Source organism: Pholis gunnellus, assembly GCF_910591455.1.
Source record: "Pholis gunnellus genome assembly, chromosome: 3".
Classification (NCBI taxonomy): domain Eukaryota; kingdom Metazoa; phylum Chordata; class Actinopteri; order Perciformes; family Pholidae; genus Pholis; species Pholis gunnellus.
The window spans coordinates 5,044,503-5,153,129 of NC_136529.1; the positions used below are offsets into that span (position 1 = coordinate 5,044,503).

The 108,627-nt window shown below is 44.0% G+C and overlaps 4 protein-coding genes across 4 annotated transcripts; 3 read left to right on the forward strand and 1 right to left on the reverse strand.

Annotated features, from left to right (window-relative positions):
• Positions 1-1,247: 1,247 nt before the first annotated feature.
• nucks1a (nuclear casein kinase and cyclin-dependent kinase substrate 1a) lies at positions 1,248-18,527 on the forward strand. Its single transcript, XM_079186422.1, has 8 exons — positions 1,248-1,515; positions 5,237-5,286; positions 6,632-6,722; positions 7,913-7,959; positions 8,074-8,226; positions 10,614-10,763; positions 14,973-15,125; positions 15,744-18,527. Exons 1-8 carry the CDS (start codon positions 1,499-1,501, stop codon positions 16,010-16,012), a joined length of 930 nt encoding a protein of 309 aa, XP_079042548.1. The 5' UTR covers positions 1,248-1,498; the 3' UTR covers positions 16,013-18,527.
• Positions 18,528-23,268: 4,741 nt separating this feature from the next.
• LOC306715709 (Krueppel-like factor 15) lies at positions 23,269-29,553 on the forward strand. The gene is made up of 3 exons (XM_079186161.1): positions 23,269-23,428; positions 24,824-25,998; positions 27,248-29,553. Exons 2-3 carry the CDS (start codon positions 24,893-24,895, stop codon positions 27,414-27,416), a joined length of 1,275 nt encoding a protein of 424 aa, XP_079042287.1. The 5' UTR covers positions 23,269-23,428; positions 24,824-24,892; the 3' UTR covers positions 27,417-29,553.
• Positions 29,554-35,407: 5,854 nt separating this feature from the next.
• On the forward strand, positions 35,408-48,599 carry elk4 (ETS transcription factor ELK4). Its single transcript, XM_079156653.1, has 6 exons — positions 35,408-35,605; positions 39,616-39,830; positions 42,562-43,329; positions 43,864-44,103; positions 45,388-45,507; positions 45,586-48,599. Exons 2-6 carry the CDS (start codon positions 39,624-39,626, stop codon positions 45,682-45,684), a joined length of 1,434 nt encoding a protein of 477 aa, XP_079012779.1. The 5' UTR covers positions 35,408-35,605; positions 39,616-39,623; the 3' UTR covers positions 45,685-48,599.
• Positions 48,600-49,650: 1,051 nt separating this feature from the next.
• On the reverse strand, positions 49,651-97,653 carry mfsd4aa (major facilitator superfamily domain containing 4Aa). The gene is made up of 10 exons (XM_079157029.1): positions 97,298-97,653; positions 92,513-92,711; positions 91,652-91,912; positions 90,663-90,798; positions 90,470-90,585; positions 89,979-90,152; positions 52,315-52,462; positions 51,750-51,820; positions 51,523-51,643; positions 49,651-50,331 (listed from the first exon to the last, which is right to left on the reverse strand). The coding sequence occupies exons 1-10, from the start codon at positions 97,528-97,530 to the stop codon at positions 50,273-50,275; spliced, it is 1,518 nt and encodes a 505-aa protein (XP_079013155.1). The 5' UTR covers positions 97,531-97,653; the 3' UTR covers positions 49,651-50,272.
• Positions 97,654-108,627: the final 10,974 nt, after the last annotated feature.

Sequence of the window (108,627 nt, forward strand, 5' to 3'; positions counted from 1 at the left end):
GTCAGTGTTTCTGTGGGTTCATATCGGGGCTGTTTGTCCATGTAGCACGAGATTAGCTCATCCGTGCTCATTCACACTTACAGTATATAACTCGGTTATCTCCAGTGGTGGAAGAAATCCTCAAACATTTTACGGAAGATTAAGCAGAAATTCCATAGGACTACTTGGTTACAAGTAAAAGGAACTACTTCACTTTTACTTGAGTGGAAGTAGAATTGTGAGCATCAAAATGTACTTAAAGTGCCCAAAGTAAGTACTTGTGCAGAACCATGACCCATTTCAGATAAATATATATATATATATATATATATATATATATATACTATATTATAACATTTATATATATATATATATATATACAGTATATACTATATTATAACATTATAAATGTATACTCTGGTGAAGGTGGGGTTATATTAAACTAATTTATACAGCTTAATCTATAATAATGTATAGTTTATTTGCTGATAATATTATAATATATATTATATTTTGCATTAATGACATAAATCTGCAAAGCAGAGCATGTTGACCCAGTTGATCTGGATTCTCGTGGGTCAGTTTAAAGGTCTGAAAGTGGTAGAACGGGGTCCAAGCAATTTAGGCATTTTTTTGTAATGAATTGAGGCAATTTGGCATTGTGAAATTTAGTTATAGATTCTCATCACAGTCTTAAGATATTCAAAAAAGCATAATTGTATGAAATCTATCACCGATATAAACTGGATAACCTGTGCACAGTTAACCTGTGAGTGTGATTTGCAGGCTTTACAGCTTGTAATGCTATGCAACAGCTTGTAATGCTCTACCTGCATCTCATGCTGCAGAGGGATGCCAGGTGGGCAGAAGGTTAGCCTCAGTAACAGCAATACCACAGTCAACCTGATTCCTGAAACATATGTGATCCTTTCATACATAAGATGATTGTGCACGAACCTATAATTAACCAATGTTGCTTTATGGTCTTTTGGGAGCCACTAAATTAAATGTTTGCATCCAACCTGAGGGCCTCTTTTTGTTTTCTTAACAGTACTGGTTCAACCGAGCCTGCTAACGGAGGCGGGGGAACAACATGCTAAAAGGTTCTAACGTGCAGCTAAAGTGACCAATACAAAGGACGGTCTTGTTTCAAATCGGCCAATGAGAGAAGCGGAGTGCCGCGCTGCTCCTCTCACGGCCCCGCAGGGGCGGTGCTTGTCCTCGAGGAACCCACCCCTCGAGGCCGCGAGGTTTGGTTGCACACGAGCTGCAGTTTCAGTTTGTTTTATTCACCATTTTGAGTAGCTGAGGGTAAAAAAAAATTAAGAATATTTGCGTTTGGAGGACGAGTCGCCGCCGTACTTTTATTTTCACGCGCTAGCTCGGACGGCGGAGTTGTGCGCCAAGCTCGCGCCCCTCGGTGTTTCGCAGAGCGGGAACCAATATTTTTTTTTCACTGTGCTGCTTCTTCTCCCCCCCTTCTTTCTTACATCCTTAACCTCTACAGTATTCCTGCAAAATGTCAAGACCAGTGAGGTAGGTGTGCTAAATATGTCCTCCGCTCTACGTAACGTTAATAACGGACACCGCGCTGGCAGGCTTCGCAGATAACATGCACGCCTCGACCATGTTGCGTTTTTTTTTTAGCTGGGAATGTGTTTATTTCATGAAAAAATAATGGGAATGTGTGCGCGTGTGCTTCCCTGCTCGCGTGTGTTCACCCTTCCCTTTCTAACATGGATCCCAGCGGCGTGGACGGTTCGCCATGTCTTGTTGAGAGACGCGCTGTGTCGTGTCTATCATGCTTTTTTTTTTTTTTTACGAATCCATGATGTGCATTGTTGGCTGCTATGTAGGCCAAGCGGAAAAAATTAGGCGGTGTGATTTAACCAGCTACGTTTTACGGTTCACTTACGCCAGGCCTGATAATATTTTTCCCTCTGGCTTGAGAATGAGAATATGGCGACCCCATTCATCCAGGGGAGGCTCTGAAAACGCCAACACCCCCCCTCCCTCCCCACCATCGAAAAAAAGGAAAAGAAAACGACCAGAGGAGGTGGTGTCTGGCCTCAGGATTTGATATTGTTGCCGCGCAGACTGGGTACGTCGATACCGTAGTACGCTTGTGTCGCATTTTTTTATTGCATTTAGAACATTTTTGTCGGCTGAAAACAATATAAAACAGGCGTGTTGCTCTGTGGAAATGTCGTTCTCGGACAACAAGAGTTGAGCAGAGCGGATCTACCTTTTCGGTGCTGGCTGTAAATTAACGCCGCTGGCTGATGTCAGAGGAAGGCGGAGAACTACAAAAAAGCCCCCCCTCCCCTCGCGTGATTTTAACGCATGAGGTATTTCTAGGCCCCTTTAATACAAATTAAAAACGTCCGTTAACTTGGTTAGAAGTCATTTTTGTGCTCTCTGCTCTAATTCTAAATTTGAACCTCGAAATCTCGCGGTATTTCGGATTCGTAATGACTCATTGGTGGCCTTTAAAGGAATCAGTTAGTCAGAGCTATTGGTTCTTTAAGTGAAAATTGGGATGGGGGGGCTTAGAGGAGTTGTATGAAAGTTGTGGAACGAGGTGTGATTAATGCGTTAATTAAAAAAAAAAAAAAAGAATCCTCAATGTTATAAATGCATTTTTTGGGACCACCACCTCAATCACCAACAGCTTCAAAAGTATTTTTTTGTTGTTTTTAATGCTATTTTTTTATTGAAAGGTGTCAATTAAAAGAAGCCCAACATTTGAAGAAAACAATGCTTCCCCAAAGTGCAAAGCCATTATGGCCAATGATCCACTGTGGTAACTTTGATTAAAGCTCAACCAATCTCCCTGATGCTGCAGAATAAGATTGTATTATATATATACTTTGAAATTGAGTGTGTTTTGTGGTCATTGAGCAAATAAATGAAAGAAAACAGCGACTGAAGTGATTATCAGAAGTAGGGACCCGATTGTTCACACCTGCTTTCAGTCCGACAGAAGGCAGAAGAAAAACATGTGGCCAAGTCATTCGTCTCAATTAGAGGCAATGCTATGGGGCCGTAGGAAGAAGTTTACTCATTTGATTTTACAGGGCAAACTGGCAGAAGAATTAAATGTTCAGACAGGCTGTGGTGTGTGGAAATAATCAAATTTAACTTGAACTATAGCAAGATTTCTGGGGGTAATCTATATTACTAATAATGTCCCAAAGTCAAAACACATCACATTTTCTTGAGTGAGTAAGTTAACCTCCCACAAACATGAACAAATCTGCCAACTCTATGTGGTTGTCAAGACAGTGTTGATGGTAAATGTAGTACATTGAAGCAACAAACTGCTATATTGACCGACCACAGCTACAAAATCGGTTAATTTTCTGCATCCAGCGCAGTGTGGTGGTGACGTAGTTGGAGGCAAAGACGACCTTCACCGAGGACTTACTTGCTTCAGTTGACTACATTTACCAACTCAACCAGCCAACCGCCGCTGAGCGATCATCACAGAGCCGCCCCGCTGCAACGATAACCGGAACAGGTCAAATCCATCGCTAATCAACAGCTGCAGCGCAAAACGGGCAACCCGAGTCCACCGCCTTGCTCTGTCAGCCAGTGTATTGCAATTCTGGCATAAGATGAGAGACGTGTGTGATTATGAGTATGAGGTTATCAGTAATGTAGCTGTTAAGTTTGTGTGTAGTCTTGTGAGTAAATGCTACAACTCCAGCTGCCTGCTGATTAAAGTGGAGTGGGTTAGCCTGTGAAGTTAGCGACACCTTTGGCTCTGGCTAACTTAAGTGGTTAATTATTAACGACCCTAGTAGGGCATGAAACATTCTGTTTTTGTAATATAATGCAAACTTACTTTTTACCCCTGACTGAGTTTCTGGGATAGAACAGTGATACATGATAGTAACAAATGCCCAAATATGTTTAAAAAAAAACCTATTACTTGGTGATGGGTTTTCTGCTGCATTTAGTCCGGCTAACCAACTGACTGGGCCCTTGCTGGTTATCTGGTTAAACTGATATCCCCAGTTTGACTATAGTGACTAGTAGAGCTGCAGTCAACAACCATTATCTTTTGATCAATGAGCCAATCATTTTCTTGATCAATTGTTTTGCCTGTAAAATGTCAGAAGATAGTGAAAAATGCCCTTTGTCATTTTTCACAGCCCACGGTGACGTCCTCAAACGTCTTGTGATGTCCAAACAGACAATTCAAAGTCTTCAGGTTATCATTTACAACAAAGATAACTATCAATTCGTCCCACTTGAGAAGGAAAAATAGTTGCAGGTTTATTTTCTGCCGATTGATTGGCTGATGTTTGGTGCTTTTAATGAATTGCAATGGCTTCTTTCACGCTTCATCTATTTCAGTGTTAAAAGTCATTTCTGGGAAAGGTGCAAAACCCGTTTGAACGTGAGAACAAATCGTACCCCGACGCAAAAAGATATGCAGACTTCCTAGAACGTTGTTAGCTAGTATCACGCAGGACGTTTCTCTCGCTGATGTTCCTGACATGTTAACGGTAATGTGTGGAAAGCTTGGCGGGCGTGTCAACGGCTGCTGTTACACATGTCTGAGGCTTTGACTGTGGTGAGTGTTGGGGTGTTTCTGTGTGCATGTGCGGTTGTAATCTAAGGACTTGTAAAAGTTTCTGGCACCGTAACCCTTCCCCCTCCCTTCCAACCACCACACACACACACACACACACACACACACACACACACACACACACACCTCTCCAGTGTGGCTGGGATCCACAGATGTGAAACCAGTGCTTGCAGACTATTTAATTTGTACCTTTTTTGTGTTTTAAAAGTTTGTGTGCGTGTGTGCTGTACGTGAAGCACCTAAGATTGTGTTTGAAAGGTTTTCACATCAGTGAAGGATGATTTATCTCTGGTTTTAACCTCGCACCAGTGCGGCTTCAAGAGGTGTGTGTTACCTGAACTATAGTCAGCTGCTGTCACCCGAGGCTTCCCCCATACACTTCTCCAGATTGGCCATGGAAACTGTAGGAGGTAGACTAGTGTCCAGTTCAGTGCCCCCCAACTGGAGGCTGTTTGTGGTTTCTCAAACCAAACAACACAAACAAGGCTTTCATACGCAGCGGACTTGTTGCTGTTGAAATGTGGACATGACCTCTTACATCTCTGTAGCCTGCCCCCCACCCAGCAGCCATTTGCATGTCTAATATCCGGCGTGGGCAGTGAAGTAACTTTGTCCTGTGTAAGCGTAATGTGATACAGTGTGTATTCTTCTTCACAGGAACAGGAAAGTGGTGAACTACTCACAATTCAACGAGTCTGATGATGCAGGTAAGAGATGCCTTTCATTATATGTGCTCGTAACGGTGGGCAATATGGATAAAAGCCCTACTTTGTGTTTTATTTTACACCGTGATATCCATGTGAACTGTAATATATTGACTGGAAAGTGAATTGAGACATTGTTAATGGATGGGAAAATATGGACAGTAATGTCTGCTTTTGGCTGATTTGGCAAATTAAGTTCCTGGTCGATCAAGGCACCATGTTCCATTGATGCAAAAGGTAAAAATCCAATACCATAAAGTCCTGCTCATTGATTTGCAACATTGTCCAGAATGGTCAAATACATCCAGAGATATTGAAGGTATTAAGTGTAAACAAATTGGCAACATTTGTGACTAAAGACTTGTTTATATCTTGCATATTTTCCAACCCAATATTGTAGAATACACTCCCAGGTGTCGGCCATATTAAAATATTACTACCGGAACTGCTACTGAGGGGAAGCCCGAAACCTGATCATAATGCGGAATTAAACAGCTCGTTCTTTATTTTAACATGAAATAGTTAAGGGATATTTTATTACCTTTTTTTTTTAATCCAGCAATTATATAGGGATGTCACAATACCAGAAATGTAGTAGTGGACACAAATATCAGTAAAATATATTACGGTCCCTGATGCTCGGCCCCATCTCTGTTGGCAAAAACAACAAGATTGCCTTTGAACACATCATGGAAACTAAATAATGTACCTTTGGCCAACACTAATTTTAATAAAACTTGAACACATCATAATGCAGCCTCCGTAATTTAGCTGTTAGATTCGTTATTGAACCGATCAGGACTGCGCTGCCAGCTAACAATAAATAGTTCCCCTCCTGCCAGTTTCAACACACATTTTTTGTTCACAATGTAGCATTATCGTGGAGATTTTTATTTTTTTTAATCGTCCTCAGTAAACGGTTGTCACAATAACCGCATTATTGCAATACTGTTGACAAGCCAAACGAAGTGGATGGCAAGCAACCACCACGAGCAATTTGTCCACGCTTTGTATTTTTTAATGCTTTGCAATGGGAGTGCAGCATATTTACACTATGCTACAAAGAAACGCCAACAGCGTGACGAGGCGCTGAGCGCGGCACTTTTTTCTTTTCTTTTTTGTCGCTGAGAGTTGAAACTCGTTCAACACCGCATAACTATTGTGCCATTTGTTCTGAGAAGTTTTCCACATCTGCATCATAGAAGTCCTACAAATATCTCTATTGTGTGTGACTTTGAAAAACCATACAGTAAAACTATTAGTCTGTGTGGCCAACAGGAAACGATAACATGTCCTAGTATGTGGATTCATGCGAGTGAAATACAAAAATCTTGTCCCCTCTCTGCAGATGAGGAGTATGGTGAGAATAAGCCCAAGAAGGTGCGCGCAACCCCTCGTGAGCCCAAGCACAAGCGCTCAAAGAACTCACAGGAGGACAGGTGAGTCCTTGGGATGGGTTGGGAGCACTAGCGGCTTTCTGCAGCATGTTCAGTGCTGTGCCATTTTTTTTTTAAATGTGTTAATTTTATGGCTTTGTCCTTGAAAGCATGACACGTTTACATGTGTTTCACTAATGACAATCTTGAACCATGCTTCAACACATTGCAGAGAGGAGCCAAATTTGGCCCCCGAAGAACACAGCAGCTGTTTGTGTTAGACACCAGGATGTAGTATATAGAAGGGCCTGGGTAGAGGAGGAAATTTAACTTGCGCAGCAGCTGGACTGTCACACTCACACGAAAGTGCATCTAGTCAGGTCTTGGAGTAATACGTTTCTGTCTGGTAAGCAAAGAGCACGGACCAATCAGCATCCTTTGAGGAGCTGCTGGCTTAGGTGTGTGCGAGATGTTAGTCCAAAACATGGCAGCTCCCGAAGAGGTTAGCGTAGATGCTGCAATAGCATCAGATCTTTAAGTACTCAAGTATTTCTTCATTAAAAGAAGAGCAAAGAACGGCTCTACAGGCTTTTCTACATGGAACAGATTTATTCGCTCTTCTCCCGACCTGCCTCGTTAAGAGTTGATTGACTGATGGTTCATCCAATCTCCTGCCAAGCGCCTGCTCTTTTCCAAACACTTTCCAACGACGGCTTCTCAGACGCTTCTGCAGAACAAACCATCTGGCGGGTCAGGTTAGCAGAGAAAGGGTAGTTGATCAAATACATGTTGAGAAGGAAGAAAGCCAGGTGTGCTGTAGCAGTGAGCAGGACTGGGTTAGCTGACTGCCAGTTGATGCGTGTAAATGAGTGAAAGGAGGTGGTGTATGGTGGCAAAGAGGACATTCAGCAGCTCTAATGGACATTCCTGCTATTAGCATGCCGATTGCACACTCCCTCAATGAAATACGGCATCCGTGTCTTAGTGCACCTAAGACACAGGGATCAAGTACGATAATCACAGACAGGCATGTGAACAAATATGTGTACCAGTTAATTCATCTTGTAGAGTGCATAGAAATCTGTGATTGTTTACTTCATCCTTGGAAGAATTAGAACACGTGTTGCATTTTGCTTGTTTGTTGAATATTTATTTGAATAATAAAATGCAGATTAAAGTCTGTGCCTTTTGTTCAACATCTCCCTGGGTACCCTAGTTGCTAAGACGTTTGTTTTCCCTAATCTTTGTTGCAGCGAGGAGTCTGATGAGAAGCTCACCAAACCCAAAAATGAGTCAGCAGGTAAGTCGAGTCTATTGTCCGATTTTTAGACGAGAGACGTAAAACGATTCAAGGAATTTGAATAGCGGAGGCCGAACGCAGGTGAACTGACTCCCCTCTGTGTCGCTGCTTCAGATGACTTTGGCAGCGAGGAGGAAGACAACGACTTTGGCGAGGAGGAGGAGGAAGACGGGGGAAGCGACTACGAAGAAAAAAAAGGGAAAAAGGGAAAGAAAGCCAAGGTGGAGAAGCCCGCTAAGAGAGGGCCGAAGAGAAAACGACCTGCAGGTAAAGATTCATGTTTCTTCCCTCTACATATCGCAGGGATCATTTTATAACTGTGTATCAATTCTACTATTACTACTACTAATATTCTAACTGGATTTATTAGCAATGGAATTTAATATTCATAACTGTTTTTGTCAGTGTGATTGGTTTGTTGCCTAAACGTTAAGAGATTTCTGGCCTGAAGGCAAACTTCTCCCATGTGCTCTTCACGGAGTCCGCCATGTTTCTACAGTAGCCCAGAACGGACAAAAAAAAAGAAAAAAGGCTGCGCTTTATCTGTGGTAATCATGGAGGAAAACTATGAAGGGTTTAGACCAGGGGTGTCAAACATACGGCCCGCGGGCCGGATCCGGCCCGCCACGTCATTTTATGTGGCCCGCGAATCTACCAGCAAAAAAAAAAAAAAAATGGAAATCGCACACGGCGGAGCTCCTCCCCGATCCGCGCGCACACACCTCCACCAGCGTATGTGGCAGCAGCAGCAGCCCCCCCCCCCCCGCCCCCCCGACGACGAAGACGAAGGAGCAGCAGCACCCCGCCCCCCCCCCGCCGACAACCGGCCCTTTGGGGGCAACCATGATGCCGATGCGGCCCCAGAGCAACAATGAGTTTGACACCCCTGGTTTAGACAGAATGTACCTAAATGAAATATGGCTGAATTTAATAAAAGAAGTCAGTCAGTTTTTCAACCGGAGTGGCTTTGGATCTCTGTGCAGCCGGGTGATGTTTCCTAGCTGTGACATGCACTGATCCAGGATGTTTTGGAAGGCCAGACAGAGAGGCGGTTGTGGAATTGGTGCCATCGATATCGATCTTTTGATACGTGAAGATTTAAAACGACTTGTTGACGGGTAGCACTGCATGTGCTCTCCCTAACGCTCTCCTCAAGCCCATTCCTCCCACAAACCCCGGCTGATTGTGACAGATTGAGTCGTTTGCCTCCAGCATTCTCCAACACTGCGACGCTCTGCTTTGAGTTATCGCTGCGAGTCGAAGGCATGATTTGATCAATCGGTCATCTACGAAGCCCGGGTCTGGTGGATGTTGACGGCATCTCTTCTTTTTGTGACGAATCAGGTGACGAGGTGATAGTCTAAACAAAGTCCTCATTTTACATACACCTGTGCCCCTTTTTCCCCGTCAGGTTCTAATTTAAAGCTGCTGAGGTTGGGTCAACGTTTCTTAGTGGCTGATTTAAATCTCCTAAATAACTGCCTTTATACTGCCTCATCAGCGGTCAAATGAATAATTAACCTCTACAGGCACAATGTATGTGCGCTCAGTAATGACCTAGCAGTATGGAGCTTCAAATGGCTTCAAATGGGGCTGCATTGTTTCACTGTGGCTTTTCATTACACATCACGGATGTATGTTCCATTTAAAGGCATCGCAATCCATTACTGCGTAGCTTTGTTACCCAGAATGCACCCCCTGGTTTACAAGATGACTGTTCCCAACAGAAACATTTGTTTTGCCCTATTGCCCTAAAAGCTCTAGGAAATGAGATTTAGAATGGACTTTATCCAAATTTACATTTAGATCGGCTAATGGGTGAAAAAACAGATCCTGCTTTACTGGTCAGTGAGGAGGACGGTGAGGGTGTTTCTTAGGATGTCAGGTTCCGTATTTGTGATGAACCAATCTTCCTTCCTCATGTTGGTTATTCTGGGGGAAAATATCTATAGAACAGCAGGGAAATGCTGAACAATTGTTTATCACGTGTATAGAAATTAACAATTAACATCCAGATAGATAAAAAAAAATGTATTATATTTTCAATAACCAAACGCGGCACAAATTATTCGTTTGTGGTCATTCGTTGTGAATCGCGCCATTCATGTTTGATGCGCCGGCGAGAGGGTGTGGTTTATCGCCCTGGAAGCCGTTAAATTAAGCCATTTATTTCCACCATCAACCATGGAAGAAATAATCTCTATTTCTGCTTAGTACTTGAGGAAGTCCCAGATATCCCGGGAAACTAAACGCCTTCTTGTCTGGTTCATAACATCATCCGGAGGAGCTCCGTGGGTTTTATCGAGCTGTATTCACTGTGCCTAGCAAGCCACACGTCAGCTGTTTACTACAGCTGTATGAACCCAAAATAAACAGATTTTGCTGTGATTTAACTGCAATAAACAGACAAAAAGAGATGCCGAAATAACTATGTAATGATGCTGATTTGTAAAAAGTTTGAATTCATGTTTTGTTAGTTCTTCTCGCGCCATTGCAAATTTGCGTCACTCCAGTCTCATCGCGTCTGTGCATCGACTTGTATGTAATCTACTCTGTTTGGTGTGAACTATGACATCAGTAATTCATCAGCTGCACGAAGCCTTTAATACCACTGTTGTAAACTCTTTTTTTTTTAATGTGTGTTCTTTGCATAGATGACAGTGACGACGAGAAGGAAGTGAGTCGAAAGCGCACAGTGCGCCAGGCGGCCTCCAAGGCCGTGTCCAAACAGAGGGAGATCCTGCTGGGAGATGCAGGCAGCGAGGACGAGGAGCATGAAGACCAGGAGGAGCCCTACAACGACCGTATGTACAGCTCTACTGTAGAGGGTTAGACAATATGGATAGACTTGAGTATCCACACGATCAGTATTAATTCATAGTTTACATGTAAAGATTGGTGGCAGTGGTTCATTTTAAACTAGTGGTGCAACGGATCTTAGGACTAGACGGATCAGATCAGCACAAAAGAAAAGGGAGCAAATATAACTTTTAGAGATCCCTGATCACGGTTTTTTCCCCGCTGATACTAATTGCAGATCATTGGTGATCCATATTATCCAGATCCCTTTGTTGTTTGACTAAACAACCAGGCTCCAGAAATATCACTTCAACCACTCTGAAGTCTGTAAACCAGTGGTCACCAACCTTTTTAAGCCCAAGATCCCTGACCTCTGCCATGGTGACCGGCAAGATCTACTTATTGAGGCGTTGAGAGAAAAAGACTGTCCAGACTGTACTTACAGCTTGAGGCTTTTTATTTGGCCTAATTGTAATTGAATGAAATCAAACACTTTGGTCCAGCTTTCAAATTGATGTGACCAAGAACACACTAAATGACTTAATTTCAGTGCAACATAAAAAGGAAATTATTTGTTAACCGCACACAATGTGAACAAGAAAAAACACATTTGCAATGAGCAGGCTGGATGAACTACCAATATTAACTGTTGTATTTATCAACTGACGTTACAACACTGACACAATTCTCAGTCAGTGCAACTAATGTAAGTGCAGTTCAGCTCTGTGTCCCATCACAATGCCATCAGAAGTCATGTGACTCAAGTCAGTGTGATGTTGTGACTGAACACTGAGTGCCTTGTAGTTCGGCTCATAAGCACAGACAGCCAGTCTGAGGCAGTCTGTGAGGTGTCTGTCTCCTTACCTCCTTATCCCTCACTCCCTACCCTGGTGTTCTCATGTCTCCTTACCTCCTTATCCCTCACTCCCTACCCTGGTGTTCTCATGTTTCCTTACCTCCTCATCCCTCACTCCCTACATTGCTGTTCTCATGTTTCCTTACCTCCTCATCCCTCACTCCCTAACTGTCCGTGCTGGATCTGTCCCCGTTGTTTTAAAAAGCTAAATAAGTTGTTAGCATGACATTCACAAACATATTGCTGGAGATCTAAAAGCCACATCTCATATATATTGTGGGGATTACGATTGTATAAGTGAGCACTACATCACAGCCACGTATAAAGAAATACATTGAAGAAAATATATTTATGGAAAGATCGCATCAACCTGGATTTGAACCTGTCGAGCAAAATAGTAATAGATTCAAAAACGGCCGCGCTACGCGATCCGCCACTTGCATCTTACATCGTAACGCGCGATGGATAAATCCAAAAGAAGGAAAGTCACGGAGGAAAATAGAGTTTAATTCTGCGTGGACGTATTAATTTGCTTTCACTGCCAACGATGCTGGCTTACCTGAATGCTTGATATGTGGCGAGAAATTTGACATCAAATAGCTTTTGCGGCTCCAGACACATTTTATTTGGTGGAAAATAGGGCAAAATGGCTCTTTGGATAGTAACGGTTGCCGACCCCTGAGCTAGCCAAACCTGTCTGGTGCAGCTAGTAGAGAAGCTTCATGTTCTGCTTCCCTTTCCCGCTAGTCTGCTGTCTGATTGTGAGGTCAGGCTGATCTGGGATCAGCTCTTTAACTGCAGAATCTCCGCGAAACTTCTTCTCTCAAACGGGTCTTGGAGGAGCAGTGCTCGCCTGGCGCTCGCGCTCGCCTGGCGCTCGCGCTCGCCTGTAGAGACTTCTCCTGACGAGAACGCGCAGCTTGGGACCAAATCGTTTTGGCCCCACTCTGAATTAGTGCTGGGCGGTATACCGGTTCAACCGGTATACCGGTATTAATTTCCCGTACGATATGAATTTTTCATATACCGTCATACCGGAGCACAGTCTATCAACAACTGTCAATCTTCAGCAGGTGGCAAAATACATTGTTCGCCGCGGCTTGTGTCACAGTCGGAGCTAGTTCTATTAACTGTATTGAGAGGGACCCTTGATCATGGTTCTAACTTTATAACACAACAATGAATAACCCACAACTAACGCTATTTAACAGGGCAAAACACCACGACACAACAGTTTGTGACACAGAAACAATTTGTAACACTAATAATTGTACATTTATATAATTTCACCGCCGAACTGCATGCTGGGTACAGCTCACTCGCCTGCTAGCGCAACAGTCTGCTAACAGCCGGGAGAGGCTCATCACATGCACAACGTTACATTAAAGAACAGAACAGATTGATGCAGGATGAACATAGACAGACCGGAGATGCACCGACAGAGTTTGACACATATGCAACGCTGATTACGTTTAATATGTGTGGCATTTGTAATAGATGTACGTTGGTATATAGAGGGTGATAAGACGCTGTAAAGGGAGGGACTTAGGACCCAGGGGAATGTAGGTGAAGGAAAGCGGAAGAGACGGAAGACACGCCACACGAACAGCTGTTCACCGCTCGTCACGATCCTGCAGACCAGAGATTCTCAACTGGTGGGTCGCCGCGGACCTGTTTTCAGTGGGTTGCGGGCCTTTGCCTTATGCAGCGCACTCATTCACGCTCCTTTCCAGCATTTACGGCACTTGTTAAGGCGCTTGTTAAGCGGTGCAGGAAAAACGCCGACCAATGCGTTGTAAATCACGTCACGTGATGCAGTTTAGCCAATCAAATAAGGGTATTCTGAAACGTTTCCTTACTCTAGTGAGATGTACCCACACCGTGACACAGGGAGGAGAGACAAGGAAAGACATCATAGAGCAGATCTCATGAAAATGTATGTGTGAAAGTCAAATATCTCTGGTCGATTTTAACAATTGAAATTGCTGAAAAGACCGCATTCCTAAACGAGTGCTGCGAAAACATTGAAATAAAAGTGTTTCTCTTCCGCACACTTGGCCTTATGGTGAGGTGTATGCATTTGAAAATAATACCGTGATATACCGTGGTACCGCCAAAGTTATGCAAAATACCGTGATATACATTTTTGGTCATATCGCACAGCACTACTCTGAATCTATTTGAGGACGCTGATTGGCTAAATTGTATGTCACTCATTTATATCTTTAATCAGCAATTGGCTAAACTGCTCCATAGACCCGCCTCGGTAGGGCCCACTAGCTGCGCGTTTTGAGACGTGCAAACAAGCGGAGATGATGAGCAGACAGGCTGCAGACAAAATCCCCTTCAAAATAAAAGCACAGGATTTTCTTTTTCTTCTTTTTTTATTTTTTATTTTGGAGATCGACAGGGAAAGTCTCCGAGATCGACCTGTCGATCGCGATCGACGGGTTGGCGACCACTGCTGTAAACCATCAAAAATGTTTTAAATATTATCCTTTGACTTTGTTAAAGTAATATATTTTTTCTTCTTCATAACAATTACAATGATTAGGAAATAAACGATTGTATTTTCATTGATTAAAACAAATCAGTTTTAATGCTGTATTATAAGCTGCTTAGAGCTAGAATAAACATGTCGTAATTCATCTCTAATATCTATTTATCTTGTGAAAACGTCTCCTTCAAACATCTGGATTTATTCAAGTTTCTTACTAACACGTGTGAACACATCATGATGACGTTATAATTTCCCTTTGCCCAATACTCTCTTTCACTGAACAGAGCCTGAACGCATCATATAATGTAAGTGAAGGGATCCTTCGTTGGTTAGCCGTTAGCCGTGCTGCAGTTGTTACTGGTTCTGTTGATTTAAACACAGATTGGTTGTTAACGATGTAACATTATCAGAGATCAACAACTAAGAAAGCAGAAATGTTGATGCCCTGATCGCCTATTTTATTGACTATCGGCGGAGAACGGTCATCAGTGAAACTTGATGTGACACGGTGATGGTTAACGCGTGCTGAAACGCGAGGTATCAACAATGGTCCGTTACACTACCAGTTTAAACCCTGACCTCTAGATGGCAGTGTTGTAATCTATCTTCAGCCATAGACAATGAAACGAGTATATGGCCATAAAAAAGTATGATGAACAAATTTACTTACCTAGATCTCCACGAAAACATGTCCAAACTATTTTTTTTTTAATTGGTGGTATTGTGGTGAACTAATTGACATTGTAAATATATCAACAGTCGGTTGCATTTAACCCTGCACCCCTGTTACAGGAACTTGTAGTCTCATTAGTCAGCCGGGCACCTGTGTTGAAAACATCCTCATGCGTTTGTGTTCAGCTGACGAGTCCGGCAGCGATGAAGACTTCACGGTGGAGGACGATGACGACAGTGACTATGGTCGCTCCAAGAAGAGGGGCAAGAAGGTGATCCGACGGGGACGGCCGGAGAAGAAGGAGAAGAAAAGCCCCAAGCCCCGACTAAAGGCCACAGGTGAGGGGTCCTTTGGTTCTGTCCAATGTATTCATATTATGTCAATAATTTAAACCAATCAGCTTAGTCGTTCTGAATCATTTCCGAGCCGAACTGGAGCCTGGCGCTGTCCCCGTGTAAAAGTGTCTTTGGTTCATTATGAAAGTGTGGCGGGACAAAGTAGACTTTGGTCTGTTGTTAACACAGGCTTACGGAAGTTTGTCAGTAAACACAGCTCTAAAGCACCGCGAGTGTTCCTGGGGTCCACAGATGCATCACAGCCAATGAGAACACAAGACACGGGTTAGGGAGGAACTTTGGGGGTCAATTTGACAATAAATCTAGCTAAATTTAGAGCACTTTGTTTAACGAAAGGATGGAACGTTTTGTTTGATTACTCCATCGAAGCACTTTCTCTGATTTAAAAACAAATAGTGACAAATAGTTGCATCAGATTCATTGGTGTGTATTACATTACATTAACAGTTTCTTATTGAATTGTTGAAATTGAATTCAGCCACCACATAATTAGACACATTTTCTGATCACATTGGCTTACATTATAAAACACAGAATTTGGGGGAAATGAAACCGAATGTGTAATGTGATGATGAACTGATTTGTCTCTTTGCTGTCCAGTGACCCCCAGCCCGATGAAAGGAAAGGGGAAGGGGCGCCCGAGCGCCAAGGCCCCCGAGAAGAGCTCACCCAAAGAAGAGGAAGAGGAGGACCCCGAGAGTCCCCTAGAGGAGGAGGAGGAGGAGGCGGAGAAGAAGGTGGAGAAGAAGAAGAAGGAGACCTCCCCTGCCCCCAAGACGACGAAGGAGGCCGGGGGAGGAGACGAGGAGGAGGAGGACGAGGAGGAGGAGGACGGCTCAGAAGAGGAGGCGCCCTCTGGAGAAGACTAGAAGTACCCGCTGAAACCCATTCTCCCACGTCTCTCTCTCTCTTCTCAAAAGTTCTTGTTTTCTTTCGTTGCTCTGCGTTTTAGAATAATTCTTTTTGTTTTATCTCCTGGTGGCCTGGCTCAATGGTTTGGACTTGGTGTGCTTCTTTTTTGGTTGTTTTTTCCTCCTGTTTTTGCTTTTCCTCCCCTCCAACCAAGACATTGTGCTGATTACCGTGCGGCGTATGCAAGGAGTCAGCCCTCCTGTCACTACCATCTACATCCTACATCCTAGTGTGAACGTGTCTGCCTTTACCCAGAGCTCCATGCTAGTGAGCATCCGTCCTGAGTGTGAACAAAACCACTTCCCCTTGTTTGTCTCCCCCCCCACCCCCTCCCATGACTGGCAACACGCGCTGTCCAGTTTACTCTGTGTGCGGTTACTGTGAGTATTTCTCGGTATCAGATACTAAAGCGCCGTATTTACAAAGCGACGCTTGAGTCAACACGCGCGGGGCTACAGGCCTTTACCCTCTTTGGTACCTTGTGCTTTTAAACCAGGAGCATGTTTCTTAACAGGGCAGCGTTGGCTAAATAGTAATTTTACAACCTGTTCTGTCAGTTAAAGCAGCTTTCCTTTTCCTTATTTGTTTAGGTCACCCTGCTGTTTCAGACTGTATTGGTGCTGAACTCTTGTTGTGTGGCTGCTGCTGCTGCTGCTGCTGCTTCGTAGATCAGTTCAACCCGTTTAAAGGTGCGCTGTGTGGAATGGTGGGTCACCACTGAGTGTTTGCTACACGCCGGACTCCCACTGTCGCACGTTTCCAGCCAGCATGTGTGTTTTTATGCACTTGTTTAAATGTGTATGCTTGTAAGAGGGTCTGGCTTTATTTTTCTGCAGATGTTAAACGGTTTCTGTTGTGTGTCGGGTTTCTTTACGACGCGCCATTGCTACGTGACGCAAACCCCGCCCACTTTCAGACCCCACCCCCACCTCCCTGCATGGCTACAGCATCTTCTCAGCATTCAACCCCTTGTGCCAGGCACCCTTCATTTAATTTCGTTTGTTTTTAATTTTATGAAATGCAAGAAGAGATGTTTCTTTGTTTTCTTTTTTTTTTGAGAGTTCAAAAGAAAAATGAATGTCATTGTTTTAATTCTCTATTCAGATTTTTTTTGTAATGTTTGTTTTTTAAGAAAAGAAATAAAAATGTATCTTGATTTTAAAGAAAACATGTTGACCCTATCCAATCTGTTGTGCCCGATGGTTGGCCCAGCCATCCCACCCGTCCCCCGTCCCACCAGCTGAATGGTTCCTGTTGGTATTCTTTTTTTTTCTCAGGGCATTTAACTCATTAGTGTTTCACAAGCGGATCCATTTTTCAAATGACCAGTACTGAGACGCAGAGAAGATTGAAATAAAGTGGGCAGCTCAGTATGTATCCGGCATTTGTTTGTCTATTGATGCCTTCATTGAGTTGAGTGTTCGGTCGTGGCTCTGATGTCGTTGTTGGAGAATGTAATCCGTCCTCGTGTTTTAGTTTTTTTGCTCCAAGCGGCAAATTGGGCTCAGAACAAGTCAGCAAAGTTTATGATCAACAGACCATCCAAAGCCATACACGATCTCAAAACTAGTGACTCGGTGATCAGGTGCACAACTTGTGAGATTGCCCTTTTTTTTTTTCTTTTTTTTTTATAAATACTGTTTTGATGTCAAAAAAAAAAAGATAAGAAAAAGCTTGTATTGTGACGGTGGGAACATAATTAATGTATTATTAGGCGTCAGTCGGGAGACATTCTGATTGGTCCCATGGCTGCAATACAAACAGTCCTGGGTGTGTACAGGACACACGTGAACCTCGTCCGTGGTTCAGAAGCACATTGAATTCTTTTACAACTGTCCTTAGCCGCCTAGTGTGTTTTTCTACGTCCAGGTCCTGAATTGGCACCAAATCCGTAATGTCATTTTAAGACAATTGGATATAAATAAGGAAAAAAACAAGTTGTTTCTACCAATCTAAAGCTCAGAGAGCTCTGCTGGCCTGTAGTTCATCATCCCACAGGAGACACATGGCATAAGGCCGTGAATTTCTCCTCTTTTCATCCGTTCTGAGATGTCCTCTGTTGTACTTGTTTTGATGTTTGTTTTTGGGGTTCTTTTTCTACCTTCAGTTGTACTGGCAATGTTAATGTAAGCCAGGTTGTGATCCCTACAGGAGACCCTGAGGAGGAATGGGAACGCTGAACTCGAATCTTTTGCATGTTGTGGGAAAAAGTGCGACGCGATGATGATGCTGGTAATGGCAATATTGTGGTCTTACAAAAAAAAACGAGTATTAACGACAATGTTCATAATGTTTTGGTTTCCCAGCTTCTAATAAAGGCGACCTACTTTTTCTATGGATTTAACTACTTGTTTTGTGACATTGAGCTCTGTCAAGTTTGAAAAAGAGAAACATCTGGAGGTGTGCAGTTACAAAGAAGCTTACTAGACCTCTGCAGCCCGCTCCTCATCTTTGCCTAAAGCTCCAGGCTACGTTAGCCACCATTAGCATAACACACCTAGAATCACAGACCAAACTTGTCAATGGTCAAGTTGCATTGTGGGTAATGTATATGCACCAGGTTTCATCAAGGATAAAAAAAATAAAGAAGATACCTCTGGTTCTCTACCAGTTTTCATCCTGTTTTTAACAATGTTATAGGAGTGCAATGCTAAATGGATGGAGTACCTAACGACACAAAGGTTCTACACTTATCTATAGAATATCCAGAACTAGGGAAATGTACAAAAACGCTTTTGAATCACAGGAGGTTTAAAGGTGAAGAAGTCACTCAGACAATGTGGGGCCACTGCGTTAAAGGGTGTTTTCACACAATACCTCCGGTTCGGAAAAGTGAAGCCAATACGGAAGTGTCTTAAAGCTGCATTCTCTCTACTGACCAGCAGGGGGCGACTCCTCTGGTTGTATAGAAGTCTATGAGAAAATGACTCTACTTCTCTCTTGATTTATTACCTCAGTAAACATTGTAAACATGAGTTTATGGTCTCAATCTCTAGTTTCAAGTCTTCTTCAATACAGCATGATGTTCATTTAGTAAATGATGGTCCATTTAGAGTCAAACAGACCATAAAGCAGGGGATGCTTTAGGGCGGGGCTACTGTGATTGACAGGTCGCTACTACGGCATTGTCCGTTCAGGGAGTTGTCAAATGGTAAATGGACTTTTCTAGTCTTTCCGACCACTCAAAGCGCTTTCACACTACTTGTCATTCACCCATTCACACACTGATGACAGGGCTACCCAACATTCACACACATACACTCACCGTAGGCACAGCTACGGGAGCATATTTGGGTTAAGTGTAAATACGTTACACAAATATGCTACAAATTGATTCGGGCAAAACCCCCCAAAAAAACACTTGCACCACCCCTTCAAAGTTCCAATGAATGAATAAAGCTACAATTTTAATTCAATCTGATTAGCAGCTGAGTATATTTACCAGGCGAGCGAGAGTGATGCTGGTATTGTTTGCACCTTGTGAGTCTGTGTGTCATCGTGGCAAAACGTGGTCCTGGAGACACTACTGTAGCGGGAACTACCGCAAAGTGGTTTTGAGTCCTCTGCCAGATGTTTGTAATTCTGTCCGTCCTTCCGTTCGTCACAACGGTGCAGGAAGCAGTCACCAAACCTTACCGGTGTGTAGTTGAGGTCAAAATGAATTAAAAAATGGGTGTGGTTTCGAGCAAGGCCACCGGAAGCAAGGGGAGGGGGAGGGCACACCAGGGCCACTTTATGCCTCCGGTGTGATTTGATGCAAGACGGTCTCTAGTTTCAATTGTGATCATTTCAGACAATTCTCTATAACTGAATGAAAGTCTTCAACATTGTATTGCAAAGGAGACGATCGACTAGGCCTTTAACCACATCATCCATTTTAAAATGCCATTCTGTATTTCCTGCAGGTGTTGCTGGCAATGTGCCTCGGCTCAATAGTGCAACTGGCTTAAGAGCGTGAAGATGGCCTCCGCCTGCTGCTGCTTCATGCTGCTTCATGCTGCTGCTGCTTCAGCCTGCTGCTGCTTCATGCTGCTTCAGCCTGCTGCTGCTTCATGCTGCTGCTGCTTCATGCTGCTTCATGCTGCTGCTGCTTCAGCCTGCTGCTGCTTCATGCTGCTTCATGCTGCTGCTGCTTCATGCTGCTGCTGCTTCAGCCTGCTGCTGCTTCATGCTGCTTCAGCCTGCTGCTGCTTCATGCTGCTGCTGCTTCATGCTGCTTCATGCTGCTGCTGCTTCATGCTGCTGCTGCTTCAGCCTGCTACTGCTTCATGCTGCTTCAGCCTGCTGGTGTTTTTCTGCTCCACCAGGGTCGTCTACAGCCACGCCGACCTCCAGCACTCACCAATCTCTCCATCAGCAACACCATCAGAGGAAATATATGTAGAAATATGCAGTAGCACATCACCTCTGGTGCTGAACTAGTTACAGTTACCGCCTCGTTCTTCTTCTCAGGGACGGGTTGTGTTTTAAGGTTTCTGACTGCGTTCTCAAGGCACAGTAATGAGATGCGGATGAATGCGCCGCTTTCGTCGCAGTCCAAACTATGCATTGTGGATAAAAATCAAGCAATGTTCATGTATGAAGTGAGTGTTTTTTTTATATATTCTTGTATGGGAGCAATATCCTGCTGTGTCCTGTTGCTAAGAAACCACACTGGAGTCTTGACACTCCCTCTGCGGCGCATTATGCTGATCGTCCTCTCACCGTAGGCTCTCTTTGGCTGCTATGGAGGATCAGTTAGAGCCAGCATGGAAGAACTGAATGAAACTTATTAACTGATAGAACCTTTGAAGAAAAGCCAACTTGTTTGGAGTTCTACTGGTTATTCTGTTACTCATCTGGATCAAGGGCCATGACTAAGATATCCTTTAAAAACTAATCTCTCTACACCCTCACCTCTGGCACTATGTTTTATATCAACTCCACTTGTCAGCTCGTCTTCCACAGCAACACTATCTGGAATAATGCAGCTTGTTCAGTGGCCCTATACGCTTCACACTACGACGCTCTACGTGCCCCTCTAGCGTCAGTTTGGCACGTGTTGGCTCGTTACGTGCATACGCTGCCTTTTCAAAAGAAACTTCTGTGTTCACAGGAAACAACTTGGTTAGGTTTAAGGCAACCAAACTACTTGTTTCCATGTTGTAAAAATGTGTGGTTTGGGTTGAAATAAGTATTGTTTTATAGTAATATAATATAGTAATATAACAAACGGTCCTGTTGATTTTAACATGAGTTAAAACAAGTCAATGTTGACGTTTGGTTTCAGACTGGACATGAACATCGGCCTCCTGGGTGATTACCTCACCTCACTTCCTCCTTCGCCCCCACCGCGATTATGCCACATAGAGCGTCATATATATATATATATATATTTTATTATTTCATTTCATTCATTTCTTTATTTTTAACGTATCCAACGGTTGACATCTCTGGAGTTTAAACGGGCTGCTGAGCTGTGCACGCTGGGCCACGAGGCACACATCTATTGGATAAGTCTGTCACATGTATAACACAGCGTTTAACCATACATTACTATAATAATCACTTTTTTGTTTGGTTCACCAGGACTTCTTGTATATATATTTAGTGGAAGAAATAAGAGAAGTGAATTCATGGATTATTGTTTTTAAACCGTGACATAGATTTCTAGAAAATGTGTAGATTACTTTGAGGTTTTCAATAAATAATGTGATTCCACTGGATTCAGACACAAGCTTGCCGTTTCTTCCGCACATTTTTTGGTGTTAAGATTTACCGTCTGGAGTTATCTTTGTGTGGCTCTGCTGAACCACCAGAGGGCCCCTTTGTATAACGGACCGGCAGCAGGATGTTTCTTACAGCACCTTTGTACTTTAGACAGTTCATTGTGGTGTATGAATAATAGAGGTTCTCCCAAAGGGAGGAGACTAGTGAGGATACTGTGGTAGGCCAGTCATGCAGTCTTGAGGAGATTGTCGGATGTAAATTCATTTTTAGTACTTTGGATTCTTTTGAAGACAAATTAAAATATTGTTTTGATAGTTTTCCATGTTCAGCTACATCTTAATTATTTTCTGTGCTCCAGCAATAGAAAACTCAAGTTATACTTTTTGTACTCGAGTCACAGAACATTTATCTTTAATAATAGTAATCTCTGTTTCCAGAAGAAATGTCATTGGCAGAAGCCCGGAGAAGATGATTACATTACTTGTCCCAGGCGAGACACAGTCACAAGCTTTTATCCACACGTCATTCGTCCCAACCCGAATTACTGTGACGTTGTCTTTCCTGTTGTCATTGGCAAACAGAGCAGGCGTTCTGCAGCTGTAGTCCGAACAATGCACCTCGCAAAGAAGCCAATGATGGTCCATGGCAAAGATCAAGGCAACGAGCTCTACATCAAACAGCGATGCATGATCCACTGTCTTGTTTGACCGGACGGGTTGGACTGGTTGTATCTTCTAAGGAAAGTGACACGTAACAGGAACCAACATAGGCGCCTTGTTATCACGTGTTGGAGTTCCTGTTAACAGAAATCCAAGCACTTTGCAAAAACACAGCCTGTTAGGCTAACATTGGACTATGCAAAACATTTTGGAGTAGTTTATTAACTTGACGAAGAGAGAAAAATGGAAAAAGTAAGCATGGAAAACACACGGTGCACCACACTCTCGTGCACACTTGAATGTAGATATTTTTGAAAACATTTTTCTACATCCGTGGACACTTCCTGAATAACTCAGTCAAGATGGAGGAAAGTCAAAAGTGTGAAGTATAATGGCCAGCGCACGCACGCGCGCACACACACACACACACACACTGTAGTATATTCAAGTGTCGTTTCTTTCGCATTTGTCAGATTCCCTCCTCCTTTCTTCTCAGGAACAACAACTGCAGGTTTGCTGGATGCAGGACAAAGAGCACTGAAGCTGTCCTGATAGAAAAAATGGTAAACTGTTGCATTACACGGGGTTTACATTGTTTTGTCCACCACCGCCTCTGGACCGCGAACGCCGCCGAAAAGAAAGGGCCACACTGTACCGTGTTCAGTCGCTGTAACGCGATCTCCTCCATCAACACATGGCAGTCAGAATTTATCGAGCGGCAACCAATCGGAGCGCCCCTTTTAGGGCGAGCCTCCGCCGCGCGCGGCCAATGGGAGTCGCGGAGCGGGACCCGTGCCTCCGAGTTGTGCAGCAATGCTGTCACGTGACGCTGGGAAAAAGAGGAATGCCAACATGGACCCGTGGCAAGGACGGGATGTGAGCGTGCTACGACAATAACACGACGGAGGGAGGAAAAAAAAGAAAACAGGAACTATATGCATACATAACGAGCCCGTCGACGGCGCTGCTTTTTCCTCCGACCGAACCTCTTCCGAACTGCACACGGTAGGTCGAGCCAAATGTCCGGGGTGCAACTGCTCGGCTCGTCCGGAGTGACGGAGGAGTATAAATAGAGCATTTCTTTTGACCCAGCCGAACTTGAAACTCGTGTATTCCTATGCTGGCGCACTTGTATTCAAGGCGGGTTGCCATGTTCCCGACCGCTCCTTCTTCTCGCAGTTTATTTTAGATTTTGTTCCGCTTTCGAGCCCGTTCGGCTCTGAACAAACACGGCTCGTGGGGCGCGTCAGCGCGGGCCGTGTTTACCCTGCGCCATGCTCGCGCACCGCGTGAAGTGCGAGGCCCTGCTGCAACATGTGCCCGGCGGTCTGACAGCGGCAACAACCATCCGCTCGACATAGTTCCATAGGAGTTCCTCGGCGGTGTCAGATCTATTTGTTTTCCAGTGTGAGGTCACGCTGCCAGGGGTCGCCCAGCAAACTACACATTCACTTCAAATATGCGTAACTTACATCACCAAATTATTTGCCTTTAATTAAAGTTTAATTTCAGTAACTTTTTGAATTTCTACCACTGCCTCACTTTATATAGGCTACATATGTATATTTAGTGAGATAACCACTGGCACTAAACGGTACCAGACCAGTGCTAGAAGATTTTAGAGATTATTGTGGCCCACAGATAAAAATGTCAGTTTTTTAATAAAGTGAATTATAGAAGGCTCAGGGGCAACCGCTTCAATGTTTGAAAATAAAACTGTGATATCTAATGTCAAACTGAAGTGGTCCGGCTCTAACTCGAGGTAGAGCTGGTTCAAGGCTGGATTACCAACTGGCAGAATGGGCAACTATTCTGGGGCCCCCCAGCCTCTCAGGGCCACAAAAGCCCCCGGTTCTCTATATGTCCATTGGTTTTGATGATCCGATTCATTGCACATTTGTTAACGATATATGCACCACTAAAGTACACTACTAACTCTAGGCATAAATGATCGATTACCAAATCAAAAAAACCCACATTTTTATTTCTAGATAAAGTTGTATTTTATCAAATTACCACAAACCTGAACACAGATAGTAAAAGGCTGTGTTACATTGTGAGATGATGATACATTGTACATGACTACTTTGTATGTGATTGCCAACATTTGCTACATTAAAATGTATTATTGTTGTATTGTGTCGGTATTGCCAAATATTCTTATCAGCATTGTGATTTCAACCCAACCCCTTATTTATGGTTTAAAAAAGAATATACTTTTGTATCAAAGTGGAAGTAAGCAAAATAGAAAATTTAGAGAACCACTTGCCTGTAGAATAAGTTACTTCTTATTTCTGCCAGAGGCACCTGTACAGTTTAAAGTCCTTGAGGTAAATAGCTCTTCATGCTTTCTCACTTTCTGCTGGGTAATAAAATCCAATCTCAATGTTGCCCTTGCAGGTTTTTTGTGATCCCACCTCCTGGATAGTGTTTCCTCAACATCCTCTCTTCCGCATTCGGCCCGGATCAATGGTGTCTCTCAGCAGCAGACCGCTGAGCTTGGAGAATGACCTGTTCAGGGACAGCAGCAGCAGCAGCAGCCTGTTCTCCCTCGGCCTGGGAGACGGAGCCCGCAGCGAGGGGGGCAGCTTGGCCTCCTGCGACAGCCCCGAGGCCGTGGCGATGGGGGCTTTGCGCGGCTTCAGCCCCGGAGAGGAGGAGGAGGAGGAAGATGAGGAGGACGACGAAGACTACGACGATGGGGCGAGTCTGCATATTTTCCTCGGGGTGGAGGGAGAAGCGGAGCCGCCGAGCCAAGAGCCGAAGCTTCCGCACTTCCCTTTCCAACCCTCTTCCCCGTTCTCCCCGACCCTGGAGGACATAGAGGAGTTCTTGAGGGAAAAGATGGAACTGGTCAAAGAGGGGCTACTGGCCCCGAAAGAGGAGGCCTCCCCTCTACCATGCAGTGGCTCCCTGTCCTCCACTGCGCCCCCAGCTGCTTCCTCAGACACTTGTAGTGACCCAGGGACTAGTCCAGCCTCTCATTGCACTTCAAACACCCCTCAGAACGAACAAAAGAGCCCCAGGCCCGCTGACCTTTCCCCCTCTGCCCGAGCTAACTCCTCGTCTTCCACCGTAACCCCGCCAATGGTCCTGGGTGGTCCGCTGGTCCTCCAGCTCCAGCCCCTACCTGTGGCCCAGCCGCCGACCCCGGTGGGCTCCCCGCCCGGGGCCCAAAGTGGCATTTGGCTTACTCATCTGATCATGGGGCTCCAGGGTGCAACCGGACAAAACCTCACCCTGCTGGCCCCGCAGGTGCCCTCCGCCCACGCAGCCTGGTTATCGATACACAGCGGAGATGGCAAATTGGCTGACCAGAAGTACGTGAAGATCGCCCCGCTGCCCATCACTATGAGGACTCTAGAGATCACGGGCGTGACCGGGATCGGGGGCCAGGGCCTGTTGAAGGCCGTGGCCCCCCGGGTGACCAGACTGCCGCCTACGGAGAGGGTCCACAAGTGCTCTCACCCAGGCTGCGGGAAGATGTACACCAAGAGCAGCCACCTGAAAGCTCACTTCCGCCGGCACACGGGCGAGAAACCCTACACGTGCAGCTGGCCCGAGTGCGGCTGGAGGTATGTGTACCGTACCAGGTTTAACAGTAAATACTAAGTTTAAGATTAAAGGACTACGCCACCTTTTCAGGGGATTTCCCCACTGGTTGATGCTAGAGGCTGCATTGGAGGGTAGTGGTGAGCTTATGAGTCACGATCCAGAGAGTCCAGTCGGAGTAATAGATCTATAAATATGAAGGGTTATCAGAAACCAAAACTCTGCTGTTTAGAATGTAATACTCTGGCTTCCTGGATAATGTTGCATTGAGTAGCGCCGAAAGTTTGCCAGACGACCGTGCATTGTTTTGCCAGTTCCCTTCTTTCACTGGCGGGCTCATTGATTATTCTTCACCCAGCGCTGACGTTGGTCTGAACACTTCCATTCCCACTAAGTAGTAAAAAACATAGAAGCCAAATGTTTCCTATCATTGTCTCTCAGCCCTATGCTAACGCTATAATGAGTGTCAGCAGACCGGTAACAGCATCCAAAGTTATTTTGATTATCTTTTTTTTTATTTCTCTGTTATCTTTCTGATAAATGTCACTAATTGTGCAAAAAAAAATAATTGCGAACTTAACTTTTAGAAGTGTACATTCAATCAACTTTTTTCATTCCATTCAGGGAACATTTGAGGGCATTACATCGTGCACACAATATAGCGTTGGTGAAACCAGTAGGTCAAAAATGATGATTCTGCGGTCTAATAGTAAAAGACCTTTCCTGACTACTTTCCTCGACCTTTACGGAAAATGTCAGCCGAAAGTAGTGAGTGAGAGTTCATAAGGTCTTAAGGAAAGACAAACATGTTGCTAAGAGCATCCGACTGCACTCCAGATGTTGTTTGTGGATGTTTTCAATTTATCCGTAGTGTACCATTAAACGGGGGATGTTATCGGCGCCCGCATGGTGCGCCGCTTTAAACAGTCCTGCGGCAAGAAATTGTGGAATGGCCTTATTTCATTTCCAGTGTACCCTATGCTAAAGCAGATACACTGAACCTGTCTGAAGCAAAAAAAAGACTATTCTGCCTCAGCCTAGGGGTCCTCAAAAAGCCTACTGTTAGTATTATTTAACAGGGGTCCAAAGCAGTATTCACTTTGTGGGTCTAGGACTCCTAGCCATACCCATGAAACCCAGATTAGCTCACGTAGGTAACATGGACACTGGCGTTCTCATCGTCGATAGATAAATTAGCCAGTGGGCCAATGAGGGGGTCTCTCTTTTGTTGCCGCGTTCCTCACTCCACACTCCCCGCTCTTGTGTCGCCAGGTTTTCCCGATCCGACGAGCTGTCCCGCCACCGGCGCTCCCACTCCGGCGTCAAGCCCTACGAGTGCTCCCTGTGCGAGAAGAAGTTCGCCCGCAGCGACCACTTGTCCAAACACACGAAGGTCCACCGCAGCTCCAGGCCCAGCAGGATTATCAGAGCCACTGTGTGAGACGCCTTCAGCCACGTACGTCCTGCACACCCCACCCGGGGGGGGGGGGTCCGGGTCTCCCTCAGGACTTTTGGTGCTTTCACGAGCAGAACTTTCAGAAGAATGGTGAAAGGCCGGTGGCCGTTTTTTTCCACACATATTTCTCTCCTCCCCGCTGTTAATCTTTCGCTGATCCTTTCTGAGCAGCAGCTCGTCGCATACTGAGCAGCCACCTCAGGAAAAGGTCAGCTGGAAGTGGATTTCCTGGCCTTCACACATTTACAGTCTTACAGAGGCCCATCTTGCAACCACTGCTTGCACTACTGTTACCAAGCTACCAGGTGCTGTAGGCGTAGGGTGGCAACCAGCAACAGGAGCGTCTGTAATTCTGTAACCCCCCCCCCCCCCCCCCCCCTCCCCTCCTTTCTACTTTTGTGATTGCCCTTCTTCCTAAAGTCAAACTTCAGGGTCCACACGGAGAGAGCTTCCTTTTTTTGGTACGTTCTGAAAGTAGAGAAACAAAAGAATCACATTTATTGAATGAGTTCTAATCGTATGGACGGGATCACGTGACAGCCAATCGCTGCGAGTGTGAAATTGTGATTAAAGCAGCAAAAAGACTTCTTTTCAGAGTAACGGTTCGCTCTGAAAGAAAGGTGTGACTCTCGATGCTTCGGAGCAAATGCCGAGGCGTTGTTTTCTGTCGGACTAGAATTGTGGGTCTCCTCACAGTTTGGCCAAATTATTATGCACCCGACCCAGGCCTTCGTTGCATTCGTCCAGTCGTAATCCACCACTGTTTTTTGACCCGTATGCCTTTTTTTCACAGCCCCAGTACGCACTAATCTCTATTGATGCCTTTTGTCCGTATCACGAAACCAAACCTCACTTGATCCTACTGTTATCATATGACTGCTCTTATTTAACTGTGATTCCTGAACCGGGGGCCCGCCAAACCAGAAAACCCTGTTCTGGCCCTCTCGAGAGCATGAAAACAACGCTCAGAGTGCGTGACAGTTTATAAGCTCTTTGTTGTCTGAAATTCTCTCTGAATCATTGTGCAGCCGACTTACGTTGGCTAGAAAAGTACTCGGCCCATACGTTGTACTTTGGCTCGACGGTGCAGAAGTGATGTGAAAACACTGCTCTCTCTCATTTACAGTAGCAGCTACTGTAAAACGTGTCTCTGTCAGATATAGCAGCAAGAAAAGCTAATCGTTTTAAACAGCTGGGAAGGCAGCTAACATCTACTCAATCATCTGTTTTAGCATTAGTCATTGTAATGTGTACTGGACATAAAGGACAACGATAACATGTACAGCTTATAGCTTTTATAGAGATGTTTTTTGTTTTTGTTTTTTATCAGTGAGGATTTTTTAATCAGTGCATTAAGCTATTGTCGTGTTGCCGGAGAGGTTTTTTGATTGTAGCGTGATCAATCTGTGGAATGTCAGACTGATTCCGGTCATTCACAAACCATTAAGATGAGTCTGCTGGTCTCAAGTGCACTTGCGTTAGTGGAAGGTGAGAAACAAGTCATTGTGCTCTTATGGCAGTTCCATATCATGTTTTGGAACCGTAAAATGCCCCAAAAAAAAATGTTCTAAGGAAGGTTAGTCAGTCGCTATTATGACTTCCTCTTTGATCTCAACACATGCTAAGCTACCAGTGCTTCACACAAAGAGGCCGCGTAGCCGAAAGCGCGGCGCATTCACATAACCGGATCGTCTCCAGCAGACACGTGCTTCTACAAAACCGTTTAGGCCACCGGCAACCTTAACTAACCAACATTGGTGCTTGTTTGTTTTTTTGGATTGAACCCAAAAGTAGAGCACTTCTGCATGTAGCACACGGCCACCACCCTCACATCTCTGTCTCTTAGCAATATGGATACGTTAGGTTTCACTCCTGTTGATATAATGCAACAACCACGCTTAGCGCTGTCGAAACCTGTTCAAAGCAGACAGACGTGTTGATCTGTCTGAACCGGTGCTGTCTTTGTGTCTGAGCCTCCCCAGGCTGCTTCTACTGACCTACATCCAGACCTGTATTCCCTAATCGTGTATTCCTCTTCTCTGCTTCTCTCTCAGTCCCGCCTGTGTATCTGGTTGAACACAGGCAGGGTTTCATTTTTATGTTTGTTTTTGTTTTTGGAATACCAGATATGCTATTTTCCTATTTGCAAAAATAAAAAAAGCAAAAAAATTGAAAGTGCTTCGCTTTGTTGTCATTTTGAGGGATGCTCACCGAAGAGAACGGTTACCGTGATTACGAGGGCAGAATGGGACTTACGTACATTTTTCAGGGTTAATACGCAAATGTGAGAAAGTGGAAAAGGTGTATTGGTACATTAACGATGGATCAAATGGCTAGGTGTATGTGAGAGGGGTTGCACTAAGAGACTAAGGCCCCATGTGCCGTCCTCTGTTTACCTTTAACGCCGCCGGGCTTCCGCCAAGTAACAGCGTTTTAATAAGCTAGTTCGAGATGACCTGACCCTCGCCTGGAAAGTAGACGAGAGCAGGCGGCAGCAGCAAAAAGACTGCGGTCAAATCGGACAGTTTACAGCCGCCTTCAAAGAATAAACAGGAAGTCAAAGAAACAGTTACTTCCTGTTAGATTCGATCTGTAGACTACTTGTAGTTTACAGACCTCGTTCGGATTCATTCAGGTCTGTTTGTAAATATATAGATAAAGTTAGTCACTCATATAAAAACGCTGAATAGTGCAGGTCTAATATTTCAAAAAACCTACAGTGAGAAATATATAGATTATTATGCCGTTAAATGCATAAGCTATAATAATTGAGAAATATATAAAATAATTTAAAATCCTGATACATTAACAGGCTTTCTGTTATTTAACTGTACAAACTGCTTTTAATGTGTGACCATTACTGTGTGTTTTATGTTTTTAGTGTATAGCTTTTATATATGATGATTTTAATGTAAAGTGTCTGAGTACTCTGAAAAGCACTTTATAAATAAAATGTATTATTATTATTATATGACACTTATACAAAATTTAAATATATTGAAGGCAAGACTTAGAGTAGTTTAAATGTATTATAATTACCCTTCATTTCATCCAGAAATAAACCAGAAATGTTTTATTTCACTTTTAGTTTACGCGCTTCCTGACCTCAGGAAGTATCGTTTTTTTTTCCAAAAAGCACTTTTATCCAGTGACCGTCTCGTTGAAATGACGCCAATCTGAATTACCTGCAGTACAGAGGGGGTGGGAGGATAACCACACACACACGCACACGCACACAATAAATGCTGCACTAGCTTTCAATCCTGTAACCACTTTTCAATACTGATCTGGCTGCTGCGGTGTGGTTGCTATCTCTCCGCTCCATACAGACGGCGCAGAGGAAGTTAGAGCTCAATCTGCGCGCGTATCAGGTTGTGAATTTCTGTCTGTTGGTGCTTTCCAGGTGTGTTTAAAACCCGTAAGGAAACTGGGGCTGTCTTCAAAGCAAAGAAATCTGCATCGCTGCCTCCTTCCCCGCTACGCTCTCACACGGTGGAGCCCTTATTCCGGGGCTTTGGAGCAGTCTAGAGAAGGCCGCTCGTCTGATTCGTCCCGTGTTGTTTTGAACCGTCGCTGAGGCAGAAGTCTGAGGAGAAAGTGGGCCGGGTCAGGAGGGCGGAGGGGGAAGAAGGGGGTTTCCTGTGAGGAATGAAACGTGGCCGCAGGCTGTAATGTAATAACAGTAGCCGACAACTGTCGGACAGAGAACTGAACTGTCTTTACGAATGGAGCAGTACTGCCTCTTTCCTTTGGTCATGACAAGGACTGAAGAACAGAGAGCCACCTTGATATTTTATTTTATTGGATTAGTTTAGAGCCCATCCTTCAACACTTATTTGGGGGAATTTATGAATTGTTTTTTCCCTCCCTCTCTTTTATTATTATGTATAAGCAGCCCAAGAGAAGCTTAAAGCTGCACTGATCAAAATTCCTTATTTTAATAATGGATCCGAAACGATGTGCAATTTAAAAGAAACTGCTTGTAATAATTACAACCTAACTGCAGTTCCCCTCAGCCTCATGATTTCACATGGATTTTGTTTTACAGCTCACAACTTCTACCTGTCCACACAACTGGCCGACAGACACAGTTAGCGACTACCTGGTGAACATAGCGGAGCATTTAGCAGCTAAAGAGGCAGGTGGAGACCAAACAGAGCTAAAGGGAGAGTGAATGTTGGACATGCTTACGATGACCGGAAACACGTTACACATTAATGTTGTTCTGCATCTCCAGGACGGATGAATGGGAGCAGACATGAGAGCCCCTCATTTAGGTGGCCGAACTAAATGAATGAATGTTGCTTTAAAGGGGATGTATCGTGCTCATTTTCAGGGTCATACCTTTGGGTTTCGACCAGAACATGTTTACATGCTTTAACATTCAATTAAACCTGTATTCACCCGCTGTCTAAGCCCAGTCTGCTCTGAATGGTTTGCGAGAAAATGTTGCTGCACCTTTGCAAAGGTATAAGCCCAATCCCACAGTCCCGCCTAAAGCCTTAAACCCTGAACCCTCAGGGGCTTAGCTAAGGTCAAAGGTTAAATGGTTGAGTGTGAGAGGCTGCAAGGGCTTCAAATGGTGTAAATATGTTGTGTTATGTAAAATTGTGAGTATTTATTTTATACTTTTTACTATCTGATTTGAACGTCTCGCAGGTTCTTTCCTTACAAGATGAGAGGTAATTGTCAAATAATTGATTTATTTCTTTTTGTCTACTACTTGTGACAAAGGAAGAGGACTCAAATCTGAATGGCTTGGTTTGTGGGTTGGCTGGGGCTCCACATACCCACATGTATGTGCATGAGCACTGAAAAAGTGAGTTATTGTTTTATATGTCTCCTTTAGATTTTGCATTTCTTACATTAGTTACTTTCACGTCGAGTCAAACGGTCTCAGAACGATTGAAGGATTATGCTGGACACAAAGACTTTAAAACCAGAATGTAGAGCTACACATTAAGAATGAAAGAGACTGAAAGTTACACACCTTAGATTCCCACAAGAATGTACGGTATATATTCAAGTCTGCAGCTAGTAAAGTGCTGGCTTCCAACAAATGTGCAGTATACATGAACACACTGTAAACCTGCTGATGTGAGCAGGGGGAACCCGAACACAGTGGATCTTGTTTCCCTCGGCTGTGACGAGTCACTCAGCCAGCAGCTCAATCCAGCACCACCGCTGTATAAATCATCGCCCTTTGGTCTTTGACTTCGTCATGTTCAGGGCTCAACAGTTTGAATGTTTTTGGCTGAATCCTATTAGGAATGCTGCTATGCTCTGATTGGCTGCCATTTAGTAGAGCCAAAGATGTTTTTAGCTTTTCCTGCTACTGCTGAAGCTAAATCTGCTTTAAATGCTTCTCAGTCTCAGTTGTGCAGTTGTTTCCTACTGATCTTGGTCTTTTTTAAATGTATTTTGTCAAGAAACGCACTGAACGTCTTTCATTTAATCTCTGGTACCAAACAATGGTTGAGGTTGAGTTTGGCAATTAGTTTACTCTGTGTGCACTCCAGATGAGCAGCACAATTACACTATTGTTTGCTGAGGGCTTGTTAATCACCGTGTGACACTGCTGTGATATGCTGCCACTTAGTGGTTAACATGAACACATACTTTCCATTGGAGGTGCTATAATTGAGAAGATGTTACTTTATTTTGCTCATGACATATATTGCCTTAACCACTACAATAAGATTCATTATGTTGCATGATTCCCAAAGGAGGGGAAAAACAAATGATCATTGGTCTGAACCATAATTTGATATTATTTATGTAGCACGTTTCATTTAACAGTAAACTCAAAGTGTTTTGCATTAAAATGCATGTTTAAAAAAACCCAGTCACTCAAAGACAGCAAGGAAACAACATCCGCCGTACAAAAGGTGATATTTTATACACGCATGCAAGTTCATCTTTTTCAAAAATGTTAGATTCAGTATGTCGTGCGGCTTTACAATTACGATCATTGCAGTTTGTATGAGAGTTGGTTTGTCCTCTATTATACAACTGTAGAAAGGACGTATTACACAAACTGCCACCTTATTTATGTTCCCTACTGACTCCTAAAACGATCACTTACTGCAACATTCGGTCATGCGGACAAATTGCACACTTCATTCCTCGAACCTCTTGTCTTTGTTTTTGCACCCTCATCTTGGTGTGAACTGCTGAGTCATTGTTGGATGTAATTTGCTGTTTGATTTAAATCTGTTGCTTCTTTCGCGTGTGACTTCTTGTTTTTGAGTCTGTTGTTTGTTCTTTTAATTTAAATGTATTATGCAGCTGTCTTGGCCAGGACTGCTTCAAACAAATAGATTCTGAATCAGAATGGTAATTTACTGGTAAAATAAAGATTAAAAAAACAAAACATAAACCACAGACACACTACCGAGCATCAGTGATATATCAGTGAGGTGGGGCGCCTGCGCAGAGTCCACAGGATACTAAAAAGAGAATGCCAACCCCTGTTCACCCTTCTGCTGTTCACTTCTGACCTCATCCTCCGTACTCCACCATAAAAAACAAATTACATGAAGGCTTGCAACAGCTTGCATTGTGTTGCTGCAAAACAGTGTTGTAGAATGACAATAAATAAACCTTGACTCCTAGAAAAGTTGATTTTGTGTATAGTAATATGCTTGGTCATTTGTCAGTGAGTGGGTGGGTAGTCAAAGTTTAAAAATTGCAGAAACTATTATATTGCTCGTCGGCGGTGCTCATCACTGCTGCAGCTATTCCTCACTTTCTTCCAGGATAGCTGTTCTGACAATAACCAAACAGCTCGCCCATGTGGACAATCTGCAGCCTTCTTAGTGTGAAAGAGATGGTTTACAACTAAATTCCATTAAATGATTTACATCAAATATTGTAAAAGGAATTTGCCTTATGTGTGTGATAGCCCCGTGATAGACTGGTGACCCTGCGTTTGGCCCAATGCAAGCTGGGATAGGCTAAAAATCCTAAAGAGAGTGGGGAAGGAAGAAATGCAGTATGGGAATATGAGGCGCAGGCATTAGATACTTATACTTCCCCCACACAACTCTTTGCTCTCATTCTTGGCATGATGTAATTATAAACAGGTGCCAACCAGATTCTCCCACAATGGATCTGCTTCTAAAATGCTAAATAGTACTGAAATGAGTTGCTCCCTACTTTATTGACCAAATCAAACTATATAACCTGAAGTAGCTGTGATTTATATTGAAATTGAAATATTAACCAACACATTTTTTTGTTTTAATCTTTTGCTGAATCTTTTTTAATTAAGGAGGCGCGCTAAAAGATTTGTTTTGATTTCTTATCAAACTATAACAAATAAAAACAGATTGTTGGCGATAAAAGACTGTAGCAACAAGTTGCAAATCACAAGCCTGCTCTGGAGAAATAAACAGTAGGCTAATTTTATCTGTAGAAAATGTGTGACTGTGTGGTATTTTAAAGTAACAACAAAATAATAAACATCACAACCAGAGAAACAAGACAGGAAGTGATCTCAGCGTGAGTTCGATGACACATTTCGAACACTCGGAAACATCGGAATTTGGAATGACATACACAAACAAGCAAACAGGTGGTACTTTTCTCTTACATGGGGTGCTGAGAGAACGCCGCTCCATAGAGTGAAACAGTGCAGGTTACGTCGACCTATATGAAATAACATTTGCATCACGTGAGAACGTCGATTTAAACGCTCCATTTTCTCGAGATGTTAGTTGTTGTTTTTTTGATATTGTGATAATAATAATAATAACAACAATAATAATAATAATGCTAAAATGCATCATTTACGTGCATTTTTTGCATTGCAAGTCAAAATTTAAAAAAGCTTCAACATTCTACATTAAAAAACAACAGCTTGTCGACTACCAACACACAAAATACCTATTTTGTCTTCGAGTGAACGCCCTCAGAGCAACTTAGAGGCGCGACAGTTGTCGATTATGAGGTGTACGAGGGACATTGAACGCAACATTATTTCCTGTTTTAAGGATATATCGACAGTACAAGCCAAAGGCAGTTTAATGTATTTTATTTCAGGGCATTTCCTTGACACTCAGTTTGAAACTTGTTTCCTGAGCTTTGGCACAATAGAAAGCTTACCGGCAATGTTTTGGGAATATTTCGACGCGGCTCCGCGCCTCGGGAATTCAGCGGGCGGCACGAGCGAGGTAATGTTAGCAGGCGAGCTAACGTGAAGTTAGCTAACAGCTAACTTACACTTGCAGCTAACTAACTTATGTTTAATGCCTTGATTTGTCTGTCTTCTCGTTTGTTTACACACACGTGCAAAACACTAGAGTGGCATTTGTGCCCCAAGTGGAGACTTTACACTGCCGGGAGATAACCGGGAGTCTGTGTTGACGGTAACGAAACTAACGTTATCGTCAACAAGTGGTCTTTTTCTTTAATTTTGCACTGTGTGGGTGCCGGGGCTATCTGACAGTAGGAACCGGTTGCTCCGGTCCGAGTGTTTACAGCGCCTCAATAACGCGTGTTATGTGACTACTTTGACCTAGCTGCCGTTATCTCCGTGCTCCGTGGGTAACGTTTATCAGGCGTTACATAACGTTCATCGGTAATCTTTCTCCCTGGCAGCAGTTTCGACGCTGTCCTATTTTTGTCCCGATATCCGCGGTTTTAACATGACAGTTTGAGACAGATTGTGTGAGGGGGGGGGGGGGTCCTCCAACCCAGCAGGTCTGGATGAGTCAGGGCAGATTTACTCTTCCCCATAAGAAGCTTACGTACACACACACACACACACACACACACACACACACACACTTACACATACACTTGTTGACAGATATTGACATCCTGTAATACACATATTACACTTGTGATACAGTAATACAGCCAAAATACCAAATGAAAATCCAGCAACACGTATCGGTCAGTGTTGGGATATTATTGTCACACAGCAACGTGTGTCGACTGAGTGACAATAACTTCTCCTGTGGCTCTTCTTGGCAATATGAGAAAACCCTCAGCAGTTGGGATGTGTATTGCAAGAAATGTTGTACACAAAGCCTGCGAGGGGGGAGATTTACAAATGAAGGCTGAGCACCAGCAGAATAGAAATCCTTCCCTTTGCAGAAGCAGCAGGCCCTCCATGACATGTGTGAGAGTCACTGCACGGAAACTTCCATTCACATGCATGGCATGTGAACGGGTTGTCGAGAATGTGCTCTAAGCTAGATTATAGAAGGGATGCTTTTATTTATTTTTTTACACCACCACAACAAGAGATGCTGGGATTTAAAATATTCTTTAAATATATACAATAACTGGGTGGGAACACAAGACACCTCATCAGAACATTTGCCGTGAGGCAGGCCTTCATAGATGACCACTGCTGACGTTGGATGGCTCAGGCTATAACGAGTAATACTCCGTAAACATCACATCATCAGTGTATGGGGATCTGGCCGCTGACGAGCACAGAAAATGACTCAAAGGTTAAGACCTCTGGTCCTGACGAGGTATCGTGTTCTACCTTGATGGAGGAATGTTGCAGAAAAAACAATATCTATTGTTGTTGATTATAAGTGTACACACTGGTGGGGGAGGTGTAACTATTGTTTTGTTGTTCCTGCAACCAACTGTGTCGGCAATATGTCTCTCTTTGTTGTTATTTCCAGTATTGATCTGATTCCAGCATCCCGGGTATGTCTTAAGTTGTAAACATGCAGTTGTCTTGATCATTACATTAGGTCTGTGTTGCCTTTATGGAAGTTTACTCAAATCAAGGTTTTTGTGTGAAGTCTGGTTGTTCTGTTTCCTGGACAGCAACAATGTTGCCAAGATGCCAACACATGTCCGTGTTACTGCAAATATAGCAGAATTGTTGACATGCAAGCAGTAAGGAATGAGATGATGTGAGGTATGAGAGGTCGTAATAGGAAAAGCACAGGTGTATTCAATAACATTAATGATAGGGATATTGTGCACACTGGGATAATATGCCATCGTTAATGTTATCAATTTCACCTGTGCTCGTCCTACTATGACAAGTCAAAGTCTGGCGTAAAAAGAAAAAAAAGGACCACCGTCAGACTCCCCCCCCCCCCCCCCCCCCTCCATCCACCAGATCCAAACACTACCGAACCATCAGGAAGTAGGTTTCCTCCTCTGTCGTCTCTCCCAACAACTGCAAGCTGTCAGGATGCGGAGAGACAGCAGGACGAGGAGCACCGGCTCTCTACGAGACACTTAATAGTTATGTAGTGCTTGATGTTTCTAAAAATACCCTCCCACACCAATAGCCTACATAAATACCTACCCTGTCCCCACTTTTGGGTTCACTCTGTTTGCCGCTGACAGCGTGAACCCAACCCGACTATCATCTGTTTTTTTTATCTGCAGGCGAGCCTTTCCTCTGGTGGAAAGAGTAGCCTGTCACCGGTCCTCTGGACAACATGTAATTATGTGACCCCCTTCAGAGGTGCACCCAGCTGAGTTGGCATGTTGGAAGGATTGCAATTAATGCAGGGGTTGAGATTGACCCACTCAAAGTGGGATGCACCAGTTCTCCCCTTGTCGGCGCTGGCTTATTCCAGGCGCAGATGGGATCGGGAGCGTAGACTCTTGAGGCCACAAAATGAAACGCACCCTAAAAGAATCAAAGGGAGTAACACATAAGCGAGGGGCACGTCAATCAAGCCTGTTCTGTACACGCCCACACAGCCCTGAGAGGAGGTCTAATCAGCCTAAGTGGAAACACCTGAGTGTGTGTGCGCCACAGGTGTTTATAGCCTTTAAGCTCAGCATAGGATAGCTGAGCATGTGCAACAAAAATAAGTGTAAAGGCTGCAACAAAGCCACTGGAAAATATCAAAGAAAAGGCTAGACGGGGGGGGGGGGGGTGCATCTTAGCTGAGATGAGGGTTACAATTAAGGCAGTACAGTAAAACACAAGCATGAGTAATAAAGCTGCTTTTCCTTTTTCATTGGGCCGTGTGCAACCTACAGTTTAGCCCTAACTTTTACAGCAGTCCCAATAAAAGCTGGTCAGCTGTCAGAGTAATCTAACCCTTGTTGTTCTTTGTACGGCTGCATGATACAGTATGTAGGTTATAATCACATATATTTGTTTGAAGTTTGTACAGTAGCAATTACACGGCAAGAATTGTGGAGTATTGACAAGTCTGCAGTATTTAGCCAGCTCATTTAATGTACAATGCCTTCTGTAGTTGAACATAGTCAATGTAATGTTCTCTGTGAAATGGTTCGGTGCTTTTGTAATGATAACATTGAAAAATAGTCATTTTATTTCCACTATACCCTCATGCAAGGCTTACAATCCTCGCAGCAGCTTTTCCTCTGCCGCTGTGGTTTGAATTAACTTCTCCATGAATGTCATTCTTTGCCTCTCACTGTGAGGGGCATTTCACTTCCATGGCCATGATGCTGCTTTGCTGCTCTTTTTAGAAGCCAGATGTGAGCAAGATGTCTGGCCTCCACTCGGCCGAGTCAGAAGCCACATCACAGTGCTACACGCTATGGGTATCCTGAAAAGAAAAGGAGAAAAGGATTTATGATTAGCTGTCATTTTCTTTTTTTCTGGCTTATCGTGAGTGATGTGACCGTATTTCATACTGTCGACGTAATGAGAATAGAACCACTCGTTACCGTCTGAACAGCCTTGGTCCTCAGAAAGCTAAAAACCCTGGACTGTAGGGGGGCCGCTAGCCTTTAATATCCACTCCAGCTCTTCAAGGGATACATTTACGCTCTGGGCTCCAGAACCTTCCCTAAAGGGAATTGCGTGGAAGGTGTTTGACTTCATCCAGCTGTTAATGAAACTGCTCTTTTTGTTCAGAAGGGTGGATGGTGGCATTATCATCCTGGAAAGTGGGCACCACATGGGGGGGAACCACGTTTGTACCAGACGGTGCACATGGGCTTGTAAAACAGCCTCTTGTTCCTTGGCTGTTGAATATCCATTTACAGCAATTCTGCCACATTTCTGCTCGTACTTTCAGGTGTCCAGCGGCCTTTGAGGTTTGAGGGGTTTCTTCGGCTTTTTAAAGATACAGGCGATGATGACTACGATCAAGTCTCTCCATTGAGGAGCAATGGGATGGGACTTTGTGCTCAGAAAGTGAAAATGTACCACTTTTGTGCCGTGGGTCCATGAGTCTGATGATTTTTCTCCTCTCTGTTTTTTTTTCCCCAGTGAGAGACATGGACAACTCTGTCACCCTGTGGCAGTTCCTTCTCCAGCTCCTATTGGATTCCAGTAATGACCAGCTGATCTGCTGGACCAATGAGGAAGGCGAGTTTAAACTGCTGCAGGCAGAGGAGGTGGCTCGGCTGTGGGGAGCCCGCAAGAACAAGCCCAACATGAACTATGACAAACTGAGCAGGGCCCTCAGATACTACTACGACAAGGTAAACACGTCAAACCCTCCCCCCCCCCTGTCCGATGCACAGCAGTCCGATGCACAGCAGTGGGTTCTGGGTGATCGAAAGTTCAGCCTTTTGGTTCTACACCACACAATGACTATGCTATCACCACAAGACCAATATCGGTTCAACCATTAGCCAGCTGCTGTCTGTGCTCCACACATTGTGGTTTTCCTACATTTCCCAGCCTTGTCATTCCCACAGGAGTCCTGATTGGCCACACAACCTAACTAACTAGCCAATAACCTCGCCTCACTCCGACACAAACCGTTAGCATGTGTTCTCCAGCTTTGTCAGACGTCAGACCGATCGCAGCCTTTTCTGTTGTTTTTGTTTGATGTTGGTCTCTTCGGTCACAAACCCCCCGTTAGCGGACTCTGGTGCTATTTAACGACTTTGCTACTCGCCGACTATCTAGCCGGCCACGCTTGGGTTTGTTGCTTTTGCCGCTGGTAGTGTGAACTCATCAGACTGGCAGAAAAGCTAATCCAGTATGTTTACCTTTTTGACCGTCGGGCATTTCTTGATATCGCGACAGCGATGAAACACTTTCATCCAGTCAAACTGAAATGGTGTGAGAAGATGCGGTGTGTGTGTGTGTGTGTGTGTGTGTGTGTGTGTGTGTGTGTGTGTGTGTGTGTGTGTGTGTGTGTGTGTGTGTGTGTGTGTGTGTGTGTGTGTGTGTGTGTGTGTGTGTGTGTGTGTGTGCTGAGGAACGTCTTCACAGATGTTTTGTAGTGCTGCTGACAGCAGGATTGTCATCACGCCTGGTTCCAGAGTGAAATTAGTGGGGGTGCACAAGCAAGAGAAGAAGTGCTTTTTTCAAATAATCTCAGTAAGTATGGCTCTAATGGCACTACAGCAACAAAACACAATACACAGTTAGACTTAAGTATTTACCGGTACAATGCATTTCACCGTTAAATAACTGAAATGGGTAAAGAGTAAAGAATTAAAGATGGTGCACCCTGATTAAACTGCCGTGGTGCGCTCTGGCTCCAGACCTGCAAACATAGAGGTTTAACGGCTCCTTCAAACCAGCAGGGTTCTCATTATTAAATTTTTTTCATCTGCATCAACAATTACTTGATGAGTTAGCCAATCTCCAAATTTAATTGCAAACAGGCATCTTTATACTCGGCCAAAGAGAGTTAGAGAGGGAAGACCCCACTCAGTTGGTTGTATTGTGACATGGTTGTGTTACTTGTAATACACAAGCCCGGTACGTTGTAGTCAGACAGCAGGCCAACACTGACCAACAGCTGTTAGCAGATAGTAAATAAAAGTCCCAATCCCTCAGTTCTACTCTTAAGAAGATCACATCAAGAGCTTAGTCGGGATCACTCAGGACCGAGCATGCAGCCTGTTCTGTCTAATGTTTAATTTAATCTAATTTGCTAATGTTAGCTCAGCAGCTACGGCGCACACTGATACCTGGTGATATCTTCACATTTAGTTGTCAGACACACAACTCACCAGATGTTTGTCTTTATTACCCAAAGTAGACAACTACATATTAGTGTTAGGGTTTTATAGATACTAGTACTATTATTGATACTCTTATCAGTTCTTTTTGATTATTTTGTGAGGAAATCAACATTGTTTTCTTAATCATAAGTAAACAAATAGTCTTTCTTCGACTGCTAGGAAGCAGACATGTTTAAATAACTCACTATTTTTGACTATACCATTTTAATGTCAAATGTAAATCTGAGAACTTTCCTACAGGGAGGAGTATATTATTATTATTATTATTATTATTATTATTATATAAAGGTATATTTGGAGTTGAGCGCCTCGGTCGTCTCCCGACAGTAAAGAAGCTTTTATTGTTGGGGTGTGTTGGCTGGACTAGCAGCTTCAACACTAACTTCTAACCACACAGCTGCTCCTCTTATTAATAACTGTGTGTCAAACAATTCAATATACACTGACTGACTTCTTAGTGGTTACCTACATCCCTTTGACTCCTCTGTTGAGAAGAGGTGCAGGTCTTTAACAGTAGACAGCCTCTCCTCTGTCATGTTAGCGTTAGCTGTAGCTGCTAGCGTGAGGGGTGTTGGGCTTTACTATCACTGAATGTGTGCTGCAGTAAATCGGTCTGATTGTCTCGGTAAAGACAGCTGTAAGAGTGTACACTGGTATTGTGCCCCACTCCCGCTCTAAAAGATAATAAAGGAAGTGATCAGATGGTTTGTCATGTGCATAATGCAATCATATTTTCAGTCAGTCAGTCATAATTCAACCAATTACACAATGCCAAAGTTACATAACTGCTTGTGTTTTGAAGCAGCATCTGGAGACTCTGGAGTGGATCGCTTCCTTTGCTGTTTTCAAAGCACAAGTTAATGCGTCTCAGAATGGTTACAGTCGCTGCTCAGCGACATGCGGACTAGAGGGAGAGTGCTGTCTGTCTCCCACTCTGCTTGTGGTTTGGCAGCAGCACAGCCTGACCTCGTGGGCGTTGTGGGCACGGCCGCGCTGGTATGTTCGGTGCAGACGGGGAGGACAGAGCTGTCCCACGTACAAGGCCTTTTTTATGTGGTCTCTCTTCTATTTTTTACCCCTAGTGACTCTGTGGTAGAGGCGTACTGCGTGAGGGAATGTCTTGTTTATGCTCACACTGTGTTTTCTGGCTGAATAAAAATAAATGTATTTATTTATTTTTTATTCACCAAGAGCATAAACTTAACATCTGCTTTTCTGTGTGTTACAGAACATCATAAAGAAGGTGAACGGTCAGAAGTTTGTCTATCGCTTCGTGTCCTATCCTGACATCCTCAAAGGAGAGGTCCCTACCCGAGCCGAGGGCGGGGAGGTGGGCGCTGGGGGGTCCCCTCACCTGTTGAAGAGGGCCGACAGCAGCCCGCAGGAGGGCGAGTCAGGTGACCGCAGTAGCACAGCAGCACTGGGCTCCAGCAACAAGCAGTCGAACCGCAACGACTACATCCACTCCGGCCTGTACACCTCCTTCACCCTCAACTCGCTGCAAAATGGACGCCAGCTCTTCAAGTCCATCAAAATAGAGAACCCGGCAGAGAAGTTGGCCGACAAGAGAGGTCTCGCCGCCGCGGCCCAGAGCCGGGAGCAGTCGCCTCAGCCGCAGCAGCAGCCGGTCGCTCTGCCGTCCGTCATCAAGTTTGGAAACGCCCCTCCGAAGCCAGCACCAGCACAGTCCACTAAGGTTGCCATGGAGCCGACCCTGATGTCCCACCACTTGGATTCCCTGCGAGCCCCCCCCCAGAGGGCCGGGGACATCCGCACACACTCCTCCCTGCAGTCCCAGTCGTTCTACTTATTTGAGCACATCCGCCCAGCGGAGCCGACGTTCAGCCTGCCGGACCTGATCTCGGACAGCCCGTCCCCGAGCCTCGTGCCCGACTCGTCCCAGGAGCTGGTGATCGACAGCGACATGGAGTCGGGATCTTCTCAACCCGCAGACGTTCAGGCACCAGACCGCTCAGACGCTCAGGCGCGTGAGAAGGCTAGTATACATACAAACACATCTCACACAATGCTACTTTAATAATAGGACATTCTAAAGGCCCTGAAAACACATATTCTCAATCAGCTTCTGGCTGTAATCTTCAGGGACCTAAATGAACCCAAAGTTACAATAGTTTGGGTTATTTATTTCACTCTGTTTTTGAATGAATCCCACTCATGATGTCACATATTCCTGTGCACCAATCAGATTCAATTCAATGGCAATCTGGTGACAGTTGTGGGGTCGTTTACTTCCATCAGACCACAAATCTGATCAAAACACACCGACACAGACCTGATGAAGTAGAGTGGCTCAGTTTTTGAGTGATGTACACTTAATAAATAATAACTAAGTCAGTTAAGATGTCGATTTGATGATTCCTAGAATCATCCAGATTACAGTTTCTTCTGATACCGTTGAACTGTGTATACGACCTAAAGCACACAAACACCTCTTCTATTGACCCAGATGTTATTGTAGGACTAAGTGTGAGACGTGTGTAGAAACTGTTACCCGTCTGTCGTCCACCAGGTGGACAGTGGCCTTGGTTTGTCCGGAGACGAGACCAGTTACGTGGACGCCGAAACCAGTTCGTCGTCGCTGAGCAGCAGCACCACGCTCAGCACTCTGAGCTCGGGGAAGTCACGCAAGCCGCCGAAAATCCTGCAGATCAGCCCGCCAACTCTGCTGGTCACCGCCTCCGACTTCTCCCCCATGAACCTCTGCAGCCCGTCTCTACCCACGGCCTCTCTCACACCAGCAATGCTGCAGGTGAGAGCGTGGACCCGCCCTCCTCCGGTAGTGGCGCACATCTATGGCACACTTTGATGGTGCGCCATAGATTAGAGTGCTACAGTGCTGCATGAATTCAAATCAAATCTTTACTGAATTTACAATGAAGTGTATTCTTGCGCTCTGCATTAACCGTCCATCAAGACATTACCCAGTAGGCTTGTTGTTTCATTATGATTCAATCATCCAAACGAGTCATTTACCGATAACAGATTTGTGGTTTAGATCTTAGATCATAGAAGTTGTACAAAGCATAGTTCTGCCTGTTGAAGCAGTTTAGATCCTTTCTCTAACGTTTATATAGGCGGATTAAAGAATATGAATAGGAAATAGGCTGCATATGACAGGTACCAGGTGTCTGCTGTGCAGTTATTTGTCTTAACTGGACAGAACCCAGAATAGACATTGCACAGAGAACCTCCAGCAGCTACTGATCCTGACCAGCAGGTGGCAGCAGTGCAGCAGCACTCTGTAATGCCTGGCTGTTGGGTTTTTGTTTTTGTGGTTTACTTGTTCCCGCTAATGCCATTTGCTCAACACATGACTGTGTGTGTGCTCCTGCTGCTACTACAATTTCAAGTCTAATTAGATTTGCTGGTTCAGGCAATCCATTGTTTATTCTGTCCCTCCCCAGCAGGTCAGGTCAGGTTTGATCACAAGATCTAGCGTCAGACCGCCAGTCAGCTCACATATGAAGGAGTTCCTCTCTCTGGTCAGTCTCTGATCGGCTTTAGGCATGAGATCAACAGCCATGTGTCCAGTATCTTCAATCTAGCTCACCAGAGTTTCTAATTCTATTTCTAATTAACAGGTCCTTAAACTGTTTATATTCACATTAATCTCATGAGCACACGGTAAGTTCTGTGGAACTCATTAACGCTTTTGTTCATGGATGTGGCCCGGTAGCTTTGTGGGAAGACGTCGTCCCAATTCCTAATCCCGCCCACTAAACCTTTGATTGGTCAACTGGTTCTCCAACCGGTGGAAAGAGCAACACCACCGTGCCTATTTGAGTTGCTGATTCAGAGGTCAGGAACATGGCTAATAGTTGTCCAATATTCATTTTTTTTAACATAAACACATGTAAATGTTAAGGATCCCTCAAAATAGTTTGTTCAAGAACTGTGATCAAGATGCTGAGCGGGAGAGTTAACGGTTGAAAACCAAACTGCTCCGTCTGATGAACAAACCTGCATCTCAAAGCCGCCGATATCGGCCATGCTGTCGGCACTGAGTCTGTCTTGTTTGTCCCCCCCCCCCCAGACTCCCACTCTGCTGCTGACTCCCAGCCCTCTGCTGTCCAACATCCACTTCTGGAGCACGCTCAGTCCAGTCGCTCCCCTCAGCCCCGCCACGCGACGCCAGGGAGCCCACCTGTTCCAAGTGAGTAGACTAGAGTCTCTTTTCAGTTCTCTCTATTTCTCCAACGCGTCCTAACACACACACACTGCTCTGTTCCAGTTTCCGTCGGTCCTCACCCCTCAGTTCCAGATCCCCGTACACAGCCTGGATGGGACCAACACGCCCGGCCCCATCACCCCAGACCCTCAGAGGACATAGGATGAACAATGTCACCGCATGACAGCCAGACACCATCCCCATCTTTCTGCTGCCCCACGTCAAGGACAAATACGTGGGAGCTGAGTCATTGCCATTCCTCATCGCTCTGGTGCTTTAAAGTTCACACTACAGTGAGACGTGCGGAGGGAGGGTCTGGAGAGACGTCGGCGGTCCGGGTTTGACGCATTCGGTTTGTTTTTAGAACCTTTTACACCCAGACGTATACCATTCTGCACTCGCATACATTAACTCCATCGCCCCTCATGCACGTATAGAATCATTGTGTTTGACATTTTGGGATCCTCAAGTCCCAACAGTTGGAAAGGAGAGAGGAATCTCCATGGCAACAGTTGGCGCATGTGGATTGGACCCTCGGCAGCGACAATCTGCTTCACACACGGACACGCAGACCACATATCTGAATCTTTCCTTTTACAGAGTCTCCTTCTCGTCTTGGGCAACAGTGTTGCCGCCAAAAGAAGATGCTGACGATGCTTCTGTTCCTTTTTGTGCTCCGTCCTTTAACTTTTACTCTCGTTGAAGGGTAGTGCTTTAACCTGATAATGTGCACGTTTACCTGCAAACTGTTTTTGTCTTTTACCCAGCGCTCAACCTCGACTCACCTGCCTCAGTGTGAAGTGTTGGCTAGCTATAGCCGTACCAACAGGACTTTCTTATTGTGACATGTGGCCATAATCTGAGCTTAAACCTTTAACCATGCCTGTGTGTGTGTGTGTGTGTGTGTGTATGTATATATATATATATATATATATATATATATATATATATACACACACAGTAGAATAGCCCCTCCAGCCAGTCAGCTTTCAGGTGAGAACAGAAAGTGACTCCTCCTCTCTGTGCATCGACTCTGAAAGCAACAGATCTGCTGTTGCCTTCTTTTAAACCAGCTCCACATTGTTGAAGGCAGCTGTGCTAGAATACTACTTGGCTGGTGAGCAGTGGCCTCCTGGAGGTTTTCCGCTGGTTGCCTGGCAACTGCTCTTGGCCAAAAAGTAGTTCCAGCACACCCGTAAAACCCGTCTTTTACACGTTTTACGTGATTCAACACGTTCATCAGTAAGTTTGAGAGGTGGAGCCAGGCTAACCGGCTGCTGACACCAGCTTCGTATTTACCATACCATCCCCATGATGATCATGATACCATGAGAACGGTGTCAGTCTTATCTAACTTTTGGCAACATTTCTTAAAATGTGGACCTTGAAACCTTGTTGATAGTCCACAGCTCAGCTCTGTATTCTTTGTTCTAAATGAATGGGGCTCTGATAAATGTCAGTAAAGTAGTCAGTATTTGAAATCTCAGACGGAACCTCCAGATCTATGTGGCTAAACTCTCGACAGTCTAGCCTTAACCTTTGCCAAGCCTTAGCCACCTTTACTCCAGAGGACTGTAGAACAACACCTCCTGGAGCATCGGAGCAGCGTCCCTAAAGCCCCTCGAGATGATCAGCCATGAAAGGTTCACACCTGTTTTGTAAGATACTTTTGAAGCCATAAGTCTGAGACACAGACTCGAGACCTAGATACCACATTTCTATACTATTACATGTGAAAAATCGCACTTGTTTACATGATGCTTGGAAAGTGTTTCTTTACCCAAGTGTCCCTTTCTAACCCAGGGATGGATGACCCCCCCCCCGTCACATAGATAAACGGTGCCTTACCACAGCCGAGCCCAAGTCCAGCTCCCGATTATGGATGGAGTTGTGTCATTTACCCAGTGCACACGAGTGTTTCCTGTTTGTCTTTATGCCGTATCTTTGACCAAACGAGAGCCCCAGGAAGCTCGGGGCTATTTCTTTGCGGCTCGCCCGCAGCGTATCACAGCGTATCATATCGAAGGAACCTTTTTCGGGATGCATAAATGTACATACAGGCTGCAACATGGCTTAATACGCAGAGCGTGTAAATCTAATCGGGCCATGTTTTTAGAGTTGGCAGCCGTGTCTCTTTCCAAACTGCTTGTAAGTGTTTGTGATTGCAGATTTACTCAGAAAGTATATAAATATAGATATAAAGCCTGTTATTTTTTTGTGTAATCTTTGATTTTCCTGTGACACCGATAGAACTATAAGATTGATTTCTATTTTTGTAAGGGCCAGATAGTTGGACGTCTGCTATGTTGGGCTTCTCTTTGTGCATGTGTGTTTCCTCATGTCCTTTTCCTCTGGTGTATTTGGGAGGCGGCAGCCCCACGGTGGCATTGGCTATATTTTGGGAATTAAAGCCTTATGGGGGAGAAATCTAAATCTATGTTTTATATGTAAAGTGTTTTGATAATGTCGTGATGGAACGTTTGCACTTAAGACTTGGGGGGTTCCTGTAATATTGGATTCTGTCGCTTTTCTACGACTCTGGTTTCCTCTTTGATGAAAAGCGTTTGCTTAATGACACATGTATATTTTCCCAAAGGGACGATAAAATGATGCACTTCGTATTTTATACAGTAAATCTGACCTTTTACAATATATAGCAAACAATTTACAAGGATTTGTGATTAGGCACAACCACAAAATATTTATTTTTTAGAATTTATAGTGAAGCCCAATAGAATTGGCAGCCTTTATTGCATTTTTGCAGTAACTTTGATAAAGAACAAAATAGCTAATAATAATAGCTAATTACCCCAAAGCCCCTCCAGTCAGTCTTGTTTTAGCATATTTCTTCATTTGTACCGTCTGATGATGTTTTCCCCTCAACTTACCCTGAAATGTAAAAATGTCCTTTGAAAAAGAAAGTTTTTGCTTTGTTCTGTCCCGTTTTCTATTTGTTTGATGCTTTTTCAGATGTTTACAAGCTACTTGTCTTAAGTGGCATATTGATGTTTGAGAGGTGTAGAGAAATTGTTTATAGTGGGAGAGATAGGTGAGACCAATAAAAGATCTCTTCACTCCTTACGGCTCTGTATTCTGCCATTGCATCATATGTTATTAACGTCTGCCACCAGGTATTACTAACAGCAGTACTTCCACAGGGCTGATGTGAGTCCCAGTTTAACAGCAGCAACCGAATGTGCTGCAGATGTTTCGCCATTAAACAGAGCAGACATCATGCGAGACCACTCGCATTCATACTGAAAACGGCAATACTTGATCATTGAAGTGTCTTTTGAATCAAGCTGCAGCAGAGATGAGGTGCTGCAAAAGATGATCGTGACAAAAAAATTGAATTGACCCTCGTGCCTCACATGCTCACGTCAGGACCAGAAGAAACATGTCTGCATCATACAAATGTTATATATTAATATTGTTTCGCACTTTCACTGAGTTGTTTAACCAACATCAGTTCTGATAGTCACTACCAAATAATAATTGATTTTCAGGATTTTAACCATTTGAATTCCATGTCAATGTCAATGATTAGTAACAACACTCTGATTTCAATGTGTGTGAAGGAAACCAAGAAAATAGCACGTATTTGCCCCAAAGGGCAAACATGAGAAAATGGTCAATCTGGTGGAAAATAGTAAAAGCCAGGGCTCTAGATTGAAGGCTTGATCAAATGGATTGCATGATTTTATGCTCCAATGGCCGTGGGATCAAACGTTATGATTTGAATGGGTTCCAATGAGGACAAACTTGTCCTTCAGGGTCTGAGTGTCTGTATTTCGGCAACACTTTATTATAAACTAAGGACGAACTTCCAGAATTCGTAATTCACCCTTGCCAAATCATGCCATATGCATTATTATACAACGTAGCAAAAAAGATCAAATGTGGTGTCGGGCACAAGGGTTATGTCAAGAACTGGACCGTCCATCAAGCCGCTCATTAATCGTCAGGCTTGAAAGTAGATTTCTTTAGGTTACAAAATGTTCGGCTGGAGGAGGCCAGGATGGAGCTCCTGTTCCGAGGCTGGGGCAGATGGTTCTTCCCATGCTCCCTGTAAACATGCCCGAGTGGCCACGGAGGCAAATGAACAAGTCAGGAGTCCAGAGAGGGTTCAGAAGATGCTTCTTTTATTTTACCAGTTGACCATTTCACCACCGTTCCCACCAGTGTCTAGTGGCCTCCACTAATCTCCCGCACAAACAAAATCAGGGCCCTTTTGTACACCTGGTCCATCTAATTGGACCAGCCATACCACCTACAGGTAAGTCTATTGCTATCTGTCTATGTATAATAAATATTTACAGATTTTTACCCACCCCAACCATACCAATATTAATTAACAACTATATATAAATAAGTCCTATACCTAACGTAAATAATCACCCATAAGTTATCTAACTAAATACAGCAACACCTATGTTCACTTCCCCCTACCTGCTTCCTGTAGTTGGTATTTCCCGGAACTATAAATGGGTGCTCGGTCCCCCGGGGAAGTAATTTGCCCGAACACCCTGGGAAGAGGAAACAGGCAGAGGTAATTTGTTGCTCTATGTATGTATATGTATGTATATATATCCAATAAACTTATATTGTCCTTGACGTCCTTCCTCGCACACCATCCGTGGTTTAAGTAACGGCGCGCGTCGTTACACTCCCTTTCCATCGTCCACAGCAGAGCCGCTTGGCCATTTGCGTCCTATGGTCTCCCCCTCAGTCTCTCGGGGACTCCCTCGCATCAAGATCCTCCCGTCTCAGGCTTCTCTTTCATGTTCATGTCTGTGTTTTGAGACGAATCTGAGAATGAAACAGTGTCGATTAGTTTGACACAGCAGAGAGATCGCTACAAGAGAACTGACACCCGGCGGGCTTTTGATGAATGCTTGCATTTACACAAAAACATTAACATCCTGATCTCCCAAAGCAATGCACCGTAGCATCGTGACCTTTACCTTGAAGCCATATTGACTCTTGATGGTGTACATTGTATTCATAAGAAAAAGGTGTGGCAATTTACCCTGCATAGTGTGACAACTTACTGGGGCAATTTGTCACAGCTGCACATTCTGTACAACCACTTATTATCTGTACTGAAGTAAAAATCTTAAGATTGCAAGAATTTATGGAAAAGAGCAAGAAATTGAACTGAAAGCAGGGCTCCGCTCTGCTGGCACAGCCTCTGGCCTTGATGCACGTACCGGCATTCATACAACCCAAGTTGTTTAATTTAAATTACACGAGACTCTCGAGGTTGCTCTGCGCATGCGTAGCACCGTTGCGCCATTTTCCTAATGGAAGAAATGGAAGAAAGCCCTATGGAAGAAGGATGCAACTAAATGGTAAGATAAGTCAATATTTGAAAGCTTTAACTCTATTTCATATGCCTAAAATGCATGGTGCTATTGCCTAGTAAGTGAAATGTTAACGCCACAGATTGCTGACTATGTAAGCTAACCACTAGTTAAGTGCTCAAGAATGTTGCATTTTGTGCCTACATTTCGACATACCTGACAGTTTAATGTCAACTTGTGCTCTAGCAGTTGCTAGTGCAATTTCCAGAGCCAAAGTGTATCGTGTAATGTTGGGCCGCTAAATTAGCTGCTAATTAGCTAATTCGTTATAGCTGCTAATGTTATCTGCTAATGTTAGCTGCAAATGTTTGCAGCTAATGTTAGCTGCTAGTGTAATTTAGTGAGCTGAAGTTGGTCGCACAGTTGCTACTGCATTACAGGTTATCATGGTCAGTTCTACATGCGGTGGACCACACAAGTTTTGACTATTTATTTAGTTTGAGCTGGTAAAAATGGCGTTTCATGGATGGTGATTATTTTTCCGTCTTTTCGCTCCATTTTGACGGTTCCCCCAATAAAATGTGAAAGGATACATCACTGTGAATCAGCTCCTCTCCTCCTCCTGTTAGAATAAGTATGATTTGAGATATGATTCGAGATTACCAGCGTGTCAATTTTCTGCCTGATGTGTGTTTACCTGTGCTGCAGTTTCTGTGGCTGTGCTGGACATAGAGGAGCAGCAGGAACAGGCAGAAGCCGATGAATGATGAAATTGTACAACACAACAGGAAAGCGTAACTGCCCTGACTGTGGATCACCTACAGGAAGACACACACAAACACAGTGGGATTTTATTTCAGATGACTCTGTAACCAACGCACTAAAAGCAGTGAAGCCACTACAGAACACAGAAAAAGTTCTTACTGATCCAACAAGCAGCTGCAGCATCATCTCTCCTGTGCTGGCACTGGTCACCAGGACAGTTGTAGCACAACCTGAAACACACAAGAAATAGACAGACATTATCTACAGTAAAGGAGGACTAAAAATGACTATTTTATCAATATATAAATGAGGAAATACTAGGACTGCCCCCAAAAGTCTATGATACGAGTCAACAGTTGAGAAGACCCAGAGTTGACCTTGGGATGGAAGCGGAGGGAAGCATTACCTACTGTATGTCTGTTAGCTGCTGATGCTCTCAGCTGTGGTGTAGAAAGTTAGTTAAGTCAGCGAGACTACTTATGCACCAGTTGCTGGTTAAACCTCTTTTACTGCCACCCAGGATTGATTCTGCTCTATTGGCCTTGCTAGCTATATGACATCAGCAGCAGGTGTAACAATACCAGTCTGCCAAACATCCTGTGGTGTGTACACCACCAGCAACGCAAAAGTAACTGAGCAGAATTGATCCTGTGGCCAATTGTGGTTTACAGTGAGGTTAGTACTACCTACCGATGTAATATTTAGAATGTGTGTCTCGGTTTACCTTTGTAGTCGAGCATGTCCTCTGTAAAGGCCAGCATGGACGGGAACACGCTGCTAATGCACAATCCCAAAATACAGGTACCGATGAAGAGGAAGACAGTGCTGGTGTAGAAGATCAACAACAGGCACTGCACCAGTATGACTCCGACCTGAAAGAAGCAAACAGAAAGGCAGTACAAGTGAGAGAATGATTTTAACTCAACAGAAGCCTGTGTTCTACAGTAAACATCCAAAAGAACACAGTTATTCTTGCAGAACTTATATAAATATCGAGACTACAAAATGAGCCAAAAGCGAGCACTTCTTGACCTAAATTCTACTTTTTCCACCTGAAATTGACATCATCTAATCTAGATTTTGATGGGATATACTGTTTGAAATGCTGTTGTCTTTTTTTAAATGTTTACTAGTGTTTTTGACTGTTGTGTATTGCAGTTCAGAGCTCTGCTATACAGTAGAGCATCAGTGCAGTCCTCTGTCTATCTGAAGAGGAAAAAAAGAAAACAAATTCCTAAAATTAGAAAAAAGGACAACATCAAAACATCTGTTGCAGATGTGGAGAACATTCAAACTCCACAGCTTCGATATTGACTGCTGAGTCTGAGCATAGCTGACAGAGGTCATTAGCGTCTGATTAAATTAACCGCATTTAGGAATGTAGCTGGAGATGAAAACACAAGCAAATGTCAAGTTAAAATGTACATCAATACAGAAAAAAACAGACGTCTTTTAATTGTTTAATTATTTAATTAATTATTGTTTGTAGAAATGAATCTGGTACCTCAAAATTGCGAGTGAATCGCATCAAATTGCTGAGAATTAATTAAAAATTACAGACATTTCATGAAGGTTTACTTTGAATATTTATTTGCTTTTCTGCTTTCATCTTGAAAAAATTGCCGGATATTTCAGGGAAAAGCAACTTTCCATGAACCATCAAGAGGCTCTTGCACTGTCGCTTAGCATCGGACTAGCTTAGCTCCAGCTTACAATTCAACACTGAAGTCTCCATACAGGCCTCAACCTCAAGTTGAGCACATAAGGAAAGCAACTGAATCACATTGCTGAGAGTCAACAACTCTAAACATCAAGGCAATTTGTTCCCATAACACAACTTCCAGCTGCCGAAACCTGGGATTGAACCAGGGACATTTAGATCTTCAGTCTAACACTCTCCCAACTGAGCTATTTCGGCACAGAAAGGCTGCCTGGAGTGGCACTAGGGGGACATACAAAGCATGTGGAAAAAATTGCCAGGGTGAATCGCATCAGATTGCTGTGAATGAATGAAAATTGACAGACATTTCAGGAATGTCTGCTTTCTGCTTTCCTACTTTGTTGACTAGTTATAGTAAATGGTGTGTTCTGAACTTGAGGGACAACACTGAAGACTCCATACAGCACTCAACTTACTCTACCATATGCGAACAAAGGAACAATTAACAAGGCAATATGTCCCCAAAACACAACTTCCAGCTGCTGAAACCCGGGATTGAACCAGGGACATTTAGATCTTCAGTCTAACGCTCTCCCAACTGAGCTATTTCGGCACAGAAAGGCTGCCTGGAGTGGCGCTAGGGGGACGTACAAAGCATGTGGAAAAAATTGCCAGGGTGAATTGCATCAGATTGCTGTGAATGAATGAAAATTGACAGACATTTCAGGAATTTCTGCTTTCTGTTTTCTGTTTTCCTACTTTGTTGACTAGTTATAGTAAATGGTGTGTTCTGAACTTCAGGGACAACACTGAAGACTCCATACAGCACTCAACTTACTCTACCATATGCGAACAAAGGAACAATTAACAACGCAATATGTCCCCAAAACACAACTTCCAGCTGCCGAAACCCGGGATTGAACCAGGGACATTTAGATCTTCAGTCTAACGCTCTCCCAACTGAGCTATTTCAGCACAGAAAGGCTGCCTGGAGTGGCGCTAGGGGGAAATACAAAGCATCTGGAAAAAATTGCCAGATATTTCAGGGAAAAGCAACTTTCCATGAACCATCAAGAGGCTCTTGCACTGTCGCTTAGCATCGGACTAGCTTAGCTCCAGCTTACAATAAAACAATGAAGTCTCCATACAGGCCTCAACCTCAAGTTGAGCACATAAGGAAAGCGACTGAATCACATTGCTGAGAGTCAACAACTCTAAACATCAAGGCAATTTGTTCCCATAACACAACTTCCAGCTGCCGAAACCCGGGATTGAACCAGGGACATTTAGATCTTTAGTCTAACGCTCTCCCAACTGAGCTATTTCGGCACAGAAAGGCTGCCTGGAGTGGCGCTAGGGGGAAATACAAAGCATCTGGAAAAAATTGCCAGGGTGAATCGCATCAGATTGCTGTGAATGAATGAAAATTGACAGACATTTCAGGAATGTCTGCTTTCATCTTTCCTACTTTGTTGACTCGTTATAGTAAATGGTGTGTTCTGAACTTGAGGGACAACACTGAAGACTCCATACAGCACTCAACTTACTCTACCATATGCGAACAAAGGAACAATTAACAAGGCAATATGTCCCCAAAACACAACTTCCAGCTGCCGAAACCCGGGATTGAACCAGGGACATTTAGATCTTCAGTCTAACGCTCTCCCAACTGAGCTATTTCGGCACAGAAAGGCTGCCTGGAGTGGCGCTAGGGGGACATACAAAGCATCTGGAAAAAATTGCCAGATATTTCAGGGAAAAGCAACTTTCCATGAACCATCAAGAGGCTCTTGCACTGTCGCTTAGCATCGGACTAGCTTAGCTCCAGCTTACAATAAAACAATGAAGTCTCCATACAGGCCTCAACCTCAAGTTGAGCACATAAGGAAAGCGACCGAATCACATTGCTGAGAGTCAACAACTCTAAACATCAAGGCAATTTGTTCCCATAACACAACTTCCAAGCTGCCGAAACCCGGGATTGAACCAGGGACATTTAGATCTTCAGTCTAACGCTCTCCCAACTGAGCTATTTCGGCACAGAAAGGCTGCCTTGAGTGGCGCTAGGGGGAAATACAAAGCATCTGGAAAAAATTGCCAGGGTGAATCGCATCAGATTGCTGTGAATGAATGAAAATTGACAGACATTTCAGGAATGTCTGCTTTCATCTTTCCTACTTTGTTGACTAGTTATAGTAAATGGTGTGTTCTGAACTTCAGGGACAACACTGAAGACTCCATACAGCACTCAACTTACTCTACCATATGCGAACAAAGGAACAATTAACAAGGCAATATGTCCCCAAAACACAACTTCCAGCTGCCGAAACCCGGGATTGAACCAGGGACATTTAGATCTTCAGTCTAACGCTCTCCCAACTGAGCTATTTCGGCACAGAAAAGGTGCCTGGAGTGGCGCTAGGGGGACATACAAAGCATGTGGAAAAAATTGCCAGATATTTCAGGGAAAAGCAACTTTTCATGAACCATCAAGAGGCTCTTGCACTGTCGCTTAGCATCGGACTAGCTTAGCTCCAGCTTACAATAAAACAATGAAGTCTCCATACAGGCCTCAACCTCAAGTTGAGCACATAAGGAAAGCGACTGAATCACATTGCTGAGAGTCAACAACTCTAAACATCAAGGCAATTTGTTCCCATAACACAACTTCCAGCTGCCGAAACCCGGGATTGAACCAGGGACATTTAGATCTTCAGTCTAACGCTCTCCCAACTGAGCTATTTCGGCACAGAAAGGCTGCCTTGAGTGGCACTAGGGGGAAATACAAAGCATCTGGAAAAAATTGCCAGGGTGAATCGCAGCAGATTGCTGTGAATGAATGAAAATTGACAGACATTTCAGGAATGTCTGCTTTCTGCTTTCCTACTTTGTTGACTAGTTATAGTAAATGGTGTGTTCTGAACTTGAGGGACAACACTGAAGACTCCATACAGCACTCAACTTACTCTACCATATGCGAACAAAGGAACAATTAACAAGGCAATATGTCCCCAAAACACAACTTCCAGCTGCCGAAACCCGGGATTGAACCAGGGACATTTAGATCTTCAGTCTAACACTCTCCCAACTGAGCTATTTCGGCACAGAAAGGCTGCCTGGAGTGGCGCTAGGGGGACATACAAAGCATGTGGAAAAAATTGCCAGATATTTCAGGGAAAAGCAACTTTTCATGAACCATCAAGAGGCTCTTGCACTGTCGCTTAGCATCGGACTAGCTTAGCTCCAGCTTACAATAAAACAATGAAGTCTCCATACAGGCCTCAACCTCAAGTTGAGCACATAAGGAAAGCGACTGAATCACATTGCTAAGAGTCAACAACTCTAAACATCAAGGCAATTTGTTCCCATAACACAACTTCCAGCTGCCGAAACCCGGGATTGAACCAGGGACATTTAGATCTTCAGTCTAACGCTCTCCCAACTGAGCTATTTCGGCACAGAAAGGCTGCCTTGAGTGGCGCTAGGGGGAAATACAAAGCATCTGGAAAAAATTGCCAGGGTGAATCGCATCAGATTGCTGTGAATGAATGAAAATTGACAGACATTTCAGGAATGTCTGCTTTCTGCTTTCCTACTTTGTTGACGAGTTATAGTAAATGGTGTGTTCTGAACTTGAGGGACAACACTGAAGACTCCATACAGCACTCAACTTACTCTACCATATGCGAACAAAGGAACAATTAACAAGGCAATATGTCCCCAAAACACAACTTCCAGCTGCTGAAACCCGGGATTGAACCAGGGACATTTAGATCTTCAGTCTAACGCTCTCCCAACTGAGCTATTTCGGCACAGAAAGGCTGCCTGGAGTGGCGCTAGGGGGACATACAAAGCATCTGGAAAAAATTGCCAGATATTTCAGGGAAAAGCAACTTTTCATGAACCATCAAGAGGCTCTTGCACTGTCGCTTAGCATCGGACTAGCTTAGCTCCAGCTTACAATAAAACAATGAAGTCTCCATACAGGCCTCAACCTCAAGTTGAGCACATAAGGAAAGCGACTGAATCACATTGCTGAGAGTCAACAACTCTAAACATCAAGGCAATTTGTTCCCATAACACAACTTCCAGCTGCCGAAACCCGGGATTGAACCAGGGACATTTAGATCTTCAGTCTAACGCTCTCCCAACTGAGCTATTTCGGCACAGAAAGGCTGCCTTGAGTGGCACTAGGGGGAAATACAAAGCATCTGGAAAAAATTGCCAGGGTGAATCGCAGCAGATTGCTGTGAATGAATGAAAATTGACAGACATTTCAGGAATGTCTGCTTTCTGCTTTCCTACTTTGTTGACTAGTTATAGTAAATGGTGTGTTCTGAACTTGAGGGACAACACTGAAGACTCCATACAGCACTCAACTTACTCTACCATATGCGAACAAAGGAACAATTAACAAGGCAATATGTCCCCAAAACACAACTTCCAGCTGCCGAAACCCGGGATTGAACCAGGGACATTTAGATCTTCAGTCTAACACTCTCCCAAATGAGCTATTTCGGCACAGAAAGGCTGCCTGGAGTGGCGCTAGGGGGACATACAAAGCATGTGGAAAAAATTGCCAGATATTTCAGGGAAAAGCAACTTTTCATGAACCATCAAGAGGCTCTTGCACTGTCGCTTAGCATCGGACTAGCTTAGCTCCAGCTTACAATAAAACAATGAAGTCTCCATACAGGCCTCAACCTCAAGTTGAGCACATAAGGAAAGCGACTGAATCACATTGCTGAGAGTCAACAACTCTAAACATCAAGGCAATTTGTTCCCATAACACAACTTCCAGCTGCCGAAACCCGGGATTGAACCAGGGACATTTAGATCTTCAGTCTAACGCTCTCCCAACTGAGCTATTTCGGCACAGAAAGGCTGCCTGGAGTGGCGCTAGGGGGACATACAAAGCATCTGGAAAAAATTGCCAGATATTTCAGGGAAAAGCAACTTTTCATGAACCATCAAGAGGCTCTTGCACTGTCGCTTAGCATCGGACTAGCTTAGCTCCAGCTTACAATAAAACAATGAAGTCTCCATACAGGCCTCAACCTCAAGTTCAGCACATAAGGAAAGCGACTGAATCACATTGCTAAGAGTCAACAACTCTAAACATCAAGGCAATTTGTTCCCATAACACAACTTCCAGCTGCCGAAACCCGGGATTGAACCAGGGACATTTAGATCTTCAGTCTAACGCTCTCCCAACTGAGCTATTTCGGCACAGAAAGGCTGCCTTGAGTGGCGCTAGGGGGAAATACAAAGCATCTGGAAAAAATTGCCAGGGTGAATCGCATCAGATTGCTGTGAATGAATGAAAATTGACAGACATTTCAGGAATGTCTGCTTTCTGCTTTCCTACTTTGTTGACGAGTTATAGTAAATGGTGTGTTCTGAACTTGAGGGACAACACTGAAGACTCCATACAGCACTCAACTTACTCTACCATATGCGAACAAAGGAACAATTAACAAGGCAATATGTCCCCAAAACACAACTTCCAGCTGCCGAAACCCGGGATTGAACCAGGGACATTTAGATCTTCAGTCTAACGCTCTCCCAACTGAGCTATTTTGGCACAGAAAGGCTGCCTGGAGTGGCGCTAGGGGGACATACAAAGCATGTGGAAAAAATTGCCAGATATTTCAGGGAAAAGCAACTTTTCATGAACCATCAAGAGGCTCTTGCACTGTCGCTTAGCATCGGACTAGCTTAGCTCCAGCTTACAATAAAACAATGAAGTCTCCATACAGGCCTCAACCTCAAGTTGAGCACATAAGGAAAGCGACCGAATCACATTGCTGAGAGTCAACAACTCTAAACATCAAGGCAATTTGTTCCCATAACACAACTTCCAGCTGCCGAAACCCAGGATTGAACCAGGGACATTTAGATCTTCAGTCTAACGCTCTCCCAACTGAGCTATTTCGGCACAGAAAGGCTGCCTGGAGTGGCGCTAGGGGGAAATACAAAGCATCTGGAAAAAATTGCCAGGGTGAATCGCATCAGATTGCTGTGAATGAATGAAAATTGACAGACATTTCAGGAATGTCTGCTTTCATCTTTCCTACTTTGTTGACTCGTTATAGTAAATGGTGTGTTCTGAACTTCAGGGACAACACTGAAGACTCCATACAGCACTCAACTTACTCTACCATATGCGAACAAAGGAACAATTAACAAGGCAATATGTCCCCAAAACACAACTTCCAGCTGCCGAAACCCGGGATTGAACCAGGGACATTTAGATCTTCAGTCTAACGCTCTCCCAACTGAGCTATTTCGGCACAGAAAGGCTGCCTGGAGTGGCGCTAGGGGGACATACAAAGCATCTGGAAAAAATTGCCAGATATTTCAGGGAAAAGCAACTTTCCATGAACCATCAAGAGGCTCTTGCACTGTCGCTTAGCATCGGACTAGCTTAGCTCCAGCTTACAATAAAACAATGAAGTCTCCATACAGGCCTCAACCTCAAGTTGAGCACATAAGGAAAGCGACCGAATCACATTGCTGAGAGTCAACAACTCTAAACATCAAGGCAATTTGTTCCCATAACACAACTTCCAGCTGCCGAAACCCGGGATTGAACCAGGGCCATTTAGATCTTCAGTCTAACGCTCTCCAAACTGAGCTATTTCGGCACAGAAAGGCTGCCTGGAGTGGCGCTAGGGGGAAATACAAAGCATCTGGAAAAAATTGCCAGGGTGAATCGCATCAGATTGCTGTGAATGAATGAAAATTGACAGACATTTCAGGAATGTCTGCTTTCTGCTTTCCTACTTTGTTGACTAGTTATAGTAAATGGTGTGTTCTGAACTTCAGGGACAACACTGAAGACTCCATACAGCACTCAACTTACTCTACCATATGCGAACAAAGGAACAATTAACAAGGCAATATGTCCCCAAAACACAACTTCCAGCTGCCGAAACCCGGGATTGAACCAGGGACATTTAGATCTTCAGTCTAACGCTCTCCCAACTGAGCTATTTCGGCACAGAAAGGCTGCCTGGAGTGGCGCTAGGGGGACATACAAAGCATGTGGAAAAAATTGCCAGATATTTCAGGGAAAAGCAACTTTTCATGAACCATCAAGAGGCTCTTGCACTGTCGCTTAGCATCGGACTAGCTTAGCTCCAGCTTACAATAAAACAATGAAGTCTCCATACAGGCCTCAACCTCAAGTTGAGCACATAAGGAAAGCGACTGAATCACATTGCTGAGAGTCAACAACTCTAAACATCAAGGCAATTTGTTCCCATAACACAACTTCCAGCTGCCGAAACCCGGGATTGAACCAGGGACATTTAGAGCTTCAGTCTAACGCTCTCCCAACTGAGCTATTTCGGCACAGAAAGGCTGCCTTGAGTGGCACTAGGGGGAAATACAAAGCATCTGGAAAAAATTGCCAGGGTGAATCGCAGCAGATTGCTGTGAATGAATGAAAATTGACAGACATTTCAGGAATGTCTGCTTTCTGCTTTCCTACTTTGTTGACTAGTTATAGTAAATGGTGTGTTCTGAACTTGAGGGACAACACTGAAGACTCCATACAGCACTCAACTTACTCTACCATATGCGAACAAAGGAACAATTAACAAGGCAATATGTCCCCAAAACACAACTTCCAGCTGCCGAAACCCGGGATTGAACCAGGGACATTTAGATCTTCAGTCTAACGCTCTCCCAACTGAGCTATTTCGGCACAGAAAGGCTGCCTTGAGTGGCGCTAGAGGGAAATACAAAGCATCTGGAAAAAATTGCCAGGGTGAATCGCATCAGATTGCTGTGAATGAATGAAAATTGACAGACATTTCAGGAATGTCTGCTTTCTGCTTTCCTACTTTGTTGACGAGTTATAGTAAATGGTGTGTTCTGAACTTGAGGGACAACACTGAAGACTCCATACAGCACTCAACTTACTCTACCATATGCGAACAAAGGAACAATTAACAAGGCAATATGTCCCCAAAACACAACTTCCAGCTGCCGAAACCCGGGATTGAACCAGGGACATTTAGATCTTCAGTCTAACGCTCTCCCAACTGAGCTATTTCGGCACAGAAAGGCTGCCTGGAGTGGCGCTAGTGGGACATACAAAGCATGTGGAAAAAATTGCCAGATATTTCAGGGAAAAGCAACTTTTCATGAACCATCAAGAGGCTCTTGCACTGTCGCTTAGCATCGGACTAGCTTAGCTCCAGCTTACAATAAAACAATGAAGTCTCCATACAGGCCTCAACCTCAAGTTGAGCACATAAGGAAAGCGACTGAATCACATTGCTGAGAGTCAGCAACTCTAAACATCAAGGCAATTTGTTCCCATAACACAACTTCCAGCTGCCGAAACCCGGGATTGAACCAGGGACATTTAGATCTTCAGTCTAACGCTCTCCCAACTGAGCTATTTCGGCACAGAAAGGCTGCCTTGAGTGGCGCTAGGGGGAAATACAAAGCATCTGGAAAAAATTGCCAGGGTGAATCGCATCAGATTGCTGTGAATGAATGAAAATTGACAGACATTTCAGGAATGTCTGCTTTCTGCTTTCCTACTTTGTTGACTAGTTATAGTAAATGGTGTGTTCTGAACTTCAGGGACAACACTGAAGACTCCATACAGCACTCAACTTACTCTACCATATGCGAACAAAGGAACAATTAACAAGGCAATATGTCCCCAAAACACAACTTCCAGCTGCCGAAACCCGGGATTGAACCAGGGACATTTAGATCTTCAGTCTAACGCTCTCCCAACTGAGCTATTTCGGCACAGAAAGGCTGCCTTGAGTGGCGCTAGGGGGAAATACAAAGCATCTGGAAAAAATTGCCAGGGTGAATCGCATCAGATTGCTGTGAATGAATGAAAATTGACAGACATTTCAGGAATGTCTGCTTTCTGCTTTCCTACTTTGTTGACTCGTTATAGTAAATGGTGTGTTCTGAACTTCAGGGACAACACTGAAGACTCCATACAGCACTCAACTTACTCTACCATATGCGAACAAAGAAACAATTAACAAGGCAATATGTCCCCAAAACACAACTTCCAGCTGACGAAACCCGGGATTGAACCAGGGACATTTAGATCTTCAGTCTAACGCTCTCCCAACTGAGCTATTTCGGCACAGAAAGGCTGCCTGGAGTGGCGCTAGGGGGACATACAAAGCATCTGGAAAAAATTGCCAGGGTGAATCGCATCAGATTGCTGTGAATGAATGAAAATTGACAGACATTTCAGGAATGTCTGCTTTCATCTTTCCTATTTTGTTGACTAGTTATAGTAAATGGTGTGTTCTGAATTTGAGGGACAACACTGAAGACTCCATACAGCACTCAACTTACTCTACCATATGCGAACAAAGGAACAATTAACAAGGCAATATGTGCCCAAAACACAACTTCCAGCTGCCGAAACCCGGGATTGAACCAGGGACATTTAGATCTTCAGTCTAACGCTCTCCCAACTGAGCTATTTCGGCACAGAAAGGCTGCCTTGAGTGGCGCTAGGGGGACATACAAAGCCTGTGGAAAAAATTGCCAGATATTTCAGGGAAAAGCAACTTTTCATGAACCATCAAGAGGCTCTTGCACTGTCGCTTAGCATCGGACTAGCTTAGCTCCAGCTTACAATAAAACAATAAAGTCTCCATACAGGCCTCAACCTCAAGTTGAGCACATAAGGAAAGCGACTGAATCACATTGCTGAGAGTCAACAACTCTAAACATCAAGGCAATTTGTTCCCATAACACAACTTCCAGCTGCCGAAACCCGGGATTGAACCAGGGACATTTAGATCTTCAGTCTAACGCTCTCCCAACTGAGCTATTTCGGCACAGAAAGGCTGCCTGGAGTGGCGCTAGGGGGAAATACAAAGCATCTGGAAAAAATTGCCAGGGTGAATCGCATCAGATTGCTGTGAATGAATGAAAATTGACAGACATTTCAGGAATGTCTGCTTTCTGCTTTCCTACTTTGTTGACTAGTTATAGTAAATGGTGTGTTCTGAACTTCAGGGACAACACTGAAGACTCCATACAGCACTCAACTTACTCTACCATATGCGAACAAAGGAACAATTAACAAGGCAATATGTCCCCAAAACACAACTTCCAGCTGCCGAAACCCGGGATTGAACCAGGGACATTTAGATCTTCAGTCTAACGCTCTCCCAACTGAGCTATTTCGGCACAGAAAGGCTGCCTGGAGTGGCGCTAGGGGGACATACAAAGCATGTGGAAAAAATTGCCAGATATTTCAGGGAAAAGCAACTTTTCATGAACCATCAAGAGGCTCTTGCACTGTCGCTTAGCATCGGACTAGCTTAGCTCCAGCTTACAATAAAACAATGAAGTCTCCATACAGGCCTCAACCTCAAGTTGAGCACATAAGGAAAGCGACTGAATCACATTGCTGAGAGTCAACAACTCTAAACATCAAGGCAATTTGTTCCCATAACACAACTTCCAGCTGCCGAAACCCGGGATTGAACCAGGGACATTTAGATCTTCAGTCTAACGCTCTCCCAACTGAGCTATTTCGGCACAGAAAGGCTGCCTTGAGTGGCGCTAGGGGGAAATACAAAGCATCTGGAAAAAATTGCCAGGGTGAATCGCATCAGATTGCTGTGAATGAATGAAAATTGACAGACATTTCAGGAATGTCTGCTTTCTGCTTTCCTACTTTGTTGACGAGTTATAGTAAATGGTGTGTTCTGAACTTGAGGGACAACACTGAAGACTCCATACAGCACTCAACTTACTCTACCATATGCGAACAAAGGAACAATTAACAAGGCAATATGTCCCCAAAACACAACTTCCAGCTGCTGAAACCCGGGATTGAACCAGGGACATTTAGATCTTCAGTCTAACGCTCTCCCAACTGAGCTATTTCGGCACAGAAAGGCTGCCTGGAGTGGCGCTAGGGGGACATACAAAGCATCTGGAAAAAATTGCCAGATATTTCAGGGAAAAGCAACTTTTCATGAACCATCAAGAGGCTCTTGCACTGTCGCTTAGCATCGGACTAGCTTAGCTCCAGCTTACAATAAAACAATGAAGTCTCCATACAGGCCTCAACCTCAAGTTGAGCACATAAGGAAAGCGACTGAATCACATTGCTGAGAGTCAACAACTCTAAACATCAAGGCAATTTGTTCCCATAACACAACTTCCAGCTGCCGAAACCCGGGATTGAACCAGGGACATTTAGATCTTCAGTCTAACGCTCTCCCAACTGAGCTATTTCGGCACAGAAAGGCTGCCTTGAGTGGCACTAGGGGGAAATACAAAGCATCTGGAAAAAATTGCCAGGGTGAATCGCAGCAGATTGCTGTGAATGAATGAAAATTGACAGACATTTCAGGAATGTCTGCTTTCTGCTTTCCTACTTTGTTGACTAGTTATAGTAAATGGTGTGTTCTGAACTTGAGGGACAACACTGAAGACTCCATACAGCACTCAACTTACTCTACCATATGCGAACAAAGGAACAATTAACAAGGCAATATGTCCCCAAAACACAACTTCCAGCTGCCGAAACCCGGGATTGAACCAGGGACATTTAGATCTTCAGTCTAACACTCTCCCAAATGAGCTATTTCGGCACAGAAAGGCTGCCTGGAGTGGCGCTAGGGGGACATACAAAGCATGTGGAAAAAATTGCCAGATATTTCAGGGAAAAGCAACTTTTCATGAACCATCAAGAGGCTCTTGCACTGTCGCTTAGCATCGGACTAGCTTAGCTCCAGCTTACAATAAAACAATGAAGTCTCCATACAGGCCTCAACCTCAAGTTGAGCACATAAGGAAAGCGACTGAATCACATTGCTGAGAGTCAACAACTCTAAACATCAAGGCAATTTGTTCCCATAACACAACTTCCAGCTGCCGAAACCCGGGATTGAACCAGGGACATTTAGATCTTCAGTCTAACGCTCTCCCAACTGAGCTATTTCGGCACAGAAAGGCTGCCTGGAGTGGCGCTAGGGGGACATACAAAGCATCTGGAAAAAATTGCCAGATATTTCAGGGAAAAGCAACTTTTCATGAACCATCAAGAGGCTCTTGCACTGTCGCTTAGCATCGGACTAGCTTAGCTCCAGCTTACAATAAAACAATGAAGTCTCCATACAGGCCTCAACCTCAAGTTGAGCACATAAGGAAAGCGACTGAATCACATTGCTAAGAGTCAACAACTCTAAACATCAAGGCAATTTGTTCCCATAACACAACTTCCAGCTGCCGAAACCCGGGATTGAACCAGGGACATTTAGATCTTCAGTCTAACGCTCTCCCAACTGAGCTATTTCGGCACAGAAAGGCTGCCTTGAGTGGCGCTAGGGGGAAATACAAAGCATCTGGAAAAAATTGCCAGGGTGAATCGCATCAGATTGCTGTGAATGAATGAAAATTGACAGACATTTCAGGAATGTCTGCTTTCTGCTTTCCTACTTTGTTGACGAGTTATAGTAAATGGTGTGTTCTGAACTTGAGGGACAACACTGAAGACTCCATACAGCACTCAACTTACTCTACCATATGCGAACAAAGGAACAATTAACAAGGCAATATGTCCCCAAAACACAACTTCCAGCTGCCGAAACCCGGGATTGAACCAGGGACATTTAGATCTTCAGTCTAACGCTCTCCCAACTGAGCTATTTCGGCACAGAAAGGCTGCCTGGAGTGGCGCTAGGGGGACATACAAAGCATGTGGAAAAAATTGCCAGATATTTCAGGGAAAAGCAACTTTTCATGAACCATCAAGAGGCTCTTGCACTGTCGCTTAGCATCGGACTAGCTTAGCTCCAGCTTACAATAAAACAATGAAGTCTCCATACAGGCCTCAACCTCAAGTTGAGCACATAAGGAAAGCGACCGAATCACATTGCTGAGAGTCAACAACTCTAAACATCAAGGCAATTTGTTCCCATAACACAACTTCCAGCTGCCGAAACCCAGGATTGAACCAGGGACATTTAGATCTTCAGTCTAACGCTCTCCCAACTGAGCTATTTCGGCACAGAAAGGCTGCCTGGAGTGGCGCTAGGGGGAAATACAAAGCATCTGGAAAAAATTGCCAGGGTGAATCGCATCAGATTGCTGTGAATGAATGAAAATTGACAGACATTTCAGGAATGTCTGCTTTCATCTTTCCTACTTTGTTGACTCGTTATAGTAAATGGTGTGTTCTGAACTTCAGGGACAACACTGAAGACTCCATACAGCACTCAACTTACTCTACCATATGCGAACAAAGGAACAATTAACAAGGCAATATGTCCCCAAAACACAACTTCCAGCTGCCGAAACCCGGGATTGAACCAGGGACATTTAGATCTTCAGTCTAACGCTCTCCCAACTGAGCTATTTCGGCACAGAAAGGCTGCCTGGAGTGGCGCTAGGGGGACATACAAAGCATCTGGAAAAAATTGCCAGATATTTCAGGGAAAAGCAACTTTCCATGAACCATCAAGAGGCTCTTGCACTGTCGCTTAGCATCGGACTAGCTTAGCTCCAGCTTACAATAAAACAATGAAGTCTCCATACAGGCCTCAACCTCAAGTTGAGCACATAAGGAAAGCGACCGAATCACATTGCTGAGAGTCAACAACTCTAAACATCAAGGCAATTTGTTCCCATAACACAACTTCCAGCTGCCGAAACCCGGGATTGAACCAGGGACATTTAGATCTTCAGTCTAACGCTCTCCAAACTGAGCTATTTCGGCACAGAAAGGCTGCCTGGAGTGGCGCTAGGGGGAAATACAAAGCATCTGGAAAAAATTGCCAGGGTGAATCGCATCAGATTGCTGTGAATGAATGAAAATTGACAGACATTTCAGGAATGTCTGCTTTCTGCTTTCCTACTTTGTTGACTAGTTATAGTAAATGGTGTGTTCTGAACTTCAGGGACAACACTGAAGACTCCATACAGCACTCAACTTACTCTACCATATGCGAACAAAGGAACAATTAACAAGGCAATATGTCCCCAAAACACAACTTCCAGCTGCCGAAACCCGGGATTGAACCAGGGACATTTAGATCTTCAGTCTAACGCTCTCCCAACTGAGCTATTTCGGCACAGAAAGGCTGCCTGGAGTGGCGCTAGGGGGACATACAAAGCATGTGGAAAAAATTGCCAGATATTTCAGGGAAAAGCAACTTTTCATGAACCATCAAGAGGCTCTTGCACTGTCGCTTAGCATCGGACTAGCTTAGCTCCAGCTTACAATAAAACAATGAAGTCTCCATACAGGCCTCAACCTCAAGTTGAGCACATAAGGAAAGCGACTGAATCACATTGCTGAGAGTCAACAACTCTAAACATCAAGGCAATTTGTTCCCATAACACAACTTCCAGCTGCCGAAACCCGGGATTGAACCAGGGACATTTAGAGCTTCAGTCTAACGCTCTCCCAACTGAGCTATTTCGGCACAGAAAGGCTGCCTTGAGTGGCACTAGGGGGAAATACAAAGCATCTGGAAAAAATTGCCAGGGTGAATCGCAGCAGATTGCTGTGAATGAATGAAAATTGACAGACATTTCAGGAATGTCTGCTTTCTGCTTTCCTACTTTGTTGACTAGTTATAGTAAATGGTGTGTTCTGAACTTGAGGGACAACACTGAAGACTCCATACAGCACTCAACTTACTCTACCATATGCGAACAAAGGAACAATTAACAAGGCAATATGTCCCCAAAACACAACTTCCAGCTGCCGAAACCCGGGATTGAACCAGGGACATTTAGATCTTCAGTCTAACGCTCTCCCAACTGAGCTATTTCGGCACAGAAAGGCTGCCTTGAGTGGCGCTAGAGGGAAATACAAAGCATCTGGAAAAAATTGCCAGGGTGAATCGCATCAGATTGCTGTGAATGAATGAAAATTGACAGACATTTCAGGAATGTCTGCTTTCTGCTTTCCTACTTTGTTGACGAGTTATAGTAAATGGTGTGTTCTGAACTTGAGGGACAACACTGAAGACTCCATACAGCACTCAACTTACTCTACCATATGCGAACAAAGGAACAATTAACAAGGCAATATGTCCCCAAAACACAACTTCCAGCTGCCGAAACCCGGGATTGAACCAGGGACATTTAGATCTTCAGTCTAACGCTCTCCCAACTGAGCTATTTCGGCACAGAAAGGCTGCCTGGAGTGGCGCTAGTGGGACATACAAAGCATGTGGAAAAAATTGCCAGATATTTCAGGGAAAAGCAACTTTTCATGAACCATCAAGAGGCTCTTGCACTGTCGCTTAGCATCGGACTAGCTTAGCTCCAGCTTACAATAAAACAATGAAGTCTCCATACAGGCCTCAACCTCAAGTTGAGCACATAAGGAAAGCGACTGAATCACATTGCTGAGAGTCAACAACTCTAAACATCAAGGCAATTTGTTCCCATAACACAACTTCCAGCTGCCGAAACCCGGGATTGAACCAGGGACATTTAGATCTTCAGTCTAACGCTCTCCCAACTGAGCTATTTCGGCACAGAAAGGCTGCCTTGAGTGGCGCTAGGGGGAAATACAAAGCATCTGGAAAAAATTGCCAGGGTGAATCGCATCAGATTGCTGTGAATGAATGAAAATTGACAGACATTTCAGGAATGTCTGCTTTCTGCTTTCCTACTTTGTTGACTAGTTATAGTAAATGGTGTGTTCTGAACTTCAGGGACAACACTGAAGACTCCATACAGCACTCAACTTACTCTACCATATGCGAACAAAGGAACAATTAACAAGGCAATATGTCCCCAAAACACAACTTCCAGCTGCCGAAACCCGGGATTGAACCAGGGACATTTAGATCTTCAGTCTAACGCTCTCCCAACTGAGCTATTTCGGCACAGAAAGGCTGCCTTGAGTGGCGCTAGGGGGAAATACAAAGCATCTGGAAAAAATTGCCAGGGTGAATCGCATCAGATTGCTGTGAATGAATGAAAATTGACAGACATTTCAGGAATGTCTGCTTTCTGCTTTCCTACTTTGTTGACTCGTTATAGTAAATGGTGTGTTCTGAACTTCAGGGACAACACTGAAGACTCCATACAGCACTCAACTTACTCTACCATATGCGAACAAAGAAACAATTAACAAGGCAATATGTCCCCAAAACACAACTTCCAGCTGACGAAACCCGGGATTGAACCAGGGACATTTAGATCTTCAGTCTAACGCTCTCCCAACTGAGCTATTTCGGCACAGAAAGGCTGCCTGGAGTGGCGCTAGGGGGACATACAAAGCATCTGGAAAAAATTGCCAGGGTGAATCGCATCAGATTGCTGTGAATGAATGAAAATTGACAGACATTTCAGGAATGTCTGCTTTCATCTTTCCTATTTTGTTGACTAGTTATAGTAAATGGTGTGTTCTGAATTTGAGGGACAACACTGAAGACTCCATACAGCACTCAACTTACTCTACCATATGCGAACAAAGGAACAATTAACAAGGCAATATGTGCCCAAAACACAACTTCCAGCTGCCGAAACCCGGGATTGAACCAGGGACATTTAGATCTTCAGTCTAACGCTCTCCCAACTGAGCTATTTCGGCACAGAAAGGCTGCCTTGAGTGGCGCTAGGGGGACATACAAAGCCTGTGGAAAAAATTGCCAGATATTTCAGGGAAAAGCAACTTTTCATGAACCATCAAGAGGCTCTTGCACTGTCGCTTAGCATCGGACTAGCTTAGCTCCAGCTTACAATAAAACAATAAAGTCTCCATACAGGCCTCAACCTCAAGTTGAGCACATAAGGAAAGCGACTGAATCACATTGCTGAGAGTCAACAACTCTAAACATCAAGGCAATTTGTTCCCATAACACAACTTCCAGCTGCCGAAACCCGGGATTGAACCAGGGACATTTAGATCTTCAGTCTAACGCTCTCCCAACTGAGCTATTTCGGCACAGAAAGGCTGCCTGGAGTGGCGCTAGGGGGAAATACAAAGCATCTGGAAAAAATTGCCAGGGTGAATCGCATCAGATTGCTGTGAATGAATGAAAATTGACAGACATTTCAGGAATGTCTGCTTTCTGCTTTCCTACTTTGTTGACTAGTTATAGTAAATGGTGTGTTCTGAACTTCAGGGACAACACTGAAGACTCCATACAGCACTCAACTTACTCTACCATATGCGAACAAAGGAACAATTAACAAGGCAATATGTCCCCAAAACACAACTTCCAGCTGCCGAAACCCGGGATTGAACCAGGGACATTTAGATCTTCAGTCTAACGCTCTCCCAACTGAGCTATTTCGGCACAGAAAGGCTGCCTGGAGTGGCGCTAGGGGGACATACAAAGCATCTGGAAAAAATTGCCAGATATTTCAGGGAAAAGCAACTTTTCATGAACCATCAAGAGGCTCTTGCACTGTCGCTTAGCATCGGACTAGCTTAGCTCCAGCTTACAATAAAACAATGAAGTCTCCATACAGGCCTCAACCTCAAGTTGAGCACATAAGGAAAGCGACTGAATCACATTGCTGAGAGTCAACAACTCTAAACATCAAGGCAATTTGTTCCCATAACACAACTTCCAGCTGCCGAAACCCGGGATTGAACCAGGGACATTTAGATCTTCAGTCTAACGCTCTCCCAACTGAGCTATTTCGGCACAGAAAGGCTGCCTTGAGTGGCGCTAGGGGGAAATACAAAGCATCTGGAAAAAATTGCCAGGGTGAATCGCATCAGATTGCTGTGAATGAATGAAAATTGACAGACATTTCAGGAATGTCTGCTTTCTGCTTTCCTACTTTGTTGACGAGTTATAGTAAATGGTGTGTTCTGAACTTGAGGGACAACACTGAAGACTCCATACAGCACTCAACTTACTCTACCATATGCGAACAAAGGAACAATTAACAAGGCAATATGTCCCCAAAACACAACTTCCAGCTGCCGAAACCCGGGATTGAACCAGGGACATTTAGATCTTCAGTCTAACGCTCTCCCAACTGAGCTATTTCGGCACAGAAAGGCTGCCTGGAGTGGCGCTAGGGGGACATACAAAGCATGTGGAAAAAATTGCCAGATATTTCAGGGAAAAGCAACTTTTCATGAACCATCAAGAGGCTCTTGCACTGTCGCTTAGCATCGGACTAGCTTAGCTCCAGCTTACAATAAAACAATGAAGTCTCCATACAGGCCTCAACCTCAAGTTGAGCACATAAGGAAAGCGACTGAATCACATTGCTGAGAGTCAACAACTCTAAACATCAAGGCAATTTGTCCCCATAACACAACTTCCAGCTGCCGAAACCCGGGATTGAACCAGGGACATTTAGATCTTCAGTCTAACGCTCTCCCAACTGAGCTATTTCGGCACAGAAAAGCTGCCTTGAGTGGCGCTAGGGGGAAATACAAAGCATCTGGAAAAAATTGCCAGGGTGAATCGCATCAGATTGCTGTGAATGAATGAAAATTGACAGACATTTCAGGAATGTCTGCTTTCTGCTTTCCTACTTTGTTGACTCGTTATAGTAAATGGTGTGTTCTGAACTTCAGGGACAACACTGAAGACTCCATACAGCACTCAACTTACTCTACCATATGCGAACAAAGAAACAATTAACAAGGCAATATGTCCCCAAAACACAACTTCCAGCTGCCGAAACCCGGGATTGAACCAGGGACATTTAGATCTTCAGTCTAACGCTCTCCCAACTGAGCTACTTCGGCACAGAAAGGCTGCCTGGAGTGGCGCTAGGGGGACATACAAAGCATGTGGAAAAAATTGCCAGATATTTCAGGGAAAAGCAACTTTTCATGAACCATCAAGAGGCTCTTGCACTGTCGCTTAGCATCGGACTAGCTTAGCTCCAGCTTACAATAAAACAATGAAGTCTCCATACAGGCCTCAACCTCAAGTTGAGCACATAAGGAAAGCGACTGAATCACATTGCTGAGAGTCAACAACTCTAAACATCAAGGCAATTTGTTCCCATAACACAACTTCCAGCTGCCGAAACCCGGGATTGAACCAGGGACATTTAGATCTTCAGTCTAACGCTCTCCCAACTGAGCTATTTCGGCACAGAAAGGCTGCCTTGAGTGGCGCTAGGGGGAAATACAAAGCATCTGGAAAAAATTGCCAGGGTGAATCGCATCAGATTGCTGTGAATGAATGAAAATTGACAGACATTTCAGGAATGTCTGCTTTCTGCTTTCCTACTTTGTTGACTAGTTATAGTAAATGGTGTGTTCTGAACTTCAGGGACAACACTGAAGACTCCATACAGCACTCAACTTACTCTACCATATGCGAACAAAGGAACAATTAACAAGGCAATATGTCCCCAAAACACAACTTCCAGCTGCCGAAACCCGGGATTGAACCAGGGACATTTAGATCTTCAGTCTAACGCTCTCCCAACTGAGCTATTTCGGCACAGAAAGGCTGCCTTGAGTGGCGCTAGGGGGACATACAAAGCATGTGGAAAAAATTGCCAGATATTTCAGGGAAAAGCAACTTTTCATGAACCATCAAGAGGCTCTTGCACTGTCGCTTAGCATCGGACTAGCTTAGCTCCAGCTTACAATAAAACAATGAAGTCTCCATACAGGCCTCAACCTCAAGTTGAGCACATAAGGAAAGCGACCGAATCACATTGCTGAGAGTCAACAACTCTAAACATCAAGGCAATTTGTTCCCATAACACAACTTCCAGCTGCCGAAACCCGGGATTGAACCAGGGACATTTAGATCTTCAGTCTAACGCTCTCCCAACTGAGCTATTTCGGCACAGAAAGGCTGCCTGGAGTGGCGCTAGGGGGAAATACAAAGCATCTGGAAAAAATTGCCAGGGTGAATCGCATCAGATTGCTGTGAATGAATGAAAATTGACAGACATTTCAGGAATGTCTGCTTTCATCTTTCCTACTTTGTTGACTCGTTATAGTAAATGGTGTGTTCTGAACTTCAGGGACAACACTGAAGACTCCATACAGCACTCAACTTACTCTACCATATGCGAACAAAGGAACAATTAACAAGGCAATATGTCCCCAAAACACAACTTCCAGCTGCCGAAACCCGGGATTGAACCAGGGACATTTAGATCTTCAGTCTAACGCTCTCCCAACTGAGCTATTTCGGCACAGAAAGGCTGCCTGGAGTGGCGCTAGGGGGACATACAAAGCATCTGGAAAAAATTGCCAGATATTTCAGGGAAAAGCAACTTTCCATGAACCATCAAGAGGCTCTTGCACTGTCGCTTAGCATCGGACTAGCTTAGCTCCAGCTTACAATAAAACAATGAAGTCTCCATACAGGCCTCAACCTCAAGTTGAGCACATAAGGAAAGCGACCGAATCACATTGCTGAGAGTCAACAACTCTAAACATCAAGGCAATTTGTTCCCATAACACAACTTCCAGCTGCCGAAACCCGGGATTGAACCAGGGACATTTAGATCTTCAGTCTAACGCTCTCCAAACTGAGCTATTTCGGCACAGAAAGGCTGCCTGGAGTGGCGCTAGGGGGAAATACAAAGCATCTGGAAAAAATTGCCAGGGTGAATCGCATCAGATTGCTGTGAATGAATGAAAATTGACAGACATTTCAGGAATGTCTGCTTTCTGCTTTCCTACTTTGTTGACTAGATATAGTAAATGGTGTGTTCTGAACTTCAGGGACAACACTGAAGACTCCATACAGCACTCAACTTACTCTACCATATGCGAACAAAGGAACAATTAACAAGGCAATATGTCCCCAAAACACAACTTCCAGCTGCCGAAACCCGGGATTGAACCAGGGACATTTAGATCTTCAGTCTAACGCTCTCCCAACTGAGCTATTTCGGCACAGAAAGGCTGCCTGGAGTGGCGCTAGGGGGACATACAAAGCATGTGGAAAAAATTGCCAGATATTTCAGGGAAAAGCAACTTTTCATGAACCATCAAGAGGCTCTTGCACTGTCGCTTAGCATCGGACTAGCTTAGCTCCAGCTTACAATAAAACAATGAAGTCTCCATACAGGCCTCAACCTCAAGTTGAGCACATAAGGAAAGCGACTGAATCACATTGCTGAGAGTCAACAACTCTAAACATCAAGGCAATTTGTTCCCATAACACAACTTCCAGCTGCCGAAACCCGGGATTGAACCAGGGACATTTAGATCTTCAGTCTAACGCTCTCCCAACTGAGCTATTTCGGCACAGAAAGGCTGCCTTGAGTGGCACTAGGGGGAAATACAAAGCATCTGGAAAAAATTGCCAGGGTGAATCGCAGCAGATTGCTGTGAATGAATGAAAATTGACAGACATTTCAGGAATGTCTGCTTTCTGCTTTCCTACTTTGTTGACTAGTTATAGTAAATGGTGTGTTCTGAACTTGAGGGACAACACTGAAGACTCCATACAGCACTCAACTTACTCTACCATATGCGAACAAAGGAACAATTAACAAGGCAATATGTCCCCAAAACACAACTTCCAGCTGCCGAAACCCGGGATTGAACCAGGGACATTTAGATCTTCAGTCTAACGCTCTCCCAACTGAGCTATTTCGGCACAGAAAGGCTGCCTTGAGTGGCGCTAGAGGGAAATACAAAGCATCTGGAAAAAATTGCCAGGGTGAATCGCATCAGATTGCTGTGAATGAATGAAAATTGACAGACATTTCAGGAATGTCTGCTTTCTGCTTTCCTACTTTGTTGACGAGTTATAGTAAATGGTGTGTTCTGAACTTGAGGGACAACACTGAAGACTCCATACAGCACTCAACTTACTCTACCATATGCGAACAAAGGAACAATTAACAAGGCAATATGTCCCCAAAACACAACTTCCAGCTGCCGAAACCCGGGATTGAACCAGGGACATTTAGATCTTCAGTCTAACGCTCTCCCAACTGAGCTATTTCGGCACAGAAAGGCTGCCTGGAGTGGCGCTAGTGGGACATACAAAGCATGTGGAAAAAATTGCCAGATATTTCAGGGAAAAGCAACTTTTCATGAACCATCAAGAGGCTCTTGCACTGTCGCTTAGCATCGGACTAGCTTAGCTCCAGCTTACAATAAAACAATGAAGTCTCCATACAGGCCTCAACCTCAAGTTGAGCACATAAGGAAAGCGACTGAATCACATTGCTGAGAGTCAACAACTCTAAACATCAAGGCAATTTGTTCCCATAACACAACTTCCAGCTGCCGAAACCCGGGATTGAACCAGGGACATTTAGATCTTCAGTCTAACGCTCTCCCAACTGAGCTATTTCGGCACAGAAAGGCTGCCTTGAGTGGCGCTAGGGGGAAATACAAAGCATCTGGAAAAAATTGCCAGGGTGAATCGCATCAGATTGCTGTGAATGAATGAAAATTGACAGACATTTCAGGAATGTCTGCTTTCTGCTTTCCTACTTTGTTGACTCGTTATAGTAAATGGTGTGTTCTGAACTTCAGGGACAACACTGAAGACTCCATACAGCACTCAACTTACTCTACCATATGCGAACAAAGAAACAATTAACAAGGCAATATGTCCCCAAAACACAACTTCCAGCTGCCGAAACCCGGGATTGAACCAGGGACATTTAGATCTTCAGTCTAACGCTCTCCCAACTGAGCTATTTCGGCACAGAAAGGCTGCCTGGAGTGGCGCTAGGGGGACATACAAAGCATCTGGAAAAAATTGCCAGGGTGAATCGCATCAGATTGCTGTGAATGAATGAAAATTGACAGACATTTCAGGAATGTCTGCTTTCATCTTTCCTATTTTGTTGACTAGTTATAGTAAATGGTGTGTTCTGAATTTGAAGGACAACACTGAAGACTCCATACAGCACTCAACTTACTCTACCATATGCGAACAAAGGAACAATTAACAAGGCAATATGTGCCCAAAACACAACTTCCAGCTGCCGAAACCCGGGATTGAACCAGGGACATTTAGATCTTCAGTCTAACGCTCTCCCAACTGAGCTATTTCGGCACAGAAAGGCTGCCTTGAGTGGCGCTAGGGGGACATACAAAGCATGTGGAAAAAATTGCCAGATATTTCAGGGAAAAGCAACTTTTCATGAACCATCAAGAGGCTCTTGCACTGTCGCTTAGCATCGGACTAGCTTAGCTCCAGCTTACAATAAAACAATAAAGTCTCCATACAGGCCTCAACCTCAAGTTGAGCACATAAGGAAAGCGACTGAATCACATTGCTGAGAGTCAACAACTCTAAACATCAAGGCAATTTGTTCCCATAACACAACTTCCAGCTGCCGAAACCCGGGATTGAACCAGGGACATTTAGATCTTCAGTCTAACGCTCTCCCAACTGAGCTATTTCGGCACAGAAAGGCTGCCTGGAGTGGCGCTAGGGGGAAATACAAAGCATCTGGAAAAAATTGCCAGGGTGAATCGCATCAGATTGCTGTGAATGAATGAAAATTGACAGACATTTCAGGAATGTCTGCTTTCTGCTTTCCTACTTTGTTGACTAGTTATAGTAAATGGTGTGTTCTGAACTTCAGGGACAACACTGAAGACTCCATACAGCACTCAACTTACTCTACCATATGCGAACAAAGGAACAATTAACAAGGCAATATGTCCCCAAAACACAACTTCCAGCTGCCGAAACCCGGGATTGAACCAGGGACATTTAGATCTTCAGTCTAACGCTCTCCCAACTGAGCTATTTCGGCACAGAAAGGCTGCCTGGAGTGGCGCTAGGGGGACATACAAAGCATCTGGAAAAAATTGCCAGATATTTCAGGGAAAAGCAACTTTTCATGAACCATCAAGAGGCTCTTGCACTGTCGCTTAGCATCGGACTAGCTTAGCTCCAGCTTACAATAAAACAATGAAGTCTCCATACAGGCCTCAACCTCAAGTTGAGCACATAAGGAAAGCGACTGAATCACATTGCTGAGAGTCAACAACTCTAAACATCAAGGCAATTTGTTCCCATAACACAACTTCCAGCTGCCGAAACCCGGGATTGAACCAGGGACATTTAGATCTTCAGTCTAACGCTCTCCCAACTGAGCTATTTCGGCACAGAAAGGCTGCCTTGAGTGGCGCTAGGGGGAAATACAAAGCATCTGGAAAAAATTGCCAGGGTGAATCGCATCAGATTGCTGTGAATGAATGAAAATTGACAGACATTTCAGGAATGTCTGCTTTCTGCTTTCCTACTTTGTTGACTAGTTGTAGTAAATGGTGTGTTCTGAACTTCAGGGACAACACTGAAGACTCCATACAGCACTCAACTTACTCTACCATATGCGAACAAAGGAACAATTAACAAGGCAATATGTCCCCAAAACACAACTTCCAGCTGCCGAAACCCGGGATTGAACCAGGGACATTTAGATCTTCAGTCTAACGCTCTCCCAACTGAGCTATTTCGGCACAGAAAGGCTGCCTTGAGTGGCGCTAGGGGGACATACAAAGCATGTGGAAAAAATTGCCAGATATTTCAGGGAAAAGCAACTTTTCATGAACCATCAAGAGGCTCTTGCACTGTCGCTTAGCATCGGACTAGCTTAGCTCCAGCTTACAATAAAACAATGAAGTCTCCATACAGGCCTCAACCTCAAGTTGAGCACATAAGGAAAGCGACTGAATCACATTGCTGAGAGTCAACAACTCTAAACATCAAGGCAATTTGTCCCCATAACACAACTTCCAGCTGCCGAAACCCGGGATTGAACCAGGGACATTTAGATCTTCAGTCTAACGCTCTCCCAACTGAGCTATTTCGGCACAGAAAGGCTGCCTTGAGTGGCGCTAGGGGGAAATACAAAGCATCTGGAAAAAATTGCCAGGGTGAATCGCATCAGATTGCTGTGAATGAATGAAAATTGACAGACATTTCAGGAATGTCTGCTTTCTGCTTTCCTACTTTGTTGACTCGTTATAGTAAATGGTGTGTTCTGAACTTCAGGGACAACACTGAAGACTCCATACAGCACTCAACTTACTCTACCATATGCGAACAAAGAAACAATTAACAAGGCAATATGTCCCCAAAACACAACTTCCAGCTGCCGAAACCCGGGATTGAACCAGGGACATTTAGATCTTCAGTCTAACGCTCTCCCAACTGAGCTATTTCGGCACAGAAAGGCTGCCTGGAGTGGCGCTAGGGGGACATACAAAGCATCTGGAAAAAATTGCCAGGGTGAATCGCATCAGATTGATGTGAATGAATGAAAATTGACAGACATTTCAGGAATGTCTGCTTTCATCTTTCCTATTTTGTTGACTAGTTATAGTAAATGGTGTGTTCTGAATTTGAGGGACAACACTGAAGACTCCATACAGCACTCAACTTACTCTACCATATGCGAACAAAGGAACAATTAACAAGGCAATATGTGCCCAAAACACAACTTCCAGCTGCCGAAACCCGGGATTGAACCAGGGACATTTAGATCTTCAGTCTAACGCTCTCCCAACTGAGGTATTTCGGCACAGAAAGGCTGCCTTGAGTGGCGCTAGGGGGACATACAAAGCATGTGGAAAAAATTGCCAGATATTTCAGGGAAAAGCAACTTTTCATGAACCATCAAGAGGCTCTTGCACTGTCGCTTAGCATCGGACTAGCTTAGCTCCAGCTTACAATAAAACAATGAAGTCTCCATACAGGCCTCAACCTCAAGTTGAGCACATAAGGAAAGCGACTGAATCACATTGCTGAGAGTCAACAACTCTAAACATCAAGGCAATTTGTTCCCATAACACAACTTCCAGCTGCCGAAACCCAGGATTGAACCAGGGACATTTAGATCTTCAGTCTAACGCTCTCCCAACTGAGCTATTTCGGCACAGAAAGGCTGCCTTGAGTGGCGCTAGGGGGAAATACAAAGCATCTGGAAAAAATTGCCAGGGTGAATCGCATCAGATTGCTGTGAATGAATGAAAATTGACAGACATTTCAGGAATGTCTGCTTTCTGCTTTCCTACTTTGTTGACTAGTTATAGTAAATGGTGTGTTCTGAACTTCAGGGACAACACTGAAGACTCCATACAGCACTCAACTTACTCTACCATATGCGAAAAAAAGGAACAATTAACAAGGCAATATGTGCCCAAAACACAACTTCCAGCTGCCGAAACCCGGGATTGAACCAGGGACATTTAGATCTTCAGTCTAACGCTCTCCCAACTGAGCTATTTCGGCACAGAAAGGCTGCCTGGAGTGGCGCTAGGGGGACATACAAAGCATCTGGAAAAAATTGCCAGGGTGAATCGCATCAGATTGCTGTGAATGAATGAAAATTGACAGACATTTCAGGAATGTCTGCTTTCATCTTTCCTATTTTGTTGACTAGTTATAGTAAATGGTGTGTTCTGAATTTGAGGGACAACACTGAAGACTCCATACAGCACTCAACTTACTCTACCATATGCGAACAAAGGAACAATTAACAAGGCAATATGTGCCCAAAACACAACTTCCAGCTGCCGAAACCCGGGATTGAACCAGGGACATTTAGATCTTCAGTCTAACGCTCTGCCAACTGAGCTATTTCGGCACAGAAAGGCTGCCTTGAGTGGCGCTAGGGGGACATACAAAGCATGTGGAAAAAATTGCCAGATATTTCAGGGAAAAGCAACTTTTCATGAACCATCAAGAGGCTCTTGCACTGTCGCTTAGCATCGGACTAGCTTAGCTCCAGCTTACAATAAAACAATGAAGTCTCCATACAGGCCTCAACCTCAATTTGAGCACATAAGGAAAGCGACTGAATCACATTGCTGAGAGTCAACAACTCTAAACATCAAGGCAATTTGTTCCCATAACACAACTTCCAGCTGCCGAAACCCGGGATTGAACCAGGGCCATTTAGATCTTCAGTCTAACGCTCTCCCAACTGAGCTATTTCGGCACAGAAAGGCTGCCTTGAGTGGCGCTAGGGGGAAATACAAAGCATCTGGAAAAAATTGCCAGGGTGAATCGCATCAGATTGCTGTGAATGAATGAAAATTGACAGACATTTCAGGAATGTCTGCTTTCTGCTTTCCTACTTTGTTGACTAGTTATAGTAAATGGTGTGTTCTGAACTTGAGGGACAACACTGAAGACTCCATACAGCACTCAACTTACTCTACCATATGCGAACAAAGGAACAATTAACAAGGCAATATGTCCCCAAAACACAACTTCCAGCTGCCGAAACCCGGGATTGAACCAGGGACATTTAGATCTTCAGTCTAACGCTCTCCCAACTGAGCTATTTCGGCACAGAAAGGCTGCCTGGAGTGGCGCTAGGGGGACATACAAAGCATGTGGAAAAAATTGCCAGATATTTCAGGGAAAAGCAACTTTTCATGAACCATCAAGAGGCTCTTGCACTGTCGCTTAGCATCGGACTAGCTTAGCTCCAGCTTACAATAAAACAATGAAGTCTCCATACAGGCCTCAACCTCAAGTTGAGCACATAAGGAAAGCGACTGAATCACATTGCTGAGAGTCAACAACTCTAAACATCAAGGCAATTTGTTCCCATAACACAACTTCCAGCTGCCGAAACCCGGGATTGAACCAGGGACATTTAGATCTTCAGTCTAACGCTCTCCCAACTGAGCTATTTCGGCACAGAAAGGCTGCCTGGAGTGGCGCTAGGGGGAAATACAAAGCATCTGGAAAAAATTGCCAGGGTGAATCGCATCAGATTGCTGTGAATGAATGAAAATTGACAGACATTTCAGGAATGTCTGCTTTCATCTTTCCTACTTTGTTGACTCGTTATAGTAAATGGTGTGTTCTGAACTTCAGGGACAACACTGAAGACTCCATACAGCACTCAACTTACTCTACCATATGCGAACAAAGGAACAATTAACAAGGCAATATGTCCCCAAAACACAACTTCCAGCTGCCGAAACCCGGGATTGAACCAGGGACATTTAGATCTTCAGTCTAACGCTCTCCCAACTGAGCTATTTCGGCACAGAAAGGCTGCCTTGAGTGGCGCTAGGGGGACATACAAAGCATGTGGAAAAAATTGCCAGATATTTCAGGGAAAAGCAACTTTTCATGAACCATCAAGAGGCTCTTGCACTGTCGCTTAGCATCGGACTAGCTTAGCTCCAGCTTACAATAAAACAATGAAGTCTCCATACAGGCCTCAACCTCAAGTTGAGCACATAAGGAAAGCGACTGAATCACATTGCTGAGAGTCAACAACTCTAAACATCAAGGCAATTTGTTCCCATAACACAACTTCCAGCTGCCGAAACCCGGGATTGAACCAGGGACATTTAGATCTTCAGTCTAACGCTCTCCCAACTGAGCTATTTCGGCACAGAAAGGCTGCCTGGAGTGGCGCTAGGGGGAAATACAAAGCATCTGGAAAAAATTGCCAGGGTGAATCGCATCAGATTGCTGTGAATGAATGAAAATTGACAGACATTTCAGGAATGTCTGCTTTCATCTTTCCTACTTTGTTGACTCGTTATAGTAAATGGTGTGTTCTGAACTTCAGGGACAACACTGAAGACTCCATACAGCACTCAACTTACTCTACCATATGCGAACAAAGGAACAATTAACAAGGCAATATGTCCCCAAAACACAACTTCCAGTTGCCGAAACCCGGGATTGAACCAGGGACATTTAGATCTTCAGTCTAACGCTCTCCCAACTGAGCTATTTCGGCACAGAAAGGCTGCCTGGAGTGGCGCTAGGGGGACATACAAAGCATGTGGAAAAAATTGCCAGATATTTCAGGGAAAAGCAACTTTTCATGAACCATCAAGAGGCTCTTGCACTGTCGCTTAGCATCGGACTAGCTTAGCTCCAGCTTAGCTCCAGCTTACAATAAAACAATGAAGTCTCCATACAGGCCTCAACCTCAAGTTGAGCACATAAGGAAAGCGACTGAATCACATTGCTGAGAGTCAACAACTCTAAACATCAAGGCAATTTGTCCCCATAACACAACTTCCAGCTGCCGAAACCCGGGATTGAACCAGGGACATTTAGATCTTCAGTCTAACGCTCTCCCAACTGAGCTATTTCGGCACAGAAAGGCTGCCTTGAGTGGCGCTAGGGGGAAATACAAAGCATCTGGAAAAAATTGCCAGGGTGAATCGCATCAGATTGCTGTGAATGAATGAAAATTGACAGACATTTCAGGAATGTCTGCTTTCTGCTTTCCTACTTTGTTGACTCGTTATAGTAAATGGTGTGTTCTGAACTTCAGGGACAACACTGAAGACTCCATACAGCACTCAACTTACTCTACCATATGCGAACAAAGAAACAATTAACAAGGCAATATGTCCCCAAAACACAACTTCCAGCTGCCGAAACCCGGGATTGAACCAGGGACATTTAGATCTTCAGTCTAACGCTCTCCCAACTGAGCTATTTCGGCACAGAAAGGCTGCCTGGAGTGGCGCTAGGGGGACATACAAAGCATCTGGAAAAAATTGCCAGGGTGAATCGCATCAGATTGCTGTGAATGAATGAAAATTGACAGACATTTCAGGAATGTCTGCTTTCATCTTTCCTATTTTGTTGACTAGTTATAGTAAATGGTGTGTTCTGAATTTGAGGGACAACACTGAAGACTCCATACAGCACTCAACTTACTCTACCATATGCGAACAAAGGAACAATTAACAAGGCAATATGTGCCCAAAACACAACTTCCAGCTGCCGAAACCCGGGATTGAACCAGGGACATTTAGATCTTCAGTCTAACGCTCTCCCAACTGAGCTATTTCGGCACAGAAAGGCTGCCTGGAGTGGCGCTAGGGGGACATACAAAGCATGTGGAAAAAATTGCCAGATATTTCAGGGAAAAGCAACTTTTCATGAACCATCAAGAGGCTCTTGCACTGTCGCTTAGCATCGGACTAGCTTAGCTCCAGCTTACAATAAAACAATGAAGTCTCCATACAGGCCTCAACCTCAAGTTGAGCACATAAGGAAAGCGACTGAATCACATTGCTGAGAGTCAACAACTCTAAACATCAAGGCAATTTGTTCCCATAACACAACTTCCAGCTGCCAAAACCCGGGATTGAACCAGGGACATTTAGATCTTCAGTCTAACGCTCTCCCAACTGAGCTATTTCGGCACAGAAAGGCTGCCTGGAGTGGCGCTAGGGGGACATACAAAGCATCTGGAAAAAATTGCCAGATATTTCAGGGAAAAGCAACTTTTCATGAACCATCAAGAGGCTCTTGCACTGTCGCTTAGCATCGGACTAGCTTAGCTCCAGCTTACAATAAAACACTGACGTCTCCATACAGGCCTCAACCTCAAGTTGAGCACATAAGGAAAGCGACTGAATCACATTGCTGAGAGTCAACAACTCTAAACATCAAGGCAATTTGTTCCCATAACACAACTTCCAGCTGCCGAAACCCGGGATTGAACCAGGGACATTTTGATCTTCAGTCTAACGCTCTCCCAACTGAGCTATTTCGGCACAGAAAGACTGCCTGGAGTGGCGCTAGGGGGAAATACAAAGCATCTGGAAAAAATTGCCAGGGTGAATCGCATCAGATTGCTGTGAATGAATGAAAATTGACAGACATTTCAGGAATGTCTGCTTTCATCTTTCCTACTTTGTTGACTAGTTATAGTAAATGGTGTGTTCTGAACTTCAGGGACAACACTGAAGACTCCATACAGCACTCAACTTACTCTACCATATGCGAACAAAGGAACAATTAACAAGGCAATATGTCCCCAAAACACAACTTCCAGCTGCCGAAACCCGGGATTGAACCAGGGACATTTAGATCTTCAGTCTAACGCTCTCCCAACTGAGCTATTTCGGCATAGAAAGGCTGCCTTGAGTGGCGCTAGGGGGAAATACAAAGCATCTGGAAAAAATTGCCAGATATTTCAGGGAAAAGCAACTTTCCATGAACCATCAAGAGGCTCTTGCACTGTCGCTTAGCATCGGACTAGCTTAGCTCCAGCTTACAATAAAACAATGAAGTCTCCATACAGGCCTCAACCTCAAGTTGAGCACATAAGGAAAGCGACTGAATCACATTGCTGAGAGTCAACAACTCTAAACATCAAGGCAATTTGTTCCCATAACACAACTTCCAGCTGCCGAAACCCGGGATTGAACCAGGGACATTTAGATCTTCAGTCTAACGCTCTCCCAACTGAGCTATTTCGGCACAGAAAGGCTGCCTGGAGTGGCGCTAGGGGGAAATACAAAGCATCTGGAAAAAATTGCCAGGGTGAATCGCATCAGATTGCTGTGAATGAATGAAAATTGACAGACATTTCAGGAATGTCTGCTTTCATCTTTCCTACTTTGTTGACTCGTTATAGTAAATGGTGTGTTCTGAACTTCAGGGACAACACTGAAGACTCCATACAGCACTCAACTTACTCTACCATATGCGAACAAAGGAACAATTAACAAGGCAATATGTCCCCAAAACACAACTTCCAGCTGCCGAAACCCGGGATTGAACCAGGGACATTTAGATCTTCAGTCTAACGCTCTCCCAACTGAGCTATTTCGGCACAGAAAGGCTGCCTGGAGTGGCGCTAGGGGGACATACAAAGCATCTGGAAAAAATTGCCAGATATTTCAGGGAAAAGCAACTTTCCATGAACCATCAAGAGGCTCTTGCACTGTCGCTTAGCATCGGACTAGCTTAGCTCCAGCTTACAATAAAACAATGAAGTCTCCATACAGGCCTCAACCTCAAGTTGAGCACATAAGGAAAGCGACTGAATCACATTGCTGAGAGTCAACAACTCTAAACATCAAGGCAATTTGTTCCCATAACACAACTTCCAGCTGCCGAAACCCGGGATTGAACCAGGGACATTTAGATCTTCAGTCTAACGCTCTCCCAACTGAGCTATTTCGGCACAGAAAGGCTGCCTTGAGTGGCGCTAGGGGGAAATACAAAGCATCTGGAAAAAATTGCCAGGGTGAATCGCATCAGATTGCTGTGAATGAATGAAAATTGACAGACATTTCAGGAATGTCTGCTTTCTGCTTTCCTACTTTGTTGACGAGTTATAGTAAATGGTGTGTTCTGAACTTCAGGGACAACACTGAAGACTCCATACAGCACTCAACTTACTCTACCATATGCGAACAAAGGAACAATTAACAAGGCAATATGTGCCCAAAACACAACTTCCAGCTGCCGAAACCCGGGATTGAACCAGGAGACATTTAGATCTTCAGTCTAACGCTCTCCCAACTGAGCTATTTCGGCACAGAAAGACTGCCTGGAGTGGCGCTAGGGGGACATACAAAGCATCTGGAAAAAATTGACAGATATTTCAGGGAAAAGCAACTTTTCATGAACCATCAAGAGGCTCTTGCACTGTCGCTTAGCATCGGACTAGCTTAGCTCCAGCTTACAATAAAACAATGCAGTCTCCATACAGGCCTCAACCTCAAGTTGAGCACATAAGGAAAGCGACTGAATCACATTGCTGAGAGTCAACAACTCTAAACATCAAGGCAATTTGTTCCCATAACACAACTTCCAGCTGCCGAAACCCGGGATTGAACCAGGGACATTTAGATCTTCAGTCTAACGCTCTCCCAACTGAGCTATTTCGGCACAGAAAGGCTGCCTGGAGTGGCGCTAGGGGGAAATACAAAGCATCTGGAAAAAATTGCCAGGGTGAATCGCATCAGATTGCTGTGAATGAATGAAAATTGACAGACATTTCAGGAATGTCTGCTTTCATCTTTCCTACTTTGTTGACTAGTTATAGTAAATGGTGTGTTCTGAACTTCAGGGACAACACTGAAGACTCCATACAGCACTCAACTTACTCTACCATATGCGAACAAAGGAACAATTAAAGCTGCGAGCAGCATTGGTCGGGCCCTCGCACGGTCACGCACGTCGAGGGTACTGGCAGGACTCTGGTTGACGCGGCCATGCATTTCCGTGACCATCAAACACTGCGTGCACGAGTTAGATTATATTTCCTGGGTCGACCAGCAGCGTAACAAGATCGTGTTGACAGGTGTCAAGCCTCAAATGTGTTGAGGGTACCTCCAATACAATCATAAATGTAAGCCTGTTAAGATCATCAAGAAAATGAATGTGCGTGAATGCGCTTCAGTGTTAGTAACATAACAGACTGTCAGTTTACTGGGATGGGGTTCAACTCCCTGTCCTGCTGATTGGATTTGGACTTACATGAAAGTTAAGAAAACAGTGTCATTTGCTTTCACTTGAACACTTTATGTTGGAGCCATAATGTGGTTTTGTTGTTTTCTTTTGTTTTTGAGGGTAACACAGGGTGAATTTGTGTGCAGTTCTGGCATGGACCAGTGGGTGGCACATTGCCCTGAAAGTGCATTTAGGTAAGTGCCTGGTAATGAGCCAGGTGTGTGTGTGGACGGGAAGCCAACAGTTTTTGACCGTCTTAGAACAACTAGACGTCTTAGAACAACTAGACGTCTTAGAACAACTAGACGTCTTAGAACAACTAGACGTCTTAGAACAACTAGTCATATCAAGGCAATTGTCGTGTCAATGTGGTGTCGCAGGTGATATATTATCCAGTCCAGTATCCTGTGTTTCTGTTATGGTGTTATGTAACCGGAATAAATGGATCAACGGATCGAAAGAAAGACAGCCCATTGGACAATGAAATGTTTGTGGAACACGCGTCCGAACAAGTTCTCCCGTTCACCCCCCAGTGGCATTTAGATAGAAAAAATGGATATTGGTTAAAGTCAGTACACTTTAATTTACCACTGTTTTCATTTTAAGCTCTTCTGTAACTTTAGATTGTAGTGTGAAGCATTCATTGTAATATTTAACCTGATTCTCATGTAGAAGCTCTGGACAGATCATTTATACTAATGTCGACTGACATGGTTTGAAAACCCACTGTTATCTAACTTTTGCTCCCCAAACATCTTAGTTTGCACATATTTAGATCAGAGAAGTCTTTTTCTCATGGTGTGCCCACAAACCCTTTTAATAAGTTCAGTGTTTGGGCAGCTGTAATTATAGAATCCTGCTTACGTCCGTGCTTATCAGTAGGTGGCGCTATGACTAGGAGTTAATATTGGCATGCAGAAGTCCTAAAGTCATGACAGTCAACAACCATGTCAAGTTTGGGACAGTTTTGACAAAGTACAGTTGAGTTACAACAGCTTGATGGATGATGGTGAACCATGTGAAATGGCTGCCACACCAAATCCATGTCTTTTGATGCAACCTAAAGCTTTTAGTAACTTTTAATCACTAAGGTCTTGAGATTGTTCTGACCAAATTCTAAGTTGATCTGATTAATTCCCGAGGAGGAGTTTGTTAAAGTAGAGCACCTGGAAATTGCACAAACGACACTAGAAATTCATACAAAATTCAAAATGGCTGACTTCTGGTTGGGTTTAGAGCTTAGAGCCCAAAGACCTTTTTTTAAGTCTACATGTGATACACCTGCTTCCCAATTTGTATACATCTAGGTGAGACGTACTGCGAGGGCTGCATCGTCGAAATATTGTAGGGGGCGCTATCGAGCCGACTTGCCACTCTGAAACATTAAAGTTACATCAGATAACTACATTCAGGGTTTTAAATGTGTGTGACAAGTTTCGTTATGTTTTGAGCATTTTTGGCCCCTCAAAAACACCTTCATTTTTCATGGCGAAGAATGCGTCGCCATGGCAACAGCTTTTCACGAAACAACAAGCTTTGAGTAACTTTTCATCACAAAGGTCTTTAGATTGTACTGACCAATCTTCAGTCTAACGCTCTCCCAACTGAGCTATTTCGGCACAGAAAGGCTGCCTGGAGTGGCGCTAGGGGGACATACAAAGCATCTGGAAAAAATTGCCAGATATTTCAGGGAAAAGCAACTTTCCATGAACCATCAAGAGGCTCTTGCACTGTCGCTTAGCATCGGACTAGCTTAGCTCCAGCTTACAATAAAACACTGAAGTCTCCATACAGGCCTCAACCTCAAGTTGAGCACATAAGGAAAGCGACTGAATCACATTGCTGAGAGTCAACAACTCTAAACATCAAGGCAATTTGTTCTCATAACACAACTTCCAGCTGCCGAAACCCGGGATTGAACCAGGGACATTTAGATCTTCAGTCTAACGCTCTCCCAACTGAGCTATTTCGGCACAGAAAGGCTGCCTTGAGTGGCGCTAGGGGGAAATACAAAGCATCTGGAAAAAATTGCCAGGGTGAATTGCATCAGATTGCTGTGAATGAATGAAAATTGACAGACATTTCAGGAATGTCTGCTTTCTGCTTTCCTACTTTGTTGACTAGTTATAGTAAATGGTGTGTTCTGAACTTGAGGGACAACACTGAAGACTCCATACAGCACCCAACTTACTCTACCATATGCGAACAAAGGAACAATTAACAAGGCAATATGTCCCCAAAACACAACTTCCAGCTGCCGAAACCCAGGATTGAACCAGGGACATTTAGATCTTCAGTCTAACGCTCTCCCAACTGAGCTATTTCTGCACAGAAAGGCTGCCTGGAGTGGCGCTAGGGGGACATACAAAGCATCTGGAAAAAATTGCCAGATATTTCAGGGAAAAGCAACTTTCCATGAACCATCAAGAGGCTCTTGCACTGTCGCTTAGCATCGGACTAGCTTAGCTCCAGCTTACAATAAAACACTGAAGTCTCCATACAGGCCTCAACCTCAAGTTGAGCACATAAGGAAAGCGACTGAATCACATTGCTGAGAGTCAACAACTCTAAACTTCAAGGCAATTTGTCCCCATAACACAACTTCCAGCTGCCGAAACCCGGGATTGAACCAGGGACATTTAGATCTTCAGTCTGTCATCATCCAAAGGAGCAAACGTAGGCATACTTTAACATTGTAAGGTTATTTTGCAAATCATTTCTTTTTTTTGTTTGTTGTTTTGTAGATGAAATGACCATCTTTGTCTTTTTGTCATGGTCATTTGGTTTCCTCGACATAGTTTGTGGCCCAAACTAGTGAGAGAACATGAAAAGGAGCGGCACGTCCATCCATGTCAGTGACATTTACAGTGATGCAACCACTCAGGTTTGGCACCCACAGCAGCAACAAGAGCACACTTTGCACTTATTTCTACTTTCTCAACCTAGCAGTGAGTGAGACTGCTGACATCCTATTAACATGACACTGATAGCTTGTCTGGCTTCTAAAATATGCCCTCTGAAATGTCATGTTTTCTATACAGTTGTGTTTTCTGAAATGTTGCTCTCAGTCCATCTGATCTCAGCAATAAAAAACACATTGAAATTCTCAAAGCAAACAGTCGCAGCAAAGCTTCCTGTGTTCATTCCATCATTTAAAGGTACACTTTGACTTACAGACCACTAGAGGGCAGAGCTCTGTAACAGTTGGTGCTGGAATTGAGTGGACGTAAGCCACTTACAACTACATTTACTTGTCGATGTATTCAAAGACTCAAAACTCAGTAGATGATCCTAGACTGTTGCTCTTAGTGCCGAGATCAAGTGTTGAGCATGTCAAAGAAGTGTAGTTTGGCCTAAACATCCTGTTGTTTGAATCACTCCTTAATCATCCTCTGAAAGATTCTGTCATGTGCACTCCCACCCAGTTCAAATATGTGGTTAGAACTATCATACAACAGCTGTGCATGAGCTCTTTTGCATATACTTGAAATTACTGTGTGACACACAATTCCTCGTTGGGAAAAAAACGTTGGCCCTTTTGAGCTCTATTCTTTCTGCACTGTGATATCAACTACTGTATTCACTTCATGGTGGAGTTGTCCTTTAAGTACATGTTCATACCAGACTGAAGGTGAGCAGCCTGGGTGATGTGTATCTGTAGGACAGGTAGATGAAAGCCAGTCTTCCTACTGTGATGGAGGCCCAGAATGAACTGTCCAGATAGCCAGCTGTCTTATGACCCATCAGCAGAGGAGGGGACACTGCGTAGGTGTAGACGAAGCCAGCGTAAGAACCCTGCAGCACAACAAACACAGCTGGAGGTTAGCGCGGAGCAGAGGTTTTCAAGTCTGACAATGTCGGCCAGAGATTAAGAGGAGTTCAGTTTTTAACATTCAAATTGCAGCAATCGAGTGCTATTCCAACTAAATGTGCCAAATCAGCAGCCCAACTACAAAAACTACTCTCCCCTTGTTTTTAGAACACCACAATGCACCATTTGACCTCACACAGTATCTATGCCTTACTCCTCTCCCTCTGCGCCCACAGTACGCCCTGCTATAGTGTTAAGTGTTTGTGTTTTTTATGTGTGTTGTGTAGGCTGGAAGTCTCACTATAATTCCATCAGTGATGAAGAGGATGGCCCCACCCACTGCATAGAGAATGAAGAAAGAGGCAGGGCGGCCCTGGAGTTGGGCAGGGTTACAGCAACCAAACAAACTCCCATGACCTGGACAGAGAGGGATACTGAGGTGGGTCTTTTCATTGGAATGTGGTGGATCACAAGCACACATATACACGCATTACCTTGACCACTGTCACCGGTGGGGCTGGGGCTGGTGCTGGACAGAGAGTCTCTGTCGATCAGACGTTGACTGTTGTCGGAGCAAGGCAGCAGTCTCTCGTGGTATATCAAAGCGAGCACTGCTGCTGGCACTGGGAGCTGCCAGGATACACACACACACACACACGCACACACACACGCACACACACACGCACACACACAAAGAGGCAAATTGTTAACCAAGTTAACAGTCAACACTTCCTGTCAGTTGATTCAAATTGTGACCCTGCCGTCATAAAAGAAGAATACACGCCTGCTTATCTCGCCCTCTGCTTGAAACAGATCCAGTTCAAACAGAAGGACGCAGAGGTTATTTTTACTGAGGTGAGAGCTTAACGCTCTATCTGAGAGGTAATATCCAGGCCAATGGCCATCTGAAAAAAATACCAAAAAGAATACCAAAACTGAAAAATAAGACATGTTTAGTGGCTCTGATTAGCAGCAGCATTGTTAAGAAATTTCATTTTAGTATTTTTTTCCATTATGGTCATTGCCTCATGTAATTGTGCAAACACTGTATGGAAAATCTTGTCATGGGATGCCTAAATAGTATGCTTTTGCTCTACGATTATATGGCTGAGTTTTGGTATTTCACGTTGGCCTCCAGGTCCAAGAAGCCACCTGTATGTGGCATTAAGATAGGCTGTGTCCCTAGTTGTAACAAAATGTAATCATCCATTAGTTGCGAAACCTGGAAAACTGGACAGAGAAACCATTAGTAATTCTCAGCAAAAAACCCTCTTCATGTCAGGATGCTGCATGTCACGAGTAATCTTTACTCTTAGTCAAATCACGCAGCTACACCTGGTTTCACATCTAGCCTGCCAACCAGCAGCTACAAGAGTCATTTACCCATTCACAGGTAATACACATTTGAGGCAAATTTATACTTATACTAGCATATTACTGTGTCATCAATCACATGACACATGTAATACTGACAAGAACTCACATTGATGAGAGCCATGATCCAGAAAGCGTACGACACCCGGGTAACGACTATACCATCGATGTGCAGAGGATACTGGGAGATGTTGCCTATCGCCACTCCGTGCCCGGCCAGGCTGCTGCGGAGGTGCTCTAGGTCTGAGGGAGAGGACGAGGACGAGTTGGCGGTCCAGTTGGCACCCAGGACACAGCTGTCCTCTGCCAGAAAAGGATTGGCCACCAGGGGGCTGACCAGAGCTCCCAGGCCTATGAAGAAATGCAAGGCCTGCGGGAGCGAGACGTGGACATAGATCGCCTTATGATTACACCGTCAGCTTTATTATAGTATTTGGACAGTGACACCATTTTTGTTTCTCTGGCTCTGTACATTAGTGTATGCTTTCAGTTCAGACATTAGGGGAATATAATTACAACCATTTGTATACATAGACCCCACATTTCAGGGTACCAAAACTAATTGGACGAATTAACATAATATTGAATAAGTTCTTCATATTTAATACTTTGTTGCAAAATACTTTGCTGTAAATGACTGACTTAAGCCCGGAGCCCATGGTGCAAAACAGATGAGGGGGCTGAGACTGAACCAACAGTCAACCAACTCAACATGCTAAAAAAAACGCTATAGAGGTCATGTAACCTCTGTGATTAGTGCAGGTTTAACTTTCTGTAGTTTCTTTTCGTCATCATCAAGTAAATTAACCAGAAGGAACTAAAAATATGTTACTGTATAATGCACATACACACGCGCAGACAGTGACATCCTCGGATACTTTCTCTTGAGCGGTACAGAACACACACACACACACACACACACACACACACACACACACACACACCCCTTCCCTCGCTCCCCTCTTCTGACCTGCAGGAAGATGGCGGAGTCCTTCTGGTACAGCTTCACCAGCTGCAGGTTGGCAACCGTGTCAATCACCCCCATGGCTAAGCCAGCAATCGCCATGGCGACAGAGAGCAGTAGCACATGGTAACACAGGGGTATGACGGCAAACACGAGCGAGATGATGAGAGTGCAGGAGAAGAGGGCTAGGAGCGAGGACGAGAGTCTGGAGGAGACAAAAAGAGAAGACAACCCCCACAGCAGTAGGCAGCATATTCAGACTGTTACTCAGAGGAGCGTTACTTCACTAGTTTTAGTTGGAATGATGTATCTTTTACTTACAAGCCATATTCTTGTTGTCAGTGATTATGTTTTCCAATACTGTAACTCAAAGCAGGCTGACTAAAACAGGGACTTTCCAGCTTGTTATTGTCGCTGCAGTTAAGTCACCTTGATGGTCTGCTGCCCCATTATCTGGTATTTACCACACCTCCACGTTATCTTCACCTTGTATTCTCCTTTCCTGCCAACTTTCCGCTCTCCTTTTGACCTTGTCCCAAACTTTTAGTTTGTCCGGGACATTTCACCCAGAGCCCGGTGATTGAAGGGCGCAAAAACATGAAGTGTGTGGATGTAGTCAGTAGCAGTAATCATCAGAGGTCTGCTGGTCCACCGCTTCGGTCCAGACTACAATATCTCAACAGCTATTAGCTATGTCCCAATTCAGGGTCTGCATCCTTCGGAGGCTGCATTCGTAGACCGGTTACGTCACAGCGCTGCGACTAGGCTGTCCCATTTCGCATTTTTGTTGAAGACTCCTTCGAATGCAGCCGACGAATGCGGCCTTCAGACCCCAGATTTGAAGGATACATCTGATGTATCCTTCGCGGCCCAGCACATCCCGAGATGCATTGCGTGCCGGTGAAGATTTTATTTGAACAAACATGGCGGCGACTGATGCGAGAGCTGGAGAAGCGGCAGTATTCACTTTTAAATGTAAGTATTGGGTTTCAACTCACTCGAATGTCACCGATACTAATGTTGAAGCAAAATAAGAGATCGTATAACATCACATGTGTGTTAAAATGTTCCGTTAAGTTACGTGACGTTGGTAACTGACAAGCTAACTAACGTTAGCCGCTGCGCTTTTACCGGCAGCTCGTCTTCCTGCATCCGACCGTAGTTAAGCCTTAAAGTAACTTTTAATAACTTCCCTTTCAAACCTCAGAGGTTGAATGATATCTTACTGATGTTATGCTTTTACAGATGATTTATACTTCATATAATGTACATAAACGGACCAACGTGAGCTCAGGTAGACAAGTAGTGAACCTGAAATGAGAGACAGCGAGATCCTCCTTGTCGCACTGGCACCCCAGTGGCAGGTCTGTGGCAGGTGTCGGAACTGTGGCAGGCGAGCGGTACTGTTCGGCACCTGAGCGGCACTAGTTCGGCAGCTGCTGAGCTGAGCGGGCAGAGTGGGCGGAGCCACATTTCCTGAGAACACCCATTGTTGTTACGAGAGCTCAGCTGCCATAACTCACTTTTATGATTTTAGTTGAGTCAAGGAGCCACCCGTTCTCTGTAAACATCCTGAGAGTAACCACGTTGTACTTTTTTGTTTCTCATTCATTTTATTTAAGTATGATTTTGCTGGTTTTGCAACAAAAGGGAACATAATACACTCATTTAAAAGTATATATATAAAAACGTTTTAAAATGAAAACCCATAAAATCTCCAATCCAAAAATACTGAAATCTTCGTTCTTCCTCTGCTTATATGTAGGTGTCAGTAGCAGCCACAAGCTGCCAGTGCCAATAGTTGTCACAGGTGGTTACTCTCAGGATGTTTACAGAGAACGGGTGGCTCCTTGACTCAACTAAAATCAACAATGGGTGTTCTCAGGAAATGTGGCTCTGCCCGCTCAGCTCGGCAGCTGCCGAACTAGTGCCGCTCGGGTGCCGAACAGTGCCGCTCGCCTGCCACAGTTGTGGCACCTGACTGACACAGTTCCGACACCTGCCACAGACTTGCCACTGGGGTGCCAGTGCCACAAGGAGGATCTCGGCCCTACACCCTGAAATATCACTTTAAGTCCGGTAACGTTAAGATGAATTACACGAATACACTGAAGTTGAGTATTTAGTTAATTCTGTTCTTGTTGTGTTACAGAGAGCAGGAGCTGAGGGGAGAACGATGGACAAACATTCTGCAACCGTAGCTTTGAATGAAGACATTAGTCCGTTTATAATATCTGCATTTGACCATCCAGTACTTCAGGTTACTGTTACATTAGCGCTCATCATTATAAAGCTTCACTAATAACACAACCAGTAGATCTTCTCATCTGTTAATGTTGCTGTCACAGAGATGACAGTTGTGATGTCACCTTTTTATTTAATTAATTGAAATTGAAATAAGACATCCATGTAAAGGATTTCTGTGTGAATGTGTGTATATTCTGCTGTGTAAATTATAAAAAGTATGTGTTACTGCAAGTTAATAAACACGTTTGCTGACATTTGTTTTGCTGCTGTTAATGTTAACTGTCTTGATTGATTTCCTCTGCCTTAGGATTGCAATATATATATATATATATATATATATATATATATATATATATATATATATATATATATATATATGAATGAAATAAAGTAACAGATAAATACATTTAATTACAAGAACTATAACTGATTGAAAATGTGTTATTTAGCATAGTAACTGATTTAATTAACTGATTAATTTAGAAAAACAATATTATGAAAAAGATCTATGAATTAATTATTGAATAACTGATTAAACACTAAACTAAAACCTTTCCAGTATATATACTGAAAAAGTGTTTAGTTTAATGTATTTACATGTATATCTATATATAATCCTGCTGAGCAGGGATTATATATATATATATATACTATAAATATATACACACACTATAAATGTGTATATATGTATGTATATACATATATATACTATAAATATATATATACAGTATATATATAATCCTGTTGAGCAGGGATTTTAGGCGACGGGAGCAGCAAGAGGGGGCGGGGCGGGAACAGCTGTTGACGCAAACAGGAAGTCCTCTGTAGCGTAGGCCGTCTCATTTCGTAGACCGCACGGTCCAGCCTACGCGGTCCTCAAAGGACGCAGCCCACGTAGACCGCGAAGGCTGGGTCCTCCGAAGGATGCAGCCCCTGAATTGGGACATAGCTATTGCATGGATTGCCATGACATTTTGTACATACATTCATTATCGCCAGAGACTGAATCCTACAGACTTGGTCCAGCCTTTCCTTTTTGAATTATTATCCCGTGAAATATCTTAACATCTACTGGACAGAGCAGACTGGCACAACATTTGGTAGAGACATTCATGGTCCCCAGATGATGAATCCTACTTTCTAACTTCTCTTCGAGTGCTACCATTAGGTTGACGGATTTTATTTTGAGTGATTATGTCTCAACAGCCTTAGACTGCCTTGTAATTTACCAAAGTATTTGGTACAATCAAGATAAGGAGATGATTTTTCTCTCCTGAGAGTCCAATAGTCTATCTAACAGAGCATGTTGATGGCAGAAATACCTGACCTCAGCCATGTCCCTGTCCACGTCACACACTCACATTAGCGGTTGACTGGGTCGTCAATGTGTGAGGTGAGGCACAGACCTGGAACAACCAGTGAGTCATTTGAATGTTGTGAATTTGCCAGTCAAATGTAGAATACAGTCTAACCTTCAAAGTGAAAAGGCTCAAAGTGGTCATTGAAATACTTCAAAGCCATACAGTGTGTCAATCAGATCCAGTATTCAACCCCAAGGTCAGGGCTGTTTTCATGTGTCCAACCAAACTTTACATTTTTTTAAAGCAGAAAATGTCATGTTTTCAATTAGATTTTCTTTCACTTTTATCTTTATAATATGTTATGCTCTAGATCAGTGGTTCTCAACCTTTTTTCAGTGATGTACCCCCTGTGAAAGTACCCCCTAACCAGCGCAAAGCATTTTTGGTTGAAAAAAACATCATCAGTGTCTGATTTATTAAACTGTCAACACTGAAGATTACATTGTTTAAGATAATGAAATTAAAAAGCCTACTTCTTTGGTGTCCCACAGACACCATTGCGTTGTGCGAACAAATAATACAAATGATTGCTAAATCAACCTATTTTTCCCTTTAAATATATATTAAAACTTAAAAAGTTATTGAAGTGTCTTTGCTACAAACTGGGCTTGCACTTTTGGAGGTGACAAAACAGAAATGACCATAGAGAATTGTTATTACACCAAATAAGAAGATAGCTCATGTCTTGTATGTTATGCTGTGTATGGACACATATACCGTATATTCCTTTTGTCTTCCAAACATTGTCGTTCACAGACACAGAAATGTACAGTATGCTCTCCTGTTACTCCCCGTTGGATACAATCTGTTATAAACTCTAATAACAGAAATCCAACTTTACTTATTATTATATAAAAACAATCACATATTGATCGCATAAAGCATATTGAAAATATTAGTATTCAGCCGGCTGGGGTCTCTGAGACCCTAAAACATTCCTTCAGTATGAAATAAGAAGTTCTCATAAAATGAGGATAAGTCATGAAGTAGCCCATCAAGGTGATTAAACAATGTTAGGTGTGTGTGTTGAGCTGTTAGACACACTATCTCAACTACAAAGTCCCTGTACCACACACACACACAATTAGTCTTAATAGGAATACTATGGGAATATTACAATCCATTAGATTTGATATGTAAACGGTGGAGTAGGCACTGTCGGACCGCAGGACATCCCACTCACGTCTTCTTGCAGAGTCCTCCCAGGCTGGTGCCCACCAGCAGGAAGAACTGCTGGGAGAAGAAGACCCAGGTGATCTGCTGCAGCGTGGACTGGGTCTGACACCTCAGGTCCAGGATGGTGGGTCCCAGGAAGGCGATGCACAGGCCGAAGCTGAAGAACGCACTCCAGTAGGTGAGAGTTTGCCGCCAGTGGCGCTTGAACAGCGACCAGATCCGCTCGTCCAGCAGCGTCATGTCGGTCCTCTTCAGAGGCGGTCGGGCTCCAGCTGCCAGCCGCTCATTTACACCGAGGAGTTATATCAGACGGAACGACACCAACTGCCAACGAAGAAAGAGAGTCTCATGAGAGCCTCAGTCCCGGTGTGCGAGTTTAACTGGTTTTGAATTAACTGGTTTATGGTCGAGTGCGTAAAGCAGACGTGTGGTAGGAGTGGCCTCTCAGGACCCACGTAGAATAAACAGGAAATAAACATTTCTGTCGTTTCTCCTCTCTTTCACGTAGTTTCTACGGTTTCTTTTGAAAGAATATAAACGGAACACTTTGTTGGAATATGTACTACTCGTTAACGAGGCTGTGGTTGAGATTCCGAGGACGCATGACGAGGACCAGAGTGAATGACAGAGTTGATGGTAGGTGTCGATGCCTGTCAAATACTCACGTCAATAAATCCTTTAAGAAACGCTCTGTTGTCCGTCTTATATTTGTATCATATATCGTTACTAATCTGATGTCAAGTCGATGTGAGACCTGTCTGTGCATTCATGCAGCCTGAGTTAAACATACTGAGCTCAAACACCGCGTACAGATGACTGTCAGCTGTGGGGAACTGTGATCCACCCAGATTAAGTTGTGATTCAACTTCTGTAGGCTATCTCACAACGCGTATGTTTTATGTTAAAGACTACGGACATTCATGTTATGTTAACGATACTCTACACTGTGCAGCACACATTAATCTAGATTAGACATGACTGGTAACTGTCGTTTTGTTACTAGAGGGACCGAACGTGAATAACTACACGCAGGGGTTAGTGTGTCTGTTGAAACATTACGATGGAGAGGCTTGTTGCAGCATTAATTTAGGATTTCGACAGCATTACCACGACCAATTATCCATCTTCATTACGAAAATAAGATTTGTTGTACGAAAATAAGATTTGTTGTCTGATGACATAAAATTCGTAGAAATATGGACTTTACAGGAGTCGATCCTTTGACTCTGACTGACCCTTAATGAGGAATTGACATCTGACCTACCACTGAGCCACGGAGCGAAGATAACATGTCATAGCATTCATCGTGCAACATTAGTAAATGCTTCACAATAATGAAATCGTAATTTGAGCAGATTACGTATATAGTAACCTTGGTAAATATTAATATATCTACAATATAGTCTAGTGGCTAGCTGTCTTTTCGCCTTGCATCATTTAGACGAGACCCACCGAAATCAAATACGTAATTGCATAGGTAAGATGTCCCTATGGTGAGCTACGTGCACTAACGTTAATGTGACAGAAGGATACACAGTTCATGATGAGTGGCGACACTTAATGTGAATGTTACATGATGAGTGCTGTGACGTGTTATCTTCGAATCTCAACCACAGCCTCGTTAACGAGTAGTACATATTCCAACAAAGTGTTCCGTTTATATTCTTTCAAAAGAAACCGTAGAAACTACGTGAAAGAGAGGAGAAACGACAGAAATGTTTATTTCCTGTTTATTCTACGTGGGTCCTGAGAGGCCACTCCTACCACACATCTGCTTTACGCACTCGACCATAAACCAGTTAATTCAAAACCAGTTAAACTCGCACACCGGGCACTCTCCAGTTTAATGCCAGTTGTTCTTTTGACGGACGCGGCGCTGATTGGCTGATGTCCCGAAGGTACCGCCCACTGTCCGACTGTTTTCAGATCAGTTTCAGAATTCTGCATGACGTCTTCCAAGTAGAAGTAGCAATACAACAATGTACAAATACTTTGAAGTAGAGAAGCATCATCAGCCTGTTGTCTTTATATTGACATAACTTTATTTATACATCATGCAGAGACAAACTGAGAAAACCAGTTCAGAGTGCTGATGTGAGGCTTTCACCTTTGTCTGTAGACCATGAAAATATATATAAGAATTTTAAAACAGTAAATTATTAATATTTTCAGTTATTTAAATAAAAAGCATACATTTCAATAAAAAAGGCTATCTGTAACAATGTGTATCTTTCATATTTTATAAACTGATCAAATGTTCTGTTTGTAAAATCTTGATATAAGTATCTAAGTTAATAATTGTAGTGGAGTAAACGTGGCATGAAATGGAATAACTCAAGTAAAGTACAAGCAGCTCAAAATTGTGCTTCAATAAAACTTTTCTTTTTGACTTTCCATTATTTCTCTTTTACCATCGTTGCATCATGAAGACAATTATTAGTAAAATATGCAAGAGTTCAAAAGCTCTAACTCTTTTTTTAATTTTGAAGACCTCCAAGTCAACTCACTCCTAGTCTCACCCAGTTGTACGCCTCAACCTGAGAACGACTGATAATGACATACCAGATCTTAGGTCACACTCATGTTAGCAGAAATATAGAACCCAATCCCATACATGCCTTAAAAGTGATCATTACATTCTTAAAATCTAAAACATACATGCAACCAACCACTGATCTGAAGTCTGACAGCATCCGGCTGTGAGATATGGGTAATGTGTTTGTAGTGTATGAGGTGTTTGTAGTGGCCATTTTGAAGTGGGATGCAGAGACTTGATAAAAGTCTGCCCATTTAACGTCACCTGTTAAATGCTTGAGTGTGAGAGGCTGCAAGGGCTGGAAATGGTCACGTTACCATGACATCGTCATAAAATATGATGTACAATTTATTTTATACTTATTACTCCCTGATTTAAACTTCAAACTTAAACTTTAACTTTAAACTTAAACTTCTCTTACCTCACAAGATGAGAAGTAACTTCAGATAATATTTTACTCATTTTTGTCAAAACAGCTTCAATGGGAAAATGAAATATTTCATGAATAAATAAATACTGGGAGCTATGTTGTCCGGGGCAGTAGCGCCTGGCAGGGTCTCCCAAGGCAAACAGGTCTCAAGGGAGAGCCCAGACAGACGGTTCAAAATAACCCTGATGATAAGCAGCCTACGGTCTTCAGCCACCTCGCCGGACCAGGGAAACCAGGGCACCCTCCCGGAGCCAGACCCAGGAGGGGAGCTCGTCGGCGAGCGTCTGGTGGCCGGGCCTTAGCCCACGGGGCCCGGTCGGGCTCAGCCCGAAGAAACAACATGGAGCAGCCACCCTGTGGACCCACCACCCGCAGGGACAAGCATCGGGGTCGGGTGCAATGCAGACCGGGCAGCGGGTCAGGCCGGAGGCCTGGACGAGCCGATCACCGGCAGCATAGACTAGCTCTAGGGACGTGGAACGTCACCTCGCTAGCGGGGAAAGAGCCGAAGCTGGTGCAGGAGGTGGAGCGATACCAGCTAGATATAGTTGGACTCACCTCCACACACAGCACTGGCTCTGGAACCAAGCTCCTGGAGAGGGGTTGGACTTTGTCCTTTTCTGGAGTTGCCCAAGGTGAGAGGCGCCGGGCAGGAGTGGAGATACTCACGAGCCCCCGGCTGACCGCCGCTGTGTTGGAGTTCTCACCGGAGAACGACAGGGTCGCCTCCATGCGCCTACAGGTTGCGGGGAGCAAGGCTCTGACTGTGGTTTGTGCTTATGCACCAAATAGCAGTTCGGAGTATACGGCCTTCTTGGAGTCGTTGGGAGGGGTCCTCGAAAGGGCGCCACCTGCCGACTCCATAGTTCTCCTGGGGGACTTCAACGCTCACGTGGGCAATGACGGAGAAACCTGGCGGGGGGTGATTGGGAGGAACGGCTTGCCCGGTCTGAACCCGAGTGGTGTCTCGTTATTGGACTTCTGTGCTAGCCATGGTTTGGCCATAACGAACACCATGTTCGAACATAAGGTGGCTCATAAGTGTACCTGGTACCTTAGGACGGAGATCAATGATCGACTTTGTAATCGTATCATCTGATCTGTGGCCATATGTCTTGGACACTTGGGTGAAGAGAGGAGCAGAGCTGTCAACTGATCACCACCTGGTGGTGAGTTGGATCAGATGGCGGGGGAACCGGTTGGAAAGACCCGGCAAGCCCAAATGTATAGTGAGGGTAAACTGGGAACGTCTGGTGGAGGACCCTGTCCGGGAGGTCTTCAACTCCCACCTCCGGAAGAACTTCTCACACATCCCGAGGGAGGTTGGGAACATGGAATCCGAATGGACCATGTTCAAAGCCTCTATTGTGGCCTCTATTGCCGCTAGGAGCTGTGGCCAGAAGGTCATCGGTGCCTGTCGTGGCGGCAACCCGAGAACCCGGTGGTGGACACCGGAGGTGAGGATAGTCGTCAAGCTGAAGAAGGAGGCCTTCAGGGCCTGTCTGGCCCAGGGGTCTCCTGAAGCAGCTGAGAGGTACCGGCAGGCCAGAAGGGCTGCAGCTGCAGGTGTCGCGGGTGCAAAAACTCGGGCATGGGAGGAGTTCGGGGAGGCCATGGAGAAGGACTTTCGGTTGGCCTCAAGGAGGTTCTGGCAAACCATCCGACGGCTCAGGAAGGGAACGCAGGGCCTACCCCAGGCTGTTCTCAGTGGGGGGGGGGGGGGGGGGGACTGCTGACCCTTACGGGGAACATTGTCGGGCGGTGGAAAGAGCACTTTGAGGAACTCCTAAACCCGACCAACATGTCCTCCGCAGAGGAGGCAGCACCTGAAGACCTAGCGGGGGGGGGGGGGCTCACCCATATCCCTGGCAGAGGTCGCTAAGGCAGTCAAAAAGCTCCTTGGTGGCAAGGCGCCGGGGGTGGATGAGATCCGCCCTGAGATGCTGAAGGCGCTGGACACTGTTGGGCTGTCTTGGCTGACACGCCTCTTCAGTGTCGCATGGGGGTCGGGATCAGTGCCCATGGACTGGCAGACCGGGGTGGTGGTTCCCATTTTCAAAAAGGGGGACCGGAGAGTGTGCTCGAATTATCGGGGTATCACACTACTCAGCCTACCGGGGAAGGCTTATGCCAGGGTGCTGGAAAGGAGGCTCCGACCGTTTGTCGAACCTCGGATTCAAGAGGAGAAGTGCAGATTCCGTCCCGGCCGTGGAACAGTGGACCAGCTCTTTACCCTCGCAAGACTACTGGAGGGGTTCAGGGAGTTTGCCCAACCAGTCTACATGTGCTTTGTGGACTTGGAGAAGGCTTTTGACCCTTTGGGTCCCTCGGGGGTTCTTGTGGGGGCTACAATGGGCGATCCGGTCTCTGTACGACTGCAGTAGGAGCTGTGTCCGCATTCTCGGCAATAAGTCAGAAACATTCCCAGTTGGTGTTGGCCTCCGCCAGGGCTGCCCTTTGTCACCGGTCCTGTTCGTGACTTTCATGGACAGGATTTCTAGGTGCAGCCGGGGGGTGGAGAACGTCAGGTTCGGGGGTCTTGGGATCACCTCTCTGCTGTTTGCAGATGATGTGGTCCTGTTGGCCTCCTCGGATCGTGACCTCCACCATTCGCTGGGGCGGTTTGCAGCCGAGTGTGAAGCGGCGGGGATGAGAGTTAACACCTCCAAATCTGAGGCCATGGTGCTCTGCCGGAAACCGAAGGATTGCTCCCTCCAGGTGGGGACGGAGTACCTACCTCAAGCGAAGGAGTTCAAGTATCTCGGGGTCTTGTTCACGAGTGAGGGTAAGATGGAGCGGGAGATCGACAGGCGGAACGGTGCGGCTGCAGCAGTAAAGCAGGCGCTGCACCGGACCGTCTTGGTGAAGAGAGAGCTGAGCCGGAAGGCGAAGCTCTCAATTTACTGGTTGGGCTACGTTTCTACCCTCACCTATGGTCACAAACTCTGGGTCGTGACCGAAAGGACACTCAGGGTTTAATTTAAGTTAATTGAAGTTGTTGGCAAGATGCATGAGGACTTTGAGATGATTGGATGCATACTTTGCTGCTTGCCTTCGTTACAGACATAAACATCTTTTACAGAGACAGATCTTTTATTGTACATACTATTTGTATTGTTATTAGGGATGTGGGGATTAACGGACTTGGCCATCACTGGTGGTCATACAAGTCACGGTTTCATCCATAAGAATTGAAGAAGCTATGATATCTATGGTGTCCTGATTCCTGCATTGAGACACATTGTCTTTGCTTGTGGGGGAAATCTCCTCTTGCGCTAGTCACCAAACACGTGCGTGAGCCGGTTTGTTTTGTGTGTTTGAGAGTGTCTATAGCCACTCACCTGAAGCGTCGCTGTAAGCATTTCAGAGAGAACCAACACTCCAGCATGATACCCGCCAAAAGATCTGCCATTTTGGATACAAAAAAATGACCAGGGAGTCTTGTGAATTATTCACATTGTGAATATAAATGTTACTGCCGATCATCAGCAGCCTAGATTAAGTAAAAAATATGCGATTTTGAGATTAGCATTGCGGCTTTCTAGTCTGATAATGAAACATGTGAACAAATAATTCGTTGAAATTGGCAGGAGAGCTATAGAAGCTCCCGTACGGCGCAGAGCCATACAGCTCTGAAGGTTCCATTTCGTTCCATTGTGGTGCGTTCCAGTTCCATTCACTAAATTATAATGTTATCATGATGTTTTCAAATGTAATCCTAGAACATCTAGTTTTAGTGAGAAACGTGAATAAATCCTGTCGTTTTCACAGCAATATAAAATAGATATTAGAGAGGGAATTATAACCTGTTTAACTTCTAAACAGTAGTTCTAAGCAGCTATAATTCCTCATTAAAATGACTAATGCCAAGATCTTTTATTTATCAATAAAAATACAATATTTTGTTTCCTAATCATTTGAATTGTATGTTTTCACCACTATAGATGACTTAAACAAAGTAGAATGATGTGGTTGATGATGATAATAATATTTCAGTTCATTAGCTATAGGCCTATTAGAAATATTCTGGTTAATAATCTTGAACACCGTGAAACAGTGATATTTCCTCTGACAATAACCATGATATCATATTTTCATATTTTGACATCCTAATTGCCCTTTGGTAACAATAGACAATAGTCCACTAGAGGGTGCTGAGTCAGCAGGATTGGACTATGTAACTATACAAAAAATAATTTTAAAAATGTGTATAAAAGTTGTGGTGACAGTGTCAATTATAGTGGAGCTTGGAGAGTTTAAATTCTAAGAGGAGATACATTTGGAAATCTTGAGCTTCATAGGGTTTTATAGAGTTCAAATTTTATTTTTTATATATTTCCAAAAGTATGAAAGCGATAAAAACCTACATTTTATTGAATATTAACTTGAAAACAAACATTTTCACTCCACACATTTTGTTTTACTACGTCCACTTATTGTTTTTGCACAACGCTTCTTAATCAATGTGATGGCCTGAACATACCATCATGTATTATCTTCAGTAAAAGTTACTTTCTTTTTTAAAAGATGTCTGTGAAATTCCCGCCTATGCAAACTTTGTATTTAAAAGCCACTTGGCTCTAGTTTAATAATAACTACATATTTTAGATAAGTTATATTCTAACTTAATCCAAACCATGGCAATGGTCGTCTATTGTGTCTGACAGCAAGTTTGAGGATTTGTGCCTGTACTAATATATGTGTTCAACTTCTTTATGTATGCTCTTTTAAAAATATATTACAAAAGTAAGTCATATTCAAATTCAATATTCTGCCCTATCACGGTCTTCTAAAGATCAGGATCATCATGTTTATAACTATTGGTGTTGCTATACATTTGGTACTGCGGCGGCCTCGAATCACCAGATCAATATTAAAAACTAAGGTGACATCCTGTACTGACACGCAGTTGACCGATAGCACCATCTTGTGTCCATCTATGCCACTGTACATCTGCCAGTGTACTGTATCCTTCAAGAACAAAATCCTATCATCATGATTATCTACATAAGAAGCCAAAAAGAAAATGCATTGACCAGGCAAGTGTGTGCCAGAATTTCAATAGTTTATTTATTCATTAATGAATCAATTATTCAATGAGTTATATGCCTGTTGGCAGTCACATTACATTCAATTTCTCATTTCGTAACAGTGTAGACAAATCACACAAAATATTACATCTTATACAAAATCTAAACTTCTCTTTTATAAAACATTTAGACATCTGCAGTTTTTTTTTCTTTATTTAATCTTAAATACAGTTTTATTATTTTTTAACGGCATAAAACTCACTGAGAAAGAGGAAAACATCTGTTAAAATACACATATATATATATATATATATATATATATATATATATATATATATATTATTTCTTTTTCAGTCCAGTATTTAAAATAGCGTCATTTACCACAACTAAACACACAGTAATACTTCTGCCACTGAGGAAAGGAAGGGGGAGGTTGGAAATGTAACGTCCACAGCTATACATCCCTCTGAGGTCCCAGCAGGTTTTTCTAAATGTATCTTCCCGCTGCCTTCACCTTTGCTTCCACTCACTGACAGGTGAACAGCGGTTCGGATGGTCACAACATATTTCTTCCATCAGCTTTAGTCACTTTTAGAGGTAGAAAAATCTTTCAGGCATTGTGTCTCTTCACTCGTACATGAACATATCCTCCCCTGACCTGCACAATCACGGCTCTGGAGTGCTTCAGGGGTTCAAAGCTCGGCTTACGGGCTAATTTAAAACACACTCTGCTTTTGAGGGTCAAACCAACTCTGGCTACTCCGCCTGCCTGGTCTTATTCCCAAGGCGTCAAATACCGCCACTTGGGTCAGTGGGCTTTGTAGTCTTGATATCATAATGCCGGTCTTTAGCGTCTGTATGAGATGCACCGGGCTTTAAACTAACTCCAATGTAAACCCATCCTCGTGATTATTAGCCGCTCGGACCAACGGTCCTAGCATTACGAATGAATACTCCGCTAAAGGTGTGAGGGAGGGGTAGTGGATGACTTTTACTCAGGGGACCTTTGTTGAATGTTAAGATATTTTACGAACAATGTTGTGTCACTAGAGGTTACGTCTGAATCTTAAGTTACGTAACAGACATTTCTAACACTAATGATGCAGAAACCTAACCTTACCGTTTCACAACATGAAGTATTTTTGTTGCCTGAACCTCAACGCGTCCCTTTCACAACGTTAAGTATTTTTATTTCCTACACCTAAACCTGATCGTTTCGCGAATGTTGACCACGTGTTAAAATGTTGCAAACCTTCTGCGTCAAGACACAACGCAAAAAGGCTGCCGGGGCTTCTGCCCAAGCAGCATAATGTAATGTAGAGAGGACTTCACGTTCGATTCCTAGTTAGGATCTCTACCTCTGTCTTCCCTGAACAGTTTCAAAGCATCATTCATTTGCTCTTACTTGATGTACTATTCTGTGGATCCAATCAATCTAGAAGTGCTAAATCGAAAGGCAAGTGGAGACTTGCAGCAGATTTCTTCAAGACAGTTCGCCTCTCATCCGAAAGTCTTCCTCAGGTCTGACTGACTTGTTGGGGAGTGCCAGGCATTGGACTTTTGTCGGGGCATTCGACGCATCGAGCGTTAAATTCACATGTTGATCATTTGGCAACATGTGAGAGTCCACTGACTGACTTGGGATGTTCACATATGTACTGTGGATAGAGAGGGAGTAAGGGCAGAGGAGAGTGCAGCTTAGCTACGATCCCCCATCACTTTTGTGTCTGCAGATCAATTCATCTCCTATGGCATACAGTATGCATAACCTCTGGGCTCAGTCACAAGGGAACTGTGAAGGACATTACATAAGGAAGATTTGAAGTTTCCCTTCTGCAGATACCCTAGACTTTCTAGTATTTTCTAAGTTATACTGTGTGTAAGTACTTTTATACACTGCCTATTATGGTCCTACAGCCAAAAGATGCTCCCTTGCAATAGGTGCAATAGAGCTGTGCAAAATATAAGGGGTAGCGGTGAGTACTGCTGAGAGAAATTTGCTACTAGAAAGTACTTGTAAGACATACTTTCCCAGTTTACTGGTTCTCGGGTTTAGAGGTTTTGGTATGATCGTATTTTGAAACCATATGAGGTAAGACACAAAGGGAAGGGAGCAGAGGACACTTCTGGTTTGTGCAAATAGGAGACTAAGAAATACACACACTCATGGTGAGTAATTTACACACAAAGCAAATGCCTCATTGGCTACACTAGATCAAATATAGAATCTTCACAAAGCCAAAATGTCATGCACAGTCTACTAAGGCAACTTCAAAAACTGGAGTGAATGTCAGCTCCTAACACTGTATGGAACACAACGCGACACCGAGTTGAAACATGGGGGCGCTGTAGCAAGGCAAGTCTGTAAACACGAATCCATTTTACAACGTTTTATATCCATGATGAAGTCAGATTTCATGGTAGGTTCAATGTACAATCGACAGTGTACTACTACTTCAGTGATTGTAGTGCTTGTGTATATACAACTTCAAGACTGCCGGGTGACATAACGCCCCCATAGCTGCCATATTGGTCTTTGACAGGGAAATGATCATTTTATCACAGATAAATTGTTTGAATTGTTTAAATTATGCTAGCATCTTAGCTAGCTGGCATATCCTGGTTGCTAACCATCATTAGCTTAATATATTATGCATTAGCTAACGTACTGTATGAGGTTGACACTTTATTATACAACCATTTCAGAGGCTGGAAGCCTCTTGGTAACAGTTTGCTGCTTAGTTATCCTGTTAGCTCATTCATAGCTAACAAACTCTTTGTTATGAAGCAAGTGCCTGTTAGCATGGAAGGCCTTAGCTACTATTGCCAGGTTCTTTCAGTACATTTGGAGGTTTCAGCCACCTGGGGTAAGTGCTATTTTTATTATTTAAATTAATATATAATTATAATAAATAATAAATTAAATCTTCAACATTTCTCTACCATAATTGCTGGAAATTCTAACAAGGCTTTGAATCTCCAGAATTTCATGTTAGGAAATAAAATTGACATAAATGCAATTAACGGTGTACTCAAAAATAATTGTAGAATGGTTTCTGGTCTTAATTTTGGATGGGTGCTTTTGAAATGTTACAATTCGGAAAGGTCACTGGATGTTAAAACCAAATCAGAGAGTGTAAGCTATATTTTGGTGTAGCAGCCCAATCCCCAGGAAAATGTTTTGGTGTGAATGTATCTGCAAACCACAGATATGTTGAATGTGGATGTTTTTGCATTTGGTCAGAGCAAGTAACAAAGTACAGCAAACAACATGCAGCGCAAATGAAGATTATCAATCAGTATATCAAGCTAGAATAACAAGAAAAGTTACGTAAAAGAAA

Excerpts from the sequence above, each read along its gene's own strand:
- nucks1a (XM_079186422.1), top strand. Across the intron at positions 5,287-6,631 it reads CAACGAGTCTGATGATGCAG|ATGAGGAGTATGGTGAGAAT; the intron begins GTAAGAGATGCC and ends CCCTCTCTGCAG. Across the intron at positions 6,723-7,912 it reads AAGAACTCACAGGAGGACAG|CGAGGAGTCTGATGAGAAGC; the intron begins GTGAGTCCTTGG and ends TCTTTGTTGCAG.
- elk4 (XM_079156653.1), top strand. The coding sequence starts at position 39,624 with ATGGACAACTCTGTCACCCTGTGGCAGTTCCTTCTCCAGCTCCTATTG. Across the intron at positions 44,104-45,387 it reads TCACACCAGCAATGCTGCAG|ACTCCCACTCTGCTGCTGAC; the intron begins GTGAGAGCGTGG and ends CCCCCCCCCCAG. Across the intron at positions 45,508-45,585 it reads AGGGAGCCCACCTGTTCCAA|TTTCCGTCGGTCCTCACCCC; the intron begins GTGAGTAGACTA and ends GCTCTGTTCCAG.
- LOC306715709 (XM_079186161.1), top strand. The coding sequence starts at position 24,893 with ATGGTGTCTCTCAGCAGCAGACCGCTGAGCTTGGAGAATGACCTGTTC. Across the intron at positions 25,999-27,247 it reads TGGCCCGAGTGCGGCTGGAG|GTTTTCCCGATCCGACGAGC; the intron begins GTATGTGTACCG and ends TTGTGTCGCCAG.
- mfsd4aa (XM_079157029.1), bottom strand. The coding sequence starts at position 97,530 with ATGACGCTGCTGGACGAGCGGATCTGGTCGCTGTTCAAGCGCCACTGG. Across the intron at positions 91,913-92,512 it reads ACTCCGCCATCTTCCTGCAG|GCCTTGCATTTCTTCATAGG; the intron begins GTCAGAAGAGGG and ends TCGCTCCCGCAG. Across the intron at positions 51,644-51,749 it reads TGCAGCTGCTTGTTGGATCA|GTGATCCACAGTCAGGGCAG; the intron begins GTAAGAACTTTT and ends GTCTTCCTGTAG.